The following is a 144,179-nucleotide window of genomic DNA, read 5'->3' on the forward strand; positions in this document are numbered from 1 at the left end:
GAGGTGAGTTGCACTCACAACTCAGGCAACCACACAAGTGCTTCTCCTTGAAACAATTGTTCTTTGGTATGCAGAAGAAATACTTATGCATACTTCCTCTTTCATCACACAGAATATTAAAAACATGTAATCAAGGGTTACTGTTCAATAAAATTAATGATTTTTAACTGCTCCATCAAGGATATTAAATAAAACTGTCTTTTTCTTTCCCTTTGAGTGCACTGCAGTGAAGAGTATGACTACTAATATAGCCTTGGCGTTTCTGCTAAGGCACCAAAAGTTTTATCCAGTATAGCCTTTTTATCATCAGTGCAAATGTCAACATAATGAAGAAGGCAAGTGTCTTTTTTTTTTTTGAGACGGAGTCTCGCTGTGTCGCCCAGGTTGGAGTGCAGTGCCGTGATCTCGGCTCACTGCAAGCTCCGCCTCCTGGGTTCACACCACTCTCCTGCCTCAGACTCTCGAGTAGCTGGGACTACAGGCGCCCACCACCACGCCCGAATAATTTTTTGTATTTTTTAGTAGAGACGGGGTTTCACCGTGTTAGCCAGGATGGTCTCGATCTCCTGACCTCGTGATCCACCCGCCTCAGCCTCCCAATCTTTTTAGTGCTTTTATAAAAATAGTTTTGCCCTCTCAGATCACCTAAAGGTGTCAGAGACACACCCTTTACCTGCCCCTACCACCAGAGATTTGTGGACCAGGCTTTGATAACCACTGTTATATGCCAACCGGCTAAACATGGATTCACATTAACTGAAATCACTGAGCAATTTATTATTTTGGTATATTATCTTCTTGACAAAAAAAGGAAATATACATCTATATTAAGTGGGAAAACATCACATTTTAAAAACAATAAATTATAACTTTTTAGTAATCAGTTCTAGGGGAGAATTAAAAAACTCAGACTGGTAAAGTTGGTTAAAAGAAAAAAAAAGCAAACAAACGAAAACAACCCTCAGAGCTGGTGGAGTTCAATGTTATACCCAGTGGAAGACTATTTAGAACAATAAATGCTGTGGTTTCTGTTTGATGGATTACTTTGCAGGAACTGAGAGGGCCATGCAATGAGCCATGTGGTATGGCAATTTTCCAAATCACATAAAATTAAAAATGCAAGGAAATCCTTAATGCTTAAGTTACCACAAACAGGTTTGTGAATTAAAACAATAACAATAAAAGCAATAACACAAAACTAAATTTTCAAAGGAGGCAGTTGCCACATATAGTATTGATTTGTCATCACCAACATAAACTTACTAACACTCAGAGATCCAGGGCTAAGGAAAGAGGAGTTTAATCTAAACTCAACCATTTACTAGCTATGTAACCATAAGCAAGGGTCAGTATACCTGTTAGGTCTCAGTTTTCACATGTGTAAGATAGGAGTAACAGTCCATCCTCCTAGTATTGTTATATTACATGACCTGATGTATTTAAAGTGTTGAAAAGTACCTGGCACAGAGTAGACAGTAAAAATGTTCCTGTGAAAGTTTTAGGAGGTAGGTAGTAACACAATAGAGAAACCCCATAGCTTATCTAACAAGATGGCCTTTACTGTACACCCTAAAGAAACCACTAAAACAACAGAGTTGTATCTTAAAAAGGCAATAAAGGTGATACATGAAATAATTTTAAAGGCCTAGTTAATCCAGAAGAAGGCAGAAAAAGAAGAAGAACAATGAACTGATGGGACAAATAGAAAACAGCAAGATGATAGATTTAAACCTAATCACATCAATAATCACATTAAACATAAATGATCTAAACAGCTCAGTTAAAAAGCAGAGACTGTCATATTAAAAAACAAGACCTTAACTGTATAATGCCTACAAACAACTTGCATTAAATAGAAAGAACAAATGGGGTTAAATGTAAAAGGATGAAAAGAGATAACCATGGTATTACATAGAAAAGAAAGAAAAAGAAAGCTGGAGAGGCTATGTTAGTATCAGAGGAAGTAGTTCAGAGCAAAGAATGGTGCCAGGGAGAAAGAAGGTCATTTCATGATGATGAAGAGATTGGTCCATCAGGAAGACATAAAAATCCTAAAAACTAATGAACTAGTAACAGATTTTCAAAAGGCGTTAAGTAAAAACAGATAGAACTGCAAGGAAAAATAAATCTATAATTCGAGGTGACTTTAATGCCTCTTTCTCAATAATAAACAGGTAGATAAAATTCAGTAGGTATATAGAAGACTTGAACAACACAATCTGTCAACTGAACTTAATTGATACTTAAAGAACACTCCACCTAATAACAGCAAATTAGACATTTTTTTCAAGTGCACATGAAATATTTACAAGGACAACCACATTCTGGGCCATAAAACAGATCTGAATATTTTGAAAAGAATTCAAGCCATAGATAATATGTTTTCTAACACATACTATCTATTAAATTAGATATTAAATTAGTATTAAATTAGAAATCAATACTGGGAAGATCTTTAGAACATCTACAAATGTTTAGAAATTAAATAACACTCTTCTAAATAACCCATGATAAAAGAAGGGATGAAAGAAATTTTTTTTTGATTTGCATTTCTCTGATGGCCAGTGATGATGAGCACTTTTTCAGGTGTCTTTTGGCTGCATAAATGTCTTCTTTTGAGAAGTGTCTGTTCATATCCCTTCACCCACTTTTTGATGGAGTTGTTTTCTTCTTGTAAATTTGTTTGAGTTCATTGTAGATTCTGGATATTAGCCCTTTGTCAGATGAGTAGATTGCAAAAATTTTCTCCCATTCTGTAGGTTGCCTGTTCACTCTGATGGTAGTTTCTTTTGCTGTGCGGAAGCTCTTTAGTTTAATTAGATCCCATTTGTCAATTTTGGCTTTTGTTGCTATTGCTTAACCCAAATGTCCAACAATGATAGACTGGATTAAGTAAATGTGGCACATATACACCATGGAATACTATGCAGCCATAAAAAATGATGAGTTCATGTCCTTTGTAGGGACATGGATGAAGCTGGAAACCATCATTCTCAGCAAACTATCGCAAGGACAAAAAAACCAAACATTGCATGTTCTCACTCATAGGTGAGAATTGAACAACGAGAACACATGGACACAGGAAAGGGAACATCACACACCGGGGCCTGTTGTGGGGTGGGGTGAGGGGGGAGGGATAGCATTAGGAGATATACCTAATGTTAAATGACGAATTAATGGGTGTAGCTCACCAACATGGCATACATATGTAACAAACCTGCATGTTGTGCACATGTACCCTAAAACTTAAAGTATAATAAAAAGAAAAAAAAATTTTTTTTTTTTTCGCCATGGAGTCTCGCTCTGATGCCAGGCTGAAGTGTGGTGGCACAATCTCGGCTCACTGCCACCTCCGCCTCCTGGGTTCAAGTGATTCTGCTGCCTCAGCCTCCCAAGTAGCTAGGACTACAGGCTTGTGCCACCATGCCAAGCTAATTTTTGTATTTTTAGTAGAGACGGGGTTTCACCATGTTGGCCAGGATGGTCTCAGTGTCTTGACCTCGTGATCTGCCCACCTAGGCCTCCTAAAGTGCTGGGATTGCCACCACGCCTGGCCGAAAGGAAAATTTAAAAGTGTTTTGAGGCTAAACGCGGTGGCTTATGCCTGTAATCCCAGCACTTTAGGAGCCTGAGGCAAGTGGATCACTTGAGGTCAGGAGTTCAAGGCCAGCCTGGTCGACATGGCGAATCCCCACCTCTACTAAAAATACAAAAATTAGCTGGGTGTGGTGGCATGTGCTTGTAATTCCAGCTACTCAGGAGGCTGAGGCAGGAGAATTGCTTGACCCCGGGAGGCAGATGTTGCAGTGAGCCGAGATTGTGCCACTGAACTCCAGCCTGGACAATTGAGTGAGATTCCATCTCAAAAAAACAAAAAAACCCCAAAATGTGTTTTGAATGGAATAAAAATTAAAACACAGAGCAATAAAATTCGTAGGATGATGCTAAAGTTGTACACAGGAGAGAATTGATGCACTAAGTGCCTGTAGTAGGTAAGAAGAGCAGTCTCAAATCAGCTTCCATCTTAAGAAACTAGAAAACATAAAACAAATGAAATCCAATGTATACAGAAGAGAAAGCATAGAAAGCAAGTAGAAATCTGTGAACTTGAAAACAAAGAAACAATAAAGAAAACTGATAAAATGAAAACCGATATTTTAGATCAATAAAATTAATAAACCTCTAGCCAGAATAGTCAGGAAAAAAATGAGAAGAAATTACCAATATAAGGATAGAGAGGTGACACTACAATAGTGTCTACAGATATTAAAAAGGTAATAAAGGAATATTACAAACAATGTTATGCTAGTAAATTTGAAAACCCAGAAGAGATGTATAAATTCCTTGGAAGATACAAACTGCTAAAGATTCCTCAAGAATAAATAGATAAACTAAATAGCTCTACATCTATTAAAGGAATTAAATTTTTTGTTCAAACTTTCAAAGAAAGAAAAATTCAGGCCCAGATGGCTTTACTAATGAATGTTATCAAACATTTAAAGAAAAAGTAATACCAAGTTTAGGCAAGCTCTTCCAGAAAATTGAAGAGGATGAAATATTTTGCAACTCATTCTTTGAGGTCAGCATTAGCCTGATTCCGAAATCTGACAAAAACATACAAGAAAAGAAACTACAAACTCAAACCCCTCATGAACATGTATGCAAAAACGCTGAATAAAATTTTAGCAAATTGAGGTGAAACCCCGTCTCTACTAAAAATACAAAAAAATTAGCTGGGCGTAGTGGCGGGCGCCTGTAGTCCCAGCTACTCGGAGAGCCTAAGGCAGGAGAATGGCGTGAACCCGGGAGGCGGAGCTTGCAGTGAGCCGAGATTGCGCCACTGCACTCCAGCCTGGGCGACAGAGCAAGACTCCGTCTCAAAAAAAAAAAAAAAATTTTTAGCAAATTGATTCTACCAATATATAGAAAGGATAATGACGAAGTGGTCATTTATCCCATGAATATAAGTTTAACTTTTTAAAATCACCATATGTAAGTCACCAATGTAATTCACTACATTAGCAAACTAAAAAAGAAAAAAACATGTGATTATCTCAATAGATGCAGAAAAAGCCATTGACAAAGTATAACACTATTCCTGATAAAAATTCTCAGCAATCTAGGAATGCAAGATAATTCCTTAACCTAATAAAGAACATCTGTGAAAGATCTATAGATAACACCTCACTTAGTGATGAAGAACTGGATGTTCCTTCTAAGGTCAGAAATAATACAAGAATTTCTGCTCTCACCACTTCTATTCAACATTATAGTGGAAGTTTTAATTAGTGCAGTAGTGCAAGAAAAAGAAATACAATAAATTCAGATTGCAATGAAAAAAAGCAAAACTGTATTTAGAGATGACATAATCATCTATGTTAAAATCCAATGGATTCCATAAAAAACCTATTGAGACTAATAAGTGAGCTTAGCAAAGTTGCATGATACAAGATTAATATACAAATATCTACTGCATTTCTATATATTGGCAATGAAAGAAGATATTGAACTAAAAAATATGATTTATAATACCACCACAAAAATGAACTAGTTAGGAATAAATTTGACAAATGATGTGCAAGATCTATACCCTAATAACTATAAAATATTTGAGAGAAATTAAGGAAGACTTAAACAAATGGAAAAATATCCTGTGTTCCTGGGCCAGATGACAGTTAAGATATCACTTTTGGCTGGGAATGGTGGCTCATGCCTGTAATCCCAGTAATTTGTGAGGCTGAGGCAGGAGGATCACTTGAGCCCAGAAGTTCGAGACCAGCCTGGGCAACACAGTGAGACCCCATTGCTACAAAAAACCAAAAACTTAGCTAGGCATGGTGGTGCAGGCCTGTAGTCCCAGAGACTTGGGAGGTTAAGGAGGGAGGAAAACTTGAGACAAGGAGGTCAAGGCTGCAGTGAACTGTGATTGTGTACTGCACCCCAGCCTGGGTTACAGAGTAAGACCCTGTCTCAAAAAAGAAAAATAAATGTAACTTTTCCCAAATGAATCTATAGATTAAATATAATCCCAATCAAAATGACAGCAGGAGTTTTATAGAAATCAACAAGACAATTCTAAAATTCATATGGAAATGCAAAGAATCTCAAATAGCCAAAACAATTTTGAAAAATAATAAAGTTTTAGAAACAATAACCTGGTTTTAAGACTTATCAGAAAGCTGAAGTAATTAAGACAATGTAGTATTGGTGTAAAGATAGAACAACAAATCAATGGAAAAAAATAGGGAGTGTCTGAATAAAAAAATTGCTCACAAATACATGAACAATTAACTCTACAAACTCTACAACTGTAAAGGCAATTCAGTGAAGAGAAAGTAGTCTTTTAAATAAAGGGTGCTAGAGTAATTGGATATTCATATGCAAAAAAATTAATCGATATATCACACCATATACAAAATAAACTATAAAACAGATCACAGACCAAAACTGTACAATTTTTGGAAGTAAAAAATGTATGAGAAATATCAGTGACGTTGGGTTAGGCAAACACTTCTTAGACATGACAACAAAAACATGGCTCGTAAAATAATAAAATAAAAACCAAGATTCTGATAAATCTGATCTCATCAAAATTAAAAGCACTGGTCAGAGAATGAACAAATAAGCGAGAGTCTGGGAGAGATTACTTGCAAACCACATATCTGATAAAGGACATGAATCCAAAGTACACAAGTAACTTCTGAAACATAATGAGAAGAAAAAATCTAATTTTAAATGAGCAAAAGGTTTGAACAGATATATAACCAAAGAAGATATACCGATGGGAAGAATGCACATGAAAAGATGTTCTATGTCTTTAATCACAAGGAAAATGCAAACTGAAACCTTTAGAAGATACTACTATCTACCAATTAGAATGGCTAAAATAAAAAAGTTGGCTACTACTATACATATATACTGAAATTTTACATAAATGGATAATGGATGGTAGGAGCCAGGTTTTTCACTGTTCCAGTGAGAGGTTACAAATGATCAAGGGGAGGGGGCTAGATTGATCTTTGTGGTCACAGTTTAGAGTTGGAGACATCAGTTTAAACTCATGTTTAGCTTAATATAGATAGAAGTATTTATAGATATGAATATATACATTCATATATACACATATATTTTCTTCTGTCTGCAGAGGCTAGAAGCAATGAAATCCCAGTAAAAATGAGCACACTAAACTACCAGATCTTGGTTTCTAATACCATTCTCGAAATAAAATAAACTAGGGCTCTTTGGAGAAATGGCTGGTTCTAGGATTGGGGGAGGAAATACATAGGAGGAGCCTGGAGTATTTTGTTTTACCAAAAAGAAAAGAAGTGCTCAAACAAAAACACATTGATGGAGGCATGTCAAAGGAACAGTGGAGCCAACTGAAAGCTCCCACCAGCCTGATGTGGTGTTTGTCAGCTTCTTCTATTCTGAAGCTACTGGGTTTTTTTCCTACCTTTTCATACTGTACTCTTTGAAAGGAAGTCGCCAAGTGAAGCACTGGCTTAAGAAGTGAAGTTATGCTTCACCTCCTTGATAGTAGAGAATCTCCATAAATTATTTTGAAATCTTCTTTTGTATTATTTACCTATTCAACAATTTATATCAGTATGGATAACAAATAGTTATTTTACATTCTGTGTTATCATCCAATAATACTTTATTTTGTTGCTCAAATGTTTCCAGCTTTGGTTATTGAGGATATTTTTTGGAGCGACAAGATATTCCAGGCTCATGATGTGCTGTCCCTATCCCAGAACCAGAATTAGTCAAGGATCTCTGGTTCCTTTTACTGGAGAATAGTATTTAGAACCAAGATCTGGGGGCTCAGTATGTTTATGGCTACTGGTATGTCATTATTTCTAGGTCTTCTCGATGGACAGACCTAGGATAGACATGTAAAAAAAAAAATTAGCCCATAGTGATACTTCCAACTCTAACCCAACACTACAGTGTATGTTCTAGTCTTCCCCTTTCCATACATGCAAGTTCCATTACCAACAGTAAGAAACCTGGCTTCCACTATCCTCAATATATATACTCATTTATCAAGTCTAGATTGCACAAAAGATTGTTTCAGAGTTGCTAGTCCAGTCATTGCTATGGAATACAACAATGCAGCACTTAGAGATAAGGAGTTCACTTTCTGTAACAGAGGCAGTAGAGAAAGAAAGTTAAGAGCACTGCTGTGGAGTCAGAATTAGAATCTATCATTTTCAAAGTGTTTGACTTTGGGTAAGTTATGTTGCCCCCTCAAGTATCAGTTTCCTCATCTATAAAATGGGAATAATGATGATATTGACTTCACTGGGTTGTTGTGAGGATGAAATCGTCTATTGTATGGTGACTGTTATATTTTGGATATTTATTCCTCCAAATCCTATGTTGAAATTTGATCCCCAATGTTGGAGGTGGGCTTAAATGGGAGGTGTTTGGGTCACGGGGGTGGATCCCTCATGAATAGATTAATGCCCTCACCCCAGGGGTGTGTGAGTGAGTTCTGGCTTTATTTGTTCCTGCCAGAGATGGTTTTTTGTGTTTGTTTTTGAGATGGAGTCTTGCTCTGTTGCCGAGGCTGGAGTGCAGTGGCACGATCTCCACTCACTGCAACCTCTACCTCCCGGGTTCAAGCGGTTCTCCTGCCTCAGCCTCCCGAGTAGCTGGGATTACAGGCGCACACCACCACGCCCTGCTAATTTTTGTATTTTTAGTAGAGATGGGGTTTCGCCATGTTGGCCATGATGGTCTCGATCTCCTTATGTTGTGATCCACCTGCCTCAGCTACCAAAGTGCTGGGATTACAGGCTTGAGCCACTGTGCCCGGCCCTTCCCACTTTGCACCTCCCCCAGTCCCTTGCTTCTGCTCTCGCTATGTGATCTCTGCTCACACTGTCTCCCCTTCAACTTCCGCCATGAGTGGAAGTAGTCTGAGGCCCTCACCAGATGCAGATGCTGGAACCATGCTTCTTGCACAGTCTGTAGAATTGTAAACCAAATAAACCCCTTTTCTTTAGAAATTACCCAGCCTCAGGTATTTTTTTTATTTTTTATTTTTTTTTTGAGACAGAGTCTCACTGTGTCACCCAGGCTGGAATACAGTGGTGCCATCTCTGCTCACTGCAACCTCCCCCTCCTGGATTCAAGAGATTCTTTTGCCTCAGCCTCCCGAGTAGCTGGGATTACAGGCGTATGCCAGCACACCTGGCTAATTTTTGTATTTTTACTAGAGACGGGGTTTTCCATGTTGGCCAGGTTGGTCTTGAACCTGTGACCTCAGGTGATCCACCCGTCTCGCCTCCCCAAAGTGCTGGGATTACAGGTGTTAGCCACTGTGCCTGGCTTCAGGTAATTATTTATAGCAACACTACACAGACTAACAAGAGTAGCTATAGTAAGCATTCAATAAGTAAAAGCTAATTGTTGTTGTAGATGCCTTTAGGAAAATCTCTTTAAGACACTATGTAGAGTGAAAAAAAGAGAGAACAAAATAGAATGAATCTTAAGGCCTCACTTATGCCTAAACATTTTCTAACTACTACCAAAGGAACTGTTAACATCAGGGTGAAATGAACCTCTTTTCCTTCTACAACTTTCTGTGTTGTATAAAATTTTACTATGTACCTGTGTTACTTTACATTTAAAAAGACAAGCTTCATCTTAAAAGATGATTTGGCTTATTAAAAGGTTGATTTAATGTCTCAAAAAAAAAAAAAAGGTTTGAAGACAATGTCTGTGAAACTGGTTTTCCTGAGATATATTGCCAAGTGTTCTCTGCATCCTGGCCAGCCTGGGAAGCTGGCCCTGAAAGGCAGCATGCCCATGGCCACTAATTTCTCTTATTACTGCCATAGTTAGGTTCCATATCCTATTTTTTCATGGCACTGGAAAGAAACATGGATCCACTAGTTAAGTTCTCTTCATTATGTTCTCTCTCTCTTTCATTCATATGTTCATTCATTCAACAGATATTTACCAAGCACCTACCTCATTCTGAGCACTACAGCAGGCACCAGGGATGCAGCAGCAAAAAAGTAAAACAAAAACGATAAAAAATCTTTATCCTTGTAGAGCTTGCATTATAGCATAGGAATATTTCAAGAATCTATTGCTGTTTAACGAACTATTCCAAAACTTAGTGTCCTCAAACAACAACCTTTATTTCATCACAATTCTATGAGTCAGGAATTCAGGGCTCAGCTTGGCAGTTCTTCTCTTCCATCTAGTATTGACTGGATCTCTTCCTTGACTCCCTTCAGCTGATTGGTGATGTTGGCACAGACGGTTCCAGAAGGCTTTAGTCACATGTCCAGAGCTTTGGTACATGGCCTTTTCTTCACCTGGCTAGTTTGGGCCCCCTTGCAGCATGGTGGTCTCAGGGTATTTGTTCTTCTAATATGGCTGTGAACTTCCAAGAGGAGGCATCCCAAGGATGGAAGGCAGAAGCCCAGATTCAAGTGAGGGCAAAATAGGCTCCATTTCCTGATAGAGAATGACAATGTCGCATTAGAAAACAATATGTGGGATGGAAGTTAATGTTGTAGTCATCTTTAGAAACATAATCTACCTTAGAGAGACAGATAACTAAAAAGACAAATGAGTAAAAGTGAATTTTAAGGAGAAAACAAAAGCAGGAAAGGGAATACAGAGTGTGAGTTTGGGGATGGAGTTGCAATTTTAAGAGGGGCTAGAGAAGGACTGATTGAGAAAGTTACATTTAAATTAAGACTTGAGGCTGGGTACGGTGGCTCACGCCTGTAATCCCAGCACTTTGGGAGGCCGAGGTGGGTGGATCACGAGGTCAGGAGATTGAGACCATCCTGGCTAACACAGTGAAACCACGTCTCTACTAAAAATACAAAAAAGTTGCTGGGTATGGTGGCGGGTTCCTGTAGTCCCGGCTACTTGGGAGGCTGAGGCAGGAGAATGGCGAGAACCCGGGAGGCGGAGCTTGCAGTAGTCCAGATAGCGCCACTGCAGTCTGGCCTGGGCAAAAAAGCGAGACTCCGTCTCAAAAAAAAAAAAATACTTGAATGAAGTGATGATAGTTGGTGTGAGAGCATTCCAGACAGAGGAAACAGCAAGTGCAAGGCCCTGAGGCAGGAGCATGCCAGGCATGTTCAGGACAGCGCAAAAGCCAGTATATGTGGAACAAAGAGAGTGAAGTTTCTCTAGAGTAGCAGGAGATTAAGTCATATAGGTAATGGGGTCAGCAGACCATGGACAGTCTTTTACTTCAGCTTTTACTCTGAATTAACTGGGGAGCATTTGAATGTTTTTTGCACATGGAAGGTATACGATCTGACTTGTGTTTTCACAGGATCCTTCTGTCTGCTATCCTGAGTATAGACAGTAGAAAGCTATGTAGTAGTAGGGAGACCAGTTAGAAGGCTATTGTAATAATTCAGGGAACACAGATGCTAGTGGCTTGAGTTGTGGTGGAAGCAGTGGACATGGTGATAAGTGGTTGGATTCTGGAGATATTTTGAACATATACTCAATAAGATTTGCTGGTGAATTGGATAGATGGTGATTTGGATAGAGGGGAACCAAAGATGACTTAAAGGTTTTGACCTGAGCAACTGGAAGGATCGAGTTGGTGTTTACTAGATGAATAAAACTGTGAGAAGGTCAGAATTGGAACAGAATAGCAGAAGATCTTTTTAAAGTTTGAAGTGCCTGCTATGCTTCCAAGTGTAGCAATTCAATAGGAGCTGCAACACACAAGTTAAGTCCTCACTTAACGTCATCAGTAGGTACTTGGAAACTTCAGCTTTAAGGAAACACACAACAGAACCAAATTTACTGCGGGCTAATTGATATAAACAAGAGTTAAGTTCCTATGGCATATTTCTGGTCACAAAAACATCACCAAACTTCTAAAGACTGAAACACTTCTAATATTAAACACTGAAATAAATGCAAACTATATATACTTTTAAGAAAGATAAATAAAAACAAGATAATTATTACCCAATTATTCCAGTTGAGGGTTGAGGGTGGCCAGAGTCCATCCCAGCAGCTCAGGGCGCAAAGCAGAAGCCACCCTGGCCAGGACGCCATGCCCTAGCAGGGGGCACCTCACACACACACCCACATAGGCTGGGACAATGTAGACACGCCAATTCACCTAACATACACATCTTTGGCATGTGAGAGGAAACCAGAATACCCGGAGAAAACCCACACAGACATGGGGAGAACATGGGAACTCCACACAGACAGGGGCCCCACGCAGAAATCAATTTTTTTCCAATCAACAGTATAATGAAATGACATTGAATGGAATGATGTTATTTGAGGACCAACTGTCATTGCATGTATGTATACATGTACACATTTTTATTTTACTTTTTATTAAGTCTTTATTGTGTTATTATTTATTTCAATAGGTTTTTGGGGGAACAGGTGGTGTTTGGTTACATGAGTAAGTTCTTTAGTGGTGATTTCTGAGATTTTGGTGCACCCATCACCCACATGCACACACTTCTAAATGCATAAAAAATTTTTGGAAATATACGTTAAAAATTATTAACAGTGGTTACTTCTGGGTAATAGGAGTCTTTGGAAACTGGCACTGGAATGTTAGAGGAAGAAGTAATATATGTTTTTGTTTTTTGATACCTTTCTGTATCATGTATGTATGTATATATGTATTACTATGTTCTATGTTACTTTTATGATTAAAAATTACTTAAAATTTGTGTGGTTGGTAAAATGAACCAAGTCACTGCAAACAGAAGTCTTACCACGAAAGTCCACATTGGATCAGGGGTTTATAAGGTCCTTTCAAGCTCTGACATTGATTTCTGCAACTGGGCGTTAACTGGTAAGTCTCCCCGTCATTTCCTCCATAGGCTTCTGTGAAATTCGGTGTGTGAACAGCCTCTCTAATTCATCTGCTTCATCTTGAAAACAGTACCAAGAGCTCTCGGTGCTTAACTACCTCACAGGAAATTTGAGGTTGGATGAGATAAGGTGTTCAAATACTTTGAGTTACCACAAACACAGGTGCTCATGTAGGCAGAATATTATGAGTCCTGGAATATTAACAGACCTAGTAAAAAGAAGCTGTTTCTGCCTTTTGATCACATAGGCATTTTGATACTCATGAACTCCATTTAGTCTGCGGTGGAATGAGTGTTTCTCCACAAACAGTATTAATTTTAGCATTTTTGTTCATGCCTTCTGTCAAACAAGATTTCTTCAGCCTTTGATTTTTATCAAGATTCACTTTATTCTTCAAAGCATTTAATTCAAAGTTCACTCCATCAGTGGGTGGATTAGTTGAGTAACTGAAATGCCAGTGTTGAATGCCATAGTAGTTATAATATTTCTCCTCACAGGAGATCTATTTACCAAAGTCATGTACTAATGAACAATGAAGTGACTGTCCAAATAGCAGACACCTGGTAAACACTGAATGGAAAATAAACATGGACGGCTCTACAAAATGTTTATTCAATGACTCTTAAATATTCTTCTAAGGTCACTATTATGTGTCAGGTGCTGTACTGGGTACAGGAATACAGGAAGGAGACGTGTGTCTTTTCCCTCATGAAGCTTATATTCTACTAGAGAAATGTCACATTGTATTTTAAATTTTTCACACTGGTTCTAATGAAGTATTTGAGAAGCTATGTGAAGAGGAATTTGGAAGTTGCTGGCAGTTTCTGGAGATTATGTAGTTTGATTACTATTATTCTGAAAAAAAAAAAAATCACCTTTAGTCCCCCACAAAGGTGAAGAGAAAACCAGAAAGTCACCACCAATCAGAATCACAAAAGGCAGTCAGTGGAAAAGGTTGCAAGTTTCAGGAAAAATGAGTTGTCTTAATATGTAAAGAAGCCTTTCTTAGAACTGGAACTTACAAGAAATGGGCTGAAAATTCTAAAAGCAAACAACCTTAAAGAATAATGTCAAACAGAGGCTGGATATTCATGAATATGATTGGTTGGGAGCATGGCTTCTGCCTACAGAAAGAGGTTGAAGTAGGTTACCTCTGAGGAGACTTCCTAGTCTAATTGAATAAGTACTGCAGTTATGAAATTATATTTTCTCTAGAGAACAATTTCTCAACAACCAAATAACCCAAGATACTAATATTCTATTTATATTTTATAATTTCTTAACAAAAATCTCAAATAAGAACTAAGTAAAGAAAAAAACAGGCGTTGTTAGTTAGTGAAGAGTAAATAGAAGTATAGTTTTCACTAGACAGTCTTGCCTGAAGCTCAATTAGAAATCTTACCATTCACTGGTAAAACATCTGTCAAAGTTAACAGGTAAACCACTAATTGGTAAGCGGTCACTCCAGGGCCCATGCCATCATCACCATCCCCAACTCCCAGGAAATATTGCAAAAATTTTTCCCATTGTTCTGCCTCCCTTTCCTAACTAATTTGCCAGCCAAATTTCTGTTTTCAGTACTAACTTTAGATGACTCTCCTCTCATGACAGCTTGACTTGTCACTCCTTATTTCTATAATCTATCAAAAATAGGACCCCCACAGTTAAAAAAAAAACCCTCATAATTTATATGGCAGACCCTCCAAGTTGACTGGTACTCAGGCACCAAGTCAGTCCCAAACTAAGGAATATTGATTGCATCAGTTCTTCCAGCTTTGATTCAAAGATTGCTTTTGGCAGGCCGGGCACGGCGGCTCAGGCCTGTAATCCCAGTGCTTTGGGTGGCCAAGGTGGGCAGATCATGAGGTCAGGAGTTCGAGACCAGCCTGGCCAAGTTGGTGAAACCTCGTCTCTACTAAAAATACAAAAATTAGCTGGGTGTGGTGGTGGGCGCCTGTAATCCCAGCTATTCGGGAGGCTGAGGCAGGAGAACCGCTTGAACACGGGAGGTGGAGGTTGTGGTAGTGAGTGGAGATCGTGCCACTGCACTCCAGCCTGGCAACAGAGCAAGACTCTGTCTCAAAAAAAAAAAAAAAAAAAAAAGATTGCTTTTAGCAAAGACATTGACTCAGTTTCAAATCATGGTGAGATTCCTGGTTTGGTTCCTTTAGGAAGAGACCCGGTTAACCTGACATCTGAATTCATGGCACAGTTGCATGTGACTGCTGACTCCTCACCTTGCAGCCACCCCAATTTGGGGAGTCTCCAAAACAGTGTATCAGGTGCTTCTTGTGCCCAGAACAACCTCTGGGGTTGGGATAATAGTAATAGCCACAGTAGCTAACATGTCTTGATTATTTGCTGTTTTCTTGGAATTTTACAGTTTTATATATAACCTCTTATTGAATTCTTGCAGTGGTCCTATGATTACCATTTTGCAGGGTCTGGGCCTTAGAAGAGTTAAGTTGAATTGCCAAAGGCCAGTAGGTGAAAGTAGCAAGGCTAGGATTTGAACCCAGGACAGTGTGCTTTCAGCACTGCAATGGCTGGAGACTGTAAGGTGTGGCTGCCGCGGGAGGGAGCTGGGCTATCATACCTTTGCCTTTGTTTGCTCCATGCCTGGCTCCCCTGCCCTGGAGCTCTCAGTCTTACGTATTCTTAACGTATATGCTTTTATATCGTCTTGTTTTGTTTTACATTAGAGGCATTTTTTATAATTCAGCTAATGTTTCTACTTGATGCATTCAGAGAGTGAGAAGTTCCAAAAAAGTTTCCTTTCTGTATATGTAGTTAGGTTTTGCTAAAGAAAGGTGAGTTAAACTGGTGATTTACTAAAAATAAGATTGATGAGGGAACCTTATCTCGTTTTGAAGATGACAAATATGGAGACTTTTCAACCACGGAGGAAGACAGAACGCAGTAGCTGAATGAAAAGGAGATTAAAGCAATAAGGGAAGTAGCTTTCTGCCCCTTGACAGATGTGTGTCCTATAGAGAAGCTTCTCAGAGTGCTGGGGTGGGGGTCGGCGAGAGTAATGGTGGGAGGCCAAGTGCTCCTCAACTCCTTCCTGCTCTCAAGTAGTTCCACTTGGCTCTGTCTTATGTATTAACAGTCTACATAAACTATTGTTTGGAAATACAATTCTGCTGCTAAAACAAAAGTACGACATTGTACAATGGTTATTTTACTGCTGGTTACTGGTCAGAAAAACTTTTTTTTTTTTTTTCTGACACTGGAACTAAACCCTATGAATAAATCCAAATAATTTCATCCTCCATCCTCAGATGCCCAGGCAGCTAGCAGAGTCCTGTATATGATGAGGACAAGCAATAAGTTGGCTGAGTACATTTTTCCCAAATATTTTATTAATAGTACAAGTTATTGATTGCATCCCAGGAAGTTTATGGCAAAAAAATTAAACAGACTATTTTCACTGGTGTTGATAAGACTTGTGGTTCATTTAGTCCAAAGGTAGGTTAAACTGGTGATTTACTAAAAATAAGATTGATGAGGGAACCTTATCTCGTTTTGAAGATGACAAATATGGAGACTTTTCAACCACGGAGGAAGACAGAACGCAGTAGCTGAATGAAAAGGAGATTAAAGCAATAAGGGAAGTTTTCTACCCTAAGCATTTTATTTTAGTAATTGATCTGGGTTGAAATTGGTCGAAAGTGGAATTATTATCTCCAAATGATTCCAAAGTTTTACTAAACTTAATTTCTTGGGCTGCTTTGCTGCCTAATACAACAAAGATGTTGAAGTATACCAGACACACTATTCTGATTTCCCAGATAACCTTTGAGTGACTGATTCAGGGATGACAGCAGCTTTGTTCTCGTAACTGACTATTTAAGGAAAACTTTTGGCATCACAAATTACAAAAAAAAAAAAGACAAAGAAAAAAGAAAAAACATAGGGAAAAAGTTCAGTTGAATAGTCCCCAGAGGGAAGCAGAAATCAGGGACTCCATTCGAAGTCCTTGGACACATGTAAATGAGGTTTGCCTGAAGCCCCTAAAGTTTCCTCCCTTCAATCTGTTCACCCCTCTGTGTCACCCTTCAGAGCCCTCAGGCCTCTCCTTTCCTCTTGTGTACCAAAAAGAGAATTTGATACATTCAGTCACCTTAAGATGTCACAGGTGGATGCAATTTAATGTGTCACCCTCCCCTTGCAAAAGAGCTGCCAGGCAAGAAAAATCAAGTCCATAGTGTCACATTAGTGACCTGGATATATGTGAACCACTTTTTTTCCTTTTTTAGAAAATTTTAAATCAAGTCAGGTGAGGTGTGATTCTGTCAGCATACTTATATTGACAAAGCATGCCTAAAAAAGTGGCTTGTGCCCTCGGTGAACTTAATGTGTAGTGGTGGCATTTACAGGCTGCTTTTCTTCTTCTAGAGACAATTTATGATGATGCTCCTCAATACTATCTGTAGCTATCCCTGCCCCAACTACTCAGAGAGAATCTGTCAGAGATGTGATCTGAATCCACTAAAGCCCATATGGCAAATTTCTTCAGCATACCACAAAAAAAGCAAACTTTAGACTGACATTCAAGGCCATCCATGATCTGACCACATCTGCCTTACTAACCTTATTTCTCAGTAATCCCTAACCATATGCAAATGAAACAGTTTCAAGTTTTTAGGTAGACCCTACATTTTCATGCTTTTTTAGTTATCAATTACAGTGGAAACAAGCCCAAAACTTGGTGGTTAACACATTATGCATTCATTATCCTATTATCCGTTACTATAGGTCAAGAATTTAGGAGCGGCTTAGCCATGCGTTTCTGGCTTGGAATTTCTTAGAAGGTCGCAGTCATGCCTAGACTTGAGGGTCTGCTGCCAAGGTGTCTCACTAGTAAGTTGGGGCTGGTTATTGGTGAGAGGCCTCAGTTTCTTTCCACATGGGTCTGTCCCGGGACAGTCTGAGTATAGCTACTGTCTTCCCCCTAAGTAAGTGATCCAAGAGAGGAAAACAGCAAGGGTGTGCTATCTTTTTATGACCTAGCCTCATGTGTCACACAGTATCCCTTCCATTATATTCTCTGAGTTAGAAATGAATCACTAAGTCCAGCCCACAATCAATAGGAGGGGGACTAAGCTCCACCTTTGAAGGGAAGAGTGTCAGAGAGTTCGTGAATGTATTCTTTTTTTTTTTTTTTTTTTTTTTTTTTTTTTTTTTTTTTTTGAGACAGAGTCTTGCCCCTTTGCCCAGGCTGGACTGCGGTGGCGCTATCTTGGGTCACTGCAAGCTCCGCCTCCCGGGTTCACACCATTCTCCTGCCTCAGCCTCCCGAGTAGCTGGGACTACAGGCGCCCGCCACCACGCCCAGCTAATTTTTTTTTTTTTTGTATTTTTAGTAGAGATGGGGGTTTCACCATGTTAGCCAGGATGGTCTCGATTTCCTGACCTCGTGATCTGCCCGCCTCGGCCTCCCAAAGTGCTGGGATTACAGGCATGAGCCACTGCGCCCGGCCGAACATATTCTAAATCACCATCATGCTCCCACCCCTTTGCTCATTCTGTTCCTGCTGCTCAGAATGCTTTTTCCCGTAACCGCGGAGCCCAATCAATCTTCTGTCTTTCAAGACCCAGTTCAACTGCTACTTCCTCCAAAAATCCTTCCCAAATGTCTCCTAAGAGCTTTGCTTTCTTTTCATTCCCATTATATTTTCTACTTTTTTTTTTTCTTTTTTTTTTTGAGATGGAGTCTCGCTCTGTCACCCAGGCTGGAGTGCAGTGGCGCAATCTCGGCTCAGTGCAAGCTCCGCCTCCCACGTTCACGCCATTCTCCTCCCTCAGCCTCCCGAGTAGCTGGGACTACAGGCGCCTGCCACCACGCCCAGCTAATTTTTTCTTTTTTTTTTTTTATTATTATACTTTAGGTTTTAGAGTACATGTGCACAATGTGCAGGTTTGTTACATATGTATCCATGTGCCATGTCGATTTGCTGCATCCATTAACTCGTCATTTAGTGTTAGGTATATCTCCTAATGCTGTCCCTCCCCCCTCCCCCCACCACACAACAGTCCCCCAGTGTGATGTTCCCTTTCCTGTGTCCATGAGTTCTCATTGTTCAGTTCCCACCTATGAGTGAGAACATGCGGTGTTCGGTTTTTTGTCCTTGCAATAGTTTACTGAGAATGATGTTTTCCAGTTTCATCCATGTCCCTACAAAGGACACGAACTCATTTTTTATGGCTGCATAGTATTCCATGGTGTATATGTGCCACATTTTCTTAATCCAGTCTATCGTTGTTGGACATTTGGGTTGGTTCCAACTCTTTGCTATTGTGAATAGTGCCGCAATAAACATACGTGTGCATGTGTCTTTATAGCAGCATGATTTATAGTCCTCTGGGTATATACCCAGTAATGGGATGGCTGGGTCAAATGGTATTTCTAGTTCTAGATCCCTGAGGAATCGCCACACTGACTTCCACAATGGTTGAACTAGTTTACAGTCCCACCAACAGTGTAAAAGTGTTCTTATTTCTCCACATCCTCTCCAGCACCTGTTGTTTCCTGACTTTTGAATGATGGCCATTCTAACTGATGCGAGATGGTATCTCACTGTGGTTTTGATTTGCATTTCTCTGATGGCCAGTGATGATGAGCATTTCTTCATGTGTTTTTTGGCTGCATAAATGTCTTCTTTTGAGAAGTGTCTATTCATGTCCTTCGCCCACTTTTTGGTGGGGTTGTTTTTTTCTTGTAAATTTGTTTGAGTTCATTGTAGATTCTGGATATTAGCCCTTTGTCAGATGAGTAGGTTGCAAAAATTTTCTCCCATTCTGTAGGTTGCCTGTTCACTCTGATGGTAGTTTCTTTTGCTGTGCAGAAGCTCTTTAGTTTAATTAGATCCTATTTGTCAATTTTGGCTTTTGTTGTCATTGCTTTTGGCGTTTTAGACATGAAGTCCTTACCCACGCCTATGTCCTGAATGGTATTGCCTAGGTTTTCTTGTAGGATTTTAATGGTTTTAGGTCTAACATTTAAGTCTTTAATCCATCTTGAATTAATTTTTGTATAAGGTGTAAGGAAGGGATCCAGTTTCAGCTTTCTACATATGGCTAGCCAGTTTTCCCAGCACCATTTATTAAATAGGGAATCCTTTCCCCATTTCTTGTTTTTATCAGGTTTGTCAAAGATGGGATAGTTGTAGATATGCAGCATCATTTCTGAGGGCTCTGTTCTGTTCCATTGATCTATGTCTCTGTTGTGGTACCAGTACCATGCTGTTTTGATTACTGTAGCCTTGTAGTATAGTTTGAAGTCAGGTAGCGTGATGCCTCCAGCTTTGTTCTTTTGGCTTAGGATTGACTTGGCGATGCGGGCTATTTTTTGGTTCCATATGAACTTTAAAGTAGTTTTTTCCAATTCTGTGAAGAAAGTCATTGGTAGCTTGATGGGGATGGCATTGAATCTATAAATTACCTTGGGCAGTATGGCCATTTTCACGATATTGATTCTTCCAACCCATGAGCATGGAATGTTCTTCCATTTGTTTGTATCTTTTTTTATTTCATTGAGCAGTGGTTTGTAGTTATCCTTGAAGAGGTCCTTCACATCCCTTGTAAGTTGGATTCCTAGGTATTTTATTCTCTTTGAAGCAATTGTGAATGGGAATTCACTCATGATTTGGCTATCTGTCTGTGATTGGTGTACAAGAATGCTTGTGATTTTTGTACATTGATTTTGTATCCTGAGACTTTGCTCAAGTTGCTAATCAGCTTAAGGAGATTTTGGGCTGAGACAATGGGGTTTTCTAGATATACAATCATGTCATCTGCAAACAGGGACAATTTGACTTCCTCTTTTCCTAATTGAATACCCTTTATTTCCTTCTCCTGCCTGATTGTTCTGGCCAGAACTTCCAGCACTATGTTGAATAGGAGCAGTGAGAGAGGGCATCCCTGTCTTGTGCCAGTTTTCAAAGGGAATGCTTCCAGTTTTTGCCCATTCAGTATGATATTGGCTGTGGGTTTGTCATAGATAGCTCTTATTATTTTGAGATATGTCCCATCAATACCTAATTTATTGAGAGTTTTTAGCATGAAGGGTTGTTGAATTTTGTCAAAGGCCTTTTCTGCATCTATTGAGATAATCTTGTGGTTTTTGTCTTTGGTTCTGTTTATATGCTGGATTACATTTATTGATTTGCTTATGTTGAACCAGCCTTGCATCCCAGGGATGAAGCCCACTTGATCATGGTGGATAAGCTTTTTGATGTCCTGCTGGATTCGGTTTGCCAGTATTTTATTGAGGATTTTTGCATCAATGTTCATCAAGGATATTGGTCTGAAATTCTCTTTTTTGGTTATGTCTCTGCCAGGCTTTGGTATCAGGACGATGCTGGCTTCATAAAATGTGTTAGGGAGGATTCCCTCTTTTTCTATTGATTGGAATAGTTTCAGAAGGAATGGTACCAGTTCGTCTTTGTACCTCTGGTAGAATTCAGCTGTGAATCCATCAGGTCCTGGACTCTTTTTGGTTGGTAAGCTATTGATTATTGCCACAATTTCAGAACCTGTTATTGGCCTATTCAGAGATTCAACTTCTTCCTGGTTTAGTCTTGGGAGGGTGTATTTGTTGAGGAATTTATCCGTTTCTTCTAGATTTTCTAGTTTATTTGCATAGAGGTGTTTGTAGTATTCTCTGATGGTAGATTGTATTTCTGTGGGATCGGTGGTGATATCCCCTTTTTCATTTTTTATTGCATCTATTTGATTCTTCTCTCTTCTTCTTTATTAGTCTTGCTAGCAGTCTATCAATTTTGTTGATCTTTTCAAAAAACCAGCTCCTGGATTCATTAATTTTTTGAAGGGTTTTTTGTGTCTCTATTTCCTTCAGTTCTGCTCTGATTTTAGTTATTTCTAGGCTTCTGCTAGCTTTTGAATGTGTTTGCTCTTGCTTTTCTAGTTCTTTTAATTGTGATGTTAGGGTGTCAATTTTGGATCTTTCCTGCTTTCTCTTGTGGGCATTTAGTGCTATAAATTTCCCTCTACACACTGCTTTGAATGTGTCCCAGAGATTCTGGTATGTTGTGTCTTTGTTCTCGTTGGTTTCAAAGAACATCTTTATTTCTGCCTTCATTTCATTATGTACCCAATAGTCATTCAGGAGCAGGTTGTTCAGTTTCCATGTAGTTGAGCGGTTTTGAGTGAGTTTCTTAATCCTGCGTTCTAGTTTGATTGCACTGTGGTCTGAGAGACAGTTTGTTATAATTTCTGTTCTTTTACATTTGCCGAGGAGAGGTTTACTTCCAACTATGTGGTCAATTTTGGAATAGGTGTGGTGTGGTGCTGAAAAAAATGGATATTCTGTTGCTCTGGGGTGGAGAGTTCTGTAGATGTCTATTACGTCCACTTTGTGCAGAGCTGAGTTCAATTCCTGGATATCCTTGTTAACTTTCTGTCTCGTTGATCTGTCTAATGTTGACAGTGGGGTGTTAAAATCTCCCATTATTATTGTGTGGGAGTTTAAGTCCCTTTGTAGGTCACTCAGGACTTGCTTTATGAATCTGGGTGCTCCTGTGTTGGGTGCATATATATTTAGGATAGTTAGCTCTTCTTGTTGAATTGATCCCTTTACCATTATGTAATGGCCTTCTTTGTGTCTTTTGATCTCTGTTGGTTTAAAGTCTATTTTATCAGAGACTAGGATTGCAACCCCTGCCTTTTTTTGTTTTCCATTTGCTTGATAGATCTTCCTCCATCCCTTTATTTTGAGTCTATGTGTGTCTCTGCACGTGAGATGGGTTTCCTGAATACAGCACACTGATGGGTCCTGACTCCTTATCCAGTTTGCCAGTCTGTGTCTTTTAATTGGAGCATTTAGCCCATTTACATTTAACGTTAATAGTGTTATGTGTGAATCTGATCCTGTCATTATGATGTTAGTTGGTTATTTTGCTCGTTAGTTGATGCAGTTTCTTCCTAGCCTCGATGGTCTTTACAATTTGGCATGTTTTTGCAGTGGCTGGTACCGGTTGTTCCTTTCCATGTGTAGTGCTTCCTTCAGGAGCTCTTTTAGGGCAGGCCTGGTGGTGACAAAATCACTCAGCGTTTGCTTGTCTGTAAAGTATTTTATTTCTCCTTCACTTATGAAGCTTAGTTTGGCTGGATATGAAATTCTGGGATGAAAATTCTTTTCCTTAAGAATGTTGAATATCGGCCCCCCTCTTCTGGCTTGTAGAGTTTCTGCCGAGAGATCAGCTGTTAGTCTGATGGGCTTCCCTTTGTGGGTAACCTGACCTTTCTCTCTGGCTGCCCTTAACATTTTTTCCTTCATTTCAACTTTGGTGAATCTGACGATTATGTGTCTTGGAGTTGCTCTTCTCGAGGAGTATCTTTGTGGCGTTCTCTGTATTTCCTGAATCTGAATGTTGGCCTGCCTTGCTAGATTGGGGAAGTTCTCCTGGATAATATCTTGCAGAGTGTTTTCCAACTTGGTTCCATTCTCCCGGTCATTTTCAGGTACACCAATCAGACGGAGGTTTGGTCTTTTCACATAGTCCCAAATTTGTTGGAGGCTTTGTTCATTTCTTTTTATTCTTTTTTCTCTAAACTTCCCTTCTCGCTTCATTTCATTCATTTCATCTTCCATCAGCGATACCCTTTCTTCCAGTTGATCGCATCTGCTACCGAGGCTTCTGCAATCTTTGCATAGTTCTCGATACTTGGCTTTCAGCTCCATCAGCTCCTTTAAGCCCTTCTCTCCATTGGTTATTCTAGTTATCCATTCTTCTAATTTTTTTTCAAAGTTTTTAACTTCTTTGCTATTGTTTTGAATTTCCTCCCATAGCTCAGAGTAGTTTGATCGTCTCAAGCCTTCTTCTCTCAACTCGTCAAAGTCATCCTCTGTCCAGCTTTGTTCCGTTGCTGGTGAGGAACTGCATTCCTTTGGAGGAGGAGAGGTGCTCTGCTTTTTAGAGTTTCCAGTTTTTCTGCTCTGTTTTTTCCCCATCTTTGTGGTTTTATCTACTTTTGGTCTTTGATGATGGTGATGTACAGATGGGTTTTTGGTGTGGATGTCCTTTCTGTTTGTTAGTTTTCCTTCTACCAGACAGGACCCTCAGCTGCAGGTCTGTTGGAGTTTACTAGAGGTCCACTCCAGACCCTGTTTGGCTGGGTGTCAGCAGCGGTGGCTGCAGAACAGCGGATTTTCGTGAGACCACAAATTCAGCTGTCTGATAGTTCCTCTGGAAGTTTTGTCTCAGAGGAGTACCCAGCCAAGTGAGGTGTCAGTCTGTCCCTACTGGGGGGTGCCTCCCAGTTAGGCTGCTCGGGGGTCAGGGATCCACTTTAGGAGGCAGTCTGATGCTTCTCAGATCTCCAGCTGTGTGCTGGGAGAACCACTAGTCTCTTCAAAGCTGTCAGTCAGACAGGGACATTTAAGTCTGCAGAGGTTCCTGCTGACATTTTGTTTGTCTGTGCCCTGCCCCCAGAGGTGGAGCCTACAGAGGCAGGCAGGCCTCCTTGAGCTGTGGTGGGCTCCGCCCAGTTCGAGCTTCCTGGCTTTGTTTACCTAAGCAAGCCTGGGCAATGGCGGGCGCCCCTCCCCTAGCCTCGCTGCCACCTTGCAGCTTGATCTCAGACTGCTGTGCTAACAATCAGCGAGACTCTGTGGGCATAGGACCCTCCAAGCCAGGTGCGGGACACAATCTCCTAGTGTGCTGTTTTCCAGGCCTGTTGGAAAAGCGCAGTATTAGGGTGGGACTGACCCGATTTTCCAGGTGCCGTCTGTTACCCCTTTCTTTGACTAGGAAAGGGAACTCCCTGACCCCTTGCGCTTCCCGAGTGAGAAAATGCCTCTCCCTGCTTCGGCTCACGCACAGTGCGCTTCACCGACTGTCCTGTACCCACTGTTTGGCACTCCCTAGTGAGATGAAATCGGTATCTCAAACAGAAGTGCAGAAATCACCCATCTTCTGTGTCGCTCAGGCTGGGAGCTGTAGACCGGAGCTGTTCCTATTTGGCCATCTTGGCTCCCAGCTAATTTTTTGTATTTTTAGTAGAGACGGGGGTTTCACCATGCTAGCCAGGATGATCTCGATCTCCTGACCTTGTGATCTGCCCACCTCAGCTTCCCAAAGTGCTGGGATTACAGGCGGGAGCCACTGCGCCCGGCCATATTTTCTACAATTTTTTTTTTTTTAACTATACTTGTTATTTTAGATGGTAATTATTTGGTATTCCAAGCCAGAGTTTATCAACTTTGGCACTACCAATGCTTTGGGCTGGATAATGAATTATTTGTTGTGGGGATCTTGTCCTGTGTATTACAGGATGTTTAGCAGCATCCCTGGTCTCTTCCCACCAAATACAAGCAGCACCTTCTGCCCCTAGTTACAACGATAAAAAATGTCCTCAGACATAGTCAAATGTTTTGTGGTGGGCAAAAAAAAAAAAATCACCCCTGGTTAAGATCATAGTTCTAGGCAATTATGTTCTATGATTCATTTTGAATTTCCAACTCATGGCTCTGAAAGGCCATTAACAAGCTAGGAGAGGAACAGACTTTATTCTTTCAATCTTGATGTTGCTGAGGACCCCTGAGTTTTCCTGTTCAACCTTTCCTAGACATTCTTCAGTCTTATGAATGATTCCAATAGCCTATCAGTAAATTCGCCCACCAGATGCAGGGGCTAACGTCTGTAATCCTAGCACTTTGGAAGGCTGAGGCGGGTGGATCACCTGAGGTCAGGAGTTCAATACCAGCCCGGCCAACATGGTGAAATCCCATCTCTACTGGAAATACAAAAATTAGCTGGGCGTGGAGGCACACACCTGTAGTCCCAGCTACTCGGGAGGCTGAGGGAGGAGAATGGCTTGAACCTGGCTTGAAGGGGAGGTTGCAGTGAGCCAAGATCACGTCACTGTACTCCAGCCTGGGCAACAGAGATTTTTATTTTTCTTAAAATAAATAAATTCACCCACCATTTTTTTTTTTTTTTCATTTTCAGCTTGTTAGTTTCTGTTGCCTTCTACCTAAAGAAATGTAATTAATGAAAATCAACTCATACTTCAAGGTCTGGTTCAAATACCACTTCTAGTTGTCCCAGATGTCTTTGGATAGAACTTATCTCTTCCGCTTATTCATATTTCTTTTAGTGCTTTCTGCAGCCTGACAGTGGAGTCTATCTAGGTTTACATATGCCCAAATGTTCCTTCAACCCAGGGCCAAGCATTATGCACAGAATAATATAGGCTGGATCTAATTGTGAAGGAAATGGATTTTCATTTAGGGCTCTAATGCAAAGGAATACATCAAGTGACCACATTACTGGGGGAAAAAAGAGTTTGGAGGCTAGTCTGGCAAACCTTGGTCTCTATGCTTTTTTTGCTATTTCACGTTTATTAGAGGCTGTTGGTATACTGAGGAGGATGACAGCACTTTCTTCAATAACTGATTAGGTTCAAATCCTGTCTTCTCCACTTACTGGGAGACTGTGGGCAAGTTACTTAATTGTTTTGTGCCTCCAATTACTAATTTGTAAAATGGGGATTGTTAAAATACTACCTCATGGGGTTAAAACATAAAACAGATAAACTGAGAGCTGCTTTGGCTGAATTAGGAGAGACCCAGAGACTCCCTCACTTGGCATCACCCTACTGGTTGCTACCTCCAAGGGCATCAACTCAGGGACCTAGGGCTGTCTAGATCAATTTGAGACAAACACCAGTAGCCATCCCAGTTGTTAACTAGCCATGTTGTCTTGAACAAAGTATTTACTCACCTGTTTAACATTAATAAGGAAGTTGAACAGGTGAGTAAATACCTTGTCCAAGACAACGTGGCTAGTTAATGGTAGCCAGGGGCTGAGTGCTCATTCTAACTCTGTCAGCTCTAGTTCTGATGCCAACTATTCCAGCTTAACCTGTCTTATTTTCTTGAACTGGCATTCAAGGTCCTTTATGTGGTCCAACATATCCCATCTCTCACCTACTGCCACATTTGCTTCAATCATGCCCACTTGTTTCACCTACAATTTACTTTACAATATGCTCATTCCATTTCTGCCCAGCCAACTGCCCTATCCATTCATTCCTTTCCACTTCTGTGACTACTAACCTCCCTTTGAATGCTGCAAAATGAAACTCCTCCAGGAACCCATTGGATGAATTATCTTCTATTTTACTTATCCCTTCTAGATTTGAAAACCCTATTATTATTAATCGTTATATCTTTGCAAGATATTCATAGTATATACTTTCGCACTTCTTAACTCGTTAGTTTTTTGAGACAGGGTCTCACTCTGCCCAGGCTGGAGTACAGTGACTCAATCACAGTTCATGGCAGCTGGAACTCTCAGGCTCAAGTTATAAGTTATCCTCCCACCTCAGCTTCCCAAGTAGCTGGGACTGCAGGCATGTGCCACCACACATGGCTATTTATTTTTTATTTTTTGTAGAGACAAGGTTTCACTATATTGCCCAAGCTGCTCTTGAGCTCCTGGGCTCAAGCAGTCTACCTGCCTTGGCTTCCCAAAGTACTGGGATTATAGGCATGAGTCACCGTGCCCAGCCTTAACTCAATCCCTCACAGATCTTTCATAGCACTTAAAATGAGATGCTAAATTGTATAATACTGATTACTCTTTCATATTGCCCACAGTGTTTTATGTATTTTTTAATCTTTATAACCTAAGTTTCCCAGTGGCAGGTAGAGATTGCTTGTATCCAGATAGATTTATGTTAGATATATGGGAGGCAGGTCAAACCATGCTTCATCTCCATAATCTCTAATGATTGGTTCTACTCACTGGAATTCACGTGAGCTTAAGAATAGGCTTTTAATTTATAAGCCCCAATAGTGCCAAATATAGAGTTCAATTTCCTAAACTTTTATGCACTGTGAAGCTAACATGTTCACATCAAGCAAGAAATGAAAATAGGAGAGGGGTTGTAAGTGACTAAGTTACTGTGTGTGTGTTGGGTCTCTATCAGCTGTATCCTTTTCCCTCTTCATATACATGTTACATGCTATATGTCAACCTATAGAAACAAGGCAGGAACTTAAGTATTAGGTCCTGGACTATGTGTTACATGCATTTTATTTAATAAACACAACTATCTTAGAAGGATTTTTATCTTAAACATTAAAATAAAAAACCCAAATGAGGTTAAAAAAAAAAAAAAAGCCCCAAATCATATAGCTAAGTCATGACAGAGCTAGAATTTAACCCAAGTCTAACTCCAGAGTCCGTAGTCAACTACCATTCAGTATATGACCCAGAGCAAGTCTTCACCACTCTTGTATGTGTGTTAAGTGGGGCTACTGAGAGAATATGGTAATGATTAATTTATATAAAATATTTAACACAGTATAGTATCTTACACATATTACCCAATAATCTGTACTCACTCTCATTACAGTATACTATGACAGGTTTAAATGTCAATAAAACATGCTTCCTGCCCTTGAAAAATCTAATAGGGTGTGGTGGGTAGACTTCTAAAATAGCACTCCAGTGGCTCTCATTCAATGGCTCTTTACCCATGAAGACGATGAGATATCACATCCATGATTATATTGCATGCAAAAGGGATTTCCGAATCAGTTGACCTGGAATTACTCAAAAGGGAAATTATCCTGGTGGGCATTCCTCATCTAATCATACGAGCCCTTTAAAAGCAAAGCACTTTCTTCAATTGGGAGCAGCTGAAATAGCCAGAGATTTGAAGCATGAGGCAGGCTTGATGCACTCTTGCTGACTTTTAAGACTGAAGGGGCTACTTGAAAGGGCCGGAGCATAGTTTCTAGGAGCTAAGAGTGACCCCTAGCCAACGGCTAGTCCTACAAGCACAGGAACTGAGCATGAAGTACCTAGTAGGGCATGGCAGGTTGGAGCTGGGTTGTAATGGTTTCTGTAAACTACAGAAGGGGATCTGAACTTTTTATTCTGCTCCATTGGAAGCACATTTTAAAAGAATTTTTTAAAACTAACTGAAAATACCTGAAGAATCTAACACAGTATGTATATGAGTATGTATGTATATCTATAGTTTTATATTTTATATACATAAAACACACATTTTAATATTTGAGGTAAGTGAATAATTCCTCTATTATTCTCCCTGTTAATATAAAATTATAAAATTGCTACAACTAATTCAGTTAAATATGTTTCTTAAAATGGTTAGGTTCAACAAAAATACATCCATTCATAATTTTGAGTAAACAAAATATAAAAATATTTTTAAACAAGACACCAAAAAGTATTCATTTTCAACAAAACAATTTATTTTGATATCTTGAAACATCTGACATAATTATGTATATACAAGATCTTTTCAATCTACCTCTCCTTTAGTAGTTACATTAAGAGATTACCATATGTCTCAAAAGCAAACTGCTGCAATTTAAAACACAATTTTCCATAAGATCTGGAATGATCTTTCCTAATTATCAAATGTGTCAGGATTAGTATTTTCTCCCATATTCAGATAAAGAAAAATGTTTGTTAAAATTTCTGTAACTAGCTTTTTTTGTTGTTAATTGAATGTAAAGGTGGTTTGTTTCTCTAAGCACATTGATTAGTAGGCCTCTCTCCCTCAAGTTTTTTTTTAATGTTAAATATTTCTGATGACACTACAGATTTAGAAATAAAATGCTGAAATAATCCAGCTGAGCCAGGATTGCTCATTTGTCTCCCCCACTCTGAGGCGCTCTGCGGGAATAAAGTACCGAGGGAGGTACATTAAAACAAGGAGACTCCTTGTGGCTAGCAGCGACTGAATATCCTAGGTACCTAATTTACTGCAGTGGCTTAAGCTCTGGGGAAATTCTGGATCACTAAACTAAAAGTAAGGTTATGTCAATGGATTTTCAAAACAGTATACTTTAAGAAGGATTATATGTAAACATTTTAATAATGTTAATTATACCATGGCTATCAGAATGTTAGTCTTATAATAATTAGCACCAGCTACTTGGTATGTCTTTTTCTGATTAAACTGATTCCACCACACTGTCTACTTCTATCAGTCTAGTCTAGAGGAGCACTTAAAGAGAAAAAGTTAGAAAACGTCTTCACGAATCAGTTCTTTTAATGCATAGAAGTTTCAGTTACATGACTTGGGCTTGCTTACCAAATACCTTTGGTACTTTAAAAAATGTATGTCCATGATATACTTTTTAATCCAGAAGTTTGACCCATATTAAAAAATAAAAATTATAAACAAAGCCAATTACACAAGCATGTTGGAAAATAACACACCCTAATATATTTTCAAATGACTTGTCTTTTAAAAACCCAAAGGTAACATCTTTCCCAGAGTTAACTACGAACATCTATGATCCAGAATAAGCAGATTTCATTTGACTATTAACAGCAATGAAGCAGTTACACACAAACATGTAAACATATGTAAACACTTAAAAATAGTGATGCCTTTGAAATGCAAGGGGAAAATGACAATGTAAAGTTATAATTTAAGACTAATAGTGAAGATAGCTACTAGAATATAAATGGTCATCAGTTAATTAAAGTTTAATTACTATTCAGTAATTCACTCTTTAACAAGAAAATGAGTTATGATAAATTCAGACTACAGGGACAGATATTTTTCTTGCAGAGCAGTTCTTGCTCATGGTGCAATGCAGCATTCTGTCCATGTAGTATAGTTGTACCTCATTCGTGGTAACACAGGTGATTACATTCAAATGGCATTTAACATAAATTGCACCAAACTGCCCTATAATTTCATTTTGGACTGAATTAATTAACTTCTCAGTAGGTGGCTGAGGTGCTGAACATAAGCCTAAAGAAATACTTGACTGCTTAACCTACCTTACGTGAGGTGTCTCTAATTCAAGACAGCTTCCATTTTTAATAAATAGTAGCAGGTAAAATGCATTTAGTAAGATCCCAAAGGGTAAAGATAAGGCATTTATAATAAATGGATTTAGTTTTCCACATAAATTCACATCCATTTAAAAGAAGTCAGGGGGCATTGCAGACAGCTAAGGAGGATTTAACAAAACTCAGCAAGAGTTGGCATGCCTGATATTTTTGAAAGACTATTTACCTTAGGAGGTGTGCATTTAGAATTTTAAAAATGCCTTCTTTGCCCTTGCAAGATATTAAAATACAAAAGTTACCACTTAGTAGCAATTAAAAATAATACTATCTTAATGCTGACTTCATAATTTATATCCCAGAGCTTGAAATGTAATTGTCTAAGACATTATCTTTAGATCATCAGAATTATCATATCATAAAGTATCTATTCTATTTCCCCAATTATATTATCAAGAGCTGACAGCTAACTCTTTGTTTCAAGTTTATAGTCTTCATATATCAAGAAACAAATTAAAAGGACAAACAAGGAATGTGAAAGCTCATAAAAAGCTGAAGCAGCTTTCATATTACATGGCGTATTTATTTGTCATAAACTTCTGGTTTAAGAAATGGGAAAACAAACACTTCTTTTGAAACACTCTTTGACACAGTGCTTAACTATTTTTAGATTTTTTTTTTAAACTGTAAAGGAAGGGAGGAAGGAGAGACAGAAGGAAAGTGGGAAAAGGGGATGAGACAGAGAGGGAGGAGAGGGGGCCAGAGAAAGAAACAAAGACAAAAAGGAAGGAAGGAAGGAGGGAGGGAAGGAGGGAGGGAACGAAAGAAGGAAGGAAGGAAGGAAGGAAGGAAGGAAGGAAGGAAGGAAGGAAGGAAGGAAGGAAGGAAACCAACTTTGTATTATAACTACAGTCCTTAGGTAAGGGTTAAATTAGCATTTCAGGAGCTGAAGACACCAGACCCATTTCAAAGACTTGTAACATACAGTAAGCTGGGCCCCCCAGAAAGAGACCGAATAATTTGGTGGGGAGGGGGTGGTGGTCCTTGCTCAGGCTTTTAAATGGTCCTAGGTAAAAAGGGCTTCAGTCCTGTTTCAAAGTTCTGCTCTGAGGGCACAACTGCTAGATAATTTCTATATGAACACTTTCTTTTTCTTATACACCTTAAATCCTTCCTGCTGTTATCCGCATGAGGAAAAATGGCAAGAATATAATCTGGAAGTTTTAATACTGATTTGTAATAAAAGAAGGTGTCAACTAGGAAAAAAAAAAGAATGCTTAGATGCCAGCTTCAAAACAATTTTGCCTGCAGCATCTTCTAGCTCAATAATTTAGTGGCAATGACAGTCACAAATGCTGTCAAAAACAGCAATGAGGTTTTAAAAAATAACCAAAAAATTCAAACAATAGTATCCTTTACATTTTTAATGTCATTTATTGAAATGGCAGTCATAACAGAAGCTTTGAGAGCCTTCTAGTTAGAAAAAATAAGTCCACTTTTTAAGGTTTCCATACATGTGATGATCTCTACATGCTATCAAGCAGGCATATAGTATTTTCTTCTCACGAAAACCTGTGTCTGTCCTGGTGTTACCAGTCACAAGAAACCTTTTGTTATCATTACTCCCTCAAGATTCAATTCTTACTAGGAGTCCTGGGCAAACACAAAAGTGTCCTGGCAGTTACATCATTCTCTATAAATGAAAAAGACCCTGCTATCTGAAAATAATGAAAGGCTCCGTTTAAATTAATGTGGTTTTTTGGTCAAGTGTTCATTTTGTTTTGTAATAATGTAGTTCTGATCCAAATAGAGTTCTTGCTAGCTTTAAAAAGATCTCAAGAGATTATACACAGGGCAGCAATTTAATTCTTAAATTTTTATTTCTTGCAATGACATTTAGGGTTCAGTGTGATTTGAGATTTTTAGTGCTGTTGCTGACACCTTATGGAAACTGTTTTATTTGGAAATTCTGATTAGATTTTTAAAACTGTTCTGCTCTTGTTTACAAAAAGCATTATTATAAAAAATGGATTTTTTGTTCCTTTAAGGTATTTTTATGCTATTTATTCCTCACTTGACTTTATAATCCTGTTTGGGTCACTATGATTAGTTGCTATGGAAATTACCTCCTATGGAAATGATTCCAATGTCATTGTTGTAAGAATATGACATTTAATGAAAAATACCGCTAGCAGACATCAACTCTTACTAGGAAAAGGAAATCTAATTAAAATTTTAAAAAAGAATTCTGAAAATTATTTACCATGGCCAACTTTTGTGATATTTTTGAATCTCTCATCTTTTTAAATAAGTATTAAATGAATTTTAAGGTGTTGATCAGCTACTCACTTCCCTAAATTCCAAAGTCACAATGGAAATTAGTACCACACACAGAAAAATTGAATGTAAAGAGCATTTCATCTATCGTTTCTCTAAACTAATAAGTGTTATGCTTCATTAATGAAAGTTAATGTCAACAGTATTTCAGGGCTCATCAAGGAAACAAGTTTGAATAGCATATTACAAATTCCCTTTAAAGATGAAGAATTTAATATTGCAAAATTTATCCCAGGAATTTAAAAGGTCAGGCCTATAAACTAGTGAGTTAAACAATAGATGAGAGCCAGTGAACCACTAGATGAGAATTCCAGAATGCTAAGAAGAGAATTTTCTTGGGTGGATTCTATAATTTGTGGTTTGAATAAAACCTTTGAAACATTCCATTAGTATTAAAATTCTCACAATGAGAATATGGCTCATATTTAACACATTTTAAATTACTAGACAGTCTCTCCCCAAAAGAAATTTTAATGCTTTATTCTGCCTAGGGCTTATTCACTGCCTGGTACTAATTCAGGAATAAATTAACCCTTCCAACAATTAGGATATTGTCTAGAAACTGCCTCTTGCACACTGCTGGAGAAATCACTTACATTTTGCAAATCAGGAGTAAAAGGGAAATCCATTTCTTCATTATAAAATGTTTTTCTATACCTAATAGCTTATTAATTATTGGTATAAATCACTATCATATTTACCTATATAATTACACTTTATTCTATAATGCCTCTGAATTAAGCTTCACAGTTATAGATTTTGTTAAATGTTTTATCATTAAGAGTTTTCTATACTTGTGCCTGCAGCCATGATCTAGGGTCCAGGATGTCTTTGATGGATTTCTGCCTTGGAGCTGGCACTGGCTTGGCTTCAAAATTGGTTTTAGTGTCTGTGTGCTCACCATCACTTAATCTATTCTTCCTGGCAGGGAGAAGTTTTCGAGGAGCAGCCATTGGTTTCGGTAAGTGATGCATTAGGGTTGATAGTTTGGTATCCAAAGACGATGTCTGAGATACACTTGTTTTTCCCCAGTTGTCCTTAACCAGTTGGTCTGTGTTACTCTGTGATTTTAAGCTGAATGGAAGTTTATCAGAAGGAGGAAGGGGAGCTTGTCTCTTTTTCCCTTTTTCGTCATGTAATGGCTCACTTGCAGGAGACAGTACCTTTTTCTGGATGACCATTTGATGGTTACCATCAAAAAGTGTGGCCCAAGGAGGTGGTAAGCATTCTTCACGCTGACCAGTAAGGAACTGCCCATTTGTCTCTTCAATTTTTTTTTGTATTATATCCGTTAGACTTTCAAGTTTCATAGGTGAATCAATGCCTATAATAATTTTAAGAAAAAAAACATGAACAAATTCAAAAGCAGTATGCACTTTATCTGAATAAATTCTTTTCCAAACTAGTATGCTATATATAATGGTCATCAAAGACTATAAGGAAAACGTTCACTTGTAAAAATAACCACACCATCAGAACTAAAAAGATCATGCACTGCACCAATCATACATTATATATGTAAACATCCACATAATACATAGTATATAAAACATATATAATATATATATATAATGTACATAATACATACACATTTATAAATATATTCCTATGTAAATTAGCAAAATCCAGCTTTCAAAGAAGTGGAGTTATATGAGTTTTCTAAAAAATTCTATAGATTAAGTATGAGATAACATTTCTTGGATTTAAAACCTTATTCTGACTGCTAGGTAAGAGATTTCCTTTTTACAAAAGCTAGATATATATTAGGATGACTGTATTTAGATGAGTATTCTTTCCTGTAGACCAGCAAAGTCTCTGTTAAAAGGGAAATTGCTTAAAACCAAAAACCCAGGAAAACAGAGTGAAGCCCTCATACCACTTTGGTAATAAGGGTGGTGGGTGAAACTTTCCTTGGGAAAAATAAAAGAACAGAGATAAATGTCTATTAAATGAATTACTAGTATTTTAAAATGTGTGAACCCAAATGTATCATTTTTAACCTAACATTTTAAAGTGAATGTAAGTACAGGTACATTGGTGGCAAATTAAACAGAATTTAGACTGACTTGCACTTGTTCACAGCATTATTTACTGAGGCAATGGCACAAAAAAAAACACCCTTCAAGGTGTGGGAAATTGAATATTAGTGAGTCTAGAAATTTAAAATTTTCCAAAGTATTAAACTTAACCAATTTTTTTTTTCCGGCTAGAGATGAAAGCTTCCATTCATTAATATGCACTTATCAACACTACTTGAAAACAAATTTAATAAAATACAGAAAAAAATTACTGAACATGATTACATTTTAGAATCTGCAAGTGTTTATTTTCAGAATTTTCATCAGCTACTCAGCTAATATTTATTTTCAGTGCACCTTTACTCATTTTAAGCCTTAAATTTTTTGTTTGATCTTAAGCATTCAGACTATGAAAAAATGTGTATTCATTATTTTGTATTAATTCATCTATTAAACATGAGTTCTTTAGTCTATAATCATAGTCTTTTTTCATTCATTTTGATTGTGCCCTGAAAATTTTAGCATTTTAATGTCAATAGAATAAGCTGCTTGAGTATGGACAATGTTGTTTTTGTTATCTTGAAGCTTAGAAAAGACAAACTCCACTTACTCATATCATGGTAGACTGAGGTTGCCTCTTTTGTCAAGAACAAAGGTGGTTTCCGTGGTGACATAATCTCAATTTTCATAAGTTCTTCACAACAATGCTTCCATTGGCCTAAGACAGACAGAAAAAAGGTAGACTAGTTTAAAACATAAATGTGAAGATATATATTTCATTTTTAATAGATAGCAATACATTTTTGCTTTGAATAAAAATCAGTGAATTTATAAATAAAGCACTGCCTTAAGGGAGGCTTGCAGAAAAACCTAGTACTATCCATAATTTCGAAGTCCAGTCCTGAACATAAAAGTAATCTATTTAAAAAATAAAGTTCCGCCAGGCACGGTGGCTCACGCCTGTAATCCCAGCAAGTTGGAAGGCGTAGGTGGGCGGATCACCTGAGGTCCGGAGTTCAAGACCAGCCTGGCCAACATGGGGAAACCCCTTCTCTACTAAAAATACAAAAACTAGCCGGGTGTGGTGGCAGGTGACTGTAGTCCCCTCTACTCGGGAGGCTGAGGTAGGAGGATCGCTTGAACTCGGGAGGCAGAGGTTACAATGAGCTGAGATTGTACCACTGCACTCCAGACTGGGCAATAGAGGGAGACTCTGTCTCAAAAAAAGAAAAAAAAAAAAAAAAAAGAAATACTTCTATGCAAAGACATTAGGCTAAAATCTCTAGGCTATTAAATACTATCCTATTTAACTAAATGGTTAATAACTACTTTAAAATTTCTATTTATTGCAAAAGTTTGTGCAGGTTCTCTTCTTTTAAATATTAAACATTAAGTATTCAAGATGTTGAAAGGTTAAACAATCAACTGAAATATAGTTACCTAGAAGGAAATAGAAAAAAACATAAAGGAGTGAAGTTCTCAAAAATGGTTTTAACCATGAAAATTTTGATTAAGAAATAAAAAATATTTATTTAACAACTGTCCCTTTAAGATGATTATCATGCTTTTCAAAATCATTTAACTCTAGAAAAACACTGTATTTTCATTTAGGTTTTAAAAGGTATATAAAAACCTATTAAGTCATATCACCCAATAAAATTCTGAGTCTAATTTGTTTTAGGAAGGACACATTAAATAAAGGCATTTGGAATAAGAAAAAAATACTCTTAAATAAAATCAACTATTAAGTTAAAATTTAAGTGTGGACATTAATTTTTATTTTAATTATGTTTCACACTATTTTAATCTTAAATTTTTTAGATTTCTCCTGAGTGCTGTCTAAAAATTTAATCTTTTCATACTTGTTGTGCACCTGCATGCTGGACAGCAACTATGCTAGTTCCTACGTATCTGTCTATTAATTTTATAAGAGTAAGTTACTGAGGTTCACCTTCTTATAGCCTATCTTATACCAGTAGAAAAGTAAATGTAATACACCTATGTTGTATATCCATATTTCATATCCAACTTGATTATTTTCTATGACTTAAAAACTAAGGACACTTCATGTTTAGTAAAATTACTCCTTTTTGTTGTTTGTAGTTGAATATACTATCATAGTAATATGATAATATATGCATAAATTAAAAATCCACCACTGTTAGTTAAGAAACATCAAAAAGCCTTTCAGCATGTTTTATTATGATGCTAAGCACTGAATAGGATAAAAATTTCAAAATAAGCCACATAGCAACTGATAAAGGGAATAAATTCTCGAGTACAAGGCTTCAAAGGTTGATCCCTAGAATGTATATCTAGTAGGATCTGAGATCTGATAACTTATTCCTCCCCACACTTCCTTTTATAGATAAATATATAAGAGCCAGTTTTTTTCTTCTTGGGGGCAAGAAAAAAAACCCGTATCTAATGGAAAAATAACGAAACACTTTAAACTGGCACATAGTTCTGTCACATTCTTAGAAAAATTATTATATAGTATTTCCTCTATATTGATAAATGAAAGCATTTCATTGTTAAACTAGTAGCAGAATACGAGTTACAATGAAAACTGGAATATAATGCCACATTATTTCACGTGTTGCTAAAGTCAGAGGTACATATGTGTTCATGGGTCAAGACTTTACAATTGAAACATTTATTTTGCCAGTAAATAAATCTCTATGCATAGCTATACTTGATAGCCAGTATGCTAACATGAAAACAAGGGCGCAATATGAAATATTAAATGGGTATGTTTTGTTCACATAACAATTTATATATTGAAGATGTTTCCTAAAATACCATTTACTGTTAGGGTGTTCCCAGTCAAAATAATTTTTTATGCTAAGCTCCTAAAGTAACTCAATATTTATATTGTTAAATATTTTAAAAAAATTTAATATTCCAAATCTACCTTAATTTTCTGTATCTTTGACCTACCATTCTTTGCTCCACTCCTATTGACCATCCAGAACACGTGTCACTCCTCTTTTACATGTTTGTTAACTCACAAATATTAAAAATAGTTATTACATCCCCCTTGCCCACCAACATCCACCCGAGGCTATTCTTCCCCAGGCTAAACAGATCTACCTCCATAAGTGTTTCCTCCTGAGTTCTAATTATCTCACTTTCCTGGTTTTCTATTCTTAAATAGCGCCAAATAATTGAAATTTGCTCTCAATATTAAATTTCTCTTACTTTATTCTGCCCTGAATATCTATCCTGTACTTTGTTCTACGTACCATACTTCAACCAGGATCACAAGAGGTTGTACCTGTCACTAGGAAAGTTAAAATTTTAAAGTACAAGTCAAATTTTTAGTATGGTATAAATACCTCCATCTTGGCTTAATATATCCATACACAATGAATTCTGAATTTTGAAGTATAAATGTAATAGAATTTGTACTATAAAAATTACATAGGTTGGCAGTTTTTATGCAAAAAAGCATTAAATACCAAAAAAGTAACCAGACCCGAGAACCAAGTTGTCATCACTTCCTTATTATGTTGACAGTAGAAAAATGTCATGAGGTTCTTATTCCTTCAAATCCCCATTTTAGCATGATAAATTATTTCACATAATCTAGAGAATGAAAGCATGAGATGATCATCTAATAGTAGCTGATATCTAGACTACAAGATTCTGGTATTATCACCTTCATTTACCTCTCCTGTTTTTATGCACATAACAATTATAGAATAGCTGGGTGCGGTGGCTCACACCTGTAATCCCAGCACTTTGGGGGGCCGAGGTGGGCGGATCACCTGAGGTCTGGAGTTCGAGAACAGCCTGACCAACATGGAGAAATCCCGTCTGTCCTAAAAATACAAAATTAGCTGGGCGTGGTGGCACATGCCTGTAATCCCAGCTACTCGGGAGACTGAGGCAGGAGAATCACTTGAACCCGGGAGGCAGAGGTTGCGGTGAGCCAAGATTGCGCCATTGCACTCCAGCCTGGGCAACGAGAGCGAAACTCCATCTCAAAAAAATAAAAGTAAAACAAATAAAAATATCAAAATCATTTCTAAAAATAAGTCATTTATAAGACAGATTCTCTAAGAACATTTAGGAAAATGGTTAAAGTTTTAGCTATGATTAGCAAAAGCAAGGAAGTTCTTGTCTTTTAAGTTATATACCTGAGATCTGCTGAAAAAAAATTTTTTTTTTTAAGACAAGAGTCTTGCTCTGTTGCCCAGGTTGCAGTGTACAGGCGAGATCTTGGCTCACTGCAACCTCCGCCTCCCGGCTTCAAGCAATTCTCCTGCCTCAGCCTCCCAAGTAGCTGGGACTACAGGCACGTGCCACCACGCCTGGCTAATTTTTGTGTTTTTAGTAGATATGGGGTTTTACCATGTAGGTCAGGCTGGTCTCAAACTCCTGACTTCAGGTGATCCGCCTGCCTCAGCCTCCCAGAGTGCTGGGATTACAGGCGTGAGCCACCGTGCCTGGCCTGAAAATTTTAACTAAATAAATGTGGTACATGCTGATAAGCATGAAATGAACATTTGAACATTTATTGAGTATCTAGGGATGATACTTAAGGAAAACAAGTCCTAAACAATCCAAGAAGGCCATGGAGGGAATCCTCTAGTTCAATGCTGTGAACCAGAAACCTCTTCAGGCCTAAGTTTTCTCATCTTCAGAGCAAAGGGAAATAATTTCTACCTCACAGGAGTGTTATAAGAAATAAATGAAATAATCTGTTATATGGGAAATAATCCATAAATTTAGATCCCTTTCTTGCCTCTTACCCAATTTCTAACTTGAGAGCTGCAGGTATTAACTCTTCCTCATAGTGATCCAGAAAACAGAATTCCTAAAATGTCTGTCCCTAGGATTATTTCTATGAGTTGCAGAAATAATTTCCTTTTTTTGGAAATGTCTCAACTTTCTATGGAATAGCATTCAGTAGACAAAATACTGGTAGTATCTATCAGTAGGCTTTGTTTGATCAGAAACAGACATTATCAACATTCTACATTTTCAATATAATGATAATATGCTATTGAACTTACTGTCAGTAAACACAAAGAACTGTTACGATTTCAGTATTTTCCTGTTGATAAAATTCCTCCTTGAGAAATATTAGAACCTCATATATTTTACACACTAGAGCCCTATTACATTACCATCCATTGTTTTTATGTCCATGTCATTGGACTGTATTATCGAGATGAGAAAATCGTATGTGTGTGGTTTAAAAAGAAACCTGTCTGGATGATGTCCAAGAAGATGATAACAAATCTGGAGTTAAGGGAAGGCTACAAAAGTGAGACTCCTGAATGTTTCAATATTTTAGGATCATCATTATCCTGGAAAAGTTTTTTGTTCCTCGAATGGCTTCTTATCCCTTGGATCAAACACATTGCTTTCAACAGTTAAATCCTAATATTTTGAGAGAATATGGTCTGGTTGTTTTAGTGACCAAAGGGAGCTTCAAAAAGTAGGAGGTAGAGATGCTAGAATCCAAACGTATACTATACAATAGTCAGTCAGGCACTGGAAAGAGATTGAGAGAAAGAAGCATCAGTGCATTGATGATATACTACCATTTTTTCAAGAACATAAAAAAATTTTTGCTACAAACTATAAGATTATAATTTTAAGATTGCTGTGCACATCCTTTTAGGCTACATAAATACACAACTAAAAAAATCCAAATATCTATTTACTAAGATCAAAGAAATGCTGCCAGAAGGCTTCCATCCACTTCTGAAGATCTTCTCTATTGTCAGCTGCAAAAATCTCAGTTATAGCTTGTCCAGGAACAGGATTGATGACAGAGAAATTATGGATTCTTTTCTTGGCATCCTTATCCATTGCCCGGATTCTGGTTTCCTAAAAATTAAGAAAAAAATTGGGGTTTTGCATGAGAAAATTTCTGTAATGATCAAACAAATGTTTTATTGCTTAGCTACCATATTTATACCTGATGTAACCATAATCTTATTGGTGATCATTTGAAATTTACAACATGTAATTTTGAGAATTTTTTATATTCAAACTCCAATCTAGGTTTTTAAAAAAGAATGCTTTATATAAAAAAGCTGAATAATGTCTTAAATTATGCTATATATAGCACTTATGCTAAATTACATGAGATTAAAACACAACCCCTGTTTTGATCTATCTCAGTTTAAGTGGAAGTTTACTGTCTTTTACATACATCTTAAAATTTCCAATAAAACAAGTACAGCATGTCACAGCTATAATGTGGATTATGTTAACCATATTTCAAATTAATAAAATAGAAGAATCAGTAAAGTATGATTTTATTCTAATATTCATGCATAATATCTAGTGCTATCAGTTAAAGCCGTAAAACCGTAACTTAGTGTTTACTGTAGCAAAACAGGTGTTTCTCATTAACATTTATTTTGTATGTAACATTCATTTACAAAGTCCATAGCTAAAGATCCATAAAGTAATATAATCTTTATAATGTTTAAATTATTTTTAAAGTGCTAAGTACAACACTACCACAAAGACAATGGTTTCATTCATGCTGATAGTCTAAACCTTTTCTCTGAGTGATACTAGAATGCTATTATGATGACACTTATTGATTCTATACTTAGAAGATTCTGAGAAGTCTATTCCCAAGTCACACACAGGCACAGCCATGCCACATGGTAAGCTGGCAACTACATGTAGCTTTGACCAAGGAATATTGGGGGATAAAGTCTGTACTAGAACTATCTGTTACACAAAGATAGAGATTTGATGCCTAGATAACAACTCACTTACACTATTCCAGGGCAATGCTGTCCAGTATAAGTACAATGTGAGCCACATATGTAATTGAAAATTTTCTAAAAACCACAATAAGTAAAAAGAAACTGCTGAAATTAATTTAACGATGTATTTCATGTAACTCAGCATATCTGAAATATGTTGAAGGCTTTCATACTAAGCCTTCAAAATCCAGTTTGTATTTTACACTTACAGCACATCTCGATCTGGACCAGCCACATTGTAAGTGTCTAACAGTGACTCCGGGATAGTGGCTACTGCACTGTACATAGTGGTTCAAGAGAATCATGGTTAAGCCTACTGTAATGTGTGACAAGAATATTTTGGCTGGTAGTAATAAAAGCTGATTAAGAATAGAAAGAAATTCTTCACTGAGTAAAGTGTGAGGAGAGGCTATACAGTCACACACCAAAACCTACATATACATACAATATGGATATTATGTAGTCATTACAGAAGTAGCAGGGTTAGGAAGAAAAGCTATCCATTCCCTGAAAAATGGATAAATACAGGCAGGTGAACACCATATATACTACACAAGGAATTCCCTTCTGAAGGAATAAATTCTTATTCAAAAACCGTAGGGGAAAAATGTTTGTTGTATAAAGCAGCAACATAACTTTGAACCTTTAGAGTATCACAAAATATAACAATCATTAACCATCTTAGAGACAGTCTATCCTGTCACAGTAGAAATCTAGGAATGTGAGTGTCTTTAGAGGACTGTAATGGGACTTATGCCCAGTATCTTAATTTTCTCATAATAGAGTCTTTTTACACTTCTATGTCTTGGTAATAAACTTTGTGAATTAATTCTTTTAAGTAATTATTTTTATTATGTAACAAATTTTGCCCTAAATGGTATCCTTGGAGCTCAAAGATGCACCTAATCATCCACCGTAAATATAAAGCTTATAATCACAAGCAGAGAATGCCTTAAGCTCTAGGAAGAATCTTTGATATGCTACTCTTATCAGACTAATTGAAGGTTAAATCACAGTAGGGGAAAAACCCTCTATTGTATTACAAAATAAAATAAAATAAAAAGTATTCTTGTTACTGAAATTGTGCTTCCCTCCACCAATTCCATTTTAATAAACATTTCTGACTACTTTTTGTATAAAGGATTAAAGTGGATTCAATCTTTAAATAAGGGAAATTTGATTTTTATAGATGAATTTGGATATTTTTACCAAGGTATCATTTCAAATGAAACCACTACATAGAAAATCTGATGAACTCAATCATTTATATCCTTCTAAGAGAATATAATGCAAAAATATATAAATACTACTGTGTATACTCCATTAATTCTGGTAGCCATAAATATCACTACATTTTTAAAACCTGAGAGGTTTTTAAAAGGTGCAAATGAAATGCAGAATTTGAATTAACTTCTATATGTTATCATCCAAAATAAATTAATGGAAAACTTAACCAAAAAAATGCATGTCGAAGAAAAAGTGATTAATGCAAGTAAAGTTTCTTAGAGAGTCAGAAAGTTCATGCAAGCTGTTTTTTCACTGTGGGAAAATATCAACAATAGTTCTCAGGTCTTCAATTCTCAAAAAAGGAAGTGATTAGAAAACACTAAGGTGAATTTTAGGACTGTTATTTATGGGCTTATGTGTTTATATAAGTGAAGTATCTCCTCTTAGGGTATGAAAACAAGGAACTTGGTAATTCCCTGCCTCCCCCCATATTTCTGCCACCTAAAATATTGCCTAGTACTCAGTAAATGGCTAAAAAATATTTAAAGAACAAATGAAATAGGAAAAGAACAACTCAAATAATGATTAAAAAGTTTTGTATTGATAGACCCAGATCCCAGAAATAATCTCCAATCCAATTCTTTATGAGGAAACATGTTCTGTGAGAAGTAGTCTATTAAGCCCAGCGCTTCCTGTATTGTTTTTGCTAATCTCAAAACTTCAATTATCTAGGGGGTTTTATAGTCAACTTTTCTTGATTTGTAAATAGATTTGAGATTATTCACTGTGTAATTTTATTCTGTAGCTGGGTTTGCTTTTCGTCAGTCTGCAGTTTTTCACTCCATGAGATGGTGGTGTTACCTAGAGAATGCCAAGTGAAATCAATAAAAACATAAACTGGGAAGTCAATTTTGTAATAAAACATAAACTCTAAAGTCACAGGAAAGTTTCATTTAGGTTTTTAAAAATTATTATTTTGAATTAAAACTGTACTTCCTCTTCTTCATTTCTATATACATGGAAAATTACTAGATCAGGACTACATTTATAAATTATATATGTTACTTTTGACTATACGACCATAAAAAATGCACCCAGATTATGGTCTCTAAATACTCTTTACTAAAAAAATCAGAGCTTTTTGAAGAAATGGCTGACTCTCAGCCTGGGCCAGGAAAGGTGTAAGATGATTCTGGAACATCCTGTCCTATCAGAAATCTAAGATTCCTAGGGTTATGTCAAAAGGATTCAAGAGTCAACTCGAAGGGGCTTCTACTAGTCAAACATTGGACCTTGATTAGAACATTGATTAGAATAGCAATGGCAATGGACAGACACATGACACATATTTAAATCCAAAAATTCATAACAATATTTAAAAACTAACTCATTGGTCACCTGTGAAACATGGTAGGAAACCATCTCATTGTTTTGGTAACTGACATATAAATGGGAAAAAACAAACAAGCAAACAAACAAACAAAAAAACAACAAAAAAAACCCAAGCACTTATCCTGTCTTCCCTATAAGAATTGTACTTCAGGGTAACCAAATAGCTGATGAAGTACAGGCATTCCAGCTATAAGGAATGTATAAATACTACCAGTTTGTAATCCTTAATGAAATAAAGGATCTAAACAATGCTCATCAGTGGTTGTTAAGATGAGTGGAAGACCTAGATATATGATAATGCTTCTTGATGAAAGTATATGACCCTTCCTAAAATGTATTCTTACTAACCAACCAACAAATCTGAATATGATCCAAAAATATAAGAAAAAAGGCAGGCGGGGTGTGGTGGCTCATGCCAGTAATCCCAGCACTTTGGGAGGTGGAGGCAGGTGGATCACTTGAGGTCGGGAGTTCAAGACCAGCCTGACCAACGTGAAATCCCATCTCTACTAAAAATACAAAATTAGCTGGGCGTGGTGGTGCATGCCTGTAAACCCAGCTACTCGGGAGGCTGAGGCAGGAGAATCACTTGAACTTGGGAGGCAGAGGTTGCAATAAGCCGAGATTGCTCCACTGCTCTCCAGCCTGGGCAACATGAGTGAAACTCCGTCTCAAAAAAAAGAAAAAGGAAAGAAAAATGGCAACCCAGGGATGCAACTAGAAAAATCCAGACTATGGAAAAACCCTGCAGGATAAAAGATCAGTTTCTTCAGCAAATAAATTATCTATGGTGTGTGTGTGTGTGTTTGAAGGGGGGAGTTTGAGGGGGGAGTGAACATAAGTCAACATATTCACTATTATTATTATTATTATTATTAAACTTTTAAGTTCAGGGGTACAAGTGCAGGTTTGTTACATAGGTAAACTTGTATCATGGAGGTCTGCTGTAAAGATTATTTAATCACCCAGGTATTAAGCCTAGTAACCATTAGTTATTTTTCCTGATCTCCCTCTTCCCACTCTCCACACTCTCCAATAGGCCTCAGAATGTGTTGTTACCCTCTATATGTCCATGTGTTCTCATCATTTAGCTCTCACTTATAAGTGAGAAAATGTGGTATTTGGTTTTCTGTTCCTGTTGTTAGTTTGCTAAGGATAATGGCCTCCAGCTCCATCTATGTCCTTGCAAAGGACATGATCTAGTTCATTTTTATGGCTGCAAAGCATTCCATGGTGTATGTGTACCACATTTTCTTGATCCAGCCCACCGCTGATGGGCATTTAGGTTGATTCCATGTCTTTGCTACTGTGAATGGTGCTGCAATGAAAATATGCGTGCATGTGTCTTTATAATAGATTTATATTCTTTTGGGTATATACCCAGTAATGGGATTGCTGGGTCGAATGGTATCTGTCTTTAGGTCTTTGAGGAACCAACACACTGTCTTTCACAATGGCTGAACTAATTTACACCCCCACTGACAATGTGTAAGCATTCCTTTTTCTAAAGAGACTTAAAAGACCTAATCAATCAACCATAATATGTGGCCCTTATTTGGATCCTAACTCAAAAACTTACAAAAATTGAGACTAGGGATCTTAAAGACTGCCTGGATTTTTAACGATATATTAACTACATATAATTATATCTACATATGACAACTTATATATAAAACCATAAATTTTCTTAAGTGTGACAACTGGAATATTTACAAGTAAAATTATATGGTCTCTAGGATTTGCTTCAAAATATATCTAATGGGGCAATGTGTGAGAGTACAAATGGGTTCATTTATACTATTCTATGTATAAATTACCTTGAATTTTTTTCCAAAGAAAACAATTAAAAAATAAAATACAAACACAAAAACCAAAGTCAGTCTATTATTAATGCCTCTTTCTTGGCTGTAATGCAGATAATATCTCACATCTTCCTTACAAACATGCTATAAAGATAAATGAGTTATTTGAAAAGTGCTTCATCTGAAGTCCTATTAATCAGCAATGAAGACAAAATGTTGGTGCTAAAAACAAGCTTTAGACTTTATATACACGCTAATGACAAAAAAGATTATCTTCGTATATACGACAAGGAATGTTTGAAATATGTAACGCATAAGTTAAACCAACCATGAGGTATGATTAGTATCAGTTTAATATAATTATTTTAAATTTATATTAATTAAATCAGATGTAAACTCCTACAGGAAAATGTTTGAAAAATTATTTTTGCTATATTTACTTTTAAAAATCTGAATAGTTGGTATGATTAGATATTAAGAAAACTAACATAATTGGATTAAAATCCCATGTGCTTCATAATAATTTTGCTTTCTAGGTTCTATGATAAATATAATAGTTAAAAGTATTTTCAAAACAATTTATCCAAGGTCTACTACACTAAGCAGTGTTATTGACTTGTTTAGTACAGATTTTATTAAAATGAATGACGTATATAATATTTAAAACAAGAAAATACTTGATCTCAAAGACTCACACTTTTTTTAAACCATCATACCCCTCACCATATTGACGATGGATAAAGCTTTAGTTAACAAAATGCTTTCTATAATGTGTAGGAAATTCAGTTAAGTACCTGTTATTGAGAATGTCTTGCTCAAGAACATTCTTGTGAAGTTTTCTGAATTTGAAGCAATCACTTTGAAGTAAATCACCCTTTCAAATTTGGATTGACAATGGGAGGGGAATAGCTTTTAGGCTTTTCTTCCCTTAATGTGACTATTTCCACAGACAGCTCCCTATGAAAATTAATGAACTAACTTAGCCTTACAAGAAATGCCATTTAGAAGGACAAGAATTATAGCTTGAGAACAGATCCTGTGATCTAAATAACAGAACTATTATTTATATACCTTACCAACTGTGAAATTTATGTTTTCAAATAATTTTTAAGTAGCATTAAGGAAAATTATTTTCATGAGAAAAGAAGAAAGACAACCAAAGACAAAAAACTCTGATTTGTATTTAATGTTTAACATTATTAAGCTTAAAGATCTTAGAGACCAACCATTAGAAATATACTAAACACTAAAAGAGAAACAGTATTCTTTTTGCTTGAGATGGAGTCTCACTCTGTCGCCCAGGCTGGAGTGCAGTGGCACAATCTCGGCTCACTGCAACCTCCACCTCCCAAGTTCAAGCAATTATCCTGCCTTAGCCTCCCGAGTAACTGGGACTACAGGCGTGTGCCGCCATGCCTGGCTAATTTTTTGTGTTTTTAGTAGAGATGGGGTTTCACCCTGTTAGCCAGGATGGTCTCAATCTCCTGATCTCGTGATCCACCCGTGCTGACCTCCCAAAATGCTGGGATTACAGGCGTGAGCTACCGCACCCAGCCGAGAAACACTATTCTTAAAAGTTTTATTTGATCCTTACCTGCTGTATCAGAAAATACCAAACTGGTTTTTATCCTTTGTTTATTTAAGAATACACTGTTCGAGACCACCCTGGGCAACATGGTGAAACTCCGTCTCTACTTAAAAAAAAAAAAAAATTCTGGGGTAATTAAAACTTTTAGGTAAATAATAGTTATGGCCAGTAGCTAGCCGTTTTGTAGGCACTACCAAAAGGGCACAGCGAAAACTTCAAAAATTAGCTGGGCATGGTGGTAGGTGCCTATAATCCCAGCTACTCAGGAGGCTGAGGCAGGAGAACAGCTGGAAGCTGGGAGGTGGAGGTTGCAGTGAGCCAAGATGGCACCACTGCAATCCAGCCTGGGCAACAGAGTAAGACTCCATCTCAAAAATAAATAAACAACTAAATAGGAAAAAAAAAAAAAAGAATATACTAAGAAGCTGGGTATGGTGGCTCATACTTGTAATCCCAGCACTTTGGGAGGCTGAGGCAGGCAGATTGCTTGAGCCCAGGAGTTTGAGACCAGCCTGGGTAACATGGTGAAACCCTGTCTTTACAAAAAATACAAAAATTAGCTAGGTGTGGTGGCATGTACCTGTAGTCCCAGCTACTAGGGAGGTTAAGGCGGGAGGATCCCTTATGTCTGGGAGGTGGAGGCTGCAGTGAGCTGTGATGGCACCATTGCACTCCAGCCTGAGAGACAGGGCCAGACCCTGTCTCAAACAAACAAACAAACAAACAAAAAAAAGAAAACGCTAATAGCATGTCTCCCTTACAAATTTGCAAGGTAAGAAAAACAATCAAAATATCTAACTTAGATTTAAAAACCAAGTAATTTAAAACACTGAATAGATAAAAACCTATGAATTTATCACTATATAAGACAGTGAAGGTAGGGGAGGGAGGAAGATAACACTCATCTGCTACCCCTGGAGGGAGTAATATCAACTCCAATATATATTACCAATACCACTGCAATACCAATACATGACACCAACTTCTTACCCTGAAAATTGGCAATTAAGATACCAAGTATTTATCCTGCCTTTTCACAAGAGACTGTAATTCATCCCTAGTTGATAAGAAAAACTTCTTTACAAAAAGAATGCCAAAAGGAAGGACATATGTAGAATGAAAGTAGTATGAGAAAATCACCCAGAATCTCCCGTGTAATAACTGATTTAGACAAAGATAATCACAGGTGGCTAAAACCATTATGTGAAAGATTGTTAGAAAACAAACACAGTCACACAGTGCCAAGGTGTCTCCTCACTGGCTACTTGGTAATCGTAAAGAGGGAAGATTACTTTATGTTGGAGAGAGGGCATCACCAGTAGTGGCGACAACCTGACATCATGAGCCTCCTAAAGGGAGGCTCTATAAAGTACTTGTCTGTCATCAACCATAAAATATTCTAATAAAAATGTTTTACATAAATACAATCAAGCCTCTAGACCTCATTTACACATTAGAAGAATTGTCGAGGATGCATAATCCTTGAATAATCCTGGACTGAAGACCTGAGGTAAAAGGCCATTTTGGGAAAACGGGGAAATCTGAATATGGACTGAATATTAGGTGACATAAAAAAGTTATTTTTAATTTTCTTAGCTGTGATAATGGTATTATGATTATATGTATATAAAAGGTCCCTATTTTTATTAATAGGAGTTACATGTTGAAGTATTCAGGAATGAAGTATCATGATATCAAAGTCTTATGTTCAAATGGGTCATCAAAAAATATAGATTTAATCAAAGAGATAATGTAAATATGACAAAATGTTAACTGCTGAGTCTAGGTGGTATGTATATGGGCCATCAGTATAGTTTTTTTTTTTCCAACTTTTCTGTACATTTGAATCATTTTGTAAGTTGAGAACAGTGCTCAACTATTACAAAACTTACTTTAAAAGGAAAAATAATTACATAACAGTCATGTTTTAGGAAGTAACAAATATATTTCTTGACTGGGATAGTGCTTGATTTTTTCAATAAAGAGATCAGTGAATTTACTATTAACAGGGAAGTTTTCAGGTGAATGGAAAAATTCAAAGGAAGCCTGAGGTAGAAGTAAGAACTACAAAGAGAAAAAGGCTTCTAAAGAGAAAAACACAGGAAACCTACACTGGAGAAAATTAAGATGGCAATATTGCAAAGAAGGAAAACAGAATACTTTGTCATCAGTTTCATCTTTGAGATTAACAATTAAATTATATTTATATTCTATAATAATAATAAATATATCTTTCCAACCTTAACTCTTATTTCATGTCTAATTTTAAAATGCTCTTTTGTACTTTACACAGAAGTTATGTACAATGGAAGAGATAATTAACTCACCAGTCCTCAAGGTCAAATGTAGCTCACATTGTCTCCAAGTATAAGGCTAAATCTATACAAATTACTAAATTAATAATTTTCCTGTGATATGTAATGGCTAATTGTGGAAGAAACACTGGAATTTTAAGTCTGCTGATTTCAGTCATCTTAACAATGCCACTGATTGACTACAAAATCTCATTAGTCACCTCGCCATCAGCCTTTATTACCACAAGGAAAAGTAAATCAATTAAAATAGGTCAATTCAGTCAGGCCATATAAACATTGTCACCACTTTTCTGGAATTAGATCCTTGTCATCAGACTGAAAATACAGACACACTGACTACAATAACACAGTTTTATTATCAATGTTCTCTTAAATTTAAATCGTAAAGTGTCCACACACATGCCTAAGCCATCGCCTGTAAGTCTACTGTGGCTTCATCCTCAGAACCTCATTTTATAGCTACTTTTTAACTTTCAAAATTTATTTACAGTGATATGAAGAGAGGAAAAAGTCTAATTTTGCCTTCCAAATCTAGTCTAGCAGTACGCCTATGAGGAAATAGCAAAAACAGTCCATGAATTTTTATCTATTTTTTCCTACTCATTAGGAAAAGGGTGAGCCATATAATTTTCCTTACTAATTTGGAAAGTTCTATCTGATCTCTGAGACTATTTCTTCACTTGTAAAAGAAATAATATAGGCCAGGCGGGGTGGCTCACGCTTGTAATCCCAGCACTTTGGGAGGCCGAGGCGGGCGGATCACGAGGTCAGGAGATCGAGACCACGGTGAAACCCCGTCTCTACTAAAAATACAAAAAAATTAGCCGGGCATGGTGGCGGGCGCCTGTAGTCCCAGCTACTCGGAGAGGCTGAGGCAGGAGAATGGCGTGAATCCGGGAGGCAGAGCTTGCAGTGAGCCGAGACTGCGCCACTGCACTCCAGCCTGGGCGACAGCGAGACTCCGTCTCAAAAAAAAAAAAAAAAAAAAAAAAAAAAAAAAAAAAAAAAAAAAAGAAATAATATACCTGTAAAACAGGGCTGCCATAGCTGCTTTGCCTACCTTAAAGGGCTAAGATAAGGCAAGCTGGATTCCTTCAAGACTGTCTTCAAATAAAACTAATGACTTTAAAAATATCATTTGTTTAGATTACATTTTATGACTGAATATTCTATGGTATAAAATATAAGAAAAAAATTAGTAGGATTTCATTTTTACTCCTCAGCTATTTAGTAAAAGCCAACGTAGACATAATCATATACAAAGAACTTTTACCAAAATTATTTAAGCTGAATCTAGTGAAATAATTAGTTACGTATAGATTTGGAGAAATTCTAAGAAAACTGGCCTGGACTTTTAAAAAATGTCAATGTAATGAAAGGCATAAATAAAGGCAGGAGGTGAAGGGCACAATTTAGATGAAAGGAATCAAAGGAAATGCTGACCAGATGCAGTACATGATCCTTGATAAGGTCCTGGATCAAACACTAAATAAAAATTAGAAAGGATATTTTGGGGACAATTAGAGCAATTTCTTCTGTATATTAGATAATATTGTATCAACAATAAACTTTTTGAGCATGACAATAATATGGTTACGAAAAAGTGTCCTTGGTTTTAGGAGAAATATGCTAACATATTCAGAGAAGAAATGTTATGTTGTTTGCAACTGATTTTAAAATGGTTCAGAAAAAAATTTTAACTAGAGAGAAAGCAAATGTGGCAAAATGTTAACAACAGCTGAAGAATCTAGATGAATGGTATACAGGTGTTCATTATTCTGTTTCAATTTTTCCATCTGAAATTTTCAAAAGACTAAAGTGAAAAAGCGGCAGGAAATACAACACTGCATAAACCAAACAAAATAAAAAGTTGGCAAGTAATGAAAAAAGCATGTCAATTTTTCATTAATAAAATTATGTATTTCAAAAACCGAATTTTCTAAGCCAAAATAGATTCATTATAATACTGATGTATTATGTCCTTGATTTGTCAAAACAGTTTAAACAAAAGTTAAATTAGGTGAATTTATATAATAAAAGGTCTCACTAAAAGACTTTCTGTAAGTAAAAAGCAGTGTAATTTCTAAAAGCGGAATAGAAATAGACAAAAATGTTATTATTGGAGAAGATCATGAAAATCAAGTCTTTATAGATTAGTAGACTGGTACCTATGGGTTTTCAGGAATACAACTATTATATACAAGGACATACAACTTTACAGTCTTCCTTAAAGGATAATTTCAAAGACAAGGAGAACAAATGTGATGGCTCATGTTTTATCACACACTTCAACCACACCAAAGACAAGCAAAGTAGAATAACTAGAAACAATTAGGGGCAGCCCACAGGCAAAAACCATGATATTTCGGTCTAGAAATGCATTTATTCTAGAGTAGGAATGCTCTAAAAAATGAGGAAAGAAAAATCCCCTAATCAACACTAGACTTGAATAATAGACAAAGCTAAATTTACGACTGTGAAGTAGAAGAAACTAAGTCTGCCTTATATTGAAGTTTTCCTATAGGATTCTAGATGAAAAAAACTGTAGCTAGATTTCAATAGTCTCCTTTGTATCAAACCAGTATATATATACTTGACAAATTCTCTAGGTCGTGTGGTACTACTTTTTAAATGCAGTATAAGCGCTCAACTATTCTAAATGGACTGGCAGGCTTTTCTGTTCTGACAGAAGATTGGACAATTGCCCATCAATCCCATAAGAAATCAGAAAGTGTAGTCAAGAATGTCTTTTTATGGCTTCATTTGAATACTAACTAGAAACAGCATCATTACAACATGATCTAACAATTTATGTTTAATCTCTTAAATAAATTCATAAAAAATTTAAATATACTGTTAATGTGGAGTTACATTCTCTGCTTTAAAACCTATTTACTGGTATAGATGTCCATTACTATGTTTTCTTAGGAAATACACATTTTCTTATAACAGATAAGCTCTAATAGAAAAACAGAAACAGATTAAATCATATTTATGAAGTAACCTATTTTTACCAGTGCTTCTCTTTTATTTCTAAGACAACAACAATGTAAACTGCACAGACAAAAACAAACTTTCTAAGATGTATCTTTTTTTCTCAAAATAGCATTTCCTCTACCTTGTTAATGGGTACTACCAAAGCTGGTTCCACTTTAGCTTCAATTTCCTCTGGACTGTAAAAACAATAGAGTTTACCTCCTCGCAAAACACAATACAGCCTTCTCCAACTAATCAGACCTTCTACCATTTGCTGAAAAAAAAAAAAATCAAGAGACTATCAATTTTAAGTTATTATCACTTTAACTCAATTCATCAAAATACTTATCAAGGTTAGTTATTTAGAATTTTTAAAATGTGATGGAATTATCCATTAATTTGATATACAAAAGGTTAATTGCCCCAAATCCAAGAGTATGTTAATATCAGAGAAGAAAAGTTTGGAATTCTTAAAGGCATTAAGTGAAATGGAGGCAACGATTACCACCTAACTTTTACACACATAAAACCATAGATCAATGGTGTTTTAGAAAAGCTAGTCGATTAAAAATTAGTGCTTAGAATTCTATAGCAATTCATCAAATGACTCAGGAAAATTATAAAAACAATTCTATATGTTCAAAATATTATTTTCCCTTACTGTTCTCAGAGCATCGGAAAATGTCAACTATCCTTTAAGAATGCAAATTTTCCTTCCTCCTAATGGAATCTTTTAGAAAAAGCTATTGATTCATTGAAGTTCACAATTAATTATTTACTGAATATAAATAACTATGGTTATAAATAAATCAGCCGTAGGTGGCACAGAGGCAGGCAGCTTTGGAAGCTCAGAGTCCTAAACCGTGCCAAACGCTGTCTGCCAGAAAGACCTTTATGTGAAAGGTGTTGAGCAGCCCTCATCAGTTTCCACAAGGAGCCCTCTGTTGCTGATTATCCTGTTGCTGCTATTAATGAAGCAGAGGAGCATGGAGAGGTAGTGCCTTAGCCATCAACATTGCAGTAGATCCCTCCCTGCCTTGTCATCCTTTTCACCCCGCACCCCCTACAGTTTATATCTGATAACATTTAGAAAACTGACATTTAAAAAAAGACTTAAAAAATACTTCTCAATATCAGAAGGTGAAACAACTGCCAGTATATTAAGATTTAAATTAGAGCTACAATCGCTGTAGGATATTTAAAGTCCACTAACCTGCTGATTAAGAAATCCTGCAAATGCATCCTCAGCCATACAAGCTGGCTGGGCAACTAGTCGGCAGCACATGTTGCCATACAGGGGAAGCCAAAATGAAGACTCCTCTATTTAAAGGAGAAAGAAAAAAAAATCAAGTTATAAATATAAGTTTATTTAAGGTCATCATACATTTTGATTTTTCTCTTTTTACAATTTTGTTTTGCTTTGTACAGAACATATTTTAGAATTAGTTTCATGTAAAGATTTATCCTACCCAAATACCAGTGCCATATTTAGTGAGAAAATCAAATATGAGAATAGAAAGGACAGGATAATATTAAACTGACAGTTTATAGCATGCTATCACCTGAATAAAAATGAACTGTTTAGTCTCTTGTTTGATTTTAATTATTCAATGAAAGTTGTTCAGAGAATATAAGTGATCTCATTTAATATAAAAACATTCTAATAAAGTAATTTATGTTTGTCAAATTCTACTTTTTGCTCTGATTTTCATTATAATAATTAGAAAAGTGATCCTCTGAATACAACATTATTTCACTTTGCGAGGCTGAGGCAGGCGGATCACTTGAGGTCAGGAGTTTGAGATCAGCCTGGCCAATATGGTGAAACCCTGTCTCTACTAAAAATACAAAAATTAGCTGGGCATGGTGGTGCATGCTTGTAGTCCCAGCTGCTTGGGAGGCTGAGGCAGAAGAATCGCTAGAGCCTGGGAGACGGAGGTTGCAGTGAGCTCAGACTGCACCGCTGCACTCCAGCCTGGGCAACAGAGCAAAAACAAAGCAAAACAAAAACAAAAACAAAAAACACTATTTCAGAGAACTTAAGATAACTTAACATTTTTGGCCCTTCCTCCTCCCCTTCTCTTGCTGAACAATTCAGTCATAAGCCATTAGATAGAGCCCCCAACATGAACATTTGTGCCAGGACTGGAGAAGGAGCTGTGATGTGCTAGAAGTGGATGATGGAGACAGGCAGAATGAGAATGGTGAGTAGCAGGGGCCGCCTGCAGGAGGTATCAGCACCTGAAGGGGCTGAGAGGGTGACGACACTGGGGCACAGCCTAGATTTGGGACTCTGTCTTGAGCAAGCAGGGTAAAAGAGGTATGGCTGGGAAGAGGAGCCTCACATTGAACATTAGAGCCCAATGAATGAAGAACTAGCCCAGATTGAAGGAAAATTAAAAAGCATGATAATTAAATGAACTGTATGATTCTGCACTGTATCCCTCTGCTATAAAGAACATTATTGTGACAATGGGCAATATCTTGAATGGACTCTGAGGATTATATGGTGGTAATGTATTAGTATTCATTTCTTGACTTCAAGAGTGATGATGATGTAGCTGAATGTCCTGATAGTAGGAAATATGTATTAATACATTTTGGGGTACAGACTATCATGTAAGCAACTTGCTCTCATATTTTTTTTGAGAAAAAAAAAAGATCCTGACATTTAAGCTGAGTGTGGTGGTGTGTGCCTGTAGTCCCAGCTACTCGGGATGCCAAGGTGGGACGAGTGCTTGCACCCAGGAGTTATACCGATACCCATCTCTGATTAAAAAAAAAAATCTTGACATTCAACTTGCAACTTTTCTGGAAGTTTGACATTGTTTAAAAAAGTTATTTCAAAAAACATTAAGATACTCCTTTAACGAAGATACCTACCTGTGTACTACCTACCTATATGGAGGAAAGCACTAAATAATTTATTCTAGGCATCAGAGTATAAATAAAAACCCAACATATGGCCCTTAGTTCACACTGGACCACATAAAAATGATTTTTAAAGTTTTCTCTGTGCCCTGTTGGTAGTGCCTACAAAATGGCTAGCTACTGGCCATAACTATTATTTACCTAAAAGTTTTAATTACCCTAGAATTTTTTTTGTAAAAATAGTTAATATATACATGCAAGGCAGCGAAGGTTTGTAGTAAAACCAAAAAGTATTAAACTTACCTACCCAAGATTCTACTATAGAATAGCACACAACAATGGTCTGAGACTATTCAAATCTTTTTCATTAATACATTTTTAAAGCTGCTATATTTTAGAAATAAGGGGCTTAATCTGGGAAAAATAAATGCACAAGCATAATACATACAATTCCAAAATGCAAACACGAATAAACAAAAGTTGTCTTTCCTAAAACAGGCAGCAAATGAAATGAAAATTCTGTAAAAGCATGTATTTCAGTAATACATTGGAAATCAACTTTCTGATTTGTAAATTTAAAAGTTTGAAAGCAAACTTCTTTATATAGGCAATCTCAGATTTATGAATAGCTTATGTTCTAAATATCCGTAAGTTAGTTGAAAAGTACATCATAAAGAGTAAGAAAGATGAAGGATACAATGAAAAGACTAACATAGGTTTAACAGGCATGCAAAAAGGACAAAAGCTACACAACAGCAGAGGCAGTTTCAAATAGATAAGTGAGATTTTGTCCAAACTGATGAAACATATCAACAATGTAAAGAAGCTCAAGAAACCCCAAGCAGCATAAATAAACTCTACACCTAATTATACCATAGTAAAATTTTAGAAAACCAAAGGCAAAAAGAAATAAAAAGATTACACTCATAGTGGTGACACACTGGCAAATGATTTACAACATTTATAATAAAATAATAAAAGCCAAAAATATTGGAATTATATGTTCAATATTCAACAAGAGAAAATTAAAACTGCAGAATTAAGAAATATCTTCAATAATGAGGCAAAATAAAGTCATCTTCAGATAAACAAAAAGAAAAAGAAGTCTGATATCAGCATAACTCACTAAAAGAAATTCTAAGGCTTATAATTCAAGCAGAGGGAAAAGTATCCCAGATGCAAGGCATAAGATACAAGTAGTGCATAGAAACATGTAGGTAAATCTAAATAAGTATTAAATCTAAATAAGTACTAAAAAAAAAAGAATTACAATATATAACAATAGCACATAGGTTAGGGAAAAGAGTTTCACTGTTCTAAAGTCCTTGTATTGTCTGAGAAAAGCACAAAACTATCTTTTAAGTTTAGTTTTTAATAAGTATGATTAATGAAATTTTTAGGGGTAAATTCTAAAAAACGAGAAAAAGGATTTATAGCTTTAATTCAAACAAGGAAAAGTTGCCTTAAAAGGCAAGAAAAAAATAACCATGGAATAGGTGAGACAAATAGAAAACACAGGTTATCACAGATTTAAACCCAAATATATAGCTATTTGATATTAAATACAAAAGGAATAAAAGCTTCGGTAAAAAAAAGATTGTCAAATTAGAGAAAGATTAAAATCCAATATAATGCTGTTTGAAGAGGCATGTTTGTAACATAAAAATAAGTACAGTTTGAGGTAAAAGAAGAAAATACACAATTTAAACATGTACATGCATCAAATAACAAAGGTTCAAATTATATACAGTAAAAATAGATATAACTATGGGTCGAAAAATCCACAATCACAGAAGGAGATTTTATCACACCTCTTGTAGTAATATAAAGTATATAGACTACAATCATTACTTCTAACAAATAATTAGCAAATATGGAACACACTGATGAATAAAACTGACTAATCTATTACAAGAATGGGAATTAAAAAACAGAGATGGTACAGAAAGCAAACATCAGAATGGAAAAGAGGGAACAATGCTACAGAGGCTGCAGAAATTCAATAGATATAAGGACATTACAGAAAATTTAATGCCTATAAATCTCAAAGTTTAGATCAAATGGGTAGATATCTATAAAAACATAACTTATTGAAACTGACCCAAGAAATAGAAAAGCTGAAGAACCCTGTAACTATGAAGAATAATTAAATCAGTCTAAGAGATAAATACATATTATCATACAATGAGATACTATAAGTAACGAAAAGCATACATACTGAAAGATGAACAAAAAGCAAATTACTAAGACAACATGATTCCATATCAAAGTTCAAATCAGGCAAAATTATACTATTTAGGGAAGCACACAAAGATGGTATTAATAAAACCATAAAGAAAAGCAAGGAAGCATATACCATAAAAATGGAGACATGTACACCTAGGGTAACTGAGGGAAAGGAGTGGTAGTAATGTTCTATTTCTTGACATGTTCTATTTCTTGAGACAGGGTCTCACTCTGTAGCCCAGGCTGGCCAACAGTGGTACAATCATACCTCACTGCAGCCTTGAACTTCTGGGGTCAGGCGATCCTCCTAACTCAGTATCCTGAGTAGCTGGGATTACATGCACGCATGACCATGGCTGGCTAATTTTTTTTTATTTTTGTAGAGATAGGGTCTCACTATGTTACCCAGGCAGGTCTCAAACTCCTGGGCTCAAGTGAGCCTCCCATCTCATCCTCCCAAAGAACTGGGATTACAGGCATGAGCCACCACACCTAGCCTCATAATTATTTTTTAAACTACATATTTACATTTCATGAACTTTTCCCTATTTTTAACATAATTTCTCATTGTGAAACAAAAAATATTGGTATAACATTGTCAATCTTATCAGTACAGAGCCACAGTCCTTACAACAGTAAGTATAATTAGGACATTTACCACATATTTTTATTTATTTTGCTTGGAGAAAATGAACAAAAGTAAATAACCCAAATCATACTTCCAAACTGCCTTACCAGCACTGCTCCATATTTTTTCATCATGAGTAAAATAACCTGGGAGCGTAGCAAGTGCTCATGCTAAGTTTTACAAATCTTCCTAATGACCTAAACCCCTTCTTCAGTTTCCTATATCTTTATTTTGGATAAACTATAACTGCCACTGCCATCCAAAGAGAAAAAGGTTAAGATAATTTAACCCTACTTTCTCTTTCTTACATTCTCTGCTTCCTACTAACAGAAAGGCTGGCTTCCTTGATTTCAAATTTAAAAATAAGTCAGGTCTTTAATTTCCAGCTAGAAGAGTGGTGAAGTCATAAATTCCAAGTCAAAAACAAGGATTGAGCATACCCGAGACCTTTCTTTTCCCACTAAGCCTTGCAAGCACATCTCAGTGTAGAGAAAGGAACACAAACTTTTCTCCTTTGGGGAAGAGGGACAGATATATTTGAAAGAACCAACAGAATCACTCATGTCTCCATTATTTAAGACGATATCCACTTGAGGGGAACATACTATAATTAGAAATATAGACACAATATATGTAGTAAGTAAAATATATACTGTACTTACCATTTCCATTAATAGACAGATTATGGGTCTTGAAACTATCCTCAGCACTTTCCAAGGTTAGGGTAGTGTGAGCTAGCAAATTATACTTTACACCACTAATAGTAAGAAAGAAGACATGTTTTAAGTATTTTTGTATTTCTACTACTATACAAAATATTTGTATGTTCAACAACAAGTAATAAACAACCTGATTTAAAGATAAGCAAAGGACTTCAATAGACATTTCTCCAAAGACAGCACAAGATCCAGCATTACATTCTGACACACTACATTTCTCCAAAGAGAGAAATGTCTATTTCTCTTTTGTTGACAAATGGTCAACAAAACATAAAAAGATGCTCAGTATCATTAGTCATTGGGGAAATGCAAATCAAAACCACAATGAGATATCACTTTATACTCATTAAGATTAGTAAAACAAACAAAAAAAAAACAGTAACACATGTTAGCTGGTATGTGGAGAAACTAGAACCTTTGTACATTGCTGGTTGGAATGTAAAATGATACAACCTCCGTGGAAAACATTTTGGTGGTTCCTCAAAAAATAAGAAAAAAGTACTGATCCAGCAATTCTACTCTGATATATACCCAAAAGAACTGAGAGCAGAGACTCAGATATTTGTACACCCAAGTTCGCAGCAGCATTATTGACAATAGCCTAAAGGTAGAAGAAACCCAAGTGTCTATCCAGGGATGAAGGAATCAACAAAATGTGGGGTGTTTGTGTGTGTGTATATACACATACATATACATAATGGAATATTATTCGCCTTAAAAAAGAAGAAAATTCTGACATACTACGACATGGAAGAATCTTGAAGACATTATGCTAAGTGAAATAAGCCAGTCACAAAAGGACAAACACTATATGATTTCACTTATAAGAGGTACCTAGAGTAGTGAAATTCATAGAGATGGAATCTAGAATGGTGGCTGCCAGGATAGAATGAGGAATTAGTGTTCAATAGGTACAGAATTTCAGCTTGAGAAGATGAAAAACTTCTGGAGATGGAGGGTGGTGATGCTTGTACAATATGAATGTACTTAATGCCTCTGAATATATATTTAAGAATGCTTTACTACAAAAAAGAAAAAAATGTAGATATAATAGATGACATTTTTCAACGATGCAAGTTATTAACTTAGCAAGTTTATCTCTATACTTTGTCAATAAAAATCTGCAAATTATTTGTTTTAATTCACACAAATGTTTCTCTGAAGGGGTCCCGTTCATTTAATAAATATTTACTGAACACTTAAAATGTGCCAAGTCCAATGCTAGGTGATGGGCATTCAATGGTAAACAAGATCCAGCATTACATTCTGATGCAGGCAGAATGGAAAAAAGATTAGGCAGAGGAATGAGCCAAATACCAGCATTTGCAAGTTGGAATGCAACTTTTTCTATGAAAGAAACAAAGGAGATGAGAAAACTGAGGACCTGTGGTAGGTAGGTGAACTGGGGAAGGACTTTCTGAAGAGGTAACAGTTACCCGGTCATAAAAGAATCTAGCCAAGCAAAGAATGCAGGAAAACATTCCAAGCAGAGTGAGTATGTGCAAAGGAAGGGCTGAAGGAAAACCAGTGTGGCTGGTGCACAGCAAGCAAGCAGCAAGCATGGTGCAGTGCAAGACTGGAAATACAGGGAGTGATAAGCTCACCTGGAGGCTCTGTGAGGCCTGGAAGAGGGGTGGATTTAATTCTAAGTGTAATAGGAAAGTTGATAAAAAGTGGAATGATAGGGTCTGATTTATATTAATTTCCCAGGGACAAAGGCTGTCTTTTTGACCAAACTCTAGCCACGATCCTCTGAGTCCTTTACTCAACTAAGCCTCAACCTTGGCCTCTAAGGACCTGAACAAACACTAGCATTGTTTCTAGCAGCTCTAACCTGCATCCCTAAGATGTCTTCTTAAAGTGCCTGCCTGAGAAAACTCAAGGCTGACAAAAGAATTTGTTGTTTGTTCCAACCAAGAGCTGAAAACAGGGCCTTTGTCTTTCAGTCTCTGTGAGACGGTAGGAGACTAATTTTGATAAATGCCAGCTAGAAGTGTCTGTTCATGTCCTTTGCCCACTTTTTGATGGGGTTGTTTTTTTCTTGTAAATTTGTTTGAGTTCATTGTAGATTCTGGATATTAGCCCTTTGTCAGATGAGTAGGTTGCAAAAATTTTCTCCCATTCTGTAGGTTGCCTGTTCACTCTGATGGTAGTTTCTTTTGCTGTGCAGAAGCTCTTTAGTTTAATTAGATCCCATTTGTCAATTTTGGCTTTTGTTGCCATTGCTTTTGGTGTTTTAGACATGAAGTCCTTGCCCACGCCTATGTCCTGAATGCTATTGCCTAGGTTTTCTTGTAGGATTTTAATGGTTTTAGGTCTAACATGTAAGTTATTAACTTTAATAACTTTAATCCATCTTGAATTAATTTTTGTATAAGGTGTAAGGAAGGGATCCAGTTTCAGCTTTCTACATATGGCTAGCCAGTTTTCCCAGCACCATTTATTAAATAGGGAATCCTTTCCCCATTGCTTGTTTTTGTCAGGTTTGTCAAAGATCAGATAGTTGCAGATATGCAGCATCATTTCTGAGGGCTCTGTTCTGTTCCATTGATCTATGTCTCTGTTGTGGTACCAGTACCATGCTGTTTTGGTTACTGTAGCCTTGTAGTATAGTTTGAAGTCAGGTAGCGTGATGCCTGCAGCTTTGTTCTTTTGGCTTAGGATTGACTTGGCGATACAGGCTATTTTTTGGTTCCATATGAACTTTAAAGTAGTTTTTTCCAATTCTGTGAAGAAAGTCATTGGTAGCTTGATGGGGATGGCATTGAATCTATAAATTACCTTGGGCAGTATGGCCATTTTCACGATATTGATTCTTCCAACCCATGAGCATGGAATGTTCTTCCATTTGTTTGTATCCTCTTTTATTTCATTGAGCAGTGGTTTGTAGTTCTCCTTGAAGAGGTCCTTCACATCCCTTGTAAGTTGGATTCCTAGGTATTTTATTCTCTTTGAAGCAATTGTGAATGGGAGTTCACTCATGATTTGGCTGTTTGTCTGTGATTGGTGTACAAGAATGCTTGTGATTTTTGTACATTGATTTTGTATCCTGAGACTTTGCTGAAGTTGCTAATCAGCTTAAGGAGATTTTGGGCTGAGACAATGGGGTTTTCTAGATATACAATCATGTCATCTGCAAACAGGGACAATTTGACTTCCTCTTTTCCTAATTGAATACCCTTTATTTCCTTCTCCTGCCTGGTTGCTCTGGCCAGACATGAACAGACACTTCTCAAAAGAAGACATTTATACAGCCAAAAAACACATGAAGAAATGCTCATCATCACTGGCCATCAGAGAAATGCAAATCGAAACCACAGTGAGATACCATCTCACACCAGTTAGAATGACCATCATTAAAAAGTCAGGAAACAACAGGTGCTGGAGAGGATGTGGAGAAATAGGAACACTTTTACACTGTTGGTGGGACTGTAAACTAGTCCAACCATTGTGGAAGTCAGTGTGGCGATTCCTCAGGGATCTAGAACTAGAAATACCATTTGACCCAGCCATCCCATTACTGGATATATACCCAAAGGACTATAAATCATGCTGCTATAAAGACACATACACACGTATGTCTATTGCGGCACTATTCACAATAGCAAAGAGTTGGAACCAACCCAAATGTCCAACAACGATAGACTGGATTAAGAAAATGTGGCACATATACACCATGGAATACTATGCAGCCATAAAAAATGAGTTCATGTCCTTTGTAGGGACATGGATGAAACTGGAGAACATCATTCTCAGTAAACTATCACAAGGACAAAAAACCAAACACCGCATGTTCTCACTCATAGGTGGGAATTGAACAATGAGAACTCATGGACACAGGAAGGGGAACATCACACTCCAGGGACTGTTGTGTGGTGGGGGGAGGGGGGAGAGACAGCATTAGGAGATATACCTGATGCTAAATGACGAGTTAATGGGTGCAGGAAATCAACATGGCACATGGATACATATGTAACAAACCTGCACATTGTGCACATGTACCCTAAAACCTAAAGTATAATAAAAAATAAAAAAAAAAGAAAGTTGTCAGCAGGCAAACATCAAAAAAAAAAAAAAAAAAAAAAATACCAGCTAGAACACCCAGGTGCGTTCCACATGGACCAATCCCCCCTTCCCGCTATCTGGAACTTTTCACTTAGCTAACTCAGCCTGACTCAACCTCTCCCAATTTCCTCATTTTCCTTTAAAATGCCCAGTCGTCTCTACACAAATCAAAGTTGAGTGCAATTCATGTGTGACTCTTCTTATTGTAATAGCACATTAGTGATTCAAATCTGTCCTTACCACTTTAGCATCCAACTTTTTTTATTTTTCACAGAATGAATCTCCTTCTTCTGGTTATCTACATCAGAGATTTGAGGGTTTTATCTATAGTGTGAGAACATGGAGGACTTCATTACACTCATTCCATTTTTTTCATTATAGTTCCCTTTGTGGTACTTATGTTAAAATAGCACTCTTACCAAAATACCTAGAATTTCTTGTGATGAATTTCATATCCTGGCACTTCGTGGTGATAAAAAGTCAATTTATGTTCAGTAACAACTGTATTTTCTTTTTTTTCTTGAGACGTAGTCTCACTCTGTCACCCAGGCTGGAGTGCAGTGGCGTGATTTCGGCTCACTGCAAGCTCCGCCTCCCGGGTTCATGCCATTCTCCTCCCTCAGCCTCCCGAGTAGCTGGGACTACAGGCACCTGCCACCATGCCCAGCTTATTTTTCGTATTTTTAGTAGAGACGGGGTTTCACCGTGTTAGCCAGGATGGTCTCAATCTCCTGACCTCGTGATCCACCCACCTTGGCCTCCCAAAGTGCTGGGATTACAGGTGTGAACCACCGCACACAGCAACAACTGTATTTTCTATGCTAGTAATCCTAATTTTTTTCATGATTTTCTTGATTTTTTTTCCAAATCAGTAAAATCTCAAAACATCAACGAGTATATTAAAAGAGAGAGAGAGACAAAGAGAGATAGAGAAGACAGTGATGTCTGATGGGAATTTATATTAATTGTGCTAGGTGTTAATGTTTCCTAAACCTCCTTTGTTTCTTACTAAATCTTTAATAAAGTCTCTGTATGCACACACTTAGTAAGTATGCAATGTATGCATGCACTTCAATAAATAATAGCATACTTCATAGAATACTACTCCCTTGGAGAATGCCTTTGGCTTTTAGTATATAGTCATTACAGACCAAAGATAACTCTCTATACCCAGTGTTTTTGGTCAATGTTTATACAGGAAAATTTATGTTTCTGTCTCCAAATTTCAAGATAACATTTTAAACAAAACAATGCATGAGTACATTTTCGAGTTACATTCTGAATTGGTATAATGTCAGACTCACACTTAGGCTTTTCAAAAGTTCACTATGTATCAACAAATCTTTACTGCTGCTAGAGCTAAGAGAGGGACAAGTGGCCATTCTGTGCTATTATTAACTTATTCTAAACAAGTTTCTATAGTGTCTTTCACAATAAGCTCTTATTTTTCCCTATTGTTCACATAATGAATCCCCAAAAAATTGAAGTATTAAAGAAAACTGTGGAGAAAGAATCAAAGCAGGCCGGGCATGGTGGCTCACGCCTATAATCCCAGAACTTTGGGAGGTTGAGGCAGGAGAATCGCTTGAACCCGGGAGGCGGAGGCTGCAGTGAGCCAAGATCGTGCCACTGCACTCCAGCCTGAGTGACAGAACGAGACTCTGTCTCAAAAAAAATAACTAGATGGGGGTTTAAAGTTGATAACACATTATAACGTTTCCCACTTAAAATAATGGGAAGTAGACTCACTGTGAGCACTTTAGGGCAGAATATGTTATTTTCAAGAAAAGATTATTGACAATAAGTGGGGTGCCTGCATTTGCCAGGCACTGTTCCAGGTGTTAAAACTACAACAATCAATGAAATGGGGGAGGAGAATGTATAAATATGTAAACATACATTTATATATTTATCTATTTTTCCTCTCTTATACAGGAAGAAAAATAGAAACATATATAATTGTATCAGGCCCCTGAAGCTAAGTAAAGCATGGTGAAGGGATTAAGGTCAGGGGAGAGTGCTATTTCAGATGGCCAAAGGAGAAGAAGGCCTATCTGCAAAAGTAACACTTGAGTGAAGACCTGAAAGGAAGAAAGGAGCCACAAGAACAACAGAAGGAAGAGTATTTCAGGCAGAGGACAATACATATAAAGGCTAAGGTGAATACATGCTAGGTGTGTTTGACAAACAAGGAGGTCAGTGTGACTGGAGTACAGTGAGGGAGGCAGAGTGATCTGAGATGTCCAAAAGGTAAGTAGGGGGCAGATAGACAGTCAATACCACAGTCCTGCTGGGGCATGGTAAGGTGCACTGGATTTGGAGTGAGATGTGCAGCAAATGGTAGGTTCCGAGCAGAGTCATGTGCTATGATCTGACTTGTATCAAAATTAAATGATCCCTCTGGCTGCTGTGTGGAGAACAGACTACAGAGGCCAGGAGTGAAAAATGAAGACACCAACTAAAGGCAACTGCAATTGACCAGGCAAGAGCTGTTGCAGGCCTGGAATAGAATGGTGGTGGTGGGGTGGTAAGAAATGGTTCAGATTCCCGATATATTCTGTAAGTTTCAGTGCAAAGACAGGACGTGAAAGCAAGGAAAGAATTAAAGACATCTCCAAGGCTTCTGATCCAAGCAACTAGAAAAATGGAATTGTTATTAACTGAAATGAGGCTGACTGACAGAGAAACAGATACAGGAGGTAAGAATTCAGTTTGGGGCAAATAAGTTTGAGATTGTTTTTGATATCTAGGTGCATTATTTGAGATTGTTTTCAGTATCTAGATGCATCCAGGCAACTGGATATATGAGTCTGGAGTTAGAAGAGGAATAGGTATTGGAGATATAAATTTGGGAGTTATCAGTATATACATGAAATTTAATGAAAGTTAGTTAGGTGAAGTCCAAGGACCAAATACTGGGACACAAGCACTCCATTAAATGAAGAGCAATGAACAGAGGAGACAGGCAATGAATAAATGGTTACTGAGGTAGAAGAAAAATCAAGAAAGTGGTATTCTAGACGGCATATACAAATAGTATTTCAAGGTGAGTGATCAATTGTGTTAATACCAAAAGGTCCAGGAAGAGGAACTCCAATAACTGACAATCAAGTGTGGCAACATTAGATCACTGTTGACCTTGATGAGTAGTTTCTGTAGGACGGGATGGAGGTAACATGAGGTAAGCCAACTGAAATGGTTCAACAGAGAATGGCAGAAGAGGAAGTAGAGATAGGAATATAAAAAATTATTTTCCATGAAGGATAGTTATGAAATAAAAAATTATTTTCCATGAAGGATAGTTATGAAACTGAAGGTATTTCAGCATGTTTATAAGTATACAGAAATGATGCTGTACTAAATTGGTGATGTAGGATAGGAGGGGAGGAAACATACAGGAGCCTACTGTGAGTAACTGAGAAGTGGGATCTAGTGCACAAGTAGACAGGCCTTAGATGAGGTGAAGGCAGTTCACAAGAAAGGAAGCAGCAAACACTGAGGCAGATGTGGGTAGGCTGGCAGATTTGGTGGATGGAGGATATTTTTCTCTTCCAATTACTTCAGTAATATCAATGACATATGAAACAAAGTTACCAGCTATGAATGAGGGGCAGAGAGAGGATATTGGCAGTTAGAGAGGAGAACATGTGAAATACTTACCTTGAAGAGAGGTAAAGTAGAAGACTATACAAACAGTAGAATTGCTCAGTCATACTGAGAACCCGCTTAAGGTTAGGGATTACGTATCTCAAGTGAGACCAGGAAGTATAACTGTTTTTCTCTTGCTTCTTCATCTATTCCTCATGAGTGCAAAGGAGCTAAAAGTAGGAGTTAACCAAGGTTGGAGTTTTTCCAAGGCAAGTCTGACAAAAGAAGAGAGATGCTAGGAAAGGATAAAACAGTAAATTATGTATTCTAAGCTAAGTTGGAGTCAGAGTAATGAAGGGAAGAAACTGGAAATGTGGGAGATGGTGGAGAGAGTGGGATACCTACTACAAAGATTACAGAGGACATGCAATTACTAGTAATGACAAGATCTAGAATACAATCACGGGGTAGATGGTTGAATCGAAAGAGGACAAGATTACTGGTGCAAGGTCATGAAACTGAGAGGTCAAGGTATTAGATGGGCGAATACTTGTATTATTCTTAACACGTGTATGTTAAGTCTATCAAGAAAAATATCTGAAATGGTAGGATACAGAAAGAAAGAGAATGAAGACACTTTTGGGTTTTATTTTTAGGAGTGACACTAATTTATTCTCATTTACCACTAAAAACATTTGAGTAGTCTTCACTTTAGGAAGAGTCATTTCAATATACTGTAGAATGTTAAACACTGCTATTAGTGTGCACAAGAAGAAACTATGTTATTCACTGCATCTGTACTGGGTGCACTGGAGAGATGGCATGTTTAGAAGGCAATTTGTGTGGCAGAATTGACTAAAATTATGTGATAACCAAACTATACGTTTAAATTTTTTTCTTGGGCCTTAAGAAATGATTGTGACTAAGACATCTTTTAACTACTTTAAGGTTAATATGTAAGATATTTACCTCTATTTCCAATGAATGACACATAACAATATGAAAAAAATTGATAGCCTCCTCTAAAAACAGTTAAACTATGATATAGCCAACTAACAGATAATATGGCCATCAAAGTAATTATGTAAAGACTCTGTAATAAATTCTGAAGAAAGTTGAATGTGCAGTATAATTATTATCTAAATATCCCCCAAAGCTAGACATTTAAAAACCTGAAAGTAAAATATCAGCTTGAAATGATAAAAAGTATTTGTTTTAGAAACTATGAGTAACTTTTTCCTTCTAGGTCCTATTTCCAAGTTTCTATTATTTTTCTTTTTGTATTTTGAGATGGAGTCTCACTCTTGTTGCCTAGGCTAGCGTGCAATGGCTCCATCTCAGCTCACTGCAACCTCTGCCTCCTGGGTTCAAGTGATTCTCCTGCCTCAGCTTCCCAAGTAGCTGGGATTACAGGCGCTTGCCAACACGCTTGGTTAATTTTTTGTATTTTTTTTTAGTAGAGACAGAGTTTCACCATGTTGGCCAGGCTGGTCTCAAACTCCTGACTTCAGGTGATCCACCCACCTCGGTCTCCCGAAGTGCTGAGATTACAGGCATGAGCGACTGCACTGGGCCTATTATTTTTCTAACAAAATGATTAATGTGGTTAAGTGGTAACAGGATGAAAACCACCCCTAGGAATCAACTGCATGCAAAGCAATTGTCATACTTCATCTCTATGTGCAGTTTAAGGCACTTTGACAAGCAACATCTTTTTTAAGGTTCAAAAAAACTGCTAGAGGTAGGCAGGGCAGATATTTTGTTCCACATTTTCAGATGAAAAACTGATGTTCAGAGAATGTAACTGACTTGCCTGTAGCTTGCAAGAGGTATACTGGAAAGAGAGCCCCAGTGTATCCTATTGGCTTTATAACTCATTGAGCCCCAGTGTATTATATTGACTTTATAACTCATTAAGAAATAGTTTAAGATACTTTTTCCTTTAAAACAAATAGTGACTACATTTTACTAAACTGGAAGAATTTTGAGTGCAAGGACCTATTAACCTTTGAATTTATCAAATGACATAATTGCTGAATAATCATTTCTACAATGATTTAATTATATACAATAGTTGAGTGACTTCTTAGTTATGTTTACAAACTGTATTATCTGTCACATCACCAAATCTTTAACAGTCTCATTCCTCAAAACATAAATAATCCATGTATTCTGAACAAGTGTTTGGATACACATTTTATAACTTTAATCATATTTAAAATGTATTATAAAATGTAGTATTAGTGACTTATTTTTAAGAAACAATACATCTTTTGTCAAGAAAATAACCATGCTGAATTTTACAAGATGATTGCTTAAAATGATGTATATTTAAAGAATAATGTACTAAATAGTTATTAAGGAGCATAAAATAGTTAATTCAGCTATTAGATGCACTGGGAAAATCTGGCTAAAGGAATTTTAGTAAGCTAAATTCCACAATAAAATGAATAGATGAATCTTATCAAGGAGCCTACTAAAAATTACCAAAAATGTTCACTGTCTTCTTTCAGATCAAACAATACTTTATGATATTTCAAGTTGCTTCATTTTTAAAACATGACTAACTACAATGCCAGTGCTTCCAAAACCAACAGTGACCTCACTTTTAAAACATTCTTGTCAGGATAACATTTTCTTTCTAAAACATTACACTCATTCCTTTTAGCCAACCCTAATATTGAGTTCCCAAAAGTTTAATCAGCTACATTTTTTTTTCTATCAAATAGGCCAATTGTTACAACATTTTTTTGGAGGAAGAGGAATGTTATGAAAAAAATGGCTACTTTAAATGGTAGTCTAAAAAATGCACTCTTGTCAGGAAGAACGGCTATATTTGGTCACATATCATATTACTAGGGAAAATTTTATCATTTTATATGTGTCCATTTTGGTTAAAGATTAAAAGCTGTATTAGAAATCTTCGCATCAACCTAGATCACTTAAATACACAAAATTGATCCCCTTATGCCTCCTAATTTTTAAACTCCTACCATGGTGCTGAAGTGGTCAGTTAAGGAAGCATCAGGTAAGAGTAGTCCTGAGCTATGAGTTAACCTAGTAGACTTTGGGTTCATACTACAGTGTCAACAGAATGCTGGTATTAGAAGGACATGATTTGTGAAATGTTGTTAAAGGTTTTATTTTATCTTTTGACCAACTTTAATGGTATCAAATAAACAAATGGCATGCAAGATTCAAGGGGGAAATGTTCATAAAGAAAATTAGTGTTTGGACTCAAGAATAAACCAAATAGAACGAAAAATTCTGAACAGGAAAATAGACACTCCAAAATCTATATGACTGTCTATTAAAAAGAACTTAATGCACAATTATTTATTCTCAAAAATTCCTCTAGGCTTCAAAAAGAAATATAAATTAAATATAGTTTCTTTCTTTCTTTATTTTTTTTTTTTTGAGACAGGGTCTCACTCTGTCACCCAGGCTGGAGTGCAGTGGCATGATCACAGCTCACTGTAGCCTCAACCTCCCAGGCTCAGGTGATCCTCCTACTTCAGCCTCCTGGGTAGTTGGGACTATAGCTGGCTGGTTTTTTGTATTTTTGGTAGAGAAGGGGTTTCACCATGGTGCCCAGGCTGGTCATGAACTCCTGGGCTCAAGCAATTTGCCTGCCTCGGCCTCCCAAAGTGTTGGGATTACAGGTATGAGCCACTGCCCCCAGCCTTAAATATAGTTTCTAACATCATTTAAATGATCTCCTATAAAATTATAAACGTAGTTTAAATGAAAAAATGTGGCTACATTTTATAATCCTATGTCAAGTTTCTAAACTGTGAAGTTTTAGCATGAGTTTAAAAAAAAAGGCCTAGAAAAAGCACTGGTCTGGGAACAGTAAAAATAGTAACCATAATGGTAACAGAGCTTACTACAAAATGCTTCCTTTATAAACCAAATCCATGAATTATTAAATCTTGTAATTATCCTATGGAGTTGAGATATTATTATGTATTATTATTACAGAAGGAAAAACAAAAACTCAGAGAGTAAATTAATCTCTCTTGGGTCACAGAAGTAATAAATTACAGAAATTAAAAATTGAGTATTCGTGGCCAAACAATGAAGTTTTAAACTGTTTAAGAAGTACATTCATTGTTTTTACATGCTGTAAAGGTGCATGAAACTACAAAAATGTTTCTGAAAAGCTTTCTAAAAAGAAATGATTGTGTATGAACATCTTTGCCTTTCATATGAGAAAGTGAGGGAAAAATGTAACTTTTCTACCATATAGTGTAGTTGGATAAGAGACACTACTGGTCCTGTCATTTTTAAAACAGGAGTTTTGCTACTTAAAAAATGTAAAAATTATTGAACTGGGTAATTATCTCTAAGATCTTTCTGCACTAAAACCTGCTTAAGCCTGGAAATAGAATTGTTTATCTAATCATCAAAAAGAATTAATTCCACCACCTTATGACTGAATTAAAGTACCTTCCAGCAAATCCTTGATATAATATTAATGCAGAAAAGTTTTAAAGATGGTCTTAGATCTAAGAGAAGAAAATTAAAGGTCTCTTGACTCCTTTTAAATGACATTTATATTGGAAAGATATCTTCTATGACTGTTTTTCAGAATGTGGACTGGGACCGATTCATGGGTCATGAAATCAATGTAATGATTTACAAACAGCATTAAAAAAACTGAAAGCAAAAGAATAAGAAAATGCCTGATAATTATATTGTAAATAGTAAGGGTTAAGAATTACTTCATAAAATCTATCTGCTTACATAACTGCGCACTCAGTCACGATGTAAAATGTATTTTTTTAGCATGAGCATCAATCCAAAGAGATTGAAAGACACTATGCTAGAGTGCCAAAGTATATTTTGCATGTAATATATCTCACATGAAAAGAGTAATTTCATTAAATTCTGATGGCTGGCGTTTCTAGTATCTATACCTAAAATATTTTGCTTTTTATAATTACAGTAAAATTATTGACATGCTGAAGAGCCAACTCGACGAAACATGCAAAGAAATTCTAGGAATGTAGCTTGATCAACAGAGTTCCAAAGAAACATCAACATGAAACTATTTGTGAAGAAACAAATGCAATGTTTAAAGAAGGTATCTGAAGGAAACCACACTCCTTGGAGAAATGGTGTTTCCAAGTCTTGGCAGAAAAATACAAGGCGAAAGGGGAACATCTTACTGTGTCAAAAAGCAAAAAAGCTGTCAAAGATTAGGTTGTGTCAAAGGATGTAGAAGTCAGCTTAACGGTTTCCCACTGATCAAAGATGAACAACTTGGGCATCAAAGAGAATGTCAGATTGAAACACAAACATTATAAAAATTCAAGGATGGGTGTGGTGGCCTCATACCTGTAATCCCAGCACTTTGGGAAGCTGAGGCAAGCGGACTGCTTGAGCCCATGAGGTTGAGATCAGCCTGAACATTGTGGTGAAACCCTATCTCTACAAGAAAAATACAAAAATTAGCCACCAGGCATGGTAGCATGTGCCAGTAGTCCTGGCTACTCAGGAGGCTGAGGTTGCAGGGAGCTGAGAGCTCCACTGCACTCCAGACTGGGCAACAGATCCAGACTTGTCTTAAAAAAAAAAAAAAAAGAAAAAGAAAAGAAAATTCAAGAGTTCAAATAAAACAACACTGATCACCTCCATGATTGCTAGGGTTTCAACTTAATATTCTAAAATCTAGTAAACAGAAGAATCAGGCATTTTTTCTTCCGTTTCCTCCACCAATGTTATTGTAGTTGTATCCAGAGAGTTTACAAGGACACGTTCTTTGCAAGAATTCCAGTTTGGAAGAAAAGAATGCAGGACAGATATACAAAGTCACCAAATTATAATCCATAATGAAATAATAAATGATTAGCCTTGGCTGTTAAAAACCATTAGATAAAAGACTGAGAGAGAACTTTATACTGGATGGGTTAGGCTGGCAACACCTAACATTTTAACATGATCAATTTTAACATTACTGAAAGTGGGACAAAGCCTCCTACTAGAAGCTAGTAGGAAGTACATCGAATAATACGAATATTATTCCCCTAAAAGAGAACTGAATCTAATCAGTCCTCTAGATCTAACTGCAAGGTTATAGGAAATACAAGGGCCAGAAAAAAATGTAAAAAAAGACCATAAAGATGCTATCAACTAAATTCAAAATATGGAAAATTATACAAGACCTAGTCTCTTCAATAAATAATGACAACAAAAAAAGAGGACAGGAAATTGTAGTGGGTTAAAAGAAACTTCAAAGACTCACTTTAATGTAATATTATAGACCTTGTTTGGATTCCGATTTGAACAAATCAAAACAGGATTTTTTCCAGAATTGGGCAATATGAATATAGACTGGATATTAATGACTTATTTTTTATTTAGTTAAGTATGATGACGATAATGTGGTTTTGTTAAAAAGAGATAAAATATTTTGTATAAGAATAAAGCATGACATACATACAGCAATTTAATTAGTAGATTAATATGTAAAGAAATACTTTGACATATGCATAGTTCCTTTCCAACGTTTCATTTTTTTGGTAGATACAAGCTGAGCATCTCTACTATGAAAATCTGAAATGCTCCAAAATCTGAAACTTTATGAATGCCTGTATGACACCACAAGTGGAAAATTCTACACCTGACTTCATGTTATGTTTGAAGTCAAAACTCAGTCAAAACTTTGTTTTATGCACAAAATTATTAAAAATATCATGGAAAATTACCTTCAAGCTATATGTATAAGGTGTGTGTGTGTGTGTGTGTGTGTGTGTGTGTGTGTGTATATATATATATATAATTAATGTAATGTTTAGTCCTGGGTGCTATCCCTAAGATATCTAATTATGTATACACAAATATTCCAAAATCTGAAAAAGTCCAAATCTAAAACACTTCTGGTCTGAAGGCTTTCAGATAAGGGATATTCAACTTGTATTAGAATTCCAAATCACTAAAAACACTCTCACCCAACTTCCTACCTTTAAAGGAGGGTATTAAGGATACCTCAGTTGAGTAAATGTCAAACAACTAAGTTTTGTTTTTGTTTCCTGATGTTTTTCCATTTATAAAGTAAACATACACTTCACATATAATACTTTAAAATATCACATAATTATGTCACCATAAATACAGTATTAAAAACTTACAAAACAGCAGAGCTGAGGAGCAAGCACATTTCAGGATCCTCTTCTTGAAGCACTGAACTTATTTTCTTTCCTGTAGCTTTACTTATAGATGTCTTGAGTTTCTTAGCTAGCTTTTTTGGTGTGTTGGTTATAGAAGATTCTTCTGTACAGCAACTGTATACTTCCACCTTTATCTGAAAGTCTGGCCCTGCTTCATTACTAAAAACAAGGGCATTCATAATGTTGGAAATTTAACTCAGTAGAAAATAAAATTATAACATTCTTTTATGTTTATGTAACATTTAAAATCAGCATTTAACATCAGGAAAACAAAAATTAAAACCACTATGAGATACTACTTCACACCCATAAGGATGGCTATTATCAAAAAGGCATGAGATAAATTGTTGACGAGGGTACACTGTACAGTGACTAGTACACTGCTGGTGGAGTCATTATGGAAAGCAGTATAGAGGTTCCTAAAGAAATTAAAAAGGAAACTACGATATGATCCAGCAATCCTTCTTCTGGGTTTATACTCGAAGGAGATAAAATCATTACCTTGTGAAGTTATCTGCACTCCCCTGTTCATTGCAGCATTATTCACAATAGCCAAGATATTGAAGAAACTATAAGAATGCAGCATTATTCACAATCGCCAAGATATGTCCATCAATGGTAAAACAGATAAAGAAAATAAGGTACGTGTGTATACACACACACAATGGACAACCATTCTGCCTTAAAAAAGGAGATCTTGCCATTTGCTTCAACACGGATGAACTTGGAGGATATTAAGTTAAATAAGCCAAGCATAGAAATAAAAATATTGTATGATCTCAATTATATGTGGAATATTAAAAAAAAAAAGAGCTCAAAACCATAGAAATAGAGAAAAAAATAGTGGTTACCATGGGCAAGGATTGGGGGAGAGGAAATGGGGAGATATAGGTCAAAGGACACAAAATAGCAGATATGTAGGATGAACAAGTTTAGAGATACAATGTACTGTAAAAACATGAGGTGAATGTTAATAAAATTGTGTTAGAGATTTTTGTTAGATTTTAGCTGCTTTTGTCACAAAAAGTAACGTGAGATGATAGATGTTAATCTGTTTGATTATAGTAACATTTTACTATTTATATGTATCCTGTAACATCGTGTTATAAACCTCAAATATACACAATAAAATTTCTTTTTAAAATAAATAAAAGGCTGCAGGGGAGCCAAGAGAAGACTGCAAAATCTCCTCAATAAGTGCAAGGTTTATGGGGAAAAAGATAAGAATTTGGAATAAGTTTATGTTAATATATGTTAATGAGACAGAATCTCTCAGTGTTTATTTAGCCCCTAAATGGCCTGAGAGAGTTACTGCAACTTTCAGAGATATCAGCTTCAAAACTAGGGCAATCTTAACTTAATTTAACCAATATATACATAGGTATGTTAAAGAAAGCATAAAATACCCTGTTCATTTTGTTGCCAATACCATTTCTCTTTGTCATTCCTTTAATACATTTTTAAGGTATTCATATGTGTAATTTTCTGAAATGACTGTTCTTCCAAAAAAATCTGCTAAACCTTTAGTTTTCATTTCTTCTTTATAAAGAGTCACTTATAGTGCACTCGTCACTGTGCCCCGACCCTCCCCCACTTTTGTACCTAATAACTATAAATAACATTTTACTATCTGGTTATATAGGGGAAAAATACAGTTCAAAGCATGAACTCCTTGAGAATGGGTGCTGTCTGGGTGATCTTTGTGTTCTTAATTTAGTATTGTGCCTGGAATGTAGAAGGTACTAGATATATATTTATTAAATAAATATGCAAAATTCTGCAATTTTAGCAAATGTTAAGATTGGCTTTACCCTTTTTCAGACACAACGAACTACCTTTGAACTACCTTTAGCATTAAAGACTGTGGTGGTGTTACTAACAATAAAATATACTTAAGACTGCAAAAGAGGTCCATCAGCAGCAGATGTTACTTGCAGATGGAAGATCCATCAGTTTCAGAGATTTACAAAATGGAGCACAGACTTTTAAAGATATAAATGGCCAATCTATAGTTTGAATAAATCCCAGGAATAACTTCCAGCTATTTTTAGTTTATTATTTGGCAACTTTTAAACATACAGTATTCCTGGTAATGACTAACAAATGTCAATATTTAGAGAAAAACCAGAGATTCATAAATATTGAATACTTATTAAAAACAATCATAACAAAAAGCACATTTTTCAACATTTAGAACATTTGTCAGCAGTTATTTTTAGTACAATTTAAAATATTTACAGAATTCTCAAAAAATTATAAATCATGTGTTGTCTTCCTAAGTAACTTCTATTGTTCTTTCCCTGGAAAAAAAAGTCTGATTTTTGTCTCCATGTTCAAAACAAACAATAGCAAAATGATGTGAAGAAAAGCACCCATTAACTGGTAATTCTGGCCGAAAAAAAAAATTCACTAGCAATAGTTGATAATGGAAATAAATGTATTCAGATAACCCAGAAAAAAGTAATTTTTTTAGCCTCAATTATATAAGCATTTGGGGATATGTTTTGGACCCTAAATAAATTCCTTTGGTTCAATACAGCTTGTAAGAAGGCCTGAATTACTACTTATAACTCAGAACAATGCATTTTATTTTTCCAGGCTATACTATTACTATGAGACACTGGACCAGAAGCCACAAAATACGGTTTGCTATAGGTTTTTTTAATGTTATGTGAGTGACAAAACTAGGCTTCTGAAATCTCACCTGTCTAGCTCCACAGCTGAAAATGGCAAAAACCATGCACATGGATTTTTATATTAATAGTAGCTATTAACATTTAGATCTAAAGATCGTGTCTTTAAAAGTCTAAAATACAAATCCCACACTGATTTAGGCACATAGAACCTTTGAAGGAGGGCAGGAAAGAATATGTTAGTTAAAAATGATTTCAATGGCTACCCAAGGAGTTCTTTCTTGTTCTGTATTATGACCACAATAAAATGAGCCTGTAAAAGAGCAGGGACAATAAAAACAGCCCTGAGGATCACCCATTTTTTTTTATTGTTTTGAAGTACATGAAAGAAGTGCACCATAAGAAAAAGAACACCCCAAAATTTCAAAGTGCTCTTCCTATAGCATGTACTTCAGGACTATCTTGTAAATAAAGTTGCTATACTATTTTAGTATTTCTGCAACCAAATATCCTACATGAGATAAAAATCCTGTTTTATGCTTAAATTCTCTCTATATCGAATAACATTACAGGATATTCTGTTGTATGCATAGCTTAGTTAATAACAACTATATTTATTAACAATTTAAAAATGGATCATATCTAATAAGTCAAATATTTACTGCTAATAGTAATTACAAGATTTCCATTTTTATTTCACATCAGAAAACTGCAGATAGAGAAATGGACTTCTTCTGAACAAAGTAATTTTTAAAATCATATTAAACATTTAAAGATCACTTAAACATTTAAAAAGAACACTTAAACATAAAAAGAATCCAAAGAACCAATAATAAGAACCTCCTTTTAAAAAAGAATTTTAGATTATTTTTATTCTCTGAAGATTAAAAAATACTTACAATATGGTTACATTTTCAAAACATATATCTGTGATTGTTTTATCCACATTCACCACATCAGTATCAAACACATTAGCTCCCATTTTGAATAAACAAAAAATGGCATAGCGTTGTGATCCTGGAGGAAAAATAACAACATATTAAGCAATAATCCATGTAATAAATCATTATGTTACAATCTACTTGAAAATGAAAAATATTAGCTTAAATATTATTAAGAGATTCTTTTCATACATTGTATACTGTAACCCTTAAGTCTTACAGTGACTGTTCTGCCAGTATATAGGAATACCTTACTCAACTAGAACACAACAATTAAATAAGAAAGCAAAAAATAAAGTTAAATATACAGGCCTCTCAGCAGCCTAAAGAAACCACCAAACTCATAAATTTTATTCCTATTAAACTTCTTAAGCTTTAATAGTAAACTTTATATACACATATGCACGGGCGTGCACACGTGCACACACACACTACTACTACCTTTGTCATTTTGGTTTCCAAGTCTATTTAAGAAAAATATGTTTTTTATTAGAAGAGGTTCAGAGTAGGCACATTAACGACAGCAAAATATTTTCCACCAAACTAACAGCAAGGGAGGAAACCACAAGAAAAACAAAACAAAACAAAACAATAAAATAGGCATGAGAACACAAAAAACATAGCTGCTGGGCCTTTTAATTTGGTGATGTTTTAAAAAGTATTAGGTGATTAAAAGGCTAAATCCTCATTATTGAGAAAATGTAGCTCTTCAGAAAAACTTACTCTCTTTAGTAATCAGAAAGCTTGACTTAATTCTCACATGTATTCTTTTGTAAAGTAAATTATATTTCCTAATTGAATAATAAACACTAACCTGATTTTAAATTCTTCATATAAAACTAATTATGCTTAATATGATTCAGTTTTTAAAGTACAAGGAACAAAGCTATCACAATAGACAAGAAAGATAAAGTATTATCATATCTTTCCTGCTTTGCCTCTAACAGCTAGAAATCATTCGAGGTTAAATTTCCATGACCTAAGCAATACATGGATTTGTAAAGACTATATAAAACCATAAAATATTGAAGGAAAAAAATCAGATCAAGCTAAAAATCTTTCCTTATTTCATCCTGTTAAATAACCTGAATTAATGAAATAAGGCAGAAAAATCTTCCAGATTCTGGTCAAATACAAGAAATATTGGCTTTACCGTTATTTGCTAAACATTTTCTTTTGTTCCTTATTTCCCTTCCCCCGTTCCCACTCTGAACCCGGTACTTACTGTCCTTGCACTGGTTCCTGTCAACAACTAAAAGTACACTACATATGCACTATATTAATTAGTATCAAGTGACTGCAACATATTTATATTAAAAATCAGAAAACAGTTCAAGATGCTGCTTATTCTTTCAAATGACATCAATTTATTTCAGCAAGGAAGCAGTCCTTTTTCTCAATAATCAGATATACTACATACTAAAGAAAACATTTCAATTACAAATTAAAATCATACATACGTTCTTTATTGCTGAAGTGATCAGAGTCTTTCCACATTAGTGGTATTCGAATATCTATAAAGAAGGGAAAAAGAAATGGCAAGTAATAATTTTGGTAAGTTTTATTCTTTACAGTGACCTGAACCTCTGCATTCCATAATAATTCTGACTACTAAAGCTAAAATAAAGTGTTATTATTTAACAGCACATTTTCTAGACATTTTTCATAGTTTGTACTTTTAAAAAGTTTATCTGTGAAATTTTTGTGAGGTAAAAATATATTCTTCTTATAAAAATAACTGTTCTAACTCCATATATAAAATTTGTTTTTTCCTTACTGATTAATTATGACATCTTTATCATATATGCCATTCTGAGTAAATGTCTGTTCCTTGGCTATACTTTTATGAATTTGAATCATTTATTAATTACTATCTAGCTAAATACCAACACTGTACTATTTTTTCTTTTTTTTTTTTTTTTTTTTTGACAGGGTCTTGCTGTGTTGCTCAGGCCAGAGTGCAGTGGTGCCATCATGGCTCACTGCAGCCTTGAACTCTAGGGCTCAAGCAAACCTCCCACCTAAGCCTCCCATGTAGCTGAGACTACAGGTGTGCGCCATCTGTTGCCCAGGCTGGAGTGCAGTGGTGCGATCTCAGCTCACTGCAACCTCCACCTCCCGGGTTCAAGCAATTCTCCAGCCTCAACCTCCCGAGTAGCTGGGACTACAGGCATGTGCCACCACGCCTGGCTAATTTTTTTCTATTTTTAGTAGAGACGGGGTTTTACCGTGTTAGCCAGGATGGTCTTGATCTCCCGACCTCGTGATCTGCCCGCCTAGGCCTCCCAAAGTGCTGGGATTACAGGCGTGAGCCACTGTGCCCGGCTGCCTAATTATTATACTTTTTCTTGTAGAGACAGAGTTCACTATGTTTGCCAGGCTGTTCTTCAACTTCTGGGCTCAAGCAATCTGCCCTCCTTGGCCTCCCTAAGTGCTGGGATTACAGGCATGAGCCATCATGCCTGGCAACACTATACTATTGTAACTATTACACCTTTATAATATACTTACTAATTTGTAAGATATATTTCATTTTTGAAAACACCTTACTCTTACTTGCCAATTTCTTTATATAAATTTTAGAACAAATTTTGTCAAAATCCCCCTTTCCCAAGTGTTTTATTAGTATTCCATTATGCAAATTAATTTGGGAACTGATAACTTTATAATATTCTGTCTTTATATACAATAGCATAATAATTTGTCTTTACATTTTTATTAAGGTTATTCTTGAATAATTAATATTTTTGTTTTTTGGAGGTTTTCTTGTAAAGGATATCTTTTTCGCTATTACATTTTCTAATTAGTTATTGTTGATTTTAAGATAAACTACCACTTTTTGTATATTTATCTTGAATCCAGTCACTTTTACTGAATTCTTTATTCATTCAAATAGTGTTGCAGTGAATTCTCTTAAGTTTTGTAAGTCTACAATCTATTATCTTTTTTTTTTTTTGAGACAGAGTCTTGCTCTATCACCCAGGCTGGAGTGCAATCGTGAAATCTCTACTCACTGCAACCTCCACCCTCCCCTACCACCCCTGCCCCCGGGGTTCGAGTGATTCTCCTGCCTCAGTCTCCGGAGTAGCTGGGATTACAGGCATGCACCACCACACCCGGCTTATTTTTGGATTTTTAGTAGAGACAAGGGGTTCACCATGTAGGCCAGGTTGGTCTCGAACTCCTGACCTCAAGTGATCTGCCTGCTTTGGCCTCCCAAAGTGCTGGGATTACAGGCATGAGAAACCGTGCCGGGCCTACAATCTATTATCTTCAAACAGTATTCAATTTATTTATTTTCAATAGTTTCATCTTTTATTCTTGTTATTTTAGCTAGAATTTCTAAAATTGTTAAATTATATTGGCATAACAGACATTATAATTTTGTTTTTGATTTTTATGAGAATGCTTTGTTTTGTAATTATGACTTGGCTGATATCCTGCCAAAATGTCCACTTCTTCTTGCTTGACCACAGCTGCTGACTCATTTCATTTCACGACTGTACTTATTCACAGTTGTTTTTGCTCTGTTAGGATTAACAGAGCATTAACTATTTACACTATCATGGGAGGGACATGGATCCTGACTTCCTTTGCTGTACACCCACAACCTGTGGGCCAGCCTTCTTCTATGCCATGCCTAAGAGAGGAGGGTGGATATCAGCTCCACAAGAGAAGTTGGATACTGATTTTCCAGCTAGTCTTGTGCTCTTCAGATAGCAATGGATTTGTAACCCATCAACTCTATTTCTGAATTCAGCTTCCAATGATAGAACTTCCTTCCAGATTCTTGCAAATGGCTCAGTTTCAGTTTACAGTACTCTAACCTTTGTCTTGTTTTATGTCTTCATTGACATTTTAATGGTAAACTGGGAGAGTCATAATAAGACAGCTGACTTGATGCTATCAAGTCCCAGAAGTCTGTCTATCATTTTCAAAAGTGAAAACTAAGGTACTTGGTGAACTGATTTGGTTTATTCATTAAATTAGTAGTCGGTGACGAAGCTAATTACCACAATATAATTATGGTAAATACTACATTTACATATGGTAAATATTTGGTGTTCAGCAGAAATAACAAGTGTAAATTTGTGATTTAGTTTCATAAAGACCTGGCCAGGGAGTGGTGTAGCTGGAAACAGAAAACCCAGGTATTTTCTGGCTATCAATGTAATCTCAAAACATTATGAAACTTTGTTGCAAATATTCATCTTTACCAAAATGAAGGTCACATTTTCATCCCAATATCAAGAGAAAATGGATTTATAAAGATGAATTCATTTTTTATTTTGTTTTTACAAACACATACAAAATATAATTAAGTCTAGGCAAAGATGAAAAGACATTACGTAAGTATCCGATTTTCTCAGAGTTTCCGTTCCTTAATTTAAAATTATCTTTTGGAAAGAAGAAACACATGCAGAAATAAGTTCAATCTTTACACTTGAGTAATTGTGGGCAGGAAATAGTTTTTTATTTTATTTTAAATACTTTTACTTAAGAGCCTCCTTCTAAATGTACAGTTATTTCTAATATTATGAATTGCTACAATCAATAAACTGTTATGAAATGACGATAGATGTTGACTATCATGGCATTTGAGTGTTTAACAGCAACTTAACATATCTCATTTATATACAGAGTGGCACTATATTAGAAGCAAGAAATGAAGGATATGTTTAGTTTTTATAAAATCTCAAAGATCTATAGTAATTTATTCACAAAAAATTTACTACACATAATGAACAATACCACATAAAAGTACATGTTTGATAGCAAAGGGATACAAGGATAAAACATGTTTTGTTTTGTATTATAAAGATAAAAACAAATATAAATAACTATAAAACAAGCAACAAATTTTTACATATTCCAGTTATTTTCTGAAGAATATTTTGCTTAGCTGAATGCAATTCTTCAGATTTTGGCCATTTATGTACTTTGTAAAATGTACGTCTACCGTCTTGTGTGATAATTTTGTTTATCCAGAAAAATATTACTAGAAACAGTTCCTTAGGTGACAGTGCCTCAAATGTAGCAGCAGGCTCTCTAGTACAAGACTTTTAGCCAGTAACCTAGTGATTACTTAAGGACCAGTGGAGGTATATACTGTTGTTTCAAAAATGTACTGATGAGAAAATATTTGTAAAAGTGCATTATCTGACTAGTGTACACACAAGTCAGCCATGTATTCATTTCAATCTGTGGCATCTCCAAGCCATTGTCTTTAGCTTCCTGAACACTTTGGAGAAACTGAGACTGCACAGCATAAGTGCCATCTAGTGGTGAAGGGTCTCCTAACTGCATTAGGAATTCAGAGAAAGGAAACATCCTTTCTAGTTGGAACGGTAACAGAGATTATATTATATATAGATAAACAAACAGATATTTAAGAGAATGTAGTTATTTCGCAAGCTAATTGGGTGTCAGAAGCATGGGTTATGTTGCCAGGACAAGGAGAGAAATGTCTGCTAAAGCAGACAGCTTATGTTTAGGAGTAATAGAAGATATGACTAGAAAAAAAATTGGGTCAAAATGGAAGACTGGAGAAAAATGTTTGGTCTTTACACTACAGGCAATGAAGAGCAGCCATCCATCCAAGAGTCACTGAGCAATTACTATGAGCCAAGCACCATGCTAGCTTCTGGGTATAAAGTGATGACCAAAATAAACATGGTACCAAAACCTCACGGAACTTCTGACCTAGACAAAACATTATAAACATTATTACAGCTTCTGAACAGGAAAGGAACAGAGTCAAAAGACTTGGGTTTGGCCTAGCTCAGTCACTTAGCCTCCGAGTCTGTAGAAAATAACAATTACTCTACCTATTTTACAAGGCTGCACTAGGGAGAAAACTGTAGAATATGTAACGTATGAAACAGTTTTCTTAAACTCTAAAGTTCTATATACATGTAGCACATAATGCTGAAAACAGTGTTTTAGAACAAATATTCTGATAGAGGTATGAAAAACAAAATGAAGAGAATGGAGACAGGGCATAAAACAAAATCCACCATGTAGTTACAGAATTTATTCAGCAATATAAAAGATTCATTTATAGCATACCTGATATGGCAATCTTTCCTTTACATGCTGTTCGTTCTTTACTTTCAAATTTCACATCACTGTCAAAACAAAAAACCTTATGGAAAAAAGACCTTCTCTAATAAGCAATTGTTTTAACAGTGTTTCAAAAATGTCGAAATACTAAAAGCAAACGCATATCCATGAATAATAATGAATTCCAGTTAATGTAAACCATTTGACTCAAACTTTAAGATGTTTAGTCAACAGTTAGCAAGTTAAAAGAAATATTTGGAGCCACTCCCTGATTTTTCATATAAACTTTATATTCCTTGGTGACTGTATACTGGGTACTTTACAATGAAAGACTTTTGTGATCATTTGTATCTGTAAACAAGATGTACAATATTTGTCCATGTCCCCAGAAGTATAATACCTTAGATCACAATTTCATAAATTACATTTCTAACTTACCAGACACAGTGGCCTGAAAAAGTTAATGAACTCCCCAATCATGCAATTTGCTGTCCAGGAGTATCTTATCCTTATAGAACCTGATAAATATCCAAAAAAGTACCCTCTGCTGTATAATCATATTTAATATCATATTTAATTTCCCCAAGATTCCAAAGAACTAAGCATATGTTAAAACAATAAATTAACAAACTAAGATGAGAAACAGAGTAGCTCTGTAGACAGAATAAAATTTAGAGAGAAAAATATTATGATTCAAAGGAAATTCTGGGGATATAAGACACTTCCAAATCTGAAGTTAGAATATTTTATTACCATGAAAACTTTAAAAATAGAAACAATCCAATCTTTGACTATTTCCCTAATATCCTATTTTCCTAATAAACTGCATTTAGAGATTAGCATTCCATTTACAGGGCAATATTTCTAAGAGTATTCTTTGTATTTTTCATTCCTATTTAATTTGGTCAGCTCATTAACTACCAGCTAATTTAATTTGTTACTTCAAATAAGTGATAAGATGGAAATTTTCCATTTGGATATTGTTTGATTCTAAGAAGGCTTCTGGAAAAAGACTGGATGGGAGTTTGAAATGGGACGTTATCTAAGTAATTTTCAGAAGAGGATGACAGCAACACACTGCTCTCAGTAGGTCTGTTAAAAAGACTGCCAATATATTCATTATAATGCATCCAAATTTGAAAATAAATATATCATCCAACTTTTTTGCCCCTTTACTGGATTAAACTCATAAATACATAGGTGACATATATTTCAAATGAGCTAAAATAATTTACTGATGTAAAGTTCGTAAGTTTATATGAGATATTTACATAGTATTTATAGAATTATACATTAGATATGACTAAAATAATGCAGTATATTTAAAGCCATATATTCTCGGAATTCTACCTAATTACTTTATGGCCATATCTGGTATTAAAACTAGGGAATTCACTCAGTGAAACATACAAATACTCATTGTTTATTTCAAAATAAAGTTTCATTGAATCATAAATTTTAAAAAGAGCGAAGTTCAACATTTTATATTAGTTTGTAATGTCAGAGAAGATTATCTTGCTTATTACTTCCTCACAGAGTAAAAAGTTCAACAGTTCAACTGAACAGTTTATTATCTATTTTAGTGAAATAATACACTGAAAGGCCCACTAGAAATCAAACACAAATCTCAATTTCTTCAAATTTGTACAAGAAATACAATACAAACATAATTGGTTGGCATTTGAAAGTAGTATTTCTAAAAATACCTATATGAGCAATGCATAATATAAATTCTTAAAATACTTATTTCAGTGAAAAAGTACAAGGAAGCTCAAATATAGTGAGTAACTTAAGTATTATGGAATAGGTCATAGATTATGCTAAAGTTGAGATCCATTAGGTATTATTAAATTGGATTAAATTTGAGGCTTTGGCAGGCAAATGAAATTCTGAAATACTAGAACTACCAAAAGCAAACTTGCTGAATATTTACCAAGAAAAATTTTCCCCTTCCAAACTATTCAACTACCTGGCAGAGTATAGCTTTCTCCCCTGCAATTATAAATTATTTGCATAGGCATTTCCAGGATTGGTGAGCAAACTTATTATACACAAATATTGTCAAACTATGATATAAATTCAATTAACCATATAATCTTAGAGAATTAAGTCTGTCTTTTAAAAAATGAGAGGAGAAAAACTGACGTAATTCAGCCTCAATTTTCTGAAGCTTGAATTACTTTCGATTCAAATAACAAAACTGCTATTTAGGGTACTAAAATGTGATGTTTTTCTAATTAATCCAAATTGACAATGTAATTGTTAAACACTATCTGTCTAATAATGTGCTACTGTAGCTAATAGTTTGCTTAATATAAATACTTGTTCAAAAATCTGCAATATTAATTCTAATTCTGAATGCTAGAATTAGAGAGCCAGTCTGAGGAAATAGCAAATAACCACAAAATTACCAAAACAAAGCACAGCTAGGTAATAGTGTACCTTATCCATATGAACACAGCCTAGAGCATTATTTTGGCTGAGATTTGTAAATGCTAATTTAAAAGATAGCGATAAACATATAAAAGACAAACTTAATTTTTATTACTTATATTTCTGCCTGTAGGTAAATAAAATGACCAAAAGAGGGTGCCAATCTGCCACACTGTTGCTCAAAAATTTATATTAAAATTGACTGAGTAAATACAGATTATCCTTCCTTATATTACTCCAAGTGGGAATTTAAAACAGCATTTCTTTGCCAAAATTAACAAGTTATAATGAGAAATAGCCCAAAGATGAAAGCATTTTACATTTTCTTAACGAAGTACTAAAATAATTCTAAATGGGAGTCTATTATTTGAAAGCAGGTTATAAAATCCTTTACCTCTGATACAAATAAGTAAAAATTAAAACACTCAGAAACATTTAGCATGAAATTTTAATCCATCCTAAAACTATGGTATAAAATTTATAGCTTCATAAATATCTTAAAAATAAAATCAGTAATGTCTTTAAATACAAGTTTTATTATAGAACTAAGAGTACACAATTTTCACTTCCAACCTATACTTTTTCTTTTTTGAGATATAGTACCTGAGCAATGAACAAAAAAACTGGAGGATGAGAGAGTAGGATAATAATCATACAAAACTCACAAAATTGTTTTGGCAATATTAAAAATCACAATTATGTTGAATGACACACATAATTCAATGCTATAAATGACACTGATTAGTATTGTTTTTACAAAGCCAAATAAAGCATTTCAGAAGTAAGTCAAGAAGAATGAACTGGGTTGAGCAGGGGTTGCGGGGTGGGAGGGCGGTGGGGGCAGTGGGAAGGGCACAGATGGAGGATATTGCTGAAATATAAGCTCCGTGTGTACTTTTTTTGTGCGTGGGGGTGGGGGTGGGGCGTCTACTTTGTTCAGTGCTCTATCACCAGTGCCTGGTATTCAGCTCAGTACATTCTAAAGAACTCAATGAATGTTTAGGGACTGTTAAATGAAATGAAATAAGGATATGGTCATTTTGATGGAGCAGGCAGTAGATAGGGATTCTAATGTCTCAGAATTGGATTTTACTCATTATTAACTAATTATATAAGTGGGTTGCTATTAATCTTTTAACCTCAGCATCTTTATCTGTAAAATGGGGAAAAGATTCACTATCTCACAGAGCTACTAAATGAATTAATATTTTAAATGTATCCTATGTCATTCTTCAAAATGTTACACAAATACAAGGATTACTTTCTGAGTATTTATATTTTTGGCCTCAGTATTTAGGTTGGGGCTCACATAGAAGAGACACTAAACCATTTGTTAAAGTGATCAGAGAATGACTTACCAGTTCCTGTAAAACAGTGGTAGCCATCTAAATCAGGTTGTTTTCACACATTCTACAAAAGCCTTCAGATCAACAAGGAAAGCAAATAAAATGACCTATAGTCCACACCAACAGCATAACTAGAAAACAGAGATTTCTACAAGTTTTAATTTACAGTAAATGGGGAAACTAACATCTGAAACTGTCAAAACCAGCTTGTAGAAGCCTTGCATATAAGAGTGAGGTGGGCATTGCAAAACACAAGCAATATCAACTTGGGGTTTCCCCTAGAAGAAGTGTGAATGGGTCTAAGACCTAGTGGATACCACAGCACTGGTTCCAGGAGAGGTAAAAGAAAGGGCTCCAAAAGTACTTTGATGCAAAAGTTAAGTCCTGTGAGAAACACAATGAGTGAGGTGTCCTTTGGAGCCTTGGCTACAAAGAAAAAGAAGGAAGAAAGTAGATGAACTTTAATTTCCCAAGAAACGCTAGTTTCAAACATTAGTATCAAAGAACAGAAAATTAAACAACCAGCATCCCAAAAGACATCATTTATTAAGGAAACTACTCTTCACAGTTCCAATAATAAAAACATTCTTGAACTAAGAAACCAAATACAGTATTCTCCTCTTAGCCATGGTTTTGCTTTCCATGGTTTCAGTTATCCAGAGTAAACTGCAGTCTGAAAATATTAAATGAAAAATTCCAGAAATAAATAATTCATAAGTTTTATTATTTGTATTTATTTTTGAGGAAGGGTCTCACTCTGTTGCCCAGGCTGAAGTGCAGTGGCATGATCTCGGCTCACTGCAACCTCCGCCTCCCGGGTTAGAGCAATCCTGCCACCTCAGCTTCCTGAGTAGCTGGGACTACAGGCACACGCCACCACACCCAGCTAATGTTTATGTTATTTGGTAGAGACAGTGTTTTACGATGTTGCCCAAGCTGGTCTCGAACTCCTGGGCTCAAGTGATCCACCCACCTCGGCCTCCCAAAGGGCTGGGATTATAGTCATGAGCCACTGTGCCTGGCCTAACAATTCATAAGTTTTAAACTGCACACCATTCTGAGTAGTGTAATGAAACCTCACACTGCCCTATGGGATGTGAATCATCCCTTTGTCCAGTGTATCCATGCTGTATACATCACCTGCTCATTAGTCACTTAGCTGCCATCTAGATTATCAGACTCTCAAGGTATCACAGTGCTTGTGCTCAAAGTCCATAGTAGCCTAATGCTATACCACAATGCCTATGACATTCATCTCATTTAAACTCATCACAAAAGCAATTTATCATCTCACATCATCACAAAAAGGGTAAATATTTTGAAAGAGAGAACATATTTGCATAGCTTTTATTACACTATATTGTTATAATTGTTCTATTTTATTATTAATTATTGTTGTTTATCTCTTACTGTGCCTAATTTACAAATTAAACTTTATCATAGGGGTGTATGTATAGGAAAAAATATAGTGTACATAGGACTTAGTATTATCTGTGGTTTCAGGAATCCAGGAAGGATGATGGAACATACCCCCTCAAGGATAAGGGATCCTGTGATCCCTTCTAGTAACCTCCCAACTGACTCCTAATCACTTGGCTCAGAAAAATCCTACATATTTCATTAGGGACAAAAATGGACTCTAATTACCCACAGAAAACGACTATAAATAAAAGTAGATAATCAAAACTCTTCATTTGATTAAAATCCTCTACCAACTCCACCTCCAAAAAATAAAAAGTAACAGAAACCATAATACAATACTCCAAAATGAATTAAGTGCATTTATACAAATTATTGCAAATATGAAAGAAACCAGGAATCTAAAATCCAAAATTTGAGACTAGTAAAGAATAAACAATAGGCAGATACGCAAAGAGAGGAGAGAATGAGAGGAAAGAACAAGGAGAGAAACTGGAAAAATAAAATCATTTCTGAAATGAACATGAAAATATAAGGTGTCCAATGATAAATATATAGAAGCAAAAGTACACAAAGGGACATAGTAAATGGGAATGAAAAGAATCAAAAGAACAAAAATGAAATAAGGTATTAAAAAAGATCAGAAAGTGATAGACATAGAGGACAGGCAAGGAAGATCCAACATATATGTAATCAGAATTCTTAAACAGGAAAACCAAAATAATGAGATAGAAATAATATTTTTGTATAATTCAGATGTTCTGAAAATAAAAAAGAACAATCTACTTATCAAAAAAGCCCCAAAATGTGCCAAATGGTCAGCCTTACACACATTCCAGTAAAATAATCAGACTTTAAGATAAAGAAAAGTACTTGCAGTCTCCAGGCAAAAAGTCTAACTCATTTACAAAGGAAAGAAAATGAAAGATTAGATTTCTCAATAACAATACGACAATGGAGCAAAGTCTTCACAAAACTCAAGGAAAGAATGTGTTGGCTAAGGAATTTATAACTAGCAAAGTCACCCTAAAAGTAGAAACACTAAAGAAAAACACTTTAAACATGCAGGAAAGTGAAGAAAACTGTACTCATGTGAAGAATCTTCCAGCTGATGAACTTCTTCCAAAAGAGATGATTTTGGAAAGTACAACGGAAGAACAAGAAGTGAAAATTACACCTATTTAATTGCATATCAAAGACTAAAACAAAGGTGAAGATATGACTATAAGATTATTATGTAAATATTATCCATTCCACCAAAGTAGAAATAACACAACTTGAAAAAAAAAGAGGAGTAGGGGAAATACAACAAGCTCATTGATCTTGACATAGATAGTAGCTGGAAAAAATCAAAATAGCAGAAGCCTGAGTTAGGCCATTCTTGCATTGCTATAAAGGAATACCTAAGGCTGGGTAACTTAAGAAGAGGTTTAATTGGCTCATGGAACTAAGGGCAATACATAAAAAAAACTTATAAGAACTAAGGGCATTATATAGTTATCAGTATATAAAGTTTATATAAAATTATAGTAACTACTAGGACTTATAAAATGCTTCCAAAATTTAAGAAAACAGACCACATAGTAAAAGACTATAATTATAATACACACAGTTAACATAATATAAAAGAATATTACAGTGGCTGAAACCAGATATATCAGTTATATCAGTAAATATAAAATGTCTTAATTTTCCCATTAAAAGGATTTCCAGATTGGCTCATAATATAAAACGCAACTCTAGAATGAATACAAGAAACAAGTCTTCAAAGCTGAGTCAGAAAGGCTAAAAATAAGGAGATGGACAAAGATATATGAAACAAATACAAATAAGAAAATAGAGGATGTGATTTTGTTACCAGGCAAAATTCGGGTTCAAAAACATTACCTGAGACAACAACAGAAGGACACTTTATAATGAAAAAGGCTGCAACTAACAATGAATATATCACAAGTACTGAATGTACGAAATGTTACAGAGCATCTTCCTAAAGCACAATGTACAGAAGATACAAGGATGAAGACAATTAAGCCTTAATAATAAAAAATCTTAACCTATCTGTTTCAGTACAAGACAGTTCAATGGGTCAAAAAACAAGGAAGGTTACAGAAAACCTAACACAGTCATTAACACAGATCTTTCGAACTCCTTTGGCTAACTTTACACCCTTATGAAAAGAAATGTAACTTCAAAAGCCAATGCGACAGTCATGAAAATAGACCATATTAAGTCATAAAGAAAACCTCAAGATGTTCCATAAAGTAGAAAAAATAAAAATTTATTTGATTAAAATGCAATTTTAATCAGTTAAAATTCCTCTTTTGGTAATGGCAGAGTAGCTCATGCTGGAGAAATCTTCCCACAGAAAACAATAAAAAATATAGAAAAACTATTTTAAAAACATCTACCTGAAGTGACTGGTAAGTGACCAAAACTATAAAGAAATTTGAAAAGAATCAACACTGGAAAAAGTGATACAGTGGAAAAAAAATAATTGATACATGATGAATCTCAAAAGCATTATGCTGAAAGAAAGAAACCTCCACTGTATAGTTCTATTTATACTAAGTTCCAGAACAGGCAAAATTAACCTACAGTGGAAAAAAAAGTCAGAATAGTGGCTGATTCTTGGGGTGGGAACCGTGGCAAGAGCTACTAATTGGAAACTGGGAAGGAGCACACAGAAACACTATCTATCCAAAAAATGTAATTCAAAGAGAAAAAAAGCAAACAGAAACAAATAAGTCTGTTTATGATTTAATAACAAGACCATAAGAAAAAGTTCATTGATATGGTTTGGCTCTGTCTCCCACCCAAATCTCATGTTGAATTGTAATCCCCAGTGCTGGGGGAGAGCCCTGGTGGGAGGGATTGGATCGTGGGGGTGGATTTCCCCCTTGCTATTCTCGTGATAGTGAGTTCTCAGGAGATCTGGTTGTTTAAAAGTGTGTAGCATTTCCCCATTAGTTCACTTGCTCTCCTGTCGCCATGTGAAGGAAGTGCTTGCTTCCCCTTCACCCTTTTGCCATGACTGTAAGTTTCCTGAGGCCTCCAAGCCATGCTTCCTCTACAGCCTGCAGAACTGTGAGTCAATTAAACCTCTTTTCTTCTTAAATTACCCAATCTCAGGTGGTCCTTTATAGCATTGTGAGAACAAAGTAATACAATCATTTCAAGTAATTTTTGAATACTCTCTACCCTATATCCACAGGGATGTACATATATGTGTACATACACATATACACACACAAAGAACTGCAAAGAACTTATTTTAAATTGTGTCATAAAGAAATAAAATAGATTAGGCTGAACATGGTGGCTCATGCCTGTAATCCCAGTGTTTTGGGAGGCTGAGGTGGGAGGATTGCTTGAGGCCAGGAGTTCAAGATCAGCCTGGGCAACATAGCAAAACCCTGTTTCTACAAAATAAATAAATAAGCAAGCTGAGAGACAAAAAATAAATAAATTAGCTGGGTGTGTTGGCATGAACCTGTAGTCCTAGGTACTATCATTGTGTCGCTGCACTCTAGCCTGGGAGACACAGTGAGACCCTGTCTCTAAAAAAATTAAAAAATAAAAATAAAATAAAATGGACTGGACAGAGGGATAAAACAAATATTAATTATAGAACCTTAGTGGTAGGTATATGGGTATTCACTGTATAATTCTTTAAACTTTTCTGTATGTTGGAAATTTTTCATAATTTCTGCATGTTAAAAAAGAATTGTAAGGAAATCTTGAACTTGGCTAGGTAGGTTTACTGTCAGTAATAATATTGGTACTGTAATCAAAAACCTATAAATATTGATATAAACTCACGATTTTTTCATCTCTTTCATCACTATGTCCACTGAAAAAGCCTAGAAGCAGTGATACCCCAGGAACCGTGAGCAAACCTAGTGCCCAGGTTTTGCATTCAAAATACGATTCACCAGTAAAGGGAGCCAGGTGTCAGAGAAATGGCTGACTCTAGGCATGGGGCAGGGAAAATATAAAGCAAGAATGAATCGTCTTTTTGTATCAGGAAGCAAGAGATTCTTGGTGACTATAAATGATAATAAAACATTGAATAAAAATCCAGGAATGGAGAGACTAAAGAGAGGAATGTCCTTCTTTATAGAAGAATATCAGCCAATAAGTGTAGAAGGAATACTAGAATTAGATAATTACAGTTTTACAAACCCCGTTATAAATATAATTGATTTAGGGAAGAATCATAAATGGATGATAAAGCCATTAAGTTAAAGCTTATTGGATAACAGAATAGTCACCCAGTTCCAACACCCCACAGATTACTTATGAACTGCAAAGGGAAAACCATTTTATCATGAAGAAGAAAGCTGGCAACTGCCATCTAAAGCAAGGGTTCAAACTCAGCATTACCTGGTGGTAAGACCAGATATCATATTGCATCAGTTGGGAGCATATAATGGTCTCCAGCCTCACCTAGAAAAAAATGTTTAACTTGAGTCTGATAAAGCCTTTAGACTCAATGTCCCTCTATGGCAAAAACACAGAATATGAGAAAAGGTTCAACGATACTTCAAGGAAACAACCAGGCAAATGCAGAACACAGGATATTTTAAAGGCTATATTTTTAAAATCTAGACCCTTTTTTTTTTGAGACAGGGTCTTGCTCTGACCCCCAGGCTGGAGTGCAGTGGCATGATTGTCGCTCATTGCAATCTCAAGCTTCTGGATGCAAGTGATCCTCCTGCCTCAGCCTCTTGTGTAGCCGAGATCACAGGCACAAACCATCACACCTGGCTAAATCTTTCTATTTTTTTTTTTTTGCAGAAACAAGGTCTTATTATGTTGCCCAGGCTGGTCTTGAACTCCTGGGCTACAGCCATCCTCCCACCTCAGCCTCCCAAAGTGTTGAGATTACAGGTGTGAGCCACATTCCTTGCCGAGGCTCTTCAAAGTATAAATGACAAGGGGTTTTTAGAAACAGGCAGAGTAATTAAAAGAAACTGGAGATATAACCAAATGTACTGCATAGATCTTGACTGAATTCTGGTTTGGGGAAAAAAAAGATAAACAGTTTTCTTCTTACAACTTGGTAAAATTGAATATGGACTGGATATTAGATTATTATTATGGAATTACTAATATTTTGTATATAATATTTTGATTATGTAGAAGAATGTCATTTTTAAAAGATCCATGCCAAATTATTGTGGTGTGTGTGCCATGTTGTCTGCAACTTATTTTTAAATGGTTCAACAACAAAAAAGAAAAATGTGTGCATGTATACACATGCTAGTGTGTGTGTGTGTGTGTGTGTGTATAGAAAAAATGGTAGAGTAGATGAAGTGAATATATATAGCGAGCTATTAACTCGACAACCTAGGGGGAGAATATACATGATGTTGATTGTACTATTCTTGTAATTTTTATGTATGTAAATTTCATAATAAAAAGTTGATTAAAAAGCAGACATAGTTGGGAATAAATGACAATCTGGAACATGATGAACAGACACTTAGACCAATAAATGACAGTAAGAACCTAAGAACATAAAAGAAGGTGACAAAAAAAAAAGTAACTGGTATATAATTAACTCCTATTAAATTCTAAGCCCTATTTGCTCATCATGAACATTAAGGGGATACAAGGCAAACTTTATTTATGAAGCATACATTAAATTGTTCTTAAGTAAGTACACAACACTGTGGGTGTTCTGCGGGATATAAGGTAGAAAGAAGGAGAGAACCAAGAGTTACCTCAGCTATGAGTTGCCTCTAAGCTCCAGGCACCAAATCCTCAAAATAATCCTGTGAAATTAATGGTGATAATATCATCTCTATTTCGCTGATAAGAAGAATCAGACATTGTCCCTGTTTCCAAAAGCTTATAATTTATGAAGATATGTTGCTTATAAATAGCTCTATTAGAATTTAGTATGTTATAGTGAGGTATTCATGATTTGGATGGTACTAGAAGTAAAAGGAGGTAAATAGTCATTTTTTGGGTCCTTACCATGGACATAAAGGAATAATTATTTTCTGAATAGAATTATCAAGGAAACTTTGAGGCAGGTATGGTGTCCCAGTACAAGTGGGTTTTATCAAGTGAGAATGGAAGATATGGCACTTCAGCGTAAGCAAACGCACTGGAGATGTGAAAATCCAAGAACTGTTTTCGGGATACCGATCAAGCATTTGGCTGCAATAAATTTGTAATGCAGAAATTGAAAGATAAGAGTGCAAGTAGTTTGGGATCAGACCACAAGGATTCTGGAATGCCTATTTCAGTAAATGGAAACCAATAGCTATTTTTTGAGAAGTAGACTGAAATAAACCATCTTTTAAGTAGCCATATCCAGCCACAGCATGCAGAAAAAAAGGTACAATGATAGTTTACTAGTCAAAAGTCCAGCAAATTAACAGACTGCTGTAATCAAGCCATGATACCTCTAAATTCAGGCAGTAAGCAACCTATGCACCTCATCCTAACGACCTACTGCCTACCCAATCCAGAAAGGTTTTTACATCCTGACTCCATTGGGAACTGTACAGAAGCCTGGGTATTTTGGCTTGTTCAGGCATAAAGAACAGGCAGTGTACTAGGTGTTTCATACCCAAACACAACTTAGAACAAAGTTTTTGTTATATTATTAGAACAGTATGGTAAAAGAACATTTAACCAGTTGCCAATATTCTCAGGATTGTGTGGTTTTAAAAAAACAACAAATCATATTACTGATTTCTCAACTGTGTTCCTCATCTAAAGCACAGAGTAACCATTTATTGAATTCTTCCAAGGGTAGTACAAAAGTAGCACTATTCTATATGCAGAAGTTAAGTCAATGTGTACAATGAACTTCTTGAGACATTAGGACTTAATTCTTTCCTGGAACCCGAGTTTTAAAAGGCTTTAGAATGAAGTAAGATTATTTGACTTTTTAAATAATTTCATTGGATTGAGAAATAACTTAAAACTTCTTGCAGAATTGATTATGTACAGAGAGCACTTTGAGTGAAGATCTATTAGAAAAGCCCTAAAGAAATCCACACAGTGGTGGAGCCAAGATGGCCGAATAGGAACAGCTCCAGTCTATAGCTCCCAGCCTGAGCGACACAGAAGACGGGTGATTTCTGCATTTCTGCTTGAGGTACCGGTTTCATCTCACTAGGGAGTGCCAAACAGTGGGTGCAGGACAGTCGGTGAAGCGTACTGTGCACGAGCCGAAGCAGGGTGAGGCATTGCCTCACTCGGGAAGCACAAGGGGTCAGGGAGTTCCCTGTCCTAGTCAAAGAAAGGGGTAACAGACAGCACCTGGAATATCGGGTCAGTCCCACCCTAATACTGCGCTTTTCTAATGGGCCTGGAAAACGGCACACTAGGAGACTGTCTCCCGCACCTGGCTCGGAGGGTCCTATGCCCACGGAGTCTCGCTGATTGCTAGCACAGCAGTCTGAGATCAAGCTGCAAGGCGGCAGCGAGGCTGGGGGAGGGGCGCCCGCCATTGCCCAGGCTTGCTTAGGTAAACAAAGATACCAGGAAGCTCGAACTGGGTGGAGCCCACCACAGCTCAAGGAGGCCTGCCTGCCTCTGTAGGCTCCACCTCTGGGGACAGGGCACAGACAAACAAAAAGTCAGCAGGAACCTCCACAGACTTAAATGTCCCTGTCTGACTGACAGCTTTGAAGAGAGTAGTGGTTCTCCCAGCACACAGCTGGAGATCTGAGAACGGACAGACTGCCTCCTAAAGTGGGTCCCTCACCCCTGAGCAGCCTAACTGGAGGCACCCCCCTAGTACGGACAGACTGACACCTCACTCGGCCGGGTACTCCTCTGAGACAAAACTTCCAGAGGAACTATCAGACAGCTGAATTTGTGGTCTCACGAAAATCCGCTGTACTGCAGCCACCGCTGCTGACAACCAGCCAAACAGGGTCTGGAGTGGACCTCTAGTAAACTCCAACAGACCTGCAGCTGAGGGTCCTGTCTGGTAGAAGGAAAACTAACAAACAGAAAGGACATCCACACCAAAAACCCATCTGTACATCACCATCATCAAAGACCAAAAGTAGATAAAACCACAAAGATGGGGAAAAAACAGAGCAGAAAAACTGGAAACTCTAAAAAGCAGAGCACCTCTCCTCCTCCAAAGGAACGCAGTTCCTCACCAGCAACGGAACAAAGCTGGATGGAGGATGACTTTGACGAGTTGAGAGAAGAAGGCTTGAGACGATCAAACTACTCTGAGCTACGGGAGAAAATTCAAAACAATAGCAAAGAAGTTAAAAACTTTGAAAAAAAATTAGAAGAATGGATAACTAGAATAACCAATGGAGAGACGGGCTTAAAGGAGCTGATGCAGCTGAAAGCCAAGTTTCGAGAACTATGCGAAGATTGCAGAAGCCTCAGTAGCAGATGCGATCAACTGGAAGAAAGGGTATCACTGATGGAAGATGAAATGAATGAAATGAAGCGAGAAGGGAAGTTTAGAGAAAAAAGAATAAAAACAAATGAACAAAGCCTCCAAGAAATTTGGGACTATGTGAAAAGACCAAACCTACGTCTGATTGGTGTACCTGAAAATGACGGGGAGAATGGAACCAAGTTGGAAAACACTCTGCAAGATATTATCCAGGAGAACTTCCCCAATCTAGCAAGGCAGGCCAACATTCAGATTCAGGAAATACAGAGAACGCCACAAAGATACTCCTCGAGAAGAGCAACTCCAAGACACATAATCGTCAGATTCACCAAAGTTGAAATGAAGGAAAAAATGTTAAGGGCAGCCAGAGAGAAAGGTCGGGTTACCCACAAAGGGAAGCCCATCAGACTAACAGCCAATCTCTTGGCAGAAACTCTACAAGCCAGAAGAGAGTGGGGGCCAATATTCAACATTCTTAAAGAAAAGAATTTTCAACCCAGAATTTCATATCCAGCCAAACTAAGCTTCATAAGTGAAGGAGAAATAAAATACTTTACAGACAAGCAAACGCTGAGTGATTTTGTCACCACCAGGCCTGCCCTAAAAGAGCTCCTGAAAGAAGCACTAAACATGGAAAGGAACAACCAGTACCAGCCACTGCAAAAACATGCCAAATTGTAAAGACCATCGAGGCTAGGAAGAAACTGCATCAACTAACGAGCAAAATAACCAACTAACATCATAATGACAGGATCAGATTCACACATAACACTATTAACGTTAAATGTAAATGGGCTAAATGCTCCAATTAAAAGACACAGACTGGCAAACTGGATAAGGAGTCAGGACCCATCAGTGTGCTGTATTCAGGAAACCCATCTCACGTGCAGAGACACACAGACTCAAAATAAAGGGATGGAGGAAGATCTATCAAGCAAATGGAAAACAAAAAAAGGCAGGGGTTGCAATCCTAGTCTCTGATAAAATAGACTTTAAACCAACAAAGATCAAAAGACACAAAGAAGGCCATTACATAATGGTAAAGGGATCAATTCAACGAGAAGAGCTAACTATCCTAAATATATATGCACCCAACACAGGAGCACCCAGATTCATAAAGCAAGTCCTGAGTGACCTACAAAGGAACTTAAACTCCCACACAATAATAATGGGAGATTTTAACACCCCACTGTCAACATTAGACAGATCAACGAGACAGAAGGTTAACAAGGATATCCAGGAATTGAACTCAGCTCTACACAAAGTGGACCTAATAGACATCTACAGAACTCTCCACCCCAGATCAACAGAATATACATTTTTTTTCAGCACCACACCACACCTATTCCAAAATTGACCACATAGTTGGAAGTAAAGCTCTCCTCAGCAAATGTAAAAGAACAGAAATTATAACAAACTGTCTCTCAGACCACAGTGCAATCAAACTAGAACTCAGGATTAAGAAACTCACTCAAAACCGCTCTACTACATGGAAACTGAACAACCTGCTCCTGAATGACTATTGGGTACACAATGAAATGAAGGCAGAAATAAAGATGTTCTTTGAAACCAACGAGAACAAAGACACAACATACCAGAATCTCTGGGACACGTTCAAAGCAGTGTGTAGAGGGAAATTTACAGCACTAAATGCCCACAAGAGAAAGCAGGAAAGATCCAAAATTGACACCCTAACATCACAATTAAAAGAACTAGAAAAGCAAGAGCAAACACATTCAAAAGCTAGCAGAAGCTTAGAAATAACTAAAATCAGAGCAGAACTGAAGGAAATAGAGACACAAAAAACCCTTCAAAAAATTAATGAATCCAAGAGCTGGTTTTTTGAAAAGATCAACAAAATTGATAGACCACTAGCAAGACTAATAAAGAAGAAAAGAGAGAAGAATCAAATAGATGCAATAAAAAACGAAAAAGGGGATATCACCACCAATCCCACAGAAATACAATCTACCATCAGAGAAAACTACAAACACCTCTATGCAAATCAACTAGAAAATCCAGAAGAAATGGATAAATTCCTCGACACATACACCCTCCCAAGACTAAATCAGGAAGAAGTTGAATCTCTGAATAGACCAATAACAGGTCCTGAAATTGTGGCAATAATCAATAGCTTACCAACAAAAAAGAGTCCAGGACCTGACGGATTCACAGCCAAATTCTACCAGAGGTACAAGGAGGAACTGGTACCATTCCTTCTGAAACTATTCCAATCGATAGAAAAAGAGGGAATCCTCCCTAACACATTTTATGAAGCCAGCATTGTCCTGATACCAAAGCCTGGCAGAGACATAACCAAAAAAGAGAATTTCAGACCAATATCCTTGATGAACATTGATGCAAAAATCCTCAATAAAATACTGGCAAACCGAATCCAGCAGCACATGAAAAAGCTTATCCACCATAATCAAGTGGGCTTCATCCCTGGCATGCAAGCCTGGTTCAACATACGCAAATCAATAAATGTAATCCAGCATATAAACAGAACGAAAGACAAAAACCACATGATTATCTCAATGGATGCAGAAAAGGCCTTTGACAAAATTCAACAACACTTCATGCTAAAAACTCTCAATAAATTAGGTATTGATGGGACGTATCTCAAAATAATAAGAGCTACCTATGACAAACCCACAGCCAACATCATACTGAATGAGCAAAAACTGGAAGCATTCCCTCTGAAAACTGGCACAAGACAGGGATGCCCTCTCTCACTGCTCCTATTCAACATAGTGCTGGAAGTTCTGGCCAGAGCAATCAGGCAGGAGAAGGAAATAAAGGGTATTCAATTAGGAAAAGAGGAAGTCAAATTGTCCCTGTTTGCAGATGACATGATTGTATATCTAGAAAACCCCATTGTCTCAGCCCAAAATCTCCTTAAGCTGATTAGCAACTTCAGCAAAGTCTCAGGATACAAAATCAATGTACAAAAATCACAAGCATTCTTGTACACCAATCACAGACAAACGGAGAGCCAAATCATGAGTGAACTCCCATTCACAATTGCTTCAAAGAGAATAAAATACCTAGGAATCCAACTTAGAAGGGATGTGAAGGACCTCTTCAAGGAGAACTACAAACCACTGCTCAATGAAATAAAAGAGGATACAAACAAATGAAGAACATTCCATGCTCATGGGTTGGAAGAATCAATATCGTGAAAATGGCCATACTGCCCAAGGTAATTTATAGATTCAATGCCATCCCCATCAAGCTACCAATGACTTTCTTCACAGAATTGGAAAAAACTACTTTAAAGTTCATATGGAACCAAAAAAGAGCCCGCATCGCCAAGTCAATCCTAAGCCAAAAGAACAAAGCTGGAGGCATCACGCTACCTGACTTCAAACTATACTACAAGGCTACAGTAACCAAAACAGCATGGTACTGGTACCACAACAGAGACATAGATCAATGGAACAGAACAGAGCCCTCAGAAATGATGCCACATATCTACAACTATCTGATCTTTGACAAACCTGACAAAAACAAGAAATGGGGAAAGGATTCCCTATTTAATAAATGGTGCTGGGAAAACTGGCTAGCCATATGTAGAAAGCTGAAACTGGATCCCTTCCTTACACCTTATACAAAAATTAATTCAAGATGGATTAAAGACTTAAATGTTAGACCTAAAACCATTAAAATCCTACAAGAAAACCTAGGCAATACCATTCAGGACACAGGCGTGGGCAAGGACTTCATGTCTAAAACACCAAAAGCAATGGCAACAAAAGCCAAAATTGACAAATGGGATCTAATTAAACTAAAGAGCTTCTGCACAGCAAAAGAAACTACCATCAGAGTGAACAGGCAACCTACAGAATGGGAGAAAATTTTTGCAACATACTCATCTGACAAAGGGCTAATATCCAGAATCTACAATGAACTCAAACAAATTTACAAGAAAAAAACAAACAACCCCATCAAGAAGTGGGCAAAGGACATGAACAGACACTTCTCAAAAGAAGACATTTATGCAGCCAAAAAGACACATGAAGAAATGCTCATCATCACTGGCCATCAGAGAAATGCAAATCAAAACCACAGTGAGATACCATCTCACACCAGTTAGAATGGCCATCATTCAAAAGTCAGGAAACAACAGGTGCTGGAGAGGATGTGGAGAAATAGGAACACTTTTACACTGTTGGTGGGACTGTAAACTAGTTCAACCATTGTGGAAGTCAGTGTGGCAATTCCTCAGGGATCTAGAACTAGAAATACCATTTGACCCAGCCATCCCATTACTGGGTATATACCCAAAGGACTATAAATCATGCTGCTATAAAGACACATGCACACTTATGTTTATTGCAGCACTATTCACAATAGCAAAGAGTTGGAACCAACCCAAATGTCCAACAACAATAGACTGGATTAAGAAAATGTGGCACATATACACCATGGAATACTATGCAGCCATAAAAAGTGATGAGTTCATGTCCTTTGTAGGGACATGGATGAAACTGGAAAACATCATTCTCAGTAAACTATCGCAAGGACAAAAAACCAAACACCAAATGTTCTCACTCATAGGTGGGAATTGAACAATGAGAACTCATGGACACAGGAAGGGGAACATCACATTCCGGGGACTGTTGTGGGGTTGGGGGAGGGGGGAGGGACAGCATTAGGAGATATACCTAATGCTAAATGATGAGTTAATGGGTGCAGGAAATCAACATGGCACATGGATACATATGTAACAAACCTGCACATTGTGCACATGTACCCTAAAACCTAAAGTATAATTAAAAATAAATAAATAAATAAATAAATAAAAATTAAAAAAATAAAAAAATAAAAATAATAAAAATAAAAATCCTGAAAAAAAAAATCCACAGTTTTGATTTCCTCATTTCTCTAATAAAAGGTTACTTCTTTATATGATCATTTCTATGTCTGCCTATTCTTAAATATTTTCCCTAAAAAATGGTTATTTCAATTATTTACTCTCATCTTTTTAATACCCTGCTGCCAGATAACCTTCCCCAAATATTTGTTTTTATCATACTTCTTCCTTGCTTAAAATAAAACGATAAAAGATAACAGGATATAGAATATTCAAGATTTTTTAAATTCCAGAATTCAATAATTAAGAGAAACAATGTTTTTATATGAATGAAGAAATACACATGTATATATATAACATAAAAGATATTTTCATGGGGAAGCAAATATATATAAAGCCCTGTAATAGCTCACCATGGCAGCTTGGAGCAATAGTAAAAGAAAGTACAGGTTCTTTTTTGGACGGAGTGGGAGACGGAGGTACATGGGTTTTTAAGTCACCTGGATTCATGACCTAGCCACAAAGGCACTGTGTATCCTTAAAGAGTTACAGCCTTTAAAAGAGGTTTATATCTGATATGGTTTGGCTGTCTCCCCACCCAAATCTAATCTTGAATTGCAGCTCCCATAATCCCCATGTGTCATGGAAGGGACCATCAGGAGGTAACTGAATCATAGGGGCAGGTTTTTCCTGTGCTGTTCCCATGATAGTGAATAAGTCTCACAAGATCTGATGGTTTTATAAAGGGCAGTTCCCCTGCACATGATCTCTTGCCTGCTGCCATGTAAGACATGATTTTGCTCCTCCTTCGCCTTCTGCCATGATTATGAGGCCTCCCCAGTCATGTGGAACTGTGAGTGCATTAAACCTCTTTTTCTTTATAAATTACTCAGTCTCGGGTATGTCTGTATTAACAGTGTGAAAATGAACTAATACAATATCTTTCTCCATTTTTAATGTGATATTTGTGAACATCTTACACAATGCCTGGCACCTGGAAAGGCTGTTAATTAATACCAAAGAACTTCGTAGCATTCCAGGCTTTCTTGAATCTTGCTTCCTCCTTCCTTTTCATCTTTGCCTTGATCTTCAGACTCAACACAACAGATCTTTTCACTGCTCCTGAATAATTCATACTTATTTTTCAAGGTAAATTTTTACTTTGCTATTTCTTTCTGAGACAGAATCTCACTCTTTTGCGCTGGCTGGAGTGCTGTGGTGCAATCACAGCTCACTCCAGCCTTGATATCCCATGCTTGAGCAATCCTCCCACCTCAGTCTCTTGAGTAGCTGGGAGTACAAGCACATGCCACCATGCCTGGCTAATTTTTGTCTTTTTTGTAGAGATAGGTTTTTGCCATGTTGCCTAAGCTGATCTCGAACTCCTGAGCTCAAGCAATCTGACCACCTTGGCCTCCCAAAGTATTGAGATTACAGGTGTGAACCACTTTGCCCGGCCTATTTTGCAATTTTTCTTGGAATGCTGCCTTCCTCCTGCTCACCTACCTGGACTCTATCCATCCTTCACAATCTAGACGATCCAAACCCAATTGTTCTATTAGATATTCCTCAATTCCACCATTTCACACTTATTGGATTCTTCTCTGAAAAAGTCTAGATTTAGTGTCTATACTTATTTTTTGACATCTTATCATAAAATTTAGAGAAGGTAGACTAGTGTTCTCATTAAAATGTTATTTATTAACTCTGACAGCAATATAAAACTAAGCATTTTTCCACCTTAAGGACTAACCAAACTAAGGAACAGACTGCTGAGTCTCTAAAGGCAAAATATTTGCTGAATATACAAATATTGTCATATTTTGACAAATTCTGTTCTTTTAACATAGACACCCTAGCACAGTGCTTAATAAGTGTTCGGCAAGTGGTAGATATTCAGTAAATATCTGCATAATTTACATAACTTTCTTCAAGGAACTAAATCATTAATCTTCAAGTCATTTTTGTGTAATAACAAAGCAATTATAATATCTAGTTACATCTGATCAGTCACCTCAGATTATATCTTCACATACAAAATGAAGCTATAAACAAAGAATACATATAGAACATACAAGATTTTTTTTAAATTCCAGCAATAATTAAGGGAAACACTGTTTTTACATGAATGATGAACAAATGTGTGTGTGTGTGTGTGTGTGTGTGTGTGTGTGTGTGTGTAGTAACAAAGATATTCTCATCTATCACAGATAATTAGTAAAGAAACTGAAAATCATACACATTTCCAGTTAGGGGTCCTAATTTTTCCCCATCACTGCTATATAAATTGAACAGGCATTAGGCTTATTTAATAGTTTTTACAAATCAGCAACTTCAGAAAAGCCACACTGCCAAATTTAAGAAATGGTCAATTCGTAACTCATTATTAATATTTAAAGAGTATTAAATGTGGAGGCAGATATGGTCCCAAAAATAATATTCCAGATATTGTGATAGATGACATAATATGTTTAGTCCCATACTTTCTAAAATCAGGGCTTCTCAAACTCTTCCATTGAAACTGCCCCTCTTGACAAAATATCCTAATAAAAAGGCTGAGAGGGAACATACATCCCCCTATCCCCATGAATAAGAAAGCAGAACCTCCAAATACTCCACTATTCTAAACTTCTCATGCTTAATCTTAAAAATTCATGCTCTAAGAAGACATGCCATATTTATTCTATGACTTTGCATCATGTACTCTCAGTGCTACATGTTACCAACTTTGAGACGCACTGACTTAAACCAATGTATGTCTATCTGAAAAATATTTTCCTACATTATGCTAATGGAACAATTTCATTGTATAATGCTGGGGGCATATAACAATGAAAACTGACATTCGTTGAGTACTAAGTATGTAAAAGGCATTACATTAGGTTTTTGTATATATAAAATCTCAATTTTCAAAATGTAAATATTATCATGCCCACTGTAAGGAAGGAACTGAGGCACAAGCAGATTAAAATAGCTATCCCGGCAGGGCACAGTGGCTCATGCCCGTAATCCCAGCACTCTGGGAGGCCGAGGTGGCCAAATCACGAGGTCAGGAGATCGAAACCATCCTGGCTAACATGGCGAAACCCCATCTCTACTAAAAATACAAAAAAAAATTAGCTGGGTGTGGTGGCACACGCCTATAGTCCCAGGTACTCGGGAGGCTGAGGCAGGAGAATCACTTGAACCCGGGAGGTGGCGGTTGCAGTGAGCTGAGATTGCACCACTGCACTCCAGCCTGGGTGACAGAGTGAGACTCTATCTTAAAAAAAAAAAAAAAAAAAAGCTATCCCATGGCAATATAGCTAATAAGGTTGGCTACTTTGTATCCAGGTCTCTATTACATTACATTCTCATCAAAATTTTATTTTTACAGAAATCTCAGACACCGACTGGTGTTTTTAACTTACTTTTCAAGAATTTAATGATGCTATGCTCAGCCCAACAGTCACTATTGTCTAACAAGAAACTCTTCCCTTGTGTCAGAGCTGTGAATCAACAAAGGGGAATGTAAGACTGTTTTTATTTAAAATATACCAAAATCCAGCCTCTAAACTGAACCAATTCTTAGGTTCAAATAAGATTTGGCATTGTAAAAAGATAGGATATAAATTTCATATACAAATCATAGATCTAATCTAAAAGAACAGCATGAGATGACAGAACACATGACCAGAAGTTATTAATACTTAGCAAATCTTAACTCTCATTAGCTTCCATCACTTGTTGCATGAATGGCCTTGAGGTTTTTTGCCTCTCTAGGACTTATGTTCACAATATCAAGAGATGGGCTAGCAGATTTTTAAGTTCCTTTCCATTCGTAAGGTTTTATCTCTTTATAATTTTGCTGCTCACTTATCTCAATTTCTATACTTGAGTTTCCATGTCTCACAGCTAGTACCTTTTTATTAGCATATTTCTAAGGAATTAATTTTCTTACTCTACGTTTCTATCAATATTGGTACTTTCTTCTTAAAATGCTCCCTCAGTCATTGCTTCTGAATAATTTTCATTTTATAATTACATATTGAACACAACAGCCCAATAAAAGCTGCTGCCTAAGTTCACTCTGAGCTCTCTCGGCAAACTGTTTATGACGTCAGCTGCTACTTCAGTGTATTTGTTTTTTAAAACAGTTTGGTGATTTGACATTTGTACTTAAGCTTAAATTATACTGTTTTAAATTTACATATTTAAGTACATTAAAAGCCACAAGTAAACTATGTTACTAACCATCTTCCAGTCTGATTTGCAGTCTGTTCTTCTAATTTCTGTAGCTCCGATGTATAGGCCATTAGTCGAGCATTGCATACCATGAGATTCTTAACTGCATGTAAAACCTGATCTTTCTGAGTGCTCAGAGAAAGGAGTTTCCATATTCCTTCTCGCATTCGAATTTCTAAGTCTATTTTTTCTTGAATGTTGCAGTCCTAAAAAAAAAAAAATGCATCTTTAAAATATAGCAAAAACCCAAAATTACATCTTAACCCATAATAGATGGAAAATAGATATCATAATTGTATACCATATTGAGAAAGCAACAAAGTTTTAATATATGTCATGTAAAAATAGCTATTTTAAAATGCTCTTTGCAATTCTTAATTTCTTGCTTCATTAGGAAGTCTTTAAAATCTAAAGAAACTGAATAAACGAACATAAACAAATGTGAGAAACATTATGTGTTCTTATAACTCTACGAAGTTTAATAGCGTCCCTCCAAAATTTATGTCCACCCAGAACCTCAGAATGTAGCCTTATTTGGATACAGGGTTTTGCAGATGTAATTAGGTAAGATGAGGACATACTGGATTAGAGTGAGTCCTAAATCTAATGACCAGTGTACTTAAAGAAAGGTCCCATGAAGACACAGTCACATACAGAGAGAATGACATGTGAAGACAGAGACTAATACGTCTATAAGCTAAAAAAATACCAAGGATTGATGGCAATAATCAGAAGCTGGAAAAGGCAAGAAAAGAATTCTTTCCTAGGGCCTTCAGAGGAGCATGACCCTGCCAATTCCTTGATTTCAGACATCTGGCCTCCGTAAGTTTGAGAATAAATTTCTCATGTTTTCAGCCACTCAGTCTTGGTCATTTGCTATAGCAGCCTTAGAAAACATACAATAACTAATGTGAACAATATATCACACATATATATTATATACATTGTATTAAGAGATGGCAGTGTGGTTGATGACAGTGAATTAACTAAGAAAAACATTCTGAAAAAACAGATACTGAGTAAAGGAGCCAAGGTTTAGTAGCAGGGGGGAAACAGGCTATTTTTAACAGTAGGCAGTGTAAACACAATCTCAGAAGCAAGAGAGTGAAAGCACTGTACATTGAAAATGTCAGAAGCCTTAGCTATCCGGAACAGAGCTTTAGAATACAATTCTGGACATACCATTTATTTTAGTTTTAGGGTTCACCATGAAACTACTAAGTATTTTATTTCTGAAAGTCTTTTATTCCATATAATTATCTTTTAATGGCCTGATTCTACCTACAAGTTTCACATGCAATATTAAAATTCTACAAACTGAATGTACAGTTCTGATTTAATTCACAATGACTTTATAAAAATTGTAAATCAAAGGTACTCTTTATTATATCACAAACATGTAATGTTTCTGGTATGTCTATTTCTAAAAGATAAAGTGACCACCCTAGTTTCTATGGCAAAAAATATAAAGACTATAATTTACCTTCTGATTGGATCAAAATGTAAATTTAAAAATGTAAATGAAATCTAGTAACAAAAGGTCTAGACAACCTTTTCAAAAAGAAAAGATGAAAGTTAGGAGAGCTAACAGTTTTTGAAGATTATCCCAAAAGACAAACTGCAGTAGATGATTTAACTTGATTATCAAAATCAATCAACTGTACTATTTACACACAGAAAACAGATCTGTTTAATTACCTTCTGTAATTACATCATGTAATCACCACATAAAAACCTTCTCATATAGTGTTGTAACTCAAAACTGGTGTACTATATAAATGTACTCATTTGCTGGTTTTCCTTCGTTACACATGACTGAATTTCAACAACTCCATTTCATCTTTTTATGACTTACCAGCCCCAAAGCAAATTCTTCTTCAGTGTAATTAGCAATTAATTGTAAGAATTATCTATGTGACCCATATGTCTATAGAAATAAACTCTGGCAGACTGACTATATTGGGGAGTGCACATAGGGAGCAACCTAAAGCTGGGATGAATAGCTTTACCCCACAACTCAAACAAATACCATCTGGTGCCACTAAATTCAATTTTGGTTTTAAATGATGCAATGAAACAGGCAGTTGAACTGCTAAGCACAGTGGTTCTCAAAGCTGGCTGCATATTAGAATCATCTGAGGCAGAGAGGAAGGGCCTTATAGAAGTACCTAAACCTGTGACCTACCCCAAACCAATCAGGATCTCTGGAGGTGGGGCTTGAGCATTTTTTTTTTTTTTTACAGTTCCTCTGGTGATTCAATGGTCAGCCAGGGTAGAGAAGCACAGCTGGACTACTTGAAATTCCACAGCAATCCTGAAACTTGCAACAACCTTAAAGAACCAGCAGGTGGCTACAGCCACATTAAGGAATCAGTTTGGGTTTCTATCACATAAATGAAGAGTATCTTCTCACCATCACTTACAATGAAGACTCCATAAAACTATAGAAGCTTGGGAAATAGCAGAGAAAGAAAATGTAAAGTCAGGATTTAAAAAAAAAGTACGTTTAAAAAGTCTGAAGATGATGTAAGATTAAAGTACTATTTATTAAGGAAATGAGATGTATCTAACAGATACTACTATTAAGATTTTTTCCTTTAGAGCAAGGGTCAGAAAACTATGGCCAGGCTGGGACCTGGTTTTGTAAATAAAGTTATACTGGAGCACAGACACACTCATTCATGTTGTCTATGGCTCCTTTAAGCTACAAGGGCAGAGTTGAGCAACTTCAACAGAGACTTTGAGTGGCCTGCAAAGCTGAAAATATTTACTGTTTGCCCCTTTATAGAAATAGTTTACTGACCCATAATCCAGCCAAATTAACATACACAGTAAACTATAATCTTACCTCCCTCGCTGAGGCAGGTCTCAGGCAAATGTCAGTTAAGTGGATCCCAGAAGGCTAACATAAGCAGGATGAATTGTTAAGTGTACATATGGTTTTCAATGTATTCTGAGTTTTTTTTTTTTTTTTAAGGCTACTGTTTTAGCCAGTTTTGTATTTCCCATGCAACGTCTTTTAGTACACATCTGCACTTTACATGCAGAAAAAGCCTCTCTGGTTAAGCAATGCTAGCTCTAGCAAGGAAGGGTTTATGGAACCAAAACTCTTTAGAGTTGTCTTTAGTTACTAAGAGTACACAGTGCATCAGGGGTAAGGGTTGACATCTAGTGCTATTCCTAGTAAGAATAATGATCATGTAATAAGGGTACCGATTGGGCATTCAATAGTGATGTTTATTAACCTCAAAGAAGATGAGTAGGGAATGGAAAATCATCAGTGTTGCTCCCTCAGCCATAATGGCTTGGCCAGGTAGACTCAAGGCTGATTAGGATTGAAGACAAAAGCTGGTCTCTCTGTAACCACTCCTTTTAGGAGTGTTTGAATGCCAGTCTCCAGGAAGAGCAGAGAATGAGGTAAGGCCATCATCCTCTTATTTCTTTTCCAATTTTCTGAGTAAGGGCTTGCCTCTAATCAAGTCAAACAGAAGCCTGTGTCACCGTCCTGATGCTATAAGTAGTTAAAGTCAGGCTGATAAAAATATATGGACAAGGCTATGAATGAAATAGGAGCATACCTTAAAAACAGAAATTTAGGTTAAGTAGGAAACAGAAACCTACTAGGTTTTAAGAGCTAGCCTAGCATGAAGGAAGTGCAAAGAAAATGGCTTTATTGTTGGTATTAAAAACTGACTGAAAAAACCTGAAGCTGAACTGCTGGTAAGACAACTGCAGTAATCAAGAAACTATGATTCACCTAATGGATATAGTTAAGCCATGCTAACCAAGAGACCAAAGTGAAGAGGAAGAAACCAAAGTGAAGAGGAAGAAAAGAGTAAATACAGTACGTTCTCATTTTGCTAAAAGAAATTGTGTGGATTTTAAGAATTGTTTATGTACAGAAAAAAGTCTGGAAATTGTTAACAGCGGCCATTCTGGGGAATGGAACTGGAGACAGAATTCTTAAATTCATGTTTCTGTATATGTTGACTTTTCTGCAATGAGATAGTATTACTTTTTGAATTTTATTTTTATTAAGATTCCAAAAGCTTAAACATTTGTAAGAAAAGGTAGGGGACTGCCCTAACCACTCAGATGAATAGGATAAAGGATAATAACAACAATAGTCATCTCTCAAGCACATCCTGAGTGCTAGGTGCTGTGGTAAGTACTTCAGAGAGGTTCTCGAATTCCAACAGCTGTCTGGGATAGGCAGAATACCCAATCTACAACTGTGGAAACTGAAACTTAGAAAACAGAGATAACTTATTCAAGGTTGCACAACAAGAAGAGTTTGGTTTGACCTGAATCTGACTCCAAAGCCAATACTCTATGCTGTGAGGAGTCGCAGAGGACTCCAGGGTTTCAGTAGAGGTGTTTGACTAGTGTGTGACCACCTCAAAATCTTTGGCCTTATCTCGATTACATGGCAGCTTCGTTCATGTATCAAAGGAAATACCAAATAAAAATTCAGTGTTAGTCAAGTATAAAATTATCTGACTGACCCTCAATATTCCTGTTAGGTTGAAACCTACTACTATTTTGTGTTTTTTCTCCAAATCCAAACTGAAGAAGTAATTCCACATTTCAATCATTTTGATTTTGTCCTGCCTAAGAAATTAAGTATTGTATCTTCCAACGTGTAAATAACCCAGCCTTTATGTATATTTAAACATTTATTTTCATTCCATGCAACTAAACTTCCTTTATGATTTTCTCCTCGTCGCTTCTGTACCATTCCTATTCTTGCAGCCTGCAGCTAAGTAAATACACCTGGACAGCTACACCTACACCTATATGATACGTGCAAGAACATCAATAGAATGCCAATTCACTATAAATCAAGATTTTGTTAGCAATCAGGACGGCCAAAGTACATAACAGGACAGGACTGAAAAAAAGTACATCAAAATCTTTGAAATTTTTGAAAATGCTGGCATAAAACAGCATAAAAATTACTGATAAAGACACTGGACTTTTTTGCACAATGAATCTTAATGTCTTGCTTTATTTTTCACAGTATTATTGAAAACTAATAATTTTGTGTCTGCTAAGGAAATCCCAGATTTTTAAACAAAGATATCAGGTGCCTCCATATGAATGAAATTGCAAATATTCTACCAATTTTACCTACAAAACTGGCAATTTCATATGGCTTAACCTATTTCTGAAGCAGGTAAAAGAAGGTAGAGATTAAAACAGAAGTAAAGGTCTAGCTTAAAGACATCAGAGTTTTCTTTTAAGACCCTGAAGTTACGGTTAAGAGTGAAAAGTGGTAACATTTTAATAACTGATGCTGCCAAGAAATAATGTTGGTCTAGTAAAAAGTAAAATAAAAAGGTTTCTAACACATTTTACGTGGCTCAAAAGCAAACATCAAACTTTTATCCAATGTAACGTGTACTCCCCTCTTTCCTTTCAAATGATTTGAGAAAGAACCCACTATCAAACCTTCAACTTTTTCTAAAGTGCAGAGGTTGCTGTTTGCCTCTACTCCGCTCCGACCCCTCTCCCCCCAACCAATTCTGTGTTGTGTGTAGACATCGCTCCATTACTGTGCTTCCCATTAAGTCCGTAATAAGCCAATTGTCCTCCACTGGCCTCGCTGGGTTTCTTGGGAATCGAGGGGCTCCCATTTCCCCGGCATCACCTACACTTGCAAAAAGACAGGCGTCCAAAGCCTGGGGAGGGCGGCGGACCGGTGCGCCCGCAAACGCGCGCCGGGACCCCGGCACCGCCTTCCCAATCTGGACCTCAGCTCCCTGAGAAATTCGGGGGTTCCGATGTCCAGGCCCTTTAGAGCCCCAAGAGTGCAGTCTCCTAGTCCCTCCCTTTGTTTCTGGCCACCGCTGAAATAGAGGAGCCGGGCAGAGGCTTTCCCGACTCCTCCACAAAGCGAAGGCGCAAGGAACAGAACCTCGGTTCCCTCTCCTTCCGCGGCAGGGTCCCTCCCGCAACTCACCTGCTGGGTGGGAAGCCCCGCCAGGCCGAGCGCAGGACCCCTCAGGCTCGGCCCCTCCATCTCCAACGCGAACTGTCCGGGCCGTCGCCACTCCTTCAAAGGGAAGATTTGAAAAGCCCGCCCCTGGCTGGAGCCGCGGAAGAAAACAACCGCCCGGCCGTACCAAGTCCCTGTCGCAGGGGCCGGGGGCGCAGGAGGAGCCGGGCCGAAGCGCACGCGCAGTGGGCGCGCCTCGCGCTCCACAGCTCCCGCCGCCGGAAGTTGCCGAGACCCCAGGCTCTAGCGCGGCGGGGCTGGGGAGAGGGCGGCGGTGCCAGACTTAAGGCCCGGACAGGGATGTGGGCGGGCCTGGGACGGGAGTGGGAGGGGCCTCGGGGAAAGTTTCGGCGGCGGAGCGCACCTGTCCCAGCGCAGGTTTCTGGCTGGTGGTTTTCGTGGCACGCCCTTTGCACTGGGAGCCTTCTGCCCGCATCCCACCGAAGGCCTTCCAAAGTGATCGTAGCTGGACAGACTCGAGGCTGCAGTCCTTGTACTCCCAGACAACTCAGGAACCCACAGTGTCACTAAGAGCCCATGGTCTCTTTCCTAGAGAACCAATAACATTGCTCTCAAACACAGCGCTCTCACCTAGCACAGCGTTGTCACCAGGGTCACCCAGATATCATGGTTTTATTAATCAGGTTCGTGAGATACTATGTCAGGCATTTCACAAGGTCTTGTCTTTGCCTCCAGTGTTTATAATCCCAGATGTTCCCCGCCCACTACTCTGTCCACTTACTTTGTTTTCTTGCGAAGGATTTCTTTCAGCTCTCTCGCCCTCTCTTTCCCTCTCCAACATCCAAGGTGACAGCAAAATGGGGTACTATTTCTCAAGAGCCTCATTTCTTGCTGCGCTGAAGATTAGCCCAAAGACCCATTTTAATTAATGGTTTTGTTAATTATAAAGGGAAACATGGGTTTTTTACAAATCAAAATGAAAGCAGCAAAGATATCACACCCTTGAAAAGCCTTTAAAATTCATTGTCCCTAGTTGATCTTTATTTCCCCCTTGAAAAGGCAACAGGAAGCCTCTTTGGGCTTCAGACATTTTTTTCTTCTTGAAGAGTCTACCAAATCAACCCTCCAGCCCTCATCGCCTAGAAACCCTTGGGCATTTTTCCTCCATAAATAGGTGCCCATGTTTTTTATTTGCCTGGGACAGACGCTGTCTGGGTCTGTTGTCCCAATGTTGCACCAATCTTGCACTTATCCCGAAGTGGATGTTATATGGTCATTTTCACTGCAAGACCCTTTTAAAAGAAGTTGGTTTGAGAATGTACTTTAAAAATATAATGGGTACCATTCCTCAAATAGGTAAAATGCCTCTTTAAGACCCTTTGGACTAGGTGATACTAGAAGCTTCCCAGTTGGGAATGATGGTCCCCTTGCATTATGAATGACCCATATCCTTACATCAATAAAATACGTGTTCAAAATTACCAACACGGAGCTCACCTCATTTTCTACAAACACAGGTCTGAATTTCAGAATCATTAAATGCCCCTTCCTCCAATGCACATCTCTCCCTTATGCTACCACTTTGTGGTGTAATTATCCCCTACTCAATATGAGGCTGCATGAGCCTAGCAATAGTACCTGACTCAAAAGAAAAACACACCGAGAGCCCATCATCAGACACATAGTACTTATAACACATACAGCTCTCAGATGCGGATCAAAATACATGTAGAAGCCAGCACTTCATAAAAACAGAGGTGAGTCAACCAGTTTAAAATTGGACACTGATAGAGGAGTATTTGATGAGTTAAAACCAGATATTTAACTGGAGATACATTTATTTATGATACTAGAAGAAAGAGGTTAGGAAAGGCCATATTTAGTAATTATCTGTAGAATACAGTTGTTACAAAAGACCTTTCTCTTTGGAGAGGAAGTTATGATGTGATCCTGTTTTCATTATACACCGGGAGAGGTCCCCAGGAAGTGCTTAACTACATAATTATTATATGATGATTAAAATACCTTGGAGTAGGACTTATGTTTCCTTATTTATCCGCAAGTCCTTTCTTGTTACTGCTAATTTCATCAGACACAGTTTTCTCTGGTGTGTGTAATGCACATAAAATATAATCATCCATGGAAACTACAAAATTCAAAGAGTTCACATGCAGTGGTTTCATTAGCTTGAGGATTTATCTATCGATCTATCTATTTATTTTACAGTTCCCAAAAAGTGAGAAGTACTACATTTTACCATCTCAAATATTTGAGAGAGAACATTTGGGCATCTCTTAACCCATCATCCCTGGGCTCTTACAGAAGGTCGATAGCCACCAAACTGCCCAGATGTAGTAGCTTCAGCTAGAGGATGAATGATGGAATTACTGTCCTACCAATATTACTTCTCACTATAAGGTCAATATTTAATGCTAATTAAAATATACATATATTAGTTATCCCTAATATAACAGATAGTATTATAATAAATTAAAAACTACAGAAGCCAATCTAGATAATACTAATAGGTGCCGAAGTATATTTTTCTTCTCTTATTCTCTGTATTCTTGTTTTAAACTAAGAGGCTAAAGGAAAAGAAAACACTGAACTTAAAATCAGCTCTCTGTTACATAACAGATCCATTATTTTGAAAAATGTGGTTTGACACAGAACAGATAACTTGTGATTGTGAATATCCTCCTAGCCTCTCTTATAAAAAAAAAAAAAGTCCTCTTAAAAATTCTCTTGGTGCTTTCTTTTACTCATCTGTTCATCTTGTAGATAATCTGTTTAGGTTGAACCGAATAAATTAAAGCTATATTTTGAATTATATATGGAAGAAACAGAGAGAGAGAAGGAACTGAGGTCAAAGTGCTAAGCAGAAGTGCAGCATTTTCTTAAATGAATGGTCTACGAATAGCTGAAGCATCACATAATCAGAAGGAGGCTATGGAATGTGGAGTCTGAGGATTTATTAACCCGATTACCTTGGGCAAGCCACTCAGTTTTCTTATCTATAAAACAAGTATAATAATACCCATCTTGTTTTTTAAAGTTGTTGGGAGACTCAGATAAGATTTTTGAGAGTGCTTTGTAAACTGTCCCACAAAAACAGGAGTTGTTGCTACCGTAGGAAGAAAACATGAGTACCAAAAGGCAACTGTAAAGTACCTATAGAACTATGAGAACTGAATGAGAAAAATTTATGTGAATTGGATATATTCAAGATATATCACCCACCACTGCTAAATAATATGCTGTATATAAAGAACTCCTATAAAGCAATAAAAATTCAACTGGAAAATGGTCAAAAGGTATGGTAGGCATATTATAGGAGAGTAAATCCAAGTGACAAATAAAATAGGAAAGGTTACTCAACCTTATTATTAGTCTGTAAACTGCAGATTAAGATCCCAAGGAGATATTTTACAGTCACTAGATTGAGAAATATTAAGAAATCTGATAATACTAGGGGTTGGCAAGGGTACAAGTCCAAGAGATATTATATACTTACTGGTGGAGGAGATAGAAATATGTCCAATCACCTTGGAAAAAACAAATTTAGAACTGTCTTGTAAAGTTGAAAATGTGTTTACCTAGCAATTCTGCTCCTTGGTATGTATCCTCTGGCATATTCTTGCAAATTTGTATAGGCAACATTGCTTATCATAGCAAAAGTATTTTTAAAATCCAAATGCTCATTTCAGGAGCATGGATTAATAAATTGTGGTGATTTACCCAGTAGAATGTCATATATCTTTTTAAAAATAAGCCATAATTATGTTTAATAACATACACTAAATCTTAGAAATGCTGAATGAAGAAAACTAGTTGGAGAAGAGTACACAGAATATATAATCTTTGTAAACTTGAATAATAAGAGACTCTAAACAACACATTGCTTAAGGAAACAGGTGTGTGATAAAAGTTTATACTTAACAGGAAAGGAATGCTAAAAACAAAATTCAGGCTAATGGCCAGCTTTGGAAGGAAGGCAGGAGAACAGGATAGTCACAGAACCTGCAGATATAGAGCTACTTACCTGTCATGTTTTAATTCTTTAGTTGGGTGATGGGTTCACCAATATTAATTGTAATGTTTACCTGGTAACTTACATATATAACATATATTTAGTGTGCATCAAACCTTTCATAATAAGAAATTTTTAAGATGTAAAAAAGTCCTCGTAAATGTTAAACAATAGTGATAATGTGTGGGTTTTTTATAAAACTAATAATACATATTATTATAATATTATAATAATATATATTTTAAAACTAATACATATTTTGGCTTACAGAATTTGACTTGACATTTGATCCATTACCTTCGTATTTTTATTATATGAAAGCATGGAAAACACAGCTGTAATGCATTGGTACCTATAACCAGAAAAAAGATGCTGAAGAATTGGCTATGTCGATTTATTTGTGAACACTTAAGAACCACTGCTTGGGAGGAGTAAGGGGTAGGAGTCTGGCGGAATTTGCAAGGTATGAGAGCTCTTGTCAGCAGATGGGAACAAAATTAAGTGCAATTTAAGTTATTACTGCCAGTGTGACCTACATATTACATACAATCCTGAGGAAATTCAAGTGACATTATAATCAGAATGCTCTTTACTCACCAAGCAAATCAGTCACAAGAATTAGTTGTATAATTTGAATTGGTGGTTCTCAAATTGGGGGACACAAAGACTTTGCAAGGCCTGGGTATATGTAAAGATCTGACCATTTAAAAGAACTCATTGTTAAGATTTTCAACTTAGGTTCCTTCATTCTGAAATTGATCGGCCTAACAACTTACCTGCTGTCTAGGCCTCCCCTTGGTCCCCTTTTCACAATCACCTTTTCCCATTTGACAAAAGAAAGCCATCACTTCCACCCACTGCATTGTCCTGGAGTATAAAAACCATCTGGAAGTCAAAGGGACAGTTAAAATTATTAGTATTGGGCCAGGAACGGTGGCTGAGGCCTGTACTTTGGGAGGCCGAGGGGGTAGATCACCTGAGATCAGGAGTTTGAGGCCAGCCTGGCCACCATGGTGAAATCCCATCTCTACTAAAAATACAAAAATTAGCCCGGTGTGGTGGCGGGTGCCGGTAATCCCAGCTACTTGGGAGGCTGAGGCATGAGAATTGCTTGAACCCGGAAGGTGGAGGTTGCAATGAGCCAAGATCATACCACTGCACTCCAGCCTAGGTGACAGAGTGAGATCCTGTCTCAAAAAAAAAAAAAATTATTGGTATTGATTCTACGTTAAGTAATAGTTACCTATGAATACATAACTAATTGGAGGAAAAGGGGCTCATCCACCACCACATGATATGTGAAGATGTATAAAATTTCAATTTATATACATATGTTTGTTGCAGAGAAATATTATAAGATGAGCAGGAAAGACTTCTTATGCATAAAAATATTTTAGTGTAAAATTCGTGGGGGAAGTGGAATAAAAATACAAATTCAAGTAGGAAAAGAAATAATGTATAATTTCCAGCATAAAATTGTTTATATATTTTTTACATGGATGATGCTGGATGGGTGTCAACTGTTAACATTTTAGATTCCACAGAATACATTTAATAAATAGAATTTTTAAAATTTGAAATTTTAATTATTTTCAATATACCACCAATTACATCCTTCATAACTATTTAAATGTACGGTAAAACATGACAGATGCCACCTTAAAAATATGTAAGGGGTAAAAAGATTTTTAAAATTATTTTAAAATAATGAAATCATGTCATATGTAGCAGCAACATGGATGGAACTGGAAGTCATTCTGTTAAGTGAAATAAGCCAGTCACAGAAAGACAAATACTGCATGTTCTTATATGTTGGAGTTAAGAAACTATCTCATGGAGATATAGAGAGTAGAATGATAGCCAGGCGTGATGGCTCATACCTGTAATCCCAATGCTTTGGGAGGCTGAGGCAAGAGGATCACTTGAGCCCAGGAGTTCCAGACCACTGCTGACAACAAAACAAGACTCCGTGGCTACAAAAAAAAAAAAAAAAAAAAAAAAAAAAAGACAAAGAAAAGAAATCAGTTGGGTGTGATGGCACACACCTGTGGTCCCAGCTACTCAGGAGTCTGAGGTGGGAGGATTGCTTGAACCTGGGAGGTTGAGGCTGCAGTGAACCATGATCACCTGACTGCACTTCAGCCTGGGCCGCAGAGTGAGATGTTGTCTCAAAAAAAAATTATATATATATATAAAGGAGAGAGACAGAGACAGAGACAGAGATAGAGAGAGGGAGAGAGAGATATCGGAGGCTGGGAAGGTTGTGAGGTTGGAAAACAGTAGGAAGGGGGAATGAAAAGAGATGGGTGAATGGGTACAAAGATACAGTTAAACAGAAGAAATAAGTTCTAATGTTTGATAGCAGACTAGGATGACTATACTTAGTAATAATATTATGTGTATTTCAAAGTAACTAGAAAAGAGGACTTAAAATGATACCAACAAATAGAAATGATAATGCTCAGGTGATGGAGACCCCAAATACCCTGACTTGATTATTACAAATTCTATGCATATAGAAAATATTTACATGTACCCTATATATATATAAATATTACATATGAATAAAAGAAAAATGTTTTAGGGGTATTTGCATAAAATTGTTTGAAAACTGCTGATTTAATTATCTCATGGCACCCACAACAATACCCAGATGCATTGATACAGAGCGGAAGGTCCACTGGCAGATGGAGCCAGACCCTCTTCCTCAAATTCCCCTCTGACCATTTCCTCCACTGTCTGCAATGCCTCATATTCTCTCATGTGCCCCTCTAGTTTCCAGGCCAGTCTCAGCTCATTTCTTAGGTAATTTTTTTTCTTTAGATGGGTTAATATTACGAATTAGGCTAAGGACAGATTCCTCTTTTCCTAGAACATTAGTTCTGGAAATGTTCTTTTTGTAGATATTTACTACCTTTTTCTCCTCAAGAGTGTCTTGGCTATTATTGTGCTTTTGCGCTTTTACATGAAATTTTGACTCAGCTTCTCAAGTTTGAGGAACAAAAGAGAAGCGTGTTGGAGTTTTTGTCTGAATTGCATTGACTTTAGAGAGAAATTAGATATTTTAGGATATTGGGTATTCCAATCCATGAACATCATGTATGTTGCAAATTTAGATTTTCATTTGAGGTCTTTTGATGAAGTTTTACAGTTTTTTCCACATAGGCCTATGCATATCTTTAGTTCCATGTATTCTTGGGTTCCTTATATCTCTTCTTGCTATTGTAAATAATACTTAAAAAACATATCTTCTGTTTGTGGCTGGTATATAGAAATAAAACTGATTTTTATCTGTTGGTCTTATATCCAAGTGCCTTGCTAAATTTGCTCATTATTTCTAATAAATCATCTATGGGTTTTTAGGTATATTCTGTATGAAATCAAGTGTGAATAATAACACTTTTGTTTCTTTTCTGATTCTCATACTTCTTTTTACTTTACTTACTTACTACATTGGCTAAGGCAGCCAATACAGTATTAAATGGAGGTAGCATTCTTGTTTTATTCCTGATTTTAATCTTTATCTCAGTAAGTACACATCATTTACCTTGCAGCTTTGGGTTTACGCCTTTCTTAATCTATTATCTTTATCTCCTAACTTTTATATTCTCTACTTTCTAGACTCTTTGTGCTGAATTCCGAGTATTTTTCCATCTTCTCATTTTTTTCTTTTATCTGTGTCTGATTTTCTCTTACATCCACCCACTGAGTTTTTTATTTCAACCATTAAATTTTTCATTTATAACAGCACTGTTGTAATGACTTTTACAAATCTCCCTGGTCATTTTGAATAATCTTTTGTTACCTATTCATTTCTGTGATTCTTCTATTTCTTTAGATCTTTTTCACAATTGTTCCACATTCTGTTTCTAATCATTGTAATATCTGTAGTGCTTAAGGATATTAATTTGATGTTATTTCCACCAACATTTACTCACGGTGATTGATTTCCTTGAGATTTGTAATCATTGACTGGGTGTTCATTTTTACCTAATCCAAGCTTTCTTACAGGGGGGATTTACATATGCTTTTACTGGGAATCATAGGCTCTAGATGCCCGAGACCAGCTGACTCAGGTTTCTAAGCATAATATAAGAATCTCAGATGCAGGTCCTTCCACTTGCCATTGGCAGAGCAAAAACCATTTGTGTGTGTGCACGAGCATTTGTGCACTAATAACTTACAACTGTGGTTTTAACTCAAGTGTTTTGATTGGTTTGATTGGTTGTTTTTGCTGTTACTCTATTTCTAGTTCCTTAAAGGTGTTTATTTTTTTCCTGAGATCCCAGCAATGCTATAAAAGTTATGTTTATGCAAAATATATCTATTTTACAAAAAATTATTCATCAGTGAGAGGAACCATTATTCATGAAGTCCACTGTACCTCTAATATAGAAGTCCACAGAAGGCCGGGGGCGGTGGCTCACGCTTGTAATCCCAGCACTTTGGAGGCTGAGGTGGGCGGATCACGAGATCAGGAGTTCAAGACCAGTCTGGCCAACATAGTGAAACCCCATCTCTACCGAAAATACAAAAAAATTAGCCAGGTGTGGTGGTGTGCACCTGTAATCCCAGCTATTCAGAAGGCTGAGGCAGGAGAATGGCATGAACTCAGGAGGCAGAGATTGCAGTGAGCCGAGGTCACACCATTGCATTCCAGCCCAGGTGACAGAGTGAGACTCTGCACTCCCCCCCCCGCCCCCAAAGAAAAGAAGTCCACAGAAACTGCTAATATAGAAATTCACAAGAAAGGATAGTTTAATACCAAAATATAATAAGTACATAATTATACATAAAATATAAGAATAAATAACTGTCCTTTAAATTGCACTCATTTGGTTTTAAGGGAAACGCACCATGTTATATTTTTCTCCTGCAGATGTGGCTGCCTAAAAAAGCTGGTCAGTGTCCCAACAGGGTCAGATTCCTTAATGGTCACTTTGAATATATTCCATTTTGAGGAAAATGGAAAAGGAAGAATTTTTCAGACAGTGGAACAAAGTGCTATGAAGAATGATGAACTGGGGAATCCTCTCCAAGGTCTAATCAAGAAACCTTTCTTTCCCTTTGGGATAGAGGAGTGTTACAATTTCTACTTGCTGAGATTTCACAGCTACTACAGACCAGCACTGCTGTGTCTCCCCTTCTTCTCCTTTCTAAATGGGAAGAGTTATATGGAGGTTATCCTGAACAGGTATCCCCAGTATATATTGCATGTATGTGGGGCAGATGACTTGCCCTTTTTGTTCAGAGGTTTCTGGTTCAAGAGGACTCCCATCCTCACATGAAGCACGTTGCTCCCTGAGGTATGGACTACAGTGTATTACCAAAGATCCTCCTTTTTGAGCTTGGTATCCTCACCACATGGGAGTTTTGGGTTTTCTCCTTCCAGGAGTGCATATTTCCAACAGGAAAGAGAGTGGACTGAATACTTAATGCCTAGGAAGACTATTGTAATCAGTGACACAACATAGTTCCGGTTTGGTTTACTTCCTCATAGGTTTGCCTGTTTGAGGTCAGCCTTGACCATGAGACTTGCTTTCTTTGCTGAACCATGAGCAGAAGGGTCTGTGAAGCAGCTGTAAGAGCAAGTGTTTGACTTGCTGTCATTTTTTCCCCCTCGGTCCCAGTGACAGGCAACTTTCCAGATTGTAGATGGTATAATATTGCATGGTTCAGAGTAAGATAACTAAAAAGAGCGCCCACCTGTCTTGTGCTGAACACACATTAAGAGCAATAAACATAGCTTTGTTATTTTGAGCATTAAATAATCTTTGTTATTTTTAGCATTATTTTGAGCCTCTGAATCTGGGAATTGTTTGATGCTACAGTGTTACTTAGCTTGTTCTGGTTTGATACAAGCACCAAACTGGGAGACAGAGGACTTAAATTATAGTCTCAGTCCTGCCATCTAATAGCCATTTGGCAAGTCACTTGATATCTGTAAAGCTGAGTTTCTTAATCTGTAATATACAACTAATAATCCTTCCCCTGTCTGCTTCATAGGCTTGTCCTGGATATCCAGTGTATATGAAAGTATTTGAAAAATGTAGGGCATGTACAAATATCTGCCAGCAGTGTCATTAACATTGAATTGGTTTATTCCATCTGTGTAATGCCAATCCCCAAAAAGAAAACATTAGAGAAGTTATGAAAACTAAAGATTTAAATCAGATAACGGTGGAATGAAAGACTTGATAAGTTCAGCATGAAGTAGAGATATTTCCATCTAAAATATTTCAATGACTATGCACACCCTATTTTATAACCATAAATTTCTTTAAAGAGTCATTAATGTTTCTGAAATTCTATTGTAAGTTAAAAGTTATGACTAACAAAGCCAAAATCAAAGGTATTTTTAGAAGAAAAAAAGTTTATTTTGGACTTAGAAAATACTGTATTTTTCTTTTGTGTGATATCAGAGTGAAGCTTGAGTTGGCTTGCTTACTACACATTCCAGAGTCAAATCTACTAAACTGCTATGTTTTCAAACTCCATCTGTCTTTCTGTCACCCCCAAATTCTGAGCACCTAGGGGTTGATCCTCGCCTTCCAGTGAAATCACCACATTAAAAAGAACAAATCATAGGCCGGGCGCGGGGGCTCACACCTGTAATCCCAGCACTTTGGGAGGCCGAGGCGGGCGGATTATGAGGCAAGGACATCAAGACCACTCCGGCTAACAAACATGGTGAAACCCCGTCTCTACTAAAACTAAAATTAGCCGGGCGTGGTGGCGGGCGCCTGTAGTCCCAGCTACTCGGGAGGCTGAGGCAGGAGAATGGTGTGAACCCGGGAGGTGGAGGTTGCAGTGAGCCGAGATTGCACTACTGCACTCCAGCCTGGGCAACAGAGTCAGACTCCGTCTCGAAAAAAAACAGAAGAAGAAAGAACAAATCATAGACTCTTGTAACGTGCCCTCCCTGTTATTTTCTGAAAACCTAAATTCCGGAGAACATTGTATGATGACTCTCCAGAGTGTGTGAGCCTGTTAGTAGTTCTGCATCGGTTGATGAAGAATATACATGATCACTGAAGCTGTCAGTGAGAAGGAACTCTGCGCCTTACGGAATGTTGTTTTTGGCTTGCCATTTGCTGTTATGAATGTCCAGGCAGGTAGGGCAGGCCCCCACAGTGATGCTATGAAGTGCTACATTTACTGGTGCTATCACAGTAATGATGATGATGTGTAATGAATAATTATACATGAAACTCTGAGTTCCTTCTCGTATTAGACACCTGGAATGAATTACTTATCTCTGTCCTTTCTAGTTTTGCATTGGGAGGCCTAAAATATTCGGGTTTCATTTTGAGCTGTACAAATTTTACTGATTATGGGTGTTAAATAATTTCTTTTTCTTTCTTTCTTTTTTTTATATTTTATTTTTTGAGATGGAGTTTCACTTTTTTTTTCCCAGGCTGGAGTGCAATGGCCAGATCTCGGCTCACTGCAACCTCTGCCTCCCAGGTTCAGGTGATTCTCCTACCTCATCCTCCCAAGTAGCTGGGATTACAGGTGCCCGCCACTGCGCCCAGCTAATTTTTTTATTTTTATTTTTAGTGGAGACAGGGTTTCACCATGTTGGCCAGGCTGGTCTCGAACTCCTGACCTCAGGCAATCCACCCGCCTCAGCCTCCCAAAGTGCTAGGATTACAGGCATGAGCCACTGCGACCAGCCTGGTGTTAAATAATTTCTAATGCTAAAGGAAAGCTTGCTTTTTGCTGGTCACTGTTCTAATTTTTTTCCATCTATGAAATCCGCCATGAATATAATTTCATCTCTTCAAACCATTTTTCTGTCACTTAGAAAACGCAATCATTCATTTCTGAAATACCCAATAAATTCTTTAGCTGAAATAAATAAATAAAGTGTAAAATAGCATATACTTTCAACAAAGAATTTTTTGCCACTCGTTACCCAAATAATGTGGCTCTGACTTTTTTTTTTATTAAAGACAGGGTCTCACTCTGTCATCCAGGTTGGAGTGCAGTGGCATGATCATGGCTCACTGCAACCTTGACCTCTTGGGCTCTAGCAAACCCCACACTCCCCTCTTGAGGAGCTGGGACTACAAGTTTATGCCACCACACACACCCGGCTAATTTTTTAACTTTTTTGTAGAGATAAGGGAGGTCTCATGTTTTCCAGACTGATCTAGAACTCCCGGCTTCAAAGGATCCTCCCAACTTGGCCTCCCAAAGTGCTGGGATTAGAGGTGTGAGCCACTGTGCCAGGCTGGCTTTAATTATTCAAAAGGACATTTGTGCATGTCAGAGAATATACCATCACATATATGCCTTTATTTTTTGTGTCCTAACAATTTCTTCATCTTTTGGCGTTTCATTTCTTTGCTTTCATTTATATTCCTAATAGAAAAGACCAGGTCATCTCACTTCTAAAAGATTTTCTCTTCAATGTCCAATATTACATTTTTCTCTATAGTTTTTATTTAACTGAATTCTACTTGGAGCTTCTTAATAGTTTCTTATGTTCAAGCTCATTATAGAAATTATATACAAAATGATATATATTTTATTATCTAAAGAAAAATTAGTTTCCCCTTTTCGGATATTACTTATTTACTGAAACTAATTTTTTTAAATTACTGGTGCTTAAATTCATAAAATTAATAAAATAAAAAGGATGATTAAAGAAATCATGATATTCATAAATCACTTTTTAACATAATGCAGTTTTAATAAGAATGAGTTTATAAATTGAAATTGTCTGTGGAAAGGAATAAAACAATTCTTAAGATCCCTTAGTGTATTTTACTGATTTTTTTTCTATTTCTTAGTAAATCAATATGGGAAACAAAAGGAGAAACTAATCTTGTTTATCATCTTTCATTAGTCAAACAAAATATTTTCCCCTAAAAACTTTTAGGGAAAATTGCAAACTTAGGTTGTACTAGAAAATTCATTTGAATATAATGGCTGGTTAGATTTGTTAAATAAATACAAGATTTTGCCATATATATTTTGAATATGAGAATGGTTTAGTAATTATTATCATGTACAAAGTGGATGTTATGCTGTTTTTCTAAGGTACAGAATAAAACCTACTGTGCAACAATTTTAGCATAAACGATGTAGTTTGATGTCATTTCTTTATGGCTTAATTAGATCAGAATTTTAGGACTCGTGGGAAAATGTATTACAGGACTTTCAAAGCAAAGAAGATTCAATCATAGTATTTATAAATTAGAACAAGCCTTGGAGAGTATCTACCTACTTCTATACCACACTTTTTTAGAAGAGAGTAGATATAATGTAATCATTATAAAATGTTATTTAAAATAACAAAATAATTTGCTATTTATTAAGTACCTTTAGTCTGCTGCGGGGGCATGGTGACAATCTACAAATAATTACAAAATATTTTTAGTAATGTGATAAATTGTTAGCTTCTACTTACTGTGGTATTTCTGTAACTGTTGATGTATACTCTATGGCATCTTCAGGTACGATTTCTATATCTGATAAAAGAACATTTCACAAAGTGGTTTTCTGATGTGGCGTTTTCCATGACAGCATTTACTAAAGGACATGAATTGGTTATTAATGGCTGCCAACCACTATATTCTTCCATTGTTTAAAAATGACTGCTCACAGTATTGGCAAAAACTTCGCCCAGGTACATTATGTCCTCAAGGCCCATCCCGTTATATTCCTCTCTCAACAGCAGCAACATTTGAAAGACTCTTGGTGCAGTTTGTCTTTCCAGCTGTGAGCCTAAAAGCTGTAAGTGCTATTGGAGGAACAGACAGTTAAACGGGAAGAAAAGAGACTGAGAAAGGAAAGATGCCCAGTGCTGAGGATCCTGGTGTGCTACTTGTTTTTCTGCCTCCCATACCAAATTGTCACCATTTATATGAAATTCATTATCCAACTGGGAACTCAGTGGTCATGACAGCTGCAATGTCTTTTAAATAAAATGCTTCCTTGATGCCATGACTGCAGTATGGTACAGCTGCACCCACCACAGAACAAATATATGCATTTGTCCACTGATAAAGTCATTTGTTTCTTCCTTTCAGTAGCAGCAATTTTTCTCTTCAAAAATAAAGCAAAATCTCTCTTTTAAGATACACCTCTTGAACAATAGTCACATCTATCTCTTTAAAGCCAAGAGTCAGTCTCAATGTTGCTAAGTTCATTTTCAGCTTTCTTTAGAGGAAGGTTACTGTTAGTAGTATAACCAAACATAGGATATTACCTGCTGAATTGTGAGTCTTTAATTTTTCAAATGAAAAGTACAATGAAAAGTCCTACCACCTCCGTTCTCAGCCTCATACTTACATATACTTTGTAAAGTTCTATAAGTTGAATTAAATAATTTCCACGATCACCATTATTTATTTCTGTGGCTGCATTGCTTTGCAAACTTCAAATTAACAAGATTAATGCCAAAAGATGACACAACAGTAAGTGTTTGATACCATAGTCATCAATTTAAAAAATAAGACTACAAATCTGATTCTGTTATTATGATCATCATATTTATGCTTCTTTGAATAAAATTATTCATCCAGAATGTTAACAAGATGTCTTTCATGTGTCATTAAAATAACTTATGTCAAATACTTGGCTAAATTGATTGAAGTACTTTCAATATTAATAATTTCATACAAATGTCTAGCAAGAATAACCAGTCAAAATTAATTAATGATCAATTATTATAGATTATTTCTCTTGGCTCTCATTTGCTTTCCTAATAATCAACCTACTTTTTTGTAAAATAGGTCAATATGAAATGAGTCCTAGTGATTTCACACTTCTATTTTTTAATAAATCAAAATGGTTAAAAGAATTAGTTATTCTCTTATAAGTTATTAATCCTTACAGACATTATAAATCATGTTTCCATCCCTTAAATTTGATATGCTCATTTTCTTTTTAATTATCATATACTAATATAATAGTACTGCAGTAATTTTATTAGTTCTACTTCTAATACATTTTGTAAAAATGGATTTATTCTCAAATTAATCATATTTGACTTCATAGTACAAACATCCCTCTCATTATTACACTACTGGTTAGGAGAAGCTCTTTTTCAAGATGTTTAGCTAAAAGTATGGAAAGGGAACATTCATGTCTTTAACTTTGTAATCATTTTGTTTCCTGATTTGGATCTTTGTGACTCAATATTAGGTATACAAATCTCCCATTGATTTAAGCAAGAATCCAAGAGATTAAGAATCAAACTCCCTGATTTTTATTTAGCAGAGGATAGATGAGCAAGAGTCATATTATCTAGGAAGCTATAGTAAAGAATACAGATTTGAAATGTCGAGTATGGGCCAAGCGCAGTGGCTCATGCCTGCAATCCCAGAACTTTGGGAGGCCAATGCCGGAGGATTGCTTGAAGTCAGGGGTTCAAAACAAGCCTGGGCAACAAAGGGAAACCTTGTCTCTATGAAAATAAAGTAAAACAAAATAAATAAAAGGAATATGATTAAAACAATGTTGAGTATAAATTAAACCTTTGAATCTTAGGCATATTGAAAAGATGCTGGATTTCTGACAAAGGGTTAAGCTTCTTCCGTGGTTACTATATTTGAGAAAAGTCATTCCCCTTTCGCATTTGTAGAATTTAACACTTCATTTTGCAATTGCTAAGTCACAGGTGAATGTTAAAGTGGCAAACCAGTGAAAATAACTACAGAACAAAGATAAAGCAAAGTTACTATCCTGAAAATTCAATTCTTTTTTTTAAAAATTCTGCCAATGAATTCTTATTGTGCATCAGGAAGAATAGCTAATGGATGCTGAGTTTAATACCTAGGTGATGGGTTGATCCGTGCAGCAAACCACCGTGGCGCACGTTTACCTATGTAACAAACCTACACATGTACCCCGGAACTTAAAATAAAGTTCAAAAAAAATATTTTAAAAAGTTTATCATGTAACTCAATTGGACTCAATTCCTTTTTTACCTACATTACTAAAAAGTAGTATTTTTGTCCTAATGGTTTTGATTTCATAGCTTATGCAACCGCTCTTAAATTATTTCTATGGACCTTAATACAGATAAGCTAAAAGCATATCCACCTTCAAAGTATTTTCTTCACCTTTTAAATATTCTCCTCATTTGAAAATGGAATTGTAGTTTATTTGCTTAGGTAACTAAATCTTTTTAGTATGATATAAAGTATGAATTAGAGACTTTACGTATAATAATGATAGCAGAAACAGTTAATCCTTAGTTTTTTTTTTTTAATTTTGCTGTCATGGTGGTTAGATATGTTCTATCTCATTTAATCCTTACAACCCTGAGGCAGGTAAATACAGAAAAAAAAAGCCACAAAGACTCAAAAGTTTAAAAAAACTTGCTCAACTCAAACAGCTACAAGTGACCAACCTGGCTGGGACTTAAACCAGATCTGTTTGATTCTAGAACGTACTACACTACCTTTTTAATTAATAGAATAGAATAAAATAGAATGGATTTCTTCTACCAGATTTTGTATTTCATCACTGGCAAGTTCTGCCTTCCACAAAACTCTCGGACACAATTCAATTCAGCCAAGTTGTTTGCCCCTTTATAACAAGGATAACTCTTGGACACAATTCAATTCAGCCAAGTTGTTTGCCCCTTTATAACAAGGATAACTCTTGGACACAATACAATTCAGCCAAGTCGTTTGCCCCTTTATAACAAGGATAGCCTTTCCTCCAGTTTCCAACAACATGTTTCTTATTTCACAAGCATTTAGGTAATCTCTAAGAATATCAAGGTTTTTCTCTACAGCTCTCTTCTGAGCTCTCACCAGAATCATCTTTATGGTCCATTCATGGCAAGACGGGCTTTTTCCAGCATGTACCTCCAAATTTTTCCAGCCTCTACTCATTACCCAGTTGCAAAGCTGTTTCCACATTTTTAGGTATTTGTTATACAGCAACAACCCACCTGTTGTTATCAATTTCTGTTTTAGTCTGTTCAGGTTGTAGGACAAAATGTCTTAGACTGGGTAATTTATGAACAATATAAATTTAGCACTCCCAGTCCTAGAGGCTGGGAAGTCCAAGATCAAGGTACTAGCAGGTTTGGTGTCTGGTGAGGATCTGTTTGTTTGACGGCACCTTCTATGTATCCTCACATGGCAGAAGGGGCAAGGCAGCTCCCCACAACCTCTTGTATAATGACACTAACTTCATTCAGTAGGATACAGCCTGCATGACCTAATCACTTCCCCAAAGTTCCTGCCTCTTAATGCTATCATATTGGATATTGGATATTAGGTTCCAACATGAATTTGGAGTGGAGGGTGGGAACACCAAGATTCAGACCATAGCTATTATATTTCTCAAAGATAACAACAAAAAATTAAATATTTGGATATTATGGTTGTAAGTTATAGTCATAAAGCACTTAAAACATTCAAAATTTTGGAGGGTTATAAAATGTTGAGAAAACTCAGATTCGCATAAACTAGTTAAGACGAATTGTGTACTACTTTCCAACCACTCACCTTGCAATCTCAGGATGTTCTTTATTCAATTAATCAGTGATGACAGAAACAATCTTACTTCTTAGTCAGGAAAATTGAGTTAACCTGCATACATGGTAACAGGCAGGTAATTCTTCGAGCTGGGTTTTTTAAATGACAGTTTTTGTTTTGTTTTGTTTTGTTTTTTTGAGACAGTCTACTCTGTTGCCCAGGCTGGAGTGCAGTGATGTGATCTCGGCTCACTGCAACCTCCGCCTCCTGGGTTCAAGCGATTCTCATGCCTTAGCCTCCCGAGTAGCCTGGGATTACAGGCGGGTGCCACCACACCTGGCTAATTTTTGTATTTTTAGTAGAGATGGGATTTCGCCACGTTAGCCAGGCTGGTCTTGAACTCTTGGCCTCAAGTAATCCACCAGCCTTGGCCTTCCAAAGTGCTGGGATTATAGGCATGAGCCATCGCTCTCAGCCTAAAATGACAGTTTTAAACATAATTAGAAAATATGTAAAAGTTGAAATGTGAATCAAATATTTGTGGAAGCCCAGGGTTGGTGGTGGGCACTACTAGAACACTGCTGCACTGGGCACCGTGCCAGATTTTGCCGTCTACTTAATATGACAGCAATTTAGCAGCACTTTTTAAAGTTGATAGAGTCAGCCAATTTAAGTTAAAACAAATGCATTATGTTTTCCTTTGGGCAATTAACTTAGTAATTAATAACTTAAATCACTCTTTCTGAAAAAATTAAGCCATTAATATAGGGATAGTGTATGACACTAAAATTATTTAAAAAGACATGTCTAAATATTTTTAAAATTTGTATTACGGCAAATGTTAAATATAATCCAAAGTAAAAAAACTAATTAAAATAAATTCTTATAAACCCATCATCCAGTTTCAACACTGTGAACCCATAACCAATCTTGTTTTATCTAAATTGATCCCCTCCTCCCAGCCCAAGCTGTGGATGAATTTGAAGCAAATCTCAAACAGCATATCCTTTCTTCTGAAAGTATTTCACAGGTGTTCTAAAAGATGAAAGGGTTTTCTTTAAGAACGTAACCATAGTCCTATAATTCCAATATTCCTTACTGTCATCAAATATCCACTCGGTGTGTTCATAGTTCTCTTGTTGTTGCATAATTTATAATACTTTGTTTGTATGAACCAGGATCAAAATATGTTCCACACAGCCAGGGATGGTGCGTTATGCCTGTAATCCTAGCACTTTGGGAGGCCGAGGCGGGCAGAACACCTGAGGTCAGGAGTTCTAGATCAGCCTGGCCAACATGGTGAAACCCTGTGTCTACTGAAAATGCACAAAATTAGCCAGGTGTGGTGGCACTTGCCTATAATCCCAGCTACTTGGGAGGCTGAGGTGGGAGAATAGCTGGAACCTGGGAGGCAGAGGTTGCAGTGAGTCGAGATCACAGCATTACACTCCAGCATGGGAGGCAGAGCAGGACTCTGTCTCAAAAAAAAAAAAAAAAAAAAAGAAAGAAAAGAAAAGAAAAAAAGAGAAAGTGCACTAAAGAAATATATTTTTTACTGGAAGTAGGCTAGGTTTTTCTTCCATCTTTTGTTGAAGAGAAGAAAACGTCTTCGTTTCAATTCTCCCAATCAACTATGTGCAGTTTTTATGTCTTTATCCTCTATAAATTATCTTTTTTGAAACAATGAACAATGAAATGACATGCGTTTGGAGAATGTGTGGTGGATACAAGAGCATATTAATGTTAAACTCCAAAAATATTTTTATCTCAAAGATTGAAAACAAGATAAAGATGAAGGACTCTACAAAATAGTAAGTGATTTTATGCTGACATTGTACCAAAGCCCTGTTTGTGAGATAATGGCTCAATTATTCAGCATGAATGGCTCTGCTTAAAATGCATGATTATTTGGGTCAATCTATATGAAAAGAAAGAAATCAAACCCATGTTCTAAAACAAAAGAACTTTTCTAAATATTTATTTCTTTGGTAGTAGTACACCGATTTCTAAGAAATTTCCCTTAAAATATTTTATTATATTTATTTATTTATTGAGATAAAGTCTCACTCTGTTGTCCAGGCTAGAGTGCAGTGGCGTGATCTCAGCTCACTGCAACCTTCGCCTCCCGAGTTCCAGAGATTCTTCCTGCCTCAGCCTCCTGAGTAGCTGGGATTACAGGCAGGTGTCACCATGCCTGGCTAATTTTTGTATTTTTAGTAGAGAGGGGATTTCACCATGTTGGCTAGGCTGGTCTCAAACGCCTGACCTCAGGTGATTCACCTGTCTTGGCCTCCCGAAGTGCTGGGATTACAGGGGTGAGCCACCATGCCCGGCCCCTTAAAACATTTTAAAATTTTTAATAGAAGATACATTTTTAAAATAAAATATTTTATTGTACACAATTGGTTGTGAGGGGTAGAAACCTGACTCAAAGTGGCTTGAATAAGTGAACTACTTTTCTTTATGTACCAAAAAAATCCATCGAAAATCAATGTAATGGATCCTGCTAATGGTCGACTTCCCCTCCTACCACCTTTTTCCTTGCTGGAACAATCTGTCTCTCACTCTGGAGGTGGAAAATGACAGATCTGCACTTTTCCAGCCTCCCCTGCAGCTAGGGTATGGATATGTGACCCAATCCTGGCCAAGGAAGCATAAGAAGTCAACTTGGGACCCTTGGAAAAGACATTCCTACTTGATTAAAAGAGAAAGGCCTTAAGAAAATTCACTTTTCTTTCCTGTCTTTGGAGATGGTTACATGAGGCTATGATGCTGCAGTAGTTGGATAAGAGGTGTGTGCTGAAAGCCTTGATTTGTTCTACTGAATCAGTGCTGGAAAAACCTATCTGATGAACTCTTTGTTATATGAGGAAAATAAATGTTCACTTTTAATGGAATGTCTTGTTATTCACAGCCAAATGAATTCTACTATTGTTGACTTGAGGCATAGCTAGGTTCAGAAGCTTAACGGATATTACCAAATCTTTTCTCTTCCTGTCAACTCTGTATTCCTCAGAGCTGGCTTCATTATCAGGCCCTCGTTAGTGGCCCCAGGCAGGTTCAAACTATTAATAATATCCTATTTACTGATATCAATGTCAGCCTAAAGAGAATTTCTTCCTCCAAAAATATTTCTAGAGCAGTTTTAGGATTTAGTCAGTTCATCTGACTTCAGTTCCATACTTGAGATCTTGAAACTATCCCTCTGGCCGCATACACAAAATATAATGACAGGGTCTCCAGATCACTCCTAGAGCTAGAGGTGGGGGCCCATCCTACCCAAACCACACAGAGAGTGGAGTTATTTCCCAATGTCATTAACTGAAAAATGAGGGCAGATGCTCTATAGATAAAACAAATCAGCAAACCAACAAAAGTCCCAGATGTTAAGTGCAATAATAAAAATAAACAAACAAATGTTTACATTGCCTAAGTATAGGACGTAGCGTGAAAAAAGCAGAATTGTGGTAGAGAGACATTGGTTCTGTTTACTGAATCTTTTAAAGACATCCATCGTTAAACTCCTAATGTATTCTGAGTATTAGGTAAGTGCTGCAGATACAGACATGAAAACACAGAGCACCTGCTCTTCTAGTTTAACAAGGGAGATAGAGGGAAATCCGTAATTACAATGCAGCAGATGAATGCATGTGTACTGTGTGTCATGGTTTTGCAAAGGAAAGGAAGAAGAGGGGCATCTACCTCAGTCTAGGGGTGAGTGAAAGTTTTCATAAATCCTTCCAAGAGTGGGTGAGAGGACAACTGAGTTTTAGAAAGTTGTGTTAGTGAGGACACCATGAGCAAAATCAGATGGGCAGGTGAACTTTTGGTGTATTTGGCCAATTATTGGCTAATTCTAACTCTTGGACTTGAACAAGATTTTTAGCCTCTCTGTTTTCTCATCAGAAGTAAACAGGGCTGGGCACAATGGTTCACACCTGTAATCCCAGCACTCTGAGAGCCAAGGTGGGAAGATTGCTAGAGGCCAGGAGTTTGAGACCAATCTGGACAACATACTGAGACCTTGTCTATACAAAACAAAATAAACAGTGGGTGGGTTGAGAAGTAAAGAAAGGGTAGTCAGGATTGGACTTTTAAGTGTGTTCTAAGTTTTTTACAGATTTAGAATCTGATTATTCTATTACAACTTCTTGTACTTCAGTCTAACCACTGAATAACAAAGTCATAATGTTTGAAACATGTTCCCTTAAAATTAACTGTCTTAAAGTTAATGGCCTATTTTCTAGAGATAACATTTTACTATTTTCCTCTCAGTGAGTTCTCCAGGAAGCTGTACTGTTAAAGTTAAAAGTTCAGTTGGTACTTTCTGAGTTGCTTTGTTCTATTTTGTTTGGCTGACATATATTTTGATAACACTTAAGTCATCTTAAAGCTAAAATTATCTAGACCTGCCTTTGAAGCTTGGATCTTTGAGGCTTCAACAGCCCATTCACACTCAGTTACCCATATGCTGGAACATATATATGTGTGTGTGTGTGTGTGTGTGTGTGTGTGTGTATTTTTAAATAATTAAAATTTTATTTTAATAGCAAAAATGCATTCTTTTTTAAAAATTGATTTCAAGTCCTGTGGTACACATGCAGGCTTGTTACATAGGTAGACGTGTGCCATAGTGGTTTGCTGCACCTGTCAACCCATCACCTAGGTATTAGGCCCAGCAATTTATCCTGATGCTCTCCCCGACCCACCCCAGCCCTTCCCCGACAGGCCCCATTGTGTGTTGTTCCCCTCCCTGTGTCAATGTGTTCTCATTGGCTGGAACATATTTAATATAATTATTGTGAAAATCTGAATTACTGAGCCCCCATTGTAGCCCTCTATATACTACAGTAAAGTTCAGAAAGTGAAGAGGAAGAAAGGAAGGGAACAGAAATTCCCCAGGAAGGTTAAAGTTGATGAGAGAAAATGTCTTCTGGGACAGATCCTATGGTGAAATGTGAAGAACATGAGTCAGGTTACTGTTCATCCTGAACTCGGCACCTAATCACTTTTTCTCTTAATATCTTTTATTTAATGAATACTGATTTATTCTTCATCTTGACTTTTGACTTTGGCCAAGCTCTCAAATTACTTTTGCAAAATAACTCCCACCTTAAAAACTTATTTTATTCTAAAATCTGTCCTAATATTCACATCAACTTGGAATAAACCTATCTTGAACTTCATCTTAGAAAACATCTTCCTCTATAGAAATAAAAAAGGTTCTAATCTTTTTCTTGACCCCCCTCTTTTAAATAATCCAAAACAACATCAACAGCTATACAAAATTCTAATGTCTATTAAAGTCAACATTTGAACATAAGAGAGAAGTTAATATTTGTGGGATAAACATTAAAAGATTTCAGTCTTGAGGCTTAGCATTTTTTGTGTCTTGTATTTTTCATCAGATTCAAGAAATATACCCAAAAAGGAGACAGTTATTATGCCTCTGTTATTCTTTCTGAAATTAGAATGGGAGAAATAGAATGAGCTTTAGAAGTATTTGAAACTATGTAGAGTTATTCTGCTGTTATGGGTCTGTTTATTTCAAAGTTTGACAGCAAATTGATAAGAAAACAACAATGTCATACATATTAACTGTGTGATACATTAATTTGAAAATATTCATTATGACAAGTAATGAGAGGAACAGAATGCTCCATTTGTTTAAGTGATCAGAAAACCCATTTGGAGGAATAATGGGCTTTCTCTGGGAATCCAACATAGGAAACTATGAGAAGGTACACACAGTTAGTTAAAGCAGGTTTTTGTATTTGCTTTTATTAGAAAGTTTCAACCTTTTGTAGATGAACTCAAGCAATTATTTTGGAAGACAGAGTGTTCTTAAGTTGGACTGAGTTAACTGGATATTCACCTTGCTTCAGTTAGTGATGTGGAACACCCAGGACAGGAAAAAGAGAAATTACTACAATTTAATATATGTTGGGATAAAAGAGCTCACTTTGATTTATCACTCTGAACAAAAGGGGTCTTCCCTCCTTGGAATCCCACACTATTAAGGGAATTTCTGTTGAGAGTATCAATTCCAGACAGTGTTGCTCCAATCTGCTCATCACAGACTGTCTTGGCTGCAGCTCTATGCTGTTGGTGTGCATGGGCTGCACTTGGAAGGTAAAACCTTTAGGGTGGCCACTTCTCATCATACAGGGCTCCTTTTGCTAACCCCTTGCAACCACAGACACACAGGTCTCTGAGAATCTCAGGGAACTTTTTGGAGCTTTGGCCAAAACTATTGTTGCAGTCATCTTTGACAGCACCAGCAGCATCAAACTTCTCTTTGGGATGCTTCAAAACTTCCCACCTGCTTTTCTGCTTTTGACAAAAAGGCAACAATTAAAACAACCAAGCATCACTTGTCCTGAGGACTTGGCCCACTCTATTCTTTTTCTGAGAATCAAGAAGGCAAGATATGGAAGAGATAAACACCATGAACAGGCTTCAATAGCCTGTGATTATAAAATGAAGGGCACTATAGCTTTTATAAGTTATTCTGTTTTTCATATGGGTAATACATGCATGTAATACTAAATTCAAAAGGCACCAAAAGGAATGCAGTGAAAATCTTCCTTCCACCTCATTTCCCAGATAGTTCCTTTCCCCAGAGAAAACCAATTTCACAGGTATTTTATGTGTAGATAACTTTATATGTATATTATTCTTCCTCCTTCCTCTTCCTTCCTCCTCCTCCTCCATCTCTTCGTCTTCTTCCTCCAGCTCCTCCTTCTCCTCTTACTCTGCTTTCAATGACCTCATAGTGGTCAATTTTGTGGTGGTGGCATAATTTACTCAGTAGTCTCCCATTCATGAATATTCAGGCATATGACACTTTTGACATAGGTGCAAAAGAAATTCATTGATGAAAGGATAGTCTTTTCAACAAAAGGGGCTGGAGCAACTTGACATCCATAGGCAAAACCAAAATAAAACAAAATCATGCAAAATCATTTTGACCTAAACCTCTCACTTTATTCAAAAATTAATTTTAAATGAATAATTTAACCTAACACTTTTAGAATGAAATGTAGGTTAACAATCTTCATGACCTGGGAGTAGGGAAAATATATATATCTATATTTTATATATATACCTCAGAAGTTGGTTTATCATGCTGTGGTGAGCCTGTCTTTCCATTTAAAATATATATATATATATTACCAAAAGCATAATTCATAAAGGAAAAATTTATCAATGATTATTTATCAAAATTGAAAGATATTTTCTCTGTGAAGGACACTTAAGAGAATGAAAAGAGAAGTTAAAGAGTAAGATAAGATATTTTCAAATCACATATTCTACAAAAAAGACCTGTATCCAGTATGCATAAAATTCAACAATAAGAAAGCAAAGTCCCTAAGTTAAAAAATGAGCAAAAGACTTGACTAGACACTTCATCACAAAAAATATACAAAAGGCAAATATGCACATGAAAAGATGCTCAACATTGTTAGACACATAGAAAATGCCAATGAAAACAAATGAGATATCACTTTAAGGCTATTAGAAGGTTAAAAAAAGGTAATATCAAATGTTCTGCTACTGAAACTCTAAATGTTCTGCCACTGAAACTCTAAATGTTCTGCCACTGAAACTCTCCAATGTTGCCAGTGGGAATACAGAATGGTACAACCACTGTGGAAAAGAGTTTGGCAGTTTCTCATAAAATTAAACATAATGGTCCAGCAATCTCACCCCTAGGTATTTACCCAAATGAAATGAAAACCTATGTTCCAGTAAAAATCTATATACGAATGTTTATAGCAGTTCTCTTCATAATAGCTAAAATTGGAAACAACCCAAAGGGTCAATAGGTAAACAAAACTATGGTGCACCTTTCAAAGAGTGAATGCATAAACAGGACAGTGGTACAAACATCCAATCGAATACTACTCAGTAACAAAAAGGAACCAAACTATTGATACACACAGCCGCTTGAATGTATATCAAAGACATTGTGCTGAGTTAAAGGAGCCAGTTTCAAAATGTTACATGCTATATGATTCCATATATATGATCTTTTTAAGAAGAAAGAATTCTATCAATGGCAAACAGTCCAGTGTTTGCGAGGGGTTGGGGTTGAGGGAGAATATGACTACAAAGGGGCAGCATGAGAATGTTTTTGGTGTTGCAGGACTATCTACATCCTGACTTTGGTGGTGGTTATATGAATCTATATTTGTGTCAAAATTCACAGAACTATACCCTTTCAAAAAACCAATATTATCATGTTTATTAAAAAAAATTAAAAACAAAATAGAAAAACCCTCCCAGCACTCCCTATGCTCTTAAAGAAATAAAAGAATAATCAAGACAATTTTGAAAAGAAAGAACTTGGTGAAAGGATCTATTTTGCTAGATATCAAGACTTATTGTACAGTTATATTAATTAAAATGGTATGGTATTGTCACAAGATTAGACAGACCAATGAAATAGACTAAAGCCCAGAAATGGATCTATGCATAGACAGATATCTAATTTATGAAAAAGGCGGCATTACAGAGCAATGGACAAAGGATGGTCATTTAAATAGATGGTGCTGGGACAGCCTGAGTGTCTATATAGAAGAAAGATCAACTAGTTATATTGTAGGTCTAAATATGAAAGACAAAACAATAAAGCTTTTGGAAGACAATATAGAAGAATGTGTTCATAGCCTCAGTGTGGGGAAATATCTATTTAAACAGAATAAAAATACAAATAAGGGTATTCATCACAGTTGTTTATATAATAATAAGTTAGAAATAATCCAAGTGTTCAATAATCATAAAGGCTTAAATTATGAATGGAATAAATATTACCATGCAAGTAATCTTTTTAAATAATATTTAATAATATGGCAAAATGTTTGCAATATAACATTAAGTGACAAAAGCATGAGCTAAACTATAAATATTTGTTACTGGAAACATATTAGAAAATAAATATACAAGATATTATCTCTGGTCTTTGAGTCAGGTTCCTGACAGGATATGGTTAGCACACTCAGACTAGGTATTTTGAAAAGCATTTAATAAAGGAACATTTTACAAAGATGTGAGAAGGATTTAAAGAGAGAGATTGCCAGAACCCAAGTGGGTGGCTGTGTGGAGTGGGCTGTCTGACAGGAGCCCTTTCATAGACAGATGCAGCAGGGAGTGAACAAGGAGAGTAAATACCCCAGTCTCTCTCCTCCACCCCCTCCACTCTCCTGCTGGTGCCTCCCATTGTCCAAGCCCAACAGGAAGGCACAAGGCAAGGAAGCTGGTTGATGCAGCCCCTACAGATCAGGCTCCGAGGGCACAACACAGGGTGAAGAAGGCAGGAGAGTGGATTTGCAGGGGCACATGGGAGGTATCCAGTACTTCTGTATGGTGGGATTAGTGGTGATGATTTTTGTTTCATTATAGGTTTTTTTTTTCCTCCAAATTTCAAGAAAGAACATGCATTAAAGTGGGGAAAAAGTGTTACTAAACCCTAGACATATTATCTGAACATCCAAACATAGCATGTGTTAGGGGCTGGGGAGTATGTGCATGCAAGGGAGTGTACATATATCCCTTTATTGTAGAACCTGTCATTCATCTATATCTGATATTTTTCTGCATGTATGATGGTTATTTACTGTCACTTCCCACCACAATGTAAGCTCTGGGAAAGGAGGGTCCCCACGGATCTTGAACACCATCATCTCCACCTAGAGTGCCCACTCATAGGCACTCAATTCTTAGTTTAATGAACGTATGCCCACCACACATGTCCATGCGTACATGCACCTGGGGCACCAAGCAGGGAACGGGGGATGAGAGGGCCACCTCCCTGTTAATTATTAAGACCAAATGAGTACAAAACACCTTTAGGTCGTTTTGAAACTCAATGCTGAAATAATGCTAAGTGGTTATTTAATCTTACATAAAATTTCAAAAGTAAAGTCCCACTTGCCAAGAGAAAATTGTTTGTTTTTACAGAGCATACTATTTCTTTTGAATATTAACTACGCAATTATACCTCAGAAGTTGGTTTACCACGCTGTGGTGAGCCTGACTTTCCATTTAATATAAAGGAACAGATGTTCCATGCATGCTGGGGACAGGGGAATCTGTCCTCCTTTCTCTTGTTTCCCACCCACAACTTTGCTGACTGTTCTCCACATTGTGGGTACATCCACTCTCCAAATTATGCAACACAGAATCCGGCACCATGCTCCCAGTTTCTTGGCATTAGATCACCGTTTTGCTTTAAAAACAGAAGTTTTTGAGGTTAATCATAAAGGTAAATGCAAGTTTGGAACAACCCAGGGAGAAGGAGTGGAGGCTCAGGGATAAAGTTTAGAGGCAGAATACAATTTGTGAGAGTTAAAAGATAAATTTAGAATGTGTTATTTCGAATCTAATTACATTTCCAGTGGCAGTTGCTGACCAAGGACTAAAATCTTGATATCTTGATTCTAATCAGTAAATAAAGAGAATGAGAATTTATCTTCTAAGAATTCTACTTAAATAATTTTGAAATTATTTTGTTACTAAATGTTTTCTGGCATGTGCCTTCTAATATATTTTGTTTCAAAGCCCTGCTATAAGCCATCATTAATGGTTTGCTTCTTAGGAATTTACGATCAAGATGTACAAGAGAGCGCCTTATTTTTTTGGGTTCTATCTTCCACATAAGGTGGGAATTGGGGTGTGAAAAAGGAACTGCCCACAGGGTAGCTCTGGGAAGTGGAAGCTCTCAGGGAGTCAACGCAGAGAAGGCTGACAGCTAAGAAGTGTCACGTACCTGGAAGGACCATCCAGTGCAGAAGGGGAGAGGACCAAGGTCACTAGTCCTGTTGAAGGGCAAAGGTGAAAAGATAGAGTGGCAATAATGTTGGTTACCAGGAAGTTTTCTAGATACTATAATTTTGGTTTTAGTTATTTTAAAAATGGGGTGGAACCAACAGAAGGTTTCTACTGTTTCAACTTCCCAAGTAAGAATGTTGTGGCAGTCACTACAAGCTACCTACTCAGTAGCCATTCCCTCCTTCTCTTCCTTGCTAATAGTCAGACTTGTTCAGTTAGACAGGACAGATCCCTGACCATAGGAAATATTGGTCTCTTCTTCAACCCTAAGGGTGAATCATGAGACTTTAGACTAGTGCGGTAATTCATTCATTTATTCAACAATTGTTAATTGAGTACTTACTATGAATCAGGCATAATTGTAAGCATTAAGGATACAGCACTGAATGAAGCAGATAAAGCTCTTGCCCTCAAGGAGCTTATATTTTAGTGAGAGGAGATGAATGATAACTAAGTACATAAGCCAAGAGACTACTTCAGAAGGTGGGCTAGGGAGAACAATTAAGCAAGGTGAGCTAGGAAATGATGCATTGAGAGGTCAGGGATGGTGGTTCTTTTACATAGGATGGTTAGAGGGGACCCCTAGGAGAAAGGAGTGAGTCATGCCAGTATCTGGAGGCTGGAAGGCCTTGAGGAAAAGTCAGCCTGGGTGTGTTCAAAGACCAGCAAAGAAGCCAGGATGTTTCTCTTGTTTGGATGTTTGGAACAGAGAGGGGGAAAACAGAAAGAGGCCCAGTCAGACAGGTAACACAGAAGCTGAGTAGGAGGAGGTCAGATTGTGTAGGCCCACTACACTTTGGCTTTTACTCTACCTACAGTGGGAAACTGCTGGAGGATTTGAAGACATGATCTGCAATTTGTTTTGAAAAGAGCTCTTTTGCTGTCATGATGTCTCCTGGTCAGTGATTGGTCTAAAGATTGTCATCTGACCCTGTTCTGTCCATTTACTGTGGAGGTCTTCCGTTATCAAATTAAAACTAAACTAAACTATACTAAACATTATGAATAGAAGGCCCTTGACTTTCCCTGCTTCTTTCTGTCTGGAGCTTCGATGTGATGCTTGGACTTGTAGCAGCTGTCTTGCTACCAAGAGGGAGAAAGGCATCGTGCTGTGGATGGTAGACTAGACATATAGACGGAGCCTGGGTCTTTGATAACATCACTGAACACTTATAGCAGCCCTTGCTCTTCTACTCCCAAACTTTTTATTAGACCTATTTTAGCAGGTTGTTGTTCCTTGTAGTTGAATACATACATTCTAACCTGGAACTGACATTGAAAAATAAAAATAAAAAAAGTGACTATGCACACTTGAAATTATATTTAAGTACCAAAAAAAGTGGAAGAGACATATTCTCAGAGTAAAAGAAACAAATCTTTAAATGGAATCAGTTTAGTTTTATAAAGATCTCATAATCATCTCCTAATTCTTCTCATTTCCTCAGGGAGCACTGAAAAGCTTGCACAGACTAAGCTCTAAAGCTTAAGGAAGGAGCAGCTGGACAGGTCAGCAAATCAGGTCCTTCAATGGTGGTTATGAACTTGACTCACTCTGCTAGAGGGAGGGTAGCATTTCAGGTTGGGCGACCCTATGTTAAGGTTTTCTCAGGACAGTCCTGGTTTACTCTTGCTGTCCTGTAGTATATCTTCTTTCACTCTCAAGAGTGTCTTGGTTTGGATAATAAGTTATAACATCACCCTACTTAAAGGTGTTACTGTACAATTATTGGTTTTCTTCATGTAAACGTTTTCTTTTTTAAGAATTGTTTAGAAATTTATTCATTTCTCAAAAATCTTAGGGAGAGCTATACCAGAATTGATGATCCTCAGCAGAATTGGCAGGTTGCAGTTGGTCTTTGTAAATGCTTAAGGCAACACACTTTACCAAAATAGTATGTGAACTCTAAGACACTTTTCATGCATCCCTTCCCAAATGTCACTTTGTTAAGGACACCAGCATGAACTTGATATGAATGCTGGAACTAAAGAGGTCAAAAGCTGGTCTTGAAAATTCTTTGAATACATGTTCTATATTCCAAGCACAAAAACTGTATAGTCTGATTTGATTTCCACAATATCTCATAAGATATGTAGAGAAGAAATTCTTATTCTCACTTTATAGACAAGAACATGAAAGTGGAGAGAAGTTCAGTGACTTTCACAAGAGAATTTTATAATAACTTCTTAATCCTGTTTTAGGATCAGCCCAAATTGGACTTTAACTTCACTCTTCTTTCCACTACATCATGTAGTTTTTCACTTGCAGGTATTTTGGGGAATATTTTATTCAAGAGAGTGGAAAGGACTGAAATTAAGGGAAGGTGATATGGTTTGACTGTGTCCCCACACAAATTTCATCTTGTATTGTGGTTCCCATAATCCCCACGTGTTGTGGGAGGGACTCGGTGGGAGGTGGTTGAATCATGGAGGTGGCTACCCCCGTGCTGCTGTTCTCATGACAGTGAGTGAGTTTTCACAATATCTGATGGTTTTATAAGGGGCTTTCCCACCTTTAGCTCAGCACTTCTCCTTCCTCCTGCCATGTGAAGAAGGACATGTTTGCTTCCCCTTCTGCCATGATTGTAAGTTTCCTGACACCTCCCCAGCCATGCTGAACTGTGAGTCAATTAAACCTCTTAATTACCCAGTCTGAGGAGTGTCTCTATTAACAGCATGAGAATGGACTAATACAGAATGTAACTACAAGTAAGGAAAATAAAAACTTTTAAAGTAATGCTTCAGGGTTTTTTACCTTAAGACAATAGTTTTTATTTTGTTTGTGAAGGGTGCTTAGATTTCTCTTACTAAAGTAATTGAGAGAAAAGCTTGGGAATGGTATCTAGTAGCAACTTCTTAGATTTCTGCCATATTTTGTAGCTATATACTAAAATTTGATGTTTAAAAGATACATACTTACATTACACTTTAAAAGCACTTACCTTGAAAACACACACACACACCCCTCCTCCCCGTATACACACAGAAGTAAATAAATAAAATGTTTCTGAAAAGATGTACAAAAACTGAAAAGAGTCCGGGCATGGTGGCTCATGCCTGTAATCCCAGCTCTTAGGGAGGCCGAGGCAGGCGGATCACGAGGTCAGGAGATCGAGACCATGCTGGCTAAAACGGTGAAACCCCATCTCTACTAAAAATACAAAAAATTAGCCTGGCGAGGTGGCAGGCGTTTGTAGTCCCAGCTACTCAGGAGGCTGAGGCAGGAGAATGGCGTGAACCCAGGAGGCAGAGCTTGCAGTGAGCCAAGACCACGCCACTGCACTCCAGCCTGGGCGACAGAGCGAGACTCCGTCTAAAAAAA

The 144,179-nt window shown here is 36.7% G+C and overlaps 1 protein-coding gene across 1 annotated transcript; it reads right to left on the bottom strand.

The window, feature by feature from the left end:
* Window positions 1-29,079: 29,079 nt before the first annotated feature.
* On the bottom strand, window positions 29,080-112,846 carry RTKN2 (rhotekin 2). Its single transcript, XM_003258230.4, has 12 exons — window positions 112,553-112,846; window positions 106,600-106,796; window positions 83,970-84,028; window positions 79,361-79,414; window positions 77,859-77,976; window positions 74,288-74,485; window positions 59,445-59,539; window positions 54,271-54,377; window positions 53,200-53,331; window positions 40,693-40,858; window positions 35,625-35,732; window positions 29,080-34,320 (listed from the first exon to the last, which is right to left on the bottom strand). The coding sequence occupies exons 1-12, from the start codon at window positions 112,610-112,612 to the stop codon at window positions 33,785-33,787; spliced, it is 1,830 nt and encodes a 609-aa protein (XP_003258278.2). The 5' UTR covers window positions 112,613-112,846; the 3' UTR covers window positions 29,080-33,784.
* Window positions 112,847-144,179: the final 31,333 nt, after the last annotated feature.

This window comes from Nomascus leucogenys, chromosome 18 (assembly GCF_006542625.1).
Source record: "Nomascus leucogenys isolate Asia chromosome 18, Asia_NLE_v1, whole genome shotgun sequence".
Taxonomy (NCBI): Eukaryota; Metazoa; Chordata; class Mammalia; order Primates; family Hylobatidae; genus Nomascus; species Nomascus leucogenys.

What these genes read in the sequence shown, in the direction of transcription:
- RTKN2 (XM_003258230.4), bottom strand. Translation starts at nt 112,612, where the DNA reads ATGGAGGGGCCGAGCCTGAGGGGTCCTGCGCTCGGCCTGGCGGGGCTT. An exon ending in CAGGATTTCTTAATCAGCAG is followed by an intron (nt 53,332 to 54,270) that starts GTTAGTGGACTT and finishes TTTTTTTTTCAG; the next exon opens with CAAATGGTAGAAGGTCTGAT. An exon ending in CTCAGTCTACCATGATATGA is followed by an intron (nt 34,321 to 35,624) that starts GTAAGTGGAGTT and finishes AAATTATTATAG; the next exon opens with GCATTGATTCACCTATGAAA.